At 39.6% G+C, this 143,473-nt stretch overlaps 4 protein-coding genes across 11 annotated transcripts; 2 read left to right on the forward strand and 2 right to left on the reverse strand.

The window, feature by feature from the left end:
• Positions 1-18,545: 18,545 nt before the first annotated feature.
• Positions 18,546-40,248, reverse strand: PROS1 (protein S). The gene is made up of 15 exons (XM_066571868.1): positions 40,142-40,248; positions 36,525-36,682; positions 36,078-36,102; positions 35,662-35,748; positions 34,273-34,395; positions 34,020-34,142; positions 32,188-32,313; positions 30,026-30,147; positions 28,264-28,382; positions 26,637-26,826; positions 25,814-25,981; positions 24,625-24,793; positions 24,024-24,172; positions 23,099-23,312; positions 18,546-20,898 (listed from the first exon to the last, which is right to left on the reverse strand). The coding sequence occupies exons 1-15, from the start codon at positions 40,200-40,202 to the stop codon at positions 20,753-20,755; spliced, it is 1,980 nt and encodes a 659-aa protein (XP_066427965.1). The 5' UTR covers positions 40,203-40,248; the 3' UTR covers positions 18,546-20,752.
• Positions 40,249-43,347: 3,099 nt separating this feature from the next.
• Positions 43,348-74,188, forward strand: ARL13B (ADP ribosylation factor like GTPase 13B). Of its 4 annotated transcripts, none has more exons than XM_066571869.1 (10): positions 43,348-43,511; positions 44,965-45,035; positions 46,835-47,084; positions 63,155-63,260; positions 65,530-65,732; positions 66,726-66,819; positions 67,961-68,177; positions 68,543-68,659; positions 69,103-69,171; positions 72,090-74,188. In XM_066571869.1, exons 1-10 carry the CDS (start codon positions 43,453-43,455, stop codon positions 72,164-72,166), a joined length of 1,263 nt encoding a protein of 420 aa, XP_066427966.1. In that variant the 5' UTR covers positions 43,348-43,452; the 3' UTR covers positions 72,167-74,188. The 4 variants fall into 4 exon arrangements, with proteins under 4 accessions (XP_066427966.1, XP_066427970.1, XP_066427967.1 ...); XM_066571873.1 differs by lacking the exon at positions 69,103-69,171 and adding an exon at positions 69,853-69,896 and having other exon boundaries at positions 72,090-72,135; XM_066571872.1 differs by having other exon boundaries at positions 43,409-43,511; positions 44,969-45,035.
• STX19 (syntaxin 19) lies at positions 50,676-60,584 on the reverse strand. 4 transcript variants are annotated; one of them, XM_066568070.1, is made up of 3 exons: positions 60,349-60,584; positions 56,234-56,341; positions 50,676-52,065 (listed from the first exon to the last, which is right to left on the reverse strand). In XM_066568070.1, exon 3 carries the CDS (start codon positions 51,959-51,961, stop codon positions 51,083-51,085), a length of 879 nt encoding a protein of 292 aa, XP_066424167.1. In that variant the 5' UTR covers positions 51,962-52,065; positions 56,234-56,341; positions 60,349-60,584; the 3' UTR covers positions 50,676-51,082. The 4 variants fall into 4 exon arrangements, with proteins under 4 accessions (XP_066424167.1, XP_066424190.1, XP_066424181.1 ...); XM_066568093.1 differs by having other exon boundaries at positions 56,234-56,347; XM_066568084.1 differs by having other exon boundaries at positions 56,234-56,369.
• A 2,547-nt stretch (positions 74,189-76,735) lies between the features above and the next one.
• Positions 76,736-89,970, forward strand: NSUN3 (NOP2/Sun RNA methyltransferase 3). 2 transcript variants are annotated; one of them, XM_066571874.1, is made up of 7 exons: positions 76,736-76,826; positions 77,512-77,621; positions 78,475-78,525; positions 78,605-78,897; positions 80,153-80,307; positions 80,820-80,941; positions 89,338-89,970. In XM_066571874.1, exons 1-7 carry the CDS (start codon positions 76,743-76,745, stop codon positions 89,606-89,608), a joined length of 1,086 nt encoding a protein of 361 aa, XP_066427971.1. In that variant the 5' UTR covers positions 76,736-76,742; the 3' UTR covers positions 89,609-89,970. The 2 variants fall into 2 exon arrangements, with proteins under 2 accessions (XP_066427971.1, XP_066427972.1); XM_066571875.1 differs by lacking the exon at positions 78,475-78,525.
• Positions 89,971-143,473: the final 53,503 nt, after the last annotated feature.

Consider the following 143,473-nt stretch of genomic DNA (forward strand, 5'->3'; position numbering starts at 1 on the left):
AAATTATTTCATTCTGTGTTATTTGACAGTCTCTTAGCTGGCCTTTCATTGCTGAGGGTAGAAGTGCTTTGGTTACTGCAGGCCTTTATAAGTAAATTCTATTCAACTATATTAAACTTCTACAAATATTTGTATTAAATGCTTATTACACTTTGTAAGGTTTTTCTACAAAGGAAGCACACAAAGAGCACTTGTGTCTATTCTCTTTCTCTATAAATGCCTCCTTAAAATGCTGTCAAGGTGAGATCATTTTTCCATTGGTCATCCAGAACTAGAGTACTAAAATTCCAGTTAACTTTCCTGCTATCCTCACTGTTGTTTGCTAACTGTGGTAAGGAGAAGCACCAGCTCCAAAATACTCCTGTCTCTATCTGACTATCAGAATGTGTTCCAGAGCCCACTTTAGACAAAGAAGACTTGATTTTGAAAGCAGATGTTGGGAAATACAGGTTCATGACTAGAGAGGAGGTGGGATACAGCTTAAGCCTGCAGCAAATCCCACAGCCCTGCCCATACATTGGCATGCAGAGAAAAACTATGAGAAGTGGTCAGGACTTGGTGCAGTGCACTACAAATATAAATGACTTTCATTAGTGGTTTTTGGAGGTACGTGGAGTATGGGAGTAGGAGCAATAAGAAAGTTGGAGGTGAAAAGCAAGCCATGGAATTTTGAGAGTCTAAAGAAAAGCAGAGGTAAAAGTTGCATCTCTGAAAAAGTTTCCCTTTGTAGTTTCCCCAACTCCATCTGTGCAGAAAGGGCCTTTTCCTGTGTGTGTGTGTGTGTCGCAGGAAATAAATATGCACAATTTGGTGATGTACTTGACACATGAAGTGCTGACAGAATTATTGGAAGTATCTATCACAATTTACCACGCCTCAGTGAACAGATCCCCTAGAATTTCTCCTGTGTCTCTACATCCAAAGAATAAAAATCACCACTAAAAAAAAAAAAGAAAATTAGCAAATCCTTATAAAATTGTTGTTCAGATTAGCCTGATGTTGTGGTTAGTGGTTCAAACAGCCCTGGCTATACCTACTTTTCATTTAACTTCCATTTAACACTGACCCCAGTGTAACCCGGGGTGTTTGATCAGATTTTTTTGTTACTAATGAAGCTGTAGAAAAGGCCTTTGACGCTGTCTTTCAAACCAAGGGGTGCAACTGAGTTGAACCTTAAAATTACTTCAATTTAAATAATTTGTAGCAGAAATCCTAAGATTAATCTGAAGAGTTTTTTAGTGTTTCTTATGTTTTTTCTTGCATCCCCCAGATTAATGTTTTCCTCATTTGGCATTTCTTGAACTTCTCTGTTACCTCTAGTCCTTTTCAAGCATCAGTAGAAACTTAACTCTGTGAATTCAGGCAGTGAGGTAAGTATTTTGTATATTTTAATACTAAAGAAGCCCCAGTCTTGACAAAGAAACACAAAATAACAAGCTTTAGTTTCAATTAAAATAGTAGCTACAAGACATCATCTTTTCAGTAGTCATCAATCAGATTTTATGGACAGACAGTTAACTGCTTCAATGCCTAATATCAAACAGAGAGTCTGATCTGCTCATTATACTGGTGATGTCTTTCCTTTCCCAATTGAGCACTCACATGGTAATGTGAATAGTTTCTTAGGATTTTTTAAAGGGCTTGATTGTACAAACTTGAGAAAGTGTCCCCACCAAACCTTCCCCCCTGGTTCCTAGAGAGCAGGAAGCAAGGAAGAAATGTGGTCCCTCAACAGAAGAGTCATATTTTGCTCACATTTCAGTGTGAGCCTGCCTATTGTGTTTGTGAAACACACTGAGGAGGCAAAAGCTGAAATTACAGTTTATCATCCAGCCAGACTGATTCATGGTTTATCTGCAGCTAATTGCTTACTACTTAACCTACTTTTAGCTGCATCCCCATATGCAGCCTTTTTCAGTCTTTAAATGCCTTCAAGTCAGTTGAGGAATATTAATTTGTTCCTCAGCCCAGAAGGGTGCCCAATTGTTGGGTCAGCTGTTAAGAAAGGGAAAATAGTCATTAGCACCAGGCAACTTGCTTTTCTTCCATTTGATCAGATTACAAATGATTTAATCAGCACTAAAGACTTCCCACAAGCAGGCAGTTCCATGTTTGTGGAGAGTCCACACTGTTCATGCCCTTTGTGAGGCATCATTTGCCATTATTTTGTATAATTTATCCAGTAGCAGCCCCTGGATGAATTAACTTATACTGTGCTTTAACTGGTGTCGGTCATTCAAACAGGAACACACAGCCCCTGTGTTATTTAGGTAAGTAAAGTTTATTATTTCACATTTATAGAGCCCTGGTTCTCCTGTGCCTTATAATCACAGAGCTCCTTTACTAGCGTGACCAGGAAATGAACTCGCATCCATTTCTTCTAAAGAAATTCAGACTTACAGATTGAACATGAAATCACAGCTTCTGCAGCTCTATGAGGGTATATTGTGACTTACTTTCATCCTGTTGCTCTACAATGCATTTTAAAGCTGTTCAGGACAGTTTGAGAGCTGTTAGAAACCAGTGTATCACTCTCAAAGCCAAATGAGCTTCACTTGTTCACAGAGTGTGCCGAGGACAAATGCAAGAGGACCTGGCCTCTTCCAGTTCCTGCAGAGTAATAAATTCAACATGCTCCATGATTTTGCAGCTGCCTAAGGCGGCAAATGTGTGTTCCTGAGGCTCTCAGTCCATTTGAAACTCTCAACTCCTGAATCAAAAATGGATAAAGGAAATTAATGAGCCAGGTTGTGCTTATTTTTATTATGGCCAAAGTAGAATAATCACGTTGCCAATATTGGTTGGACTGTAGTGACATTTAGAGGACAGGCCCTTACAGGTGGGTTGGTTGCTCTATAAGTAATTTCTGTGCTTGGAAACTCAGGTTTTCCTTCTCCAATGTTTCAGGAAATCTGCTCCCCATCACTGAGGCACCTCCATCTTGATGCTTCCCTTGATTGCAGCTCTCTGGGAAAATTTGCTTAGGTAAAAGTTCAAATACCTCTAAAGAATTTGACCTGGGCAGGCAATATGCAAATTTTCTCTCATGGTGGGAAAGGTTTAAGGAGAATTTGCTTGCCTGCATCCTCCTCCTCAGTGATTGTGCATGGGTACACTCAGCACTTGTCCCTAATGAGGCTGGAGCTGGGCTGGAGAGAGGGATCCTGCTGGGTGCAAAGCCCAGCATCAGCACTCCCACCAAGCCCTGGAGCTGCCTTTGCACATCTCCACCCTCCAAAGAGTGTGTTTGAAAAGCCCCCAGTCCTTCAGGGGTTCTGAAGCCAGGCACTGTGAAAAGGAAAGATGAATTTCTAAGCAGGATTGCCCTCAGAGGAGCAGAGGGGGAGCTCCAAGTGCTGTGAGCAGCTACTCCAGTAAATCAGAACGGTTTTCAAGGGTCTCCAGCTGTGTTACAGCCCTGCTGCTGCTTCTCCTGCAATACAACCACAGGGAAAAGCAGCAACTCACACAAGGGCTGTGATCCTGTAAGTGCTGCAACTCAGAATGCACCTACATGGAAGCACTTTTTGAGAGAAATAAATTTGGTTTCGGCATCAGCATTTTCGGCACCAAAATCTCCAGCTCTTTCTGGGCTGGCATTCCCTGGTGTAGAAGATGGGAAGAATGAAGGATTCACTGCAGGCTGGTGAAGAAATCTGGCTTCTAAGAAGAAATTCTGGCTGGCCACACAGCTCTTGCTCTCATCCACACCTTGTGCCACATTGCCACAGCTGAGTGGCTTCATGAATTGCACAATATGGAGTGAAATCTGCTTGCACCTGAGTTGTTGTTGGAAAAGAGTTTTTGCCCCTCCCCCCCCCCCCCAATGGATTTTGAAATAAGTGAATTTTATAACCTGTGAGTGTGGTTGGGCAAATTAAAAAACCTAAGTATTTATTGATTTTAGGTTTACTTTTTAGCATGTTCAGGAATTTTGAGGCTGGACATATAGCTGAGGGTTTTTAAAATGCTTTGAGGTGGTGGTGGCACATCTTTGGAACTCCTGATACATCACTGAGGAAAAAGCAAGACAAGATCCTGCCCTTTGCATGTGTCCTTTGTTATCTGGAGCCATACTGTGGAAGTGAAAGGGATTTCTTCTGATAAACAGGAAGTGTTCTGCTGGCTTCTGGGTTTGGGAGAGAGTTCCTAAACTCAAATTTCCTTTCTGTCAGCTCATGTAACCATAATTACCAGGCACTGGTCCCTCTTATCCCAATTCCCTGTCTGACATCTGTACAGAACTCTGAAATCCCCAAAATACTGGTATGAATCTGTGTGAGGACGCTAGCTGTGGGAATTTTCTCTTTTTTTTGTTTTTCATTTGAGGGATTTATTTCTCTTTTTCTGATCAGGTGCACAGCACACTCCTGGTTCCCACACCAGAGAGGAAGCAGCTTCTTGCTGTACACTCTCCTGGGCAGTAATTACAATTTCTCAGGAACGAAGTTTAGTTTGTAATTCAACATTTCCCCATAGCACAATTGTGCAGCACCTATACAAATATTTGTTCCTGTTAAATGCCTGGGGAAAAAAACCCCAACATTATAGCAGAATAATGTAGCAGAATAGGTATAAGGTAGTCACAGGAACAAAACCTTTTATTTCCCTGCCCTTGAATCTTGTACAACATTCATTAAAATTGTCATAATACTTCCCTTGACTTCTGTAAGAATAATGCCTAAATATTTGTAGCTCCTGGTGGATTCTAGATTGATGTCCCTTAATCTATTTATATATTCAATTGGCATTTTAGAGGCACAAAAAACCTGTCATCCTTGCCCAGGTATAAATCTTAAGGAGCAGCAGCTGAGCACCAGCATGGACCTCAATTCCTGTGTTCCTCCAGTCCTGGAGAATTACAAGTCTGATAAAGCAATGAAAGTAATTTTTTTTCTGATTAACTTTATGCTCAATCTTCTTCTGGTGTCAGCCTAGTACAGGTTATACGATCTTTTATTCTATGTCAGACAGTCACAGAGGAGAGGATAACATGACAGATAAAGCTGTGGTGGCTACCACTTTCTGGTCTTTTTTTAAGTCCTTAAGGATGAGCATTTAGAGCAGAACAAAAGCTGTGAGATCTGGAGGTTGGCCCCTAGGATTTCTTGTGATTATTGAATAGTTTTAGTATTATGCAAGTCCACAGCAAAAGAGATGGAAAATGGGAATGTAGAGCAAGCAAATATGATTTTTCCCACATTTTTATTTTAATTTCATGTGGAAGGAAAAAAGGCACGATAAAAAATATTTTAGAGAATTTATTTTTAATTGAATATTCATAGCCTGCTGGTGAGAAATTCTGGGATTATTAAAATATGTGTTTCTCTCATGTGGAAATAAGGCCATCAAATATCTGTCCCCATCACAAAGAAATGCAATTGAAATGACTGTCAAAGTATTTACATAGTGCTGGCTCTTATTTAAGCTGTCGCCCTTAACACCCTGCAGCAGTACCCCCCCCCCCACCTGCATCGTGGTGCCCCCAAACAGGCAGAGGTGTAGACTCAAAAAAGATTTTTTAAAAAGCAAACTTTCATGGGGGCTGTGGAATTTTTGCCTATGTTTGGGGTTGGACTGTATGAACTATTTGAAACATTGCATTTTGGGGAGTGATGTTTAAATATAATCTATTTGAGTGCGGGAAAAATCCCTCAGTGTTTTTTTGGGGGTATTTTTTGAGCACTCGTTTGTATTAAATTTTTATTTTTTAAGAGGGTCTCCTTTTTATTTTCCCCATGTGGAGTGAGAGGTCACGTTAGCTATCCAGATGAAGTGATAAAATTGTATTATCTTGTTGTGTAGAATGACAAGAGCAATGAATTCATAATCACAAAGTCATAGAATGGCTTTGGTTGGAAGGGATCTTAAAGCTCATCCAGTGCCACCCCCTGCCATGAGCAGGGACACTTCCACTGTCCCAGATTGCTCCAAGCCCTGTCCAGCCTGGCCTTGGACACTTCCAGGGATTCAGGGGCAGCCACAGCTGCTCTGGGCACCCTGTGCCAGGGCCTCAGCACCCTCACAGGGAACAATTCCTTCCTAAAATTCAAACTAAACCAAATTTCTTTTCATTTGAAGCCATTCCCCCTTGTCCTGTCACTATGTGATCTTTCCTCTGGTTGACTTCTGAACCAAAGATTGTCCACGGGGTTCCAAGTAAAACAAAAATTGAGACTCATTTTGGCTTTTTACAATGCAGCTGCAGCTTTATGCTTTTGTGTCCAAAGAGGCCTTAAAGGTAATGGCATGTGAAATTGTTCCTCTGCAGCACTTTGGGTCCATGAGAGATGAAGCCACAATCCTTTATCTGTGTCGGCACACACAGAGCTTGCAGCAAGAAGAAGAAATTAGATTTAGAAAGCTAAGTTTTGGTTAACCTTAACTGGAAAAAAAAAGTAGCTGAAAATACCCTTCTCAAGTGCTCAAAAAAATTTCATTATGAAAAGTTAGGAAATCAAAACCAAATCAGAAGTCTTAATGAAATAAAAAGAAGTGCTCTCAATTTGAATTCCAGTGCTAAGCTATTAAGCAGCACATTTCCAAGTATTGCAACAACCCTGAGGGTGATATGGCAAATATATATATTTTTTACTGTGCTCTGATGGTAACTGTATTTCTGCAAAAGAGATTTGTTCTAGGTTATCTGTTGAAATCCAGCCAGGTCTTTGGTGGAAAAACCCTGTCTTTTGTCTATGTTTCACTTCTGCATCAGCAGCCAGACTGTTTCCATATAAAAGATGTGACTGGAATTTGCAGGTATGTCAGTTATTGGAGATTTCACACCTGCTGAGAAGCCAGACCTTTGACAGCTATAAACAGATGCCTCTGTAACACATTTGGTTCTGCTCAGAAAGTGGAAATGTTGTTTTAGTCTCTATTAAAATAATAATAGTGGAACCATAGCTTTACCCTGAATAGTAAAACTTATGCATTCACAGTCAGGAAAAAAACCTCTTCATGATAAAACTATTCATATATTCATTCTAAAGAAATATTTTTTGCCTAAATTAATTTTAACTACACTTTATCAGGTGCAAGTACTGAGCAGAAACGAAGTTGGACTGAGGATGCTAATTCTTGTGAATATTCATCAAGCATGATCTTCACCTGGAGTTTCAGAGCCAAATACAGTGGCTCTGCAGGAAAATATTGCATTACCTGAGAAATATTGTTTTTCCATCCTTTAGGTGTGAAAAAAGAGGCCAGATATTCCATATAATAATCCCTGGTTAGAAAATTTTAGTTTCTGAGAATTGTTGTGCTGTAGCAATCCAGAATAGAGACGCAGATAAGCTTCCAAATTGAAAATGACCCAGACATAGCCCATGAGGCCTCAGTTAACTGCAGTCTTAATTAAAGCCTGACTGTGGGCAGAAAAATGAAACAATAAAGTTCTTAAAAAATGCTTAGAGGTTGTTACAGTGGTTAGTAATGCTTTGCAATAATGTGTGTGCCTTTTCAGTAATAAATGGATTGCATAAATGATAGATGTAGAAGCTCCCATAACCTGATGAGTTCATTATGGAATTAGATCTTTAACTCACGTGCAAGACTAATGATAGAGGAAGAATGTTCATGCTGAAGCTGGTTGAATAGAATGGTAACTTAAAAGGCTTTAGAAGACATCAAAAATCTTTAAAAATCAAGTTACACAGGTAACAAGACCAGAATGTGCAGAGAAATCTAAGTTTTGATTTATTTATTTTTAATTAGTGAGTGCTCTGTGTAATGCAGCGAAACAAACCATGTTTGCCAGTGTTTCCCCACTTAATGTACTTTGTGAGAAAAGTCCACGTCCTGAAACATTTAAATCTAATTGCCTCTGACATCCCTGTGTCTATTTTTATATTTTTTAATTCTATTTTATGTATTTCTCTTCTTGGTATCCTGTTCTTCCTCGATCTCTGTTCTCCCTCACTTTCATGTGACCTTTCTTACTGTTTTCAGCTTCTCTTTCCTTTCATCAGTGGGGATTTCAGTAGGGAGGCACTAAAACCTGCACAACCTCCTTTGGTGGGATGTTATGGTGTGCTGGGATTTTGAGGATGTTCCTGTTTTGATCAGGAGCCTGATGAACTGGAAGATACTGCTGGAGGAAAAAGGCAAATCCTCTGCTCTCCGCTGCACAGGTATTTGCACACCTTCCCACCCTGTGTAAATCCTGCAGCAGCTTCCCCTCTCCTCCACTCTCTGTACTGGGAGAGCTTTGGGTTGTGATCTGGATTCACACTTCACATGAGTGTGGAGATTAATTAAGTGAGGGATGGATACCCAAGACATTTATAATTAACGCCCTAAGTAAGTCATAAAGCAGGGCTCCAAAGATGAAAGCTCCCTGCTCGACTGATTTACTAAATCACACATTCCCTCTTGACCACTGTTTGAAGGGTCTGCACAGCCTTTGCCAGCTCTGTGCACGTGCTTTGAGAAGTATTCACTTCAGAGCTCCCTGCATCATCAACAGCTCAGGATTTTTTCCAAGGAATGTTAAATCCTTTGAACCTGCATGGCTTCATAAGATCTGATTAAACCTTTTAGACCTGCCAGTGGATATTTTGCATATTGAAGGACTTCATCTCACCCTTCAATCTTGCTGGCTCACGGGGTTCCCCACATGAAAGGTGTTCTCCCTCAGCTTTGCAGATGCTTCTGTTTTCATCCTGGAAAACTGTGATGACTCTAAGGGGAAGTCTAAGAGGGAGAAAGTTTGAACCTTATTTTCTGCTACAGGGTGAGGACAATTTTCAGTTTCACTGAAAAATCTATAAAAATGAATAACAATTCTGGCCTCTTTTAAGGAGTTGCATACTTTTTCATTTCAGAGAGTGTGTTTGGAGTGTATTCCAACACTCCTGAAATATAAGAGAACCAGGGACAAGAAGGGAAGGCAGCATGGCTAAAAGCAAACTAAGGAGGTTATTAGAAGTATATTAGAAGTATAAAAGACACCCTTCAATAAGTGGAGTCCAAATGGAGATTGCAGAAAAGATAATAAGCCTTCTGGCAAGCTAAATGTGAAGCAATAATAAAGCTGGCCAAAAATGATTTTGAGGAGGAAGGGTTCAAAATTTAACAATAAAACTTTTTTTTTTTTTGGACACATCAAAAGCAGGAAGTTTGCCAGCAAGTTGATGGGGACAATATATTACTGAAATGTAGAAAGACCATTCTAGAAGGACAAGTCCGTAACAGAGAAGCTGGACAGTATCACAAGGGGGAATGCTCATTAAGGAGGGCTTCTCTGTTGGAGCTGATTGCTGGGGAGTGTCCTGAGCAACTGCTGATCCTGGGGCAGTTGGATAGTAAAGTGGATTTGAACAAATCAACACAGAAAAAGGGGTAAGGGCCACGTTCTACTGGTGCAATCTGTGCAAAATCTCTAAAGAAACTGAAGGAGCAGCCACCTCTTATGGCACCTTACCCCTTCAGTCAGCCTTGGTTAAGAGATTAATGATATTCTGTGTCTGACTCTCCTTTCTCAAAAGACTTCAGGACAAGCAGGAATGACAAATGTGTGTCTGACTTTCATATTTCCAAAATGATCTAATATTCCTTTGTTACAGTCAAAACAGCAACAAAAAACCCAACCCAAGCCCCTGCTTATTGCAGAGCAAAACAGCTCAAATTTCCAGCCTCAGTTCTTTTGCATGAATAATTGTTCCAAATCCAGTTGAAAGGTAATATTGGGGTTTTATCTTTGCTTGATTTCGACACGAGATCACTTTCTGTTCCAGCTTGAAGTCCTACCAGCTCCTTTGGTCTGATTCAGATTCATGCAGTGCCCAACTGGAGTGGAGAGGAAGAAACAATTCCACCCAAAAATCAAACAGTGTCTGACAGACATTTGGTGGTTCATATTTATGGGACAAAAGCTGGTGTTCCCACTTCCATGTGCATCAGTGTGGCTGGTTTGGAGGGCTGGCCTCAGCTCTGTTCCCTGTCCCCAGTGCTCAGGGGGAAGATAAGGATTAAGTGATATTTTTGGTTAAGACGTACGAGAGCCACCTGGTCCCTGCCTGATCACCAGCATAAGCCAGAACAGCCAGCTCGCATCCAATTTCCTCTGGTCCCTGTGGAGCTCTGGAAAGCAAGGGAAAAGCCTAGAGCTCTGCACTTCATCTCTTTCCTTCAGCATTCCCATTCCTTGGTACAAAAGCTGCCATCTGCCTGGAGGACTGGAGTACATATGAGGAAAAAAATCCATTTTGCCCATCTTGTACCTGGCTGCACTTCTGCACAGAAAATGACTTCATCTGGCCCATTTTTGCCCTCTATTTTTACAGTCAGTGCCATAAACAGCCTGTACACAAACACTCCCAGGAGCTGTGAGCAGGTAAGGTCTGTGTGGCAGGGCTGTGCTCAGTAACAGCACAAAGCTCCCATTTCTGTGCAGTAAAATTCTTCCTGCCTGTGTGGGACAGGGCTGGGACATTTGTGTGTGGAGATGGACCCCCAATGCCTGTTGATATAAACCAGATGGGCTCATTCCATCCCAGTGCTTCCTAAGTACAGAGAATGTTGGTGGTGGTGATGTGTGGGCTTGCTACTTTCAGTTAGGGTCAAGGTTTAATTTCACTTTTAAAAACAGGTTGGTCATTCCTAGCTGGAAAACTTTGATCAACTTATCTGAACAAAAAGATGAGCTTTACCAGAAATGGAGAATTGGAACCCAGCTGTACTTAAGAGGATCTTAAACACTGACTTCTGATCCCTAAACACTTCTCACTTGTTTGTTTGTTTGTTTTATTTGAGGGTTTGTTTTGGCCTTACTCTTGCCATGAATGGCACATGGAGACAGTAACTGTAAATGAGCATCTCCAGGTGGTTGTTGCATTTGTTATACTTTAAGCTCCTGGTTTTGGTCCTCTTCACTGTCAGGCACAAAATTTTTTTGGGTGCTGTGGTGCTGGAATTGCCTGCAAAACCTTCAGGAATGAGCAGACACTGGAACACATAACTGGAAAGGATCACCTCCTTACCTGAGAATGCCTTCAGAGTATATTGTTGATACTTTTTTGTGAAATATTTTACATTTGCTAAAAGAGAAAAGTATTTTCTCTCTAGTATACTTCAAATATATGATTTTTTATTTATCATGATCATAGCTGTCTGCACTAATGATTTTTTGCTTTTATCTTTGTTTGAAATTCATGGGGTGAGGTTTTTTCCCAATTTTATTAAACTTTGCATAATTACAAATTTTGTAATTTTTCAAACTGAGACAGAACCATCTTAATTCCCTTTAATTCAAAGACTGTGGAAGGGAAGATGAATTTACTGAGATTTACTTCAGATGTGCTACAGTTACTTCATGAAGTCTTCACATGCCATTTCAGATGTTCATCTAAACTAAATCTTTACTTTTTACATTGGTGGGGGGAAATCCTCTTTGCCCATCAACTGAAATAAAATAAAAAAGTTATATCTGTGTTTAGAGAACTTCACAGGTCTGCAAATGGCAGGACCTGGTTCATTTGTATCACCGCTGTTCCTGAGGATCACTTTATGCTCAGTTTCTCCCAGAAGTATTTTTGTCAAAAAAAAAAAAAATCTTAAAAAACCAGAAATGACCATTTTTGCACTAGTCATTTTCTTGCTTAAAACACCACGGGGTGGTAGCTGCCCTCGGGACTGTAGGAGAGGAGGAGGAGGATGAGGATGAGGATGAGGGTGGGGAGGAAGAGGAGGATGAAGATGTGGGTGAGGAGGAGGATGAGAGTGAGGGTGAGGATGAAGGATGAGGATGAAGATGCAGTTGAATATGAGGATGAGGATAAAGATGCGGATGAGGATGCAGATGAAGATGAGGACACAGATGAGGATGAGGACGCAGATGAAGACGAAGATGAGGATGCAGATGAGGACGAAGATGCAGATGAGGATGCGGCGCTCTCCCGGTGCCGCAGCGCCACCGCGCGTCCCCTCCGGTCCCCGCACCGCTCGCGCATTCCCGGGAGCATCCCCGGGAGCTCGGCATTCCCAGCCCGCGGCAAGAGGGGACACAAACGCTTTCGAACGTCTGAAGAGGCTGGGAGGGGTGTTGGAGCTGGCTTTGACACCAGTTTGGAGCAGCTCTCGGATGCAAAGCTGCGCTCTCTCCCCCGCTGCCCGCCCCGCTGCCGGGCTGGTCCCTTCCTTCCTCCAGCTGGAGCTGGCTGGGGATATCCGGGGAAAAAAATAAGTAAATCATCACTGGGGAGCATGAGGAAAGATCACCAAACTCCAGGTTGATGTTACTGGACTGATAACATTATTAGCAAATATTTTACATAAGCCTGGTTGTGTATTTCCAGGTAACTGTGCTGGGTTTAACAGCTCATACAAACATAACAAGATCTGGAGTATCACATTCTATCAAAGCCCTGAGTGAGAAACTGGCAATTGCTCATCCAAAATAATGCAGTTTGACATGAAAGGATTTTTGCCAGCCAAGGTAGAAATTCCCCACTGGGGGGGATGCTGTGTTTTGTCCCTAAAATGTGGGATTCTCCACAAACACAGGCTCCATTTCAGTAGTCAGCCATGTGAGAAGCATCCCTTTCTTGGTTTTGGTATCTTAATTAAACTCATTTGCCCTAGGAGAAGAGGTGGAGTGTCTGAGGGGGCGTGGCTAATATCTGTAGACACATGGCACACACACTATCTCCTCTTGTCCTGTGAGCAGGAGCTCCCCTGCCCCACCATTCAGAGTGCTTTGTATGGGATTTCTTCTTTGTGCTGTCTCAAACATCGAGTGTTTGTGTTCCTTTTTGGATGAACTTTGGTTCTGACCCTGCTGAGGGTGCATTGCTTGTTTTGGAAACACTTGCAATATCTCTGGACTGTTTGTTTTCCACCCCAATATGCTGCTACATTCCTGCAAGCTTTCTCTGGTTGTAATGCAATGTTTGGCCAGGAAACAGAGAATACAAATGGAAAACAGTGCCCCAGTCTTAGGGAAATGTAGTGAAACTGTGACAGAAAGTGTTTTATTGGAAACAAGACAAAGATTTCCAGAGAATTAATAAACAAGGAGCTGCTCAGCATCTCTGCAAGACCATCAACTCCAGATGTGTATTTTCTGGAAGGATCAGAGTATTTTGTTAAACTCTCTTCCTCTGCCCTCAGCAGGTAGAAGAAACAGAGGTCAGGTCTGGTGCTTGTGTTCCAAAGGAGATAATTAGATATTTAATAAGTGTAGCAACAATACAATTTGCATGACCAGCTAAGCATCTACAGATTTTTTTCCAGTAATAGATCCAAACCACTGATTTTCTCCAGGTATTTGTTGAAGACCAGCACTTAACAGCACATAAAGAGTCAGGCTCCAGAGGGGCAGCAGCAGGAGAACACTTCTCCCCTGCAGAGCTGAGCAGGATCTGTCTCATGTCAATGTTGGGTATCTTTTGCCAGGGCAGTGGAGTTTTGGAAGGGTCAGGACCTGTCTCTTCTGAAACAAACGCCCAACTCCTCCACAAAGAAATAGCAGTTTCAAAGCCAGTGATGGAGAACATGAAAGCAGACCCTGGTCCTCAGGAAATCACAGCACCATCAACTTGCACTGGGAGGGATGGAAGTTCAGCTCCTGAGGTGAGGCTAGGTACTGAATTCAACAGCAGCTGGTTAGGTCACCTCAGAGGGCTAGAGAGGAGTTCTGCTGCCCTGTCTCCACCCTGACAGTGCTGAAAATCCAGGTTCTCCATGGTAGCTAATACCTTTCCCTTCAAACCTACACCCCAAAGGGATACAACATCTCAGTACAACCCTAGAAGTGGACATTCTCAGTGGAATGGAGACCACAGACTGGCCCAGGGGAGCAGCAAGGGACTCTGTTCCCTAGAAGTACAACCTGAAGAGCTATTGAACCAAAATATTAAGACCAAAATGTTGTTGGGTGTCACCAGATGTTTTGAATCCCAACAACAGAAGCAGAAGAATAAGTGTGAGGCAAATCAGAGAAGGAGGCTCAGGTAGGCACTGCCTCATCCAGAAGAATGAAGAGACTTGGAGATCTTGGAGCTGAGAAAAACTGAGTGAAAGAGATGAGATTTCACAAAAGTTGAGAAAGAGGTAAAGTCCTAAAGGACCAACCCAGTTTCTTTCCTGGTTTTTGGAACAGTAAGGGAATTGATAATTCAATACCAGTGGTGGGCTCTGCAGTACAGATGTGGCTGAGCCTGGCAGAGCCCAGCATGCCTTTTACTCTGCAAACAAAGCTGTTTCATTGCTAAGCTAAGCAGGTCAGGCACAGACACTCACAGGGATCTAAAAATGCTTCCTTTGCACCCAGGAGAATTTCTGTGGGAGCACTCAGAGAGCAGCAGGACATCCAGGAATCTGCTTTCTCTGGAGTAGATGATGAAGGGGTCACCTCATACATGAAAGGAGGGCACTAACAGAGAGAATTTCCCTCAGGACAGTGTTTGGACAAACTTTTTCTCACAAAGTCAGGAGGCAGGATTGGCTTTTGCCCTGTGAGGTGGGGTAACAAAACTGGCATTCACTCAGTGAAAAAGTGAACCTTGTGGCCAGCAGCACAAAGGCTTTGAGCAGACAAAGCCTTGCAAGTAATGTGGATTTCTGTAAGTACATTTGCAGATGACCACATGAGCATTGCAGTGTCTGTGGAGACAAGGGACAGGACAGGTCCAGGGCTACCTGAGCCTTCTCTCCCTGTAACAAAGCAGCACAAATGGGCTGGCAGTGGAAAATAAGCCCAGCTGCAGTTTGCAAAAGGCATTGGTGTCATTGCAACTTCCTTCATCCTTAGGAACTGAAAGCCTGGAGAGGAAGTTCCTAGTGGGAGATTAAACTTGGTATTGCTGCAGAAAGCCAGCATGGCTTATGTTCAACATTTTAAAAGGTTTAATGCTGTGCATTTATATATAGCAAAATGTACAGCAGACATGGGAAGTCATCAGATTTCTGGCTTGTCTGGAAAGTTGCTTTCTCGCTCTCTGTATACACCACACAGCAGGGACAGCCTAAAGCTGGTGGCCCTGTGTAGGACTGCCGCAAACATGCTTTATTTTTGTTTGAAGTCAGTGAATCTTTGGATTTACTGCCTTTCTCCTCTGACTGAAAACAAAACTGTGCAATTGCATCCAGGCAGATCTTTTTTCTGGTGAAGAACAGCACATAACCTAAATTTTGGCTTTGAGATCCTCAGTGTAACAAGACAGAATTCCAGAAGGATGAAGGGTGGTTGGGTGGTTGACTTTCAACGACAAAGGGATGCCTAAATTCCTTCTGTGCCCTTGGAGATCATTGCTTCGTGTATTGTTCTGCCACTTGCCTAGAAAAGCAGTTTCTGCAATTTAGGAGTTAAACCCAGCATTAGCAGCACAAAAATCAGTGCACATAAGGAAGAAAACCCATTTGGTTCTGAGCAGAGGCACAAAGAGCTTTGGGTTCTATTTAATATTCACTGTGCAAACTTCTGAGAAATTAATAACCACTTTTTAAGTTGCACTGGGTGCTTTTTGTTTGTTTGGGGTTTTTTTTGGGTTTTGGGTGGGGTGGAGGGATAGAGAATTCTTTTGATGTCAAGACCTACAACAGGGTGTAGAGTAAAACTGATTAAATCCATTTCATCCTTCATTAGCAATGACCTCTCCAGGCTTCTGGTAGTAGCTCAAAGTTTCAAATACTGGCAAAGTTTGTTCTTACATTCTTGTAGATGAGCTAAACTACATTCTCACCCCTTGAGATCACAGATCACAGCTCTGCTTCACCAGCTTCAGCTAAGGATGACACTGACACCCAAAATAGAGCAAGGAACAGCTAAATGCATCCACTGCTAATACTGCTAGTGGTAAGGAACCTGGGACTCCTGGGATCTCCACCTTTTGATGTAAGTCCAAAGTCAATTGAGAAGAAAGGTTGCTACAGAGTGCCAAAAGGTGAGAGAATGACCTTTGAAGTTACCTTCTTTACAGTAGCTCTAAAAACCATTTTATTTTCCGTGGGAACAAAATATGGAAAGGTGACTCACATCATTCACATCAGTGGTTGGGCTTTTCAGTGACATGTAAAGAACTCACAAATCCCTCTTAACCAAATTATTGTGATTAGATTCTGTTCACTTGTCTAAAGAAAAAATCAGCCTGTATTTCAAATTCTTGTCAAGTTCTTTGTTGAAAGTCTTTTTGTGTGTAAATAAAGTTCAGGAAATAAGAGTGCAAGGCTTAAAAGAGACTGGCAGTGTGCTTGCCTTCTGTGAAGTGTTTGTTTTTATAGGTTGTGTTTTTAAAGAGGAAGATTTTTAAAAACAGAGCATGCTTGGAAATGCTGTTCATTTACCTTTGTCTAAAATGCTGAGTGGCTGCAAGAGCAGCCTTCTCCTGTGGGGACTGGGCACCACTCCCTCCCTGGACTGACCCAGACTGATTCCATTCCCCCTGCAGGGAGGGGCACCCCAAGCCCTGGGACTGAACCCACCCCAGCAGATGCAATGGCAGTTTGGGGCAAAGCCTGATGTCAGCTCGGTTCCCATCTGTGGGAAACAGCAAATGCAGCAAAATTTCTTCACTGGGAGTGCTTTGTGAAGCTGCCAATGAATTACTTAGGAAATTTTGCAAGACTGTGAGAGTTTAAACCTCCAGCAAGACACAAACTCCAGCTCATCTGTACAGCCTGGGTACATGCCTCTATTGCCCATGGTGCTTGTATAGGGTCAGGAATTACAAGGTGATGGGGTTTGCCTGCTCCAGGAAAATGGATTTGTTAAATCCACATGACCTCCTGTCCCAGAAAGTAACCCTTTAAGAAAAAGGCTGGATTTTACCCGGGTTTAGAAGAGCAGATTGCGTTTCCATGGGCTGAGTTAGCAGGAGTCTTGTCACCAGCTGGTGGCAATGATCAGGCACTCTGTGATAGGCTAGGAAAGAGTAAAGCCTTGCTTTAATGACAGCTGTGGCTTGGTGAGGTGCTCTGTGAGCTGAGTTCTGGTTGATGGAAATCAAGAAGGGAAAAAAAAAACATTCCTGGAAAGGTAAGATAGCTGAGTGGTAGAGAGAAATATTGTTTTATAGATAAGCTGCTCTTTCTTAGGGCATGTTTTAAACAAATCTATCTTTATTTGGTATTGTAAGTTACCCAAAACTTAAAACAATTCACATGTAGCTTAGCATGTGTCTTATGTCCTACTAATGAAGATTTTAAATATTAAGCTATTTAAATATGATGAATTATAGATGATGAATCTGATGAATTCTAAAAATATTCCTCCCCAGTTTTGTACCCCTCATACCTGCTCAGTTTCCTCATGCAGGGTGGTAATATTGCTGGTGATTTTTCTGTGTGTGTTTTGGGCTGGGGGGGGAGGTTGTTTCAAGTTCAGTGTTATTTTTGAATGGTCATTTTGGTTCCTTGTGTCCCTCCCCCCCTAGTGCTCAGGTAGAGTGGACAGAAGCCAGTGCACTGAGATGGGTTGAGTTTCTGACTTTTTTCCTTATTTGCTGAGATACTAGAAATTCCTGAAAAAAAAAACCAAAAAAATTTTTTTTTTTTTGTTGTCACATAATTAAGTGCTGAGTTTGCTCAGTTTGCACCCACTCGGTTGATCCAAGTGTCTGTAAGCAACACGCCAGCTCCTTAACAGTTTAGCTGCTTATTCACATATTCCTACTGAAATTCAGCTGCCCCTTGAGCAGAATGATGTGCCCAGTGTAATAAGGAGGGTATAGCTGTTTTGTGGATTGAAAGCATTTTTCAGAAGAATTAACATCTAGTACCTTGGTTCTTACTCAGGAAGTGGTGCCTTACTTATCCATTGGGTATTAGCTGGTATGGTTTTCCTTGTATTTCTTTTTTTTTTTTTTGGGGGGGGGGGGGGTATGTAACTTCTATTTCTGGCAGATGAAATGCAAAATTGTGTCCAAATCAGGGTGGTAATTTTGATATAAAAAGGTTTCTGAGGCAATAAAACACGAAGCATGTACATATGATGAATGATATTAAAGGACCAGCATCACCAGTGAGTGACAGGCAGGACTAAAATGACAAAAGTGAGCGTGGCCTCTCTTTCTTTGAAGATGATCTAGAGCCAGTCTTGAGCACCAAGAGCCCTCAATCCACCAGAAAACATGCAGGCATTAAAGCATGTAAACTAAACTGCTGTAGTATAATTGAGGACCAATTTCAGGACTGGGTTTCACTCTCAAGGAAACTGGGACATGTGGAGTTGTAGCACAAGTGCACAGGAGCTGAAAATGCCCAGCAGCTCCAGCTGTTCTGAATAAACCCTGAATGGCCCTTGCTGAAATGATTATGCCTTAAGATATAATGAAATACATCTGATGAAGGAGAAAATATAGGAATTGGTTACTTGCCCTGATCTTCTTTGTTTCCACATGTAGTTTTAAGCAAAGTCTAATTTCCTGAGGTACTATTGAACAATAAATTAATTATCTAGAGAGTATGGATGCCTATTTGGATAGCATGTTAATTGGAGCCAGTTCTTTTCTTTGATGCTGAAGGCGATCACAATCTCCTGAGTAAGGCATTAGACCACTAGAACAAGCCTTGCACAGCAAAAATGAACAAAAATATGCAAATACAACTTCAAATGAAAAGAAACTTGCAAATGCTGCTTTATTTAATTCTTACAATAGGGAGGCACTTTTACATTAAAAAAGAAGTGCAGAGGTTTCATTATTAACTACAAAACCCTAAAGTATTATTCCATGAAAACAAAGAGAAATAGTGTCTGTGTGACAAAGTGATTGGTTTTTCCTTTCATTTCTATACAATTTATTACATTTAAACAAACAAAACCTAAAAAAAAATCTAGAAAACAACAGCAAAAAACCTTTTCTTCTGTTCCTGCAGGCCAGAAGCGCTTAGAACATTGATGACACTTTGCTTTGTGCTCCTCATCTCTTACTTTCTGTGCTTGTTGTATGAGGCAGAGTCTGACCCAGGGGCTTTCCAAGAATAATGGGTGCCACAGAGATATCATAAATAAAGTGACCATGTGTTTATTTGATGTCACAAGTCTCAATTCAGCTCTGCCTTGCATGCAAAACCTGCTTGTTTCAGTCAAGTTATTCTCCAACTAACACCTGCACGCAGAGTGTGTGTGCTGGTATGATGGAAGAGCAGGGAAGGGTGACTGCAGGAAAGGATTTCCCCTGCATGGAGTCAGAATTCCAAGCTTGTTTTCCATGCCATCCTAGAAAAATGACCTTGTATTAATGGCAATGAGCCATGTCAGCTTCTTGCTGGGCCGTACTGGGTGAAAGCTGGGAGCAAATCCTGCATTGCACTACCCAAGTGGGAAGAGAAGTTACCAATAAGTTCAGCCAAAGCAATAATAACACTGAGAGAGGGGCTCAGATTCTGCACGAACCCTTGCATTTAACACTGGAAGAAACCTCCCTAATGTCACTCAGAATATCCCTGGAGAAAGGCAGTCCTCCAAATGAATATTGTCACAATCCATCCTTCTGGACATTCACTTCAGTGTCTGAAGTGAGGACAGCAGAGCTGGGGTCAGCAATGCTGGCAGATAAATGTCTCTGCTTGATGGATGAGAGGATATATTTACACCTCACAGCAATTCTCTTGCAATTTATTTGGTTTGGGGTTAAGAAAACCACCAGGTGAGCTGCACAGGGAGGCTTCTGGTGCTGTGAAAATGAGCTTGGAAGTGGAAAGAACACTCAAAGGATCTTAAAGGAATATTGGAAATGCTTGAAATCAGCACACCTGAGGAAAGCAATACTTTTCTAATTACCTGTTGGTTTATTAAAGTTGGCTGAGCAGAATATGACTTTACATTCTGAGGTTACTGGCAAAACTCGGGCTTTCAATGGCAGCAGGGCTCACAAATAAACCTGTTCTGGAGCTCTCTGAAGGCAAGGTTACCCTAAATAAAGGGAATATGATGGATCATCAGACTGTGCTTATCTTGAACAGTGCTAGGTTTGATGGAAGAAGTATTTGCTGCAATTCCTTGGTTTTACTCAGCAAATTGCAGATTGATGTCCTGTGATGCAGAGCTCCTTCCTTCAAGTCATTTCCTCTGTTTTTCAAAATTGCCTGGGGTGTATTTTAGCCCACTTTGAAAGTAAATGACCTGACCTGATCCAGAACTCTTTTCAAACTCTAAAGCTAGGTTCTAAAGACAGACAAATTAAAGCTGGTCCAGTATTCTGGACTAAACTGTTTTCAAAAACTGAGCTACTTAAAGAAACACTTCCATTTTGAAGTTGCTTTACCACCGTAGATACAACCTGTAAACATATTCACAGAGAGTTTGGGATATAGATTCCAGGGTATTTTTTCCTTTACCAAAAGCACATATTACAAAACCTGTAGAGATTTTTCTTTGCATGTTATGCTTGAAAAAGTTTAGTAAGTCTGGTTTCATTTAGATTCTAATACATCAAAATTATTTGCAACTTGTAACTTTGTGCTGATATACGAAATAGAAGATGTAAAATTTTTTCTAAACAGAAATTCCTAAACTTTCTGTCCAAGCTAAATATGTCAAAGGACATAGCATGAACATGAAAGATAAATCTAGCCTTAAGATTTCCCACTGATATATAAAAGAATGTTTTACAAAATTTTGATCTTGATTGTCTCTTTCCAGCTGAAGAGAGAGGGTTTTTTCCCTCCATTCTATATTGAAAGGGAGAAAACCATACTGCTGCTTATTTCCCTGGCACATCTTGCATGAAACAATGCAAGCTCCATTATGGCATGAGACTAATTACACAAATTACATCTGAAAGAAAAAAAAGTTAAATTAAGATCTGAACAGTTACTGCATGATCAGTGGGCATGAGTGAGATCTGATGTCGTTGTGTTTGGAAATGGCTTCATCCAGATCCAGCTGTCTGTTGTTGACCTTCACCTCCATGCAGCCATTATAAAAAGCAGTCACTGGTGTAGCACCCAGAGGAACATCTGCACAGAAACACATTCAGTTCATTAGGCCAAGGCATGCAAGTTTCTATGGATTTTTCAGGTCAGTCAAAACATGGGGAATACTCCACTCCCCATCCATTATTTAGTCATGGGAGAAAAGGAGCAGTTTGGCAGGCAACACTTGAGTTCTTCTCCCTTTTCTTTAAGATCAAGATCAAGTCAGCAAAGCTGAGAAAGCCAGTAAAATGTTAAATATGCATTAGAAGGCTGTTCCCATCCAGAAACTGAACTCTAGGAATGTTTTCCATAGTAGCTTTTCCTGTATTAACAACAAGAGTTTGTTTCCTGGAGCCCCCTGTTCCTGCTCTGAGCTACAAACAGCTGTTTCTGGGCTTAGAGGTCACACAAAGAACTGTCCTGCTTCTGCCAGGAAGCTACTCTACATTCAAATCTGCAGCTTCTCACTTGGGGCACCCCTGGGAACTTCACACATTTTCCTGCTTCCTCACTGCTGCTTCCAAGTGAATTCTCTGTGAAAGACTCACTTTATCTGCTGCTCATTTAGGTATTGTTTTGTCTTAGGGCAGCATCAGATCATGGATATGTTTGCAGGAAACAATATGTTAAGCACAAGTCTTAGGGTACAACTGGCTTCTTACAAGGTAGACCTAAGGGATGCAAGCACTTTCAGCAATTAGAATGAGGGTGATTAGGAGCTGATCTCAAAAGCACCCTATGTTTTTTCAGTTGTTAATCACCCTATCCCTCCTTAGGAGATAGATTTGGTTATCTTAGGAACCAGAAATGCTGTTTTCTCCTGATTTTATTTTGCTGTAAGCTGAGGTATTGCACAGAGTCCTGTAGAAGAGTTCCCTTCTGCTTTTTTCACCCAGTGAGGAAAACACTGGTTGTCACAGAACCATGGAAGTTTGATTTAACCTGCACTGGTTGTGCTGAAATAACAGGGGAATACTCCCACCACTGTTACTAGTTTGTGGAAAGGGGTATCAAAAATGGAGACTTTTGGTCTTCATGAAATGCATGGGGTTCTTGAATGCAGAGGCTTGTTTTTTGGGGGGTTTTGTGTTTTTGTGGTTTTTTGGTTTTTTTTTTCCCTTGGGTTTTTTTTTTTGTTTTGTTTTTTGTTTTATTGTGGTAATTTGCATGTTTAAGATAGTTTTTAAAACTTAAAAACAGAGATGACAGAAAAGTGAGATTAAGGAGCAGCAAGTAACTCATACTTGCTTCTTATCTCTTTGGGATGCCTGAATAAGGCAAACCTCTTCATTCTCAAGATGCTGATTTCTCTGTGGCTGGCGGTGTACTAAAAAAGAATCATTTAAGCATCACAAAGATGAAGAGGCCCAAGAAATGACTGGAATCTTAGTTACTGTGGCTCTGTTAAACTGCTGACTCACTTCTACTAAGTAAATACTGACTCATTCCTTGTCAATTCAAGACATGTCAGTCAAATTTGTAGCATTTTCTTAGGAACTGTGATTCATTCACCATAAAATAATAACATGATACAGAAAAGCTCTACAAGTAGCAACATTGTAACCATGGCACCTTTCCTCTAGCAATTTTTGAGTTTTAATTCAGGTTTTGACTATTTCTCACTGGGGCAATGCTATTTTTCCTCTTGATTTAGCCTGAAGTCAAACTATTCATACAGAAGTATGTGCACACTTCTTGGACAAAATAATCCTTGTGATAAGGATGATGTTGACATTATGTCTCAATAATGTTAACTTGAAGCTTGCTTTGAATGAAATATTTGCTGTTTCAACACATTCTCTGTCTCATAAAGATTGTGAGTCACCTCTCACTCACAGTTTAATTGCTGAAACCATATTCCTGACTTCCCCTTCTGCACTTCTGACACTTGGATTATTTACAAATACCTGCTTTTCTTACGTTTTTGATGCAGTTCCTCAGCTGTGCCAGATGGTGGCATTTCAGAAACGTACAATGCTCACCCAACTCGAAAATCAAGATATTTTCCAAATTCAAACCTCTAGAGACCTGTCTTAATGTCCAAATAATGCTACTTATTTAAGTTAAAAAGCTGGCTGCCTCCAAAGCTGAAATGACTGGAGGAAACAATAGGCACTTGAGGGGAAAAAAACCTTTTTTTTTTTTTTCTTTTTATAATTGTAGGCTTTTCCTAGCATGGCTAAGGCTGAATACAATCAGGCTTGTAGAAATAATGAAATTGATGAAAAGAAACAGGTCTCACCTGGCAGGCCACCCAGGTAGGTGACAACATTTGCCATCATTGCCTGATGCAGAATTGAGAGTTGCTCAGAGTTGCTTCTGTCTGTGTGTGAATCAACAGCCAGTTCAAGCTCCTGTTTGGTCACTAGAAGTCCAACCTGCACTCTTCTGGGGGTGCATAACTTCTTTGATTCCAGCTGTGCAACAATGATGTTCCCAATGGTCACAGTGATTTTCTAGATGGAAGAATGGTAGATCACCAAAAATGTCAAATGCAACTTTAATAAATCATTATACTTGGCCCTAGTGCACTTTGTATTTGCAAGTAAAAGAAAATATTAAATACTGGCACCTTTAGCTGGAAAAGCTGATGTGTAACTATCACTTCTGATGATGAATGCCATTCTTAAATTTATAAGTGAGAATGTTTTACAAGGAACAACTCTGGCTACAGTTCTGAGGTGAAATCCTGTTTCACCTACAGTTTTAAAGGTACCCAAGTGTTCACTACAGGTTCTTATGTTGGGGAAAAAAAACTGGATTAACCATGGTGTATAATTATGTTCTAGCTTGGGATGGCTGATGTAGAGGGATGTAAATGGAAACTCAAGGACAACAAGATCAGTTTATAATTTGGAAATAACATGATGCCTTACTGCATACACTGCTCATAGTTCCCTTTCTGCTCTGTGCATTTGGAAGGAAAAGTTAAGGAAAACATGATGGGATGAATCTGAGCTCAGACTACATAATATAATCTCCCTGGCAAGAGTGATTAGTGCTTAGTCACTGCTGCAGCAATCATTAATAGACAGATATTTTCTGCACATTATTACACAATCTAATTTTCAAAATACTGAAGCTACCAGCTGCACTGCAAGTGTGTGAGTAGCTTTTTTTTAGTTTGATTTTTCACCTGGCAGCTGCTAGGAGAATTGTAAGATCACCTGTGAGTCAGAGGAGTTAGAGTCCACTATGGACAATGCAAGAGGCACTGTTTCATTAGAAACCAAGGCAAACATAACACCAGTGTCTGTGGATGGGCGAATAGTCAGAGTCACATTTATTAGCCAATCTTCAGCACTGTCAAGATTATCTGTTTTAAAGAGAATAATTGAAATTAGTAAATCCACCTGCTGATGAAAAATTAATACGGGGTTAAAAATTAGTATTTAAATCTCCTCCCTACTGTGGAAATATTAGTGCTAAATTTTTGAACTTAAAGGAAGAACTATAATTCTAAAGAAATGCAAGCAGATAAAATAAAAAACTAACCAACCCAACTAACTTTTAATCTGGGATCTTCAACAGTGGCCAATCTTTGCAAATAAACTTCTGAATGTAAAGCACTCCAGAAACTGAACAGATAACACTACTGTCATCAGAATCCTCATTCAAGCAGATTCCTAACAGAACTTAAGGGAATCACTGGTGGATGCAGAAGTGTTTAGCTTAGTTTGTGTGCCTTTTTTTATTTTCTTTCTTTTAAAATTTCATCAGTTCCATCACTCAGTCAAACAAAAACCACGGGAATAGAAAAATACTTACTATAGTTTATTTGGAATGCTGCCATTCCAGTGCCAGGGTAGAAGGATCCTCTCCCCACTGATACTAAACAGTGTTTGCTTTGTTTTTCTTGAATAACTTCATTTACTCCTGAATGTCCCTGGTTCATCAAGTTCCAGGCCCGGATACAACCATCCAGACGAGGGTTAATCTACAGCAGAATGACAGCATTGGGGGTTTGAGTCCAAAGTTAGGTTTAAAAAGTTAATAATGAGTCATTATTTTCCATATTAGCTTATTTCCATGTAGGCAATTTCCATGTGTAGCAATGTCTTAACAATGCTATAGGTTACAGCAGTGATGCTGGGAGAAAACCAAGTGGCAGGCATTTGGTACCTCAGCCTTCAAAAGGTATTTATGGTTTAGCATTTCCCACTTTGCTGCCAGGGATCTGGACAAGAGATTGCTTCTACTTTTAAAGCTTGTGTTGTGACCGAGACAAAAGGACAGCGGATTTTCTGTAGCTGAAAGAAAATTATCACTAGCAATGCTCCTTGTTCAAAGCTTTATACCAAACTACAAAGAAATTTCTGGAATTGTTTTCTATTGGATAAAGGATGTTATTGTATTGTTCCATGTTTTTTTCTCTGCTTTGCTTTTCAGCAAAATTGATTTTTAAATTTTTTTTTTTTTCATCTAAACACTCTGTTGAGATTGCCAATTAGTTTGAAGGCTCCTGGACTGTAAAGAAGACAGTTGCAACAATTTGACTGTAGCCATTCTTGAGGCTGGGAGACTGAAAGAATCATGGGCCTTGTCCAGCCTGGGCTGTTGTAAAACCTTGTAAAAATGAAAGCTCACTGTGCTGCCTGCACAGTGAATGCTGCGCTTATTTAGAGCTTAGCAAAAGCCAGGACCAGGACATGAATCACCCTGAAATGCACTCTCAGCAGCAGCAGTGCTGGTGATTTAGGGAATCTTAAAGCCATATTAGGAAACAGGCTACAGAATCCTCAAAGATTAGACCAGAAGTGCTGTATTTTTACAAGTGAAGCCTTACCGAAGGCAGACTGAAAAGCTTCACACATGTTTATTTGCATAACAGTGGTTTAATAACCACATTTTCATTTTCTAAACAAGTTCCATGCCAGGCTTGCTCCTTCTGTGACTTCCAGGAGTACACAATTGAACAGAGCATGATCAATCAAAATTAGTCTTATTATTTAATTACCTGCTTAACAAGGGCACCGCCCATTCTGCGAGGCAATCCTGCAATGTACACCTTGGTTTCCAAGAAACCCTGGGATTGTTTAAACAGAGTTCCTGGGCTGTTAATACTCATCACAGCCTCTTTAGCTATTTTTACACTGATGCTGTGTTCTAATTCTTCAACTGATACCTGGAATAAAATACAAATAATTACTTATACACACATACAAAAATGTAGAATATATTCATTTTTAATTTTTTTATAAAATAATTATGTAAGCCCTATGAAGCATGACTAGTGTTTCTTTAAACCTTGTAAAAGAGTTTTAGTGCAGTCACTATTTAAACTTGATGCAGGACAGCTGCCCATATCTAGGGACATTCACAGGAGGGTAACAAACAAAATCTGACATTAAAAATTTAGTGTGCTCTATAGATTGTGTGAGAAAGGCTTTTCATCTCAGGTGTAGAAGCTTGAAAAGCAAGATGAAGTTTTGGTCCAGCAGATGTAAAACTCGCTCTAAACACAAAGTATCCAATAGTTGTGCACTTGACCATGCAATCACAGTTTTGAATATCCTGCCACTTTCCTTTTCATGTTTAAAATTAATTGCCATGTTGATAGCTAGAGGTAATTATCTTCTCTTGGATTGTTAAAAGGTAGCAGAATTTCCTGATGCAAGGCATTCCTGTGCATTTCTTGGCTGATTTTTAAACCTGGGGTTTGAGTGCATCATTTTAAGCCTTTTAGTAGTTTAGTTTAGCTCAGTTTCTCCCTCCTTTTTTATCAGCATCTTCCCACAGTGAGTAAAAGGAAGTGCGTGGGAGAAGGAAATCCAACTTACTATATGCCACAGTCCATCATTAATGGCCTTGCCTCCACTGGTGACTTTTGTTCCAAACTCATTCTTGAATTGAATCTCAATCTTCCCATCCCTAAGAGCAAGCAAGATCCACGCTGAGTTGTCCAGGGATTCTGCATACAGGATCACCCCCTCTGCGTCGTACGTCCGGAAATCAAACTCTGCTGTAAATCTGAGTTGTGAAGAAGGAATCTTAATAAGAACACAGGAAAGGTGAAATATTGTACAGCCTAGGATAACTCATTAGTAGGGTCAGAGAAAAGTTCATAGATAGTAACTTTTGGTGTCTCTAAATCTGAGCAGTTGTGACTTTTTTGCACAGTTAGTCAAAAGCAGAATGGAACATAAGCCTTGTTCACTCAAATCCAGTGGGAAGTTTCCAGGATAACACCTTGACCTGGGATTTGAAAGAACCTTGGTGCAGCTCCCAAATTCACTCTGAGCTTCACGTGTGAAGGATATCCCAGTCCCCTGAGCAAGAAGAGAGATGTAATATTCCTATTGCATTTTTTAGGAATGCAATGCAGACAAAACAGAAGATCTATGATGTGCTTCAGTACAGCTGGGTTGCCAAGTGTTGTCCTGAAAGAATTATAACCTAGAAATATGCTCATTCTCTCATTTGAGGATTTGTTGGCTGGATCTAGGTTGAGTGTGTGTATGTAGAAAAGTTAGGATTTACTGTGCATTAGAGGAGAGTAGAAGTAGAGTAAAAACTAGTAGTTTCTGGGACTAGACAAAACAGTTTAAGGGTGAAAGGAGAAAGCAAAGCATTTGGAAGGTGGGGTTTGCCAAGGCAGCTCTAACTCAGAAGTGGGTCGCTGTCCCTCGCAGTGCTGCTCTGTGTCCCCTAGATGGGGCTGTCCCTCGCCAGACGCACCCAAAACCGCTCTGTATTTACTTCAAACATTTATCATCTCTGAAAGCTCTTCCAGGACAGCATTAGTGCCCGGTCAACTTGGAACAGCAGCAGAGGGCAGAGTTCTCAGTATTTATGTCCATCTGTAGGGTTCTGAGGCTCTGGGGATCACCAGCTCCACAGCTGCTGCTGCTGTTACCTTCCAGTTGTTGGGTCACTGAGTCAGGGAATGCTGCAATTTCTGCTGCTGCAGCAAAGAGGTCCAAGAGCAATAAAGGGGTCAGTGCCACGGACAATCGCTCTGACAGCTGTAAAGAAAATCATCCAGCTGGTGCCAGAAAAGGTACTGTGCTCTGTGGGTATCCTTGGGACACTCTGTGTGTGAGAGGAAGCCCAGGGAGGGGCAGGGGGGCAATGGCCTGATTTTGTGGCTCAGCAGGACGGACAGAACATGTCCCAGCTTCTACCCAGAGCAGGGGTGGAGCAGCAGCAACATCCAAACTAAAACCATTCCCACATATAACTGGAAGGCATACTGTAAGTATTTTCATGTAAGTTCTGAATTTTATGTTGATAATTCTAAATGACTTCTTATTTATTCATTCATTCATCATGTAAAGGTATCTTATCCAAGGGGGAGATGCTGATAAAATTTAGGCATGCAATGCATTCTTCCTAAACCCTCAGAAAATTAATGGAAACAAATGTCTGTCATTCCAATGCATACTTTTATCAATAGCAAATGCTTACCTTGTGACATTTGGCAGTTTGAACTTTAAGTAGAGAACAGGAATTCCTATAAATTGCTCTGCCAGGTAAAGCAGTTGATAATTCTTTTCAAGATTCAGTGGGATACACTCAGTAACAGACTGAAAATGGTAGAGAAAAAAAGCTGTAATGCATTGTCATAGCTTATGAAGCAACTCCTGTTGTTGCCTGCAAGCCTTTTTTATTTTTAAAGTAATGGCTAACCTCTGGGTTTTTTTTTAAACTTGAATACCTACGTACAAATGAAATGGTGTGGTTCTGGTTTTCTAAACATCCCTTATTTAAACTGCTGGAGGATAATCCAGGTTGACACACAGTTCTGGTGGATTGAAACTAATATTTAAATACTTAGTTTTTGAATTAAGAATTCCAGTCTTCCATCAAGCACTTTTCTTTCACCAGGGATATATGACACCCACCTTCTAGGGAACTACCCAGCTCCATTATTAAAGTTCTGCAGAATCTATATTTGCTCAGGTGTTAGAAGGGAATAGACAAGGGCTGTACCTTGGGAAGACTGTGTTAAAGAGAAATTGCAGAATCACAGTGCTTATGGACAAGTAGAAGCCTCAAAGCCTCTTTGATCAAATTTGAATCCTTCAAAACATTCTGTGACTGTCTTCTACTCTGATTTTGCTATGCCTGATGCATCAGTTCCATTAAATGTACAGGTGCTCTCCTTGGATTTTATGGCTACTTCATTTGATGGCTCCTGGTGTCACTAGTTTTAGATTGAATGTATTTTCAGCTGACTGATCTTTTTTCCCCAATTAAAAGGCATAAAACTAACTTCCAGATAGAGACTTAATCGCTGTTGAACAACAGTACTGAAAATAAGAGCATCTTCCAGCCTCATTACATCTCACCATTTCAAGGATGAGCAAAATGAAATGGAATGACTGCCAAGTGCTGTTCATTAAATTTCAGAAAGTACAAACAAGCCCTAATACACAGATTCTGTAACTTGTGTCAGATCTTGTTCCTGCAGTTTAAGCCAAATTTTGTTATACTCTGTTAGAAGTGTTTTATTGTTGTTAGAAATGTTTTATTGTTGGCAGTTATCTGAGCTCACTTCACATGACATCTCAGACTCCCTAACTTTTCTAAGTATACAGAGAACCACTTACAAAAAAATCCTTGGACTTCAGTCCTTAAATCCCAGTTCCCTGGAGTTTCAAACTTTCTGCTCCTAAGAAGTGTAAATTTTCAAACTGATCAAGAGCAACCCATTTTGGCTGCAAGATGTTCTCCAACTGGCAAGTATTACTGAGTGCTTTTCCTTAAGCTATGGCAGATGAGAACTGTGGAAAACAATCCAGGTTTTTTTTTCAATCCAAACAGAGTAATTCTGAAACAGTGAGTGAAAACTTTTGCACAGCCTAAGGAAAACTTGGGAACATATGGACAAATGGAACATTCTGTCTCTGAGTGGGCTGAGCAGGAATTATTTGTTTGATAGGAGAAAGCTGAGGCTTATTTTGGAAGCAGCAGGGAATAAAGATGCCTGGCTAAAGCAAGCTGCTTTTGACAGGACTCCTGTAAATGAGCATGCATGAACTGAATGGCATCCAAATCCCTGCTGCTTTGTGAGCCAAACCATAGATCAGAATCCCCAGCATTTTCTCAGGAATTTTTAATCAGTACTCAAATAGCTTCCTATTTTACTTAATCTATGTTATCTTCTCATCAAGAAATACCAAACTTTGTGGTTTTCCATATGGAACTTTACATAGCACACTTTTACCTCACAATTCTTCATGTCCTTAGAGAGCTTGAACCCTTTCTTGCCATCACAATAGCAGCTGTAACTTCCTGGTGAGTTCACACAGAGTTGAGCACAAATATTTTCAGCACATTCATCAATATCTAGTGGAAATCAAAGCAGACAGATTTTTTTTTCATGGCACAGACTGAAAACTAAAACAAATTAATGGAATAACAGACAAGAGAGGTTCTCTGGAATAACATGAATTCAAAAGGTGATTTAGTAATCTGATAGAGGCCTGGAGCACAGAGCTGGAGACAATTTGGTCTGATTTCTGAGGCACAAGGTGGCTGAGTAGTGAGACCTCATAAATTGCTACCACAGATGGCGCAAATCCCATTCTGTCTCAGATCTCTTGCTTTCCTTGTAAGACACGATGACAGTTGAGATTACTAAAAGTATATAGGGCAAATATGTGAAGAAAGAATGTGCTTTATTAATATAACCCCCAAATAATCTCAGGGCAAAATACCTTTTAAAATAACTTACAATAATCTCATAATGCCTAAGGTTCAGATAGTATCTACTTGTGAGAAGAATAGTCTGATTTGAGCTGTGATTTAAGCTAAATCAATAAAAGAATTTCATTTTTTATTTAGTAGGTTGTGTAAAATAAGTAATTTAGAAATGAAAGGCTGTTTAAACAGCCAATGTAAATTTCACATTTCTAATATAGAAACAGAATCTCTTCTTGACAAGAGACTCCAATAAGGGTGATTCGGGCTTCAGATTAAAGAAACTGCAATTTATTCTGAAACAAATAGCCCTTCTAGTGGGAAGAAAAAATTTTGTACCAATGCATTCATTTAAATCTGGGGGTTTTTAGGACTAAAATACTTTTTTTTTTTTTTTGCTGTTGCTTGGAGAAAGAGAGGTAATGAAAAATGTAACAAACCCTGTTCTGTTCTTCAGCCTAATAGTATCTGTCATCATAGAGATAGCAGTGCATAAATGTATGTAAATTCAATTTTCCTACTAAGCATAATTGAGTTTAGCCACCTACAAGCAATATGACAATGAAAAGCTCATGTCATTTAGTATTTCTGTAAGGCTACATTCCTGTCAGGCTGCACAATCCTGTCCTTAGACAGGATTTGGTGACTCATTTAATGTGGTTACAACAAGGTCTAAAAGCTTAGCAGCATAATCCTCCTGCTAGGGAGGTAAGACTTTCCCTGTTGGAATGTCATCATCTTGCAACCTCCTGAATCCATAGTCCCAGTAGAAACACAACACTTATGTGGGTTGCATCAAACTGGATTTATCTGAAGGAAACCCTAAGAGGAGTAAAAATTAATTACTGTGAATTTTTCTCACTTTGGTGCACACAGGAACAGGAAATTGTCAGTAGTGTTTTAATCCCATAGTAACTGGACAAAGAGCTGACACCTGGATATGTAAACACTGCCACTGTGCAGAGCTTTGGCACAAAAGACCTGCAGGAAAAGCCATGGAGCAAAAGATTCATGGCCACCAGGAAGCTGCTTTTGTGTCCTTCTGAGCAGTATTACAAGGCAGCTTTTAAAATAAAAATCAGTCACTGATAGATTTTCCTTAAACTGACAGTGTAGAAGATTCATCTTCATTGTAAAACTCTAAGAGCTTTGATATCTGTTTACAGCTGAAATTAAATTTCTGATGTGCAGTAAACAGAAACTTTAGCAAGCGCAGAGAAATAGAAACATATTCTAAGACAAATGTGCAAACACTTTCAACACTGTAGAAGTTATGGTCTTTGTATGACTGGCTTCTTGCTACTTCACTGCAAGCTACCAATACTTCTCAGCTTTGCTATAATTGTTACAGAACTTTGGAAATTATTTTTTCTCCAGATTGTCATTTCAGGATAGATTCTTTTGGAGCAGATCCTTTTTTTTTCACAGTTCTTTCTCTCGATATTTAGGAATAGTTTTATTTGACATTTGAGATCTTTATAAAAAAACATTAAAAAAAAAACTTAAGAGAACTGCCACCCTGTCATGTAATACAGCCTGACAACAATTAATTTAATAAAGAATATGAATATTCAGAAATGCACTGGTAGATGAGGAGCTGAGTTTGGTATAGAAGTGGATTAAAAAAGGAAGGGGGAAAGGGAAGATGAAAGATATGAAAAAGGGGGAGCTGGAGCAAAGACCCACCTTCACAGTTCTTGGAAGTTGAATTATATGTGTAGCCTTCTGGACATTCACACTCATATCTCCCCTGGGTGTTTTTACAGGTGGCTGTCCCACAGATGTTTGGATGTAGCACACATTCATTTATATCTAGAAACACAAACAAGTTATTAAAAAACAACTCCCATTCTTGCATACCATTTTTCTTCCCAACCTTATCCAACACTGTGCAAACTGAGTGAGGTTGGCAAAATTTCTTGGTAGCTCTACTATGCTGTCACAGCAGACTAGAGCTACAGCCAGAAAGATTTCCAGAGGGCTGTACAAGATACTTCTGTGTGTCCCCACTGAAAAAATTCTCTGCCTGCCTATCTCTCCCATCCCTTCATGTGGGTAACAGGGAAAGGGATGCATGTCTAGGAAGGCAGAGAGAGAAACAGGCTACAGATTTTCCATAACCTAAACCAGGCTGCATAGTAAAATTCCATCTTAGAAAAAGATATCCAGAAAGACAAGAGATAATCCAATCAGAGGTTCTTCCATGCTACAATCAATTCGTGTCAGTTTTCTTTTAATTGGCTATGCTGAGAGGTGTTCAAGTCCCTCACTGTCTCTCTCTACCCCTCAAACCATTTTAGTGTCTATCTTCTGTCTTGTTTTCAATTTGTCAATGTCATTTTCCCAATGCAGATGTGACAGTGGGATTCAGGGTATAGTATCAATCTTACTAAGTGTCTTTGAGACAGAAAAATATCAGATCCCTGGCAGTACTTCACTCCCACTCGTGGATGTAGGGATCATTCTGGTTTTCTCTGTGGTTTTGTAGCAGTTGTGGAAATGGTGCTGCACAGGAGATTCTGCCGCTGGCTTGCCAGGAGTCCTGAAACTGCAGTAAGTCAAAGCTGCCTTGAATTGAGACTACTCGTCTACAGTTAATAAGTGTATTCCAAATTCCTGGTTGTTTAACTCTGTAGTTGCATGTAATAAAATACTTGAGTGCAGTTTATCAAATGATTAAACTAACACTCAAGTCACTAAGGTATATTAGTCTATTTTTATCTTTGATAACTTTTTTACCAGATTTTCCAAGAATTACAGAAGTTCTAACCAATTTATCTGCTTGCCCTCTTTCATAAACCCACAGTCTTTTGTCATTCTGGCATGTCTTTGGACAAACAAAATTATCTGACATCATCCAAAACTGTTGTTCCATGAAAATGGAATGAAGTTGTCATTTTTTCTAAAAACGTAGTAAGAACTGCTAATTATGTCAATACACAGTATTTATTTGGAATGGAATGAAGCATGTAGATTGTGGCCAACAGTAGACACAAGCATGCACAGAAAAAATTATGCTGGGTGAATCAAAGAAAAATCTTTCTCTCCATTAAGAGATTTTTTGGATTCATTAATAGTTTCTTCCCCAATGAACTTCAAACTGCAGAAAGAGCAGCATGGCTAATTAGGAGTGATTTAGCCTAAATCAGTATTTACCAGAGAGAATTTCCATGGTAACAATATCAGCTATTTGTATCACTTAAGATTCCTGTTTCAGTGTGCTTAAACGATATGTGAAACTGGTGTGAGACCAAAATGAGCTTTATGAAACTCCAGTAATGAAGCAGAATCTCATCTATAGCCATTCCCTCTTTCTTTCCTTGCTTCTTGGTCTGGTTCATTATTGGCTGTCCAAATGCCTGCAGTGTGTAAGGAATGAGCAGCCAAACTAAACCAGAGCTGTATTTTTCAGAGTCAAGGCAAGAGCATTTATGGAACTACTGGATCAAACCCATCCCTCTCTCTGGTCAGCAGGCACTGTGGTGGCATGGAAAGATGTTCCCCTGAAGTCTCCCTACCTCCACAATCCCTTTTGTTGGAATGCATGAAGTAGCCGTCTTCACACAGGCAACGGAAGCTCCCAGGAAAATTGGAACAGCGTTGGCTGCAACCTCCATTGAAGTCTTCACATTCATTTATGTCTATAAAGAAAAGGGAATCAAACTCTCAGCTGAGTAGAAGGCATCAACTGACCAGCTGCAAGTACTATTCCATAGCAGAAATGTAATTGTGCTTCTGAGAACCAACATGCCATGAAATTGAAGACTGTACCTTCCTCACAGTTCTCTCCTCTCCATCCTGCTTTACAGACACAGGTATACTTGGCTTGTCCATCGATGCAATCCTTATATCCATCTTTATGGCACGGCAGGGGGCTGCACTGGTTTGAAATTTCTGTGGGATGGAAAACATGAGAGATCCTTGTTATTTGGGGTTATTTCTCCTCAAGAATCACTTTAGTCTTTCTTCTTCTCTTCCCACAGGTCATGAAATAGGAAAGGTCTTAATGTATAATATGAAGCACCCCCACAAAATCTTGCTACATTCTGTCAGCAAGAATTTTTAAGTGAGTGAGAACATACAAAGCCACCAGTACTTTTTCTATGTTAGGCAGAAAACAACTAGAAGACAAATTACTTGCTAAGCTAATCCCTGCAAGATGTGACTAGACTCGATATTATTATATTTAAAATATGTATTTCAGTTTTTAAAAAACAGTGCTCTGCCCCCATCATACTATCACAAATTTCACTAGAAAGATCAAAGTTTCAAGAACTCAAGGTTAGAGAGCTGATTTCCTCTGTCCAAGAGTGGTCAGACAGAGAAACTGGTAATTTACTGCACTATTACAAAGTGATCTGGAAAACATGTTCAGCCATGACCATGTGCAGTGTAATTATTAAGGATTTTTTTTGCCTTCCATTGCTTTCAATGATAAAAATAGTGTCAGGTGGTTAAGGATAAGTATTCTTATTCAAACTAACTGGAAGTTTCTTTGATATAACCAGGCTGTAGAAGGTTTAGAGAGATGTTTAAACTGTGACAGTAGGAAATATGGTAAAAATGGCTTGCTGTGAATTTACTGGAAAGAACATAATACACGCTGGGCCTGTGAATGCATAGGCATAAAAATCAAACATTTGAGAAATATCCCAAGTTTCATGCTTTGTGACCTTTTGTTTGCAATCAATGACTGTGTTCCAGATAATATTTTGATGATTTGTTTTGTTTTTGAAATTTTCAGCTGTTAATGTAACTACAGGCCAAAGAGGAGAAGTAGAAATGACAATTAACAAGAGACTCTCTTACTCTACCTGACAGAACATGACTTGCTAGAGGCAAAGGGTTTGGCATAACTGTTTAAGATGTGGTAGAGTACAGAGGAAACACTGGGGAATATTGCTGGGTTGGTGCAAGACACTTCTGTTTGCAGAAGAACTCTGCCTTCCACGTTGCAGTCAATCGTGTTCCTTTATCTTTTTAAAGTTAAAAGCAGTCACTTAAACTGCTTTCTCTGGAAATGCTCTGTCTCACCTCACATTTTTTGGTCAATTTCTGGTTTTGATTATTGAGTTTGCTTGAGTTAAACCATTTTTTGTCTCTTTTTGTGCCCTTGTGAAATGCTTTTTAGCCACTGTGTGTTCCAACACCAGCACTTACCCTTGACACAAGCCCTCAGGTCAGCTGGAGAGTCTGGAGTGACTGCAGCCACCCTGAACACCCCTGCTCGATGGGAGGCAAGGCAGCCTGCAAATGCAAAGCCACACAATCAGCTCAGGGTCCAAACAACTCATTTACACTGAAATTACACCACTTGCTGCATGGCATCTTCAAAGAGCCTGTTCTCACAGCCTGAATAGCAAAACTGGTCTGGGCATGTTAAAGACAGCTCATGACAGCCCAACCTTCAGAGTGCCTCTGTGAGGATCTCAGCACACAGGACATTCTCTGCACTATAATCAGCATGGAAATCATCCCAGTGCTAGGGGCAGAAAAACTAAACCAGTATTACCCAAATGAGAGCATCACTGAATCATACACTACAGTTGTTTAGGGTGGTTTTTTTTTGTACTTACTTAAATATTTGGGATAAAAATATTCCTGCAGAAAGAAAAAAAAATAAACACTAAGAAAAATTTCAGGTAGATAAAATGACAACAAAATACATCACTGAATATATTCTGAAGTATATGGGTATTATAACTACAAAAGAAGAAAAGAGTTAGATTGAGTAACAGAATATAGGCCTGGTTTTTTAATATGACTGTAGTTTGGTCTAAAGCAGAAGATTATTTCATACACACAAGCCTCAGTGGAGAGATTAAAATACTGCACTGAATTGGACACTTGCAAAATGAATGCAATGCAAATGAATTGGATGTCAGAATTACTTTGAAAATTGTCTCTTTAAATGGGAGGATCTTGCCCAGTGTCGTTATTGGGACCTGTAAATTCCATGTGCTTCTGACTTTCCCTCTACAAAGAACTATTATCTATGTCATAGATACTTATGAAATACTTACAGTTTCAGGATTATTTTCAAATATTTCCCTGGCTTCTTCCCTATTGCATAATTCTTCAATGCATTCTCTTTCTAGATTTCCCTTCTTACTTTCTTCCATGAAAGAGTTTGCTCGGCGTTTCCTCAGCAGGAACTGAGAGGCATACTGCTGGGATAAAACTTGGGAGAAGCAAAGTTTCTGTTATTATTTATCTCTTTTTGCAACAGCTGAAAATGCTGTGAACACTGAGCATATATCAGAATTTAACACAAATTAAATGAATTAAATTAATTAAATGCTTAGTCAGGAGTTGATGTTTGCCATTGTTTTGAAAAATGTGAGCAAGACATTTTAGGATTCTCTATGTGGGAGCTGTTTCTGATCAAAAAATCCTTAATTTGTGCTACTTATCCTTAATAACATCCATGCCTGAAGCATAATTTACGTCATACTCAGGACAAGATTTATTTTTTTAGATTATGGTTATTGCAAAGTGAGATATGCAAGCAACAAATAGATAAAACAAGCTGATTGTATTACTGGTTTCAGTGATCTGCAAGTAGATATTCTGACCCTATAAAATTTATGTGAGAGCAAAATTATGTCTTACAAAGTCAGGCTACCCCTTATATGCAATTAACATAAATGCCATTTTTTTTTTTCAGAACAGTGAAGAACAGGACAAAGGTGAGAATGCTATCCTGGGAATATCAAGGCAGACCATCTATAAATACATCCACATTTTACAAGGTAAAACAATTCTAGCCAGCTTTTATGTTTCAGACCCAGTATGAGTCATTACTTAATATTCATGTATCTGGTTATTGTCATTTTAGTGACTTTTAACAAGTGCTGAACATTGAGAAGTGACACTAAAAATGAAAGATGTCTGCTTCAATGTTCTCTGCAGAGCACACAACACTCCAGGAACAGCCTCTAAATTAGACTGCCTGGTTTAATTTTTGGAATATAGCTTGTGATCAAGAGAAAAATGGATGAGTACAGCTGGAAGAAGTCCAGCTGATTGTTAAAGAGAGCAGATGACAGATGTTAACTGGAGTGCAGCACACTTTCCTTTCCTCAGCCTCTGCTCAACTTAACCTGTCAGAGCTGCCCAGCTGTGTGAGAGCTGTGACACCTGCAGTGCTCATCAGGTCTGGTGGCCGTACATATTCATCCCAGCTCCACAGAAAAGAGCCACTCAAGCACACAAAGTCCATCCAGTACTGCCTGTGACAATTCCTCAAAGCCAGAGCACCTTCACCAGCCACACCAGCAGCCAAGTGCCAGAGAAGAGCTCCCAGTTCCTCTGCACTCTCAGGAAAGAAAAAAATTAAAGAAGCTGACTAGAAAGAGCAGCTAATGAGGCCCAGGGCTTGAAAGGAGACAGATTTAACATTTAACTAAAACCACACCACCCTAAACACATTAAAGGTCTCTACTAAGTGACAGGGAACATTCTGAAGTGCTGCAACGTTGGGCAATGACCTGAAGAAACCTTTGTGTTACAGCCTCCTGAGTGAATCTGACATGGGCTGAGCTTGTAACTACAAACTAATCTATTTGCTTTCATTCTGGTAAAACTAATCATCCTGGTAAGGCAGTAAATAAGATTTCCTGAGCATAAGGTGGATGTACAGCTCACCTCCAAGGTTTTACAGCACACCTCAGAAATGAAAGAAATGCTTAGAAATGAAAGAAGTTCAATTAATTAGATTAACTGCTTTATTTCTCATTAATAAGAAAGATGCAGAAAGACCATCTGTCCTGAGGCAAAAGGAGTGACAACAGAAATAGGAAAATTGTGTATTATAGCTGCTGGGTTTATTTCCATGGGGGATATCTACCCTCACAAAGATGTTGACCTTTAGCTACATCATTGTCATTTTCACATAGTTTTACAGTAAATAAAAGACAAGAAATTTTCAGACGTGTACAAACAGTTGTAACACTTTCTACTTCATGTTTTCAGTACACTGGGTCAATGGGAACAAGTCTTTTTCCCTATATCAGAGCAGTTTATCCTTCTCCCAAGTGATTTCCTATAACTTCTGACTTTAAATAAAACACGTAACTCAGAGCAAATTCCATGTTTTTATAGTGGAAATATTTCAATCCCCATGCCAGAATTAGCAGAGTATTTATTCATGTGTGTTCTAATTACAAAGATTATGATAGGACCTTTATTAAAAGCTAAAAATCTTGACTGCTGCTTCTGCCAGTCCGATTACAGGAAACTCCAGCCCATTTCTGACCCTGCCAAACCAAGTTAAACCTTAACACACTCAGGCTGCTTCACATGGTGATCACTGAAGCCTTGTGCAACTCTAGAGCCTAACAATTTCCAGAGGTGGTGCGCAGCCACTGGATGCTTGATAAGCAAGCATCTGAATGTGATGCTGCTAAAAAAGAAAAAAAAAATGTGAGAGGGGATGAGATTCAGTGGTTTCTTACACCTCTTCTGTTATGCAGATACAACTGTAAACCTGCTTGAAGTGGGCCACTTAAACATAACTTAGAGCTGCTTACCTAAAACTTCAGCCAAGGAAAGCAATTGAATAAAACTGAATAAAAATCTTGTTTGCACAGCTCTGTAACTCCAGTGACAAGAGTATCCTGAAAAGCTCCTCAGTGACATTATGCAGCCAACAAAATAAAATTGGCCACTAATATTTACCTGCACCTTGTGTTCCTCACCTGATGTTTGACCAAATCCACCTGCACTGAGGCTTGCAGAGGCAACTTTATGATTATTGAACGGTATGAGCTGCATTTTTAAGCTGTTTTCTCTTCTTCTCCCTCTCCTCCCCTGCCATTCCAGAAATCCCTGGCACTGTCCAGAGCCAGGCATAGGAAACTGGAAATATGGACCACAGAAATTTTGGATGAGCAGGACAGCTTATTTCCTGCTCTTAAGAAAAATGACAAGGTATGCAGTGGAGAAGATAAATGGAACCAAAAACGTGACAAAAACAGGAGAAAAGATCATTATGAAATATTTATTAGAAAGTTTATTTTTAGGACCTGTTAAAAACGTTACAAAATGAACTTTCATCTTTTGATACTGCTGCCTTCCCAAGCCAGATACCCCAGCACCTTGCAGAATAGTAAACATTCAGTTTCTGTTCTGCCAGTTTAATCATTAGTAAAACAGGCCAGAAACAGCCTTACTTTGAGCTGCAATTCTGCTGCTTTCAGCCACACTGTCTTCTTCCACTATTGAGCTCAAAGTCTTTTTTGTCAAAGACGGAATACTTTATTTAATTTTTTTTTTATCTGTATGTGAGAGCACGTAGCTCTTAGGCTGAGAAGTGTGAATTTAGAAACAGGGCGAGTGCCGCTTGCCGGACTGCACAATAAAGCCAATTTTCCGAGCGCACCGCGATCTCCCGAGGGCTGTCCTTGCAAGGGAGCCAAGCTCCCTGTGCCGACACCTTCCCGTGGGCGGCTGAGCCGCGCTGCGGCCGCCAACAGCTCCGGAGCCCCAGCTCGGCCGGCCCGCAGGAACCGCTGCGGGGAGCTCCTCACCCCACACACGGCCCGAGCCCCCGGGAGAACCGAGGGGCCGCGATGCCCCCGGGCCGCCCCTCGCCCCGCACCCGGCCCCCGCGTCCCCCGCCCCGCCCCGCATCACTCACAGGTCGCCGCCTGGGCCAGGGCGATGGCGAGCGCCAGCAGCGGGAGGCACCGCGCCCTCATCGCTCCCGGGGGCGGCCGGCACTGCGCGGCTGCTGCTCTGCGGGGCCGGGCGAGGCTGCGGGGGCGGGAGGGAGGGGCGGCGGCGCGGCGGGGGGAGGCTGGGCCGTGGCCGGGCAGCGCTGCCCTGCGGGAGCGTCACCAGGGCGCCGGGGACAGCGCCGCGGGGACGCGGGCGGGTCGCGCCTGGACCGCCCCGCGGAGGCGGCGGCCGCACACGGCGGGCTCGACGGGCATCCCCGGCGGGAGCGGAGGGCGCAGGGCGGGCAGGGCCCCGCGCCGGCGGGAGCGGAGCGGGGCAGGATGGGCGGGCATTGCTCGTTGCCCCCCATGGCTGCGGGGCCGCCCCGGCTCCGGCGTTTACTCCCGGACGGCGCCGGGGGGGCCGGGGCGCGGGTCTTCGTCGCTGATTGGCCGATCCTCCGCCGGCACCGGGCGAACCTCCCGTTCCTATTGGTCGGCGGCGGCACCGCCTCCTGGCGTCTGCGTGCGCGCTATTAGGTGTGTCCGGTGCCGGCCGCCGTCGGCTGTCTCCCGGGGTGACGGGATCGGTGCGGCGTCCCCGCGGCCGCCGAGCTCCCGGCGCGGCCCCGCCTGAGCAGCGCCTCGCCGGGAGCGGCCCAGCGCAGCCCGGAGCTGACCGGGAGCGGCCCAGCGCAGCCCGGAGCTCACGCCGGTCCCCACCGGCCGCCGCCGCCGTGGCGGGGCCGGGCCGAGCGTGGCGGAACGCTCCGGGCCGCGCGCAGCCATTGAGCTGCGGGGCCTCAGCGGAGGCAGCGGTGAGCGGGGCGGGGAAGGGCCCGGGGGGCTCGGCAGCCTGAGGGCTGGCTCTGTCCTTCTCAGAGAGCGGGTTTTGTAAAAAGCGTTGGGCTTATAAACTGAAAAAGTGCTGCCACAGTGGGAGAGAGGAGCAAGGGACATGTGCGGGGTTTTTGAGTTGCTGCTCTCTTGGAAATGGGAAAAGAAAGCTGGGAACGTGGCCGGAAAGTGCAGATGCTCTCTTGAACTGCTGGACGTGTAGTTACAACTCTTTACAGGAAATATGGTGGTCCTAAAGCTGTTCCGCACAAAGATTTGAGTGCCTCGGGCTTTCAGGATGTCACAGTTGTTGCACCTCATTTAGCTCTCAGCTACAATTCTGGCAGAGAGGATGGTGTTCACAAATTATTGCTGAATATGCCTCCTTTCCTGTTCAGTCACTCTGTTATATACATTATATCAAAATAAAACACAGTAAAGTGCACTTATAATTGACATTCAGACAAGAAACATTATAGCAGGAAGTGAAATAATTAAATTGTGTGAGGAGGGTCATTTCTAAGTGATTTGTTTAGCTGTGTTTCCAAGAACGTGAAAGCTTGATGTGGCTGAAATAAATTCTGTATTGTAAAAGCCTCTAGTGAAGGTGATGTACTAAATGTACTCTAGTGAATGGTGTGCAGGCTTCACTGATAAGTTTAACAGGTTTTTGGGCTTGTTGGTTTTGTTTGATCTCAGCAAGCTGACAGATGTAATATCTGGAACAGGTTTGGGATGTTGTTAGTGCACCCTATAAAACACCTGACATGCTCTGTACATATTTCAAAGATCCAGTCTCTTCAAACTGGCATAGTAGAATGGGATTTGCCTCCCTACCATAACATTTTCGGCAGTGTTGAATGTCCTTTCCCCCTAGAGTGGTTTGTTTCTGCAATTTTTTATCTAATTTGTCAATTCCTGCCCACCTCCTTTTATGGTTTTGTATTTAAACAAGATTCTTGTGCTAGGGCTTAGCTGCTCTCTGCTTTTCGCTCTTGAATAAGTTCTGTTCGTGTCATGAATCCCATCTGAATGCTCTGGGCCATATATAGGCTCAAGAGCAATTTTGTGACAGTTTGCAAAGATAGTCTTTATATAATGGGATGGGAATTGCTCTGTGGAGGTGCTCAGGCACCGAAAATGTTACATTTATGTCATTGGACACAACTACAATGGCACATTTTGTTCACTGAGCTGTTACATTTTGCTTTCTAAAAATTTGTGTGGCTCTGTTCTCAGAGTGAGCTTTGTTCAGACTTGCTCGTGGGTTGAGGGCACCACAGCCCACTGCATGTGGGCTTTTTTTTTTTTAAGATTTTGTATTCTTCAGAGCTTGATTTTAATACTTGAAACAGTTTTAATCATCTTGCTCATTTTAGGAACTTCTCTACTCTTCATATACTCAGCTCTCCCATGGAGAAGCTATTCTCAGGTTCTTGAGGATAATGGAATATAAATGTTTAAAGAGTAGCTGTTGTCTCTGCTTTGGATGAAACCTGACCTGTTCTTGACACTGAATGACAGCAGACCCATGCAAAGGCATCCTTGAAAATGAGCTTCATAAGATCAGGAGGAGTTCAGTTCCTACCTCTATAAATTATCTAAGCCCTCACAGTTGATCAGGATTGCTATGATCTTTAATTATTCACTTTTTGCCATCATTTAAAATTGCCTTAGTTTGAGGGTAGCTATAATTTAAAATATGAAGGGAATTTTGAGATACAAGCTTTAGGAGACCTGCTATGATAATTCTCAAAAAGAGGAATATTCTGTTTCTTTCTGCTTGAAGAGAGGAAAGTGGGACTGTGGAATGATGGAAGCACTTGGTACTTTTATTTAAATTAGTGACATTTACTAGATATCATTGCCAGTTCCTCAAAATACTCACTAGAGAGCCCCAGCTTCCTTGCTCTGGGATCTTTTTGTGCAAAAAAATTGACATTTAAATGAATGCACTTAGCAGGGATGTTCTTTGTTTGCTTTTAAAGCTTTATCCTGTTATATTCTTGTAAGTTTTACTCATGCTTGAAATTGGCCCTTATTCTCTGTCAATCAGCAGGGCTGTGGCACTTTTGGTGAGACAAGCACTGAAATTTTGTAGCTGGATGTGTCTGTTCCTCTAGCCTCCAAGTTTCCTTCTGTGCTGTGGCCTGGCATTATTATTTGGGATAAGCAGTGTGTGGTGGCTGTCCAGATCTGTAAGAGGGGGCTGGATGAAGTGTGTGAGGATGGAAAAGGGAACGATAACAAGACTGAACATAACACACTGAGCAGGAGGCTGCTGCCTTTTTTCTACAGAGTGCCTAACTAATGGTTTTTTCTCCCTTTTTTTTCTTTCTAGGAGTGACAAGAAAGACCTTGGCTCTGAAGTCTCTCTGCCAGTCTCCTGGGGTTGCTCTGGCCCGCCCACATCATTCCTGCAGCGTTGGTGGCTCTGGATGGCTGGTGAAGAGGGATGTTCAATCTAATGGCCAATTGCTGCAACTGGTTGAAACGGTGGAGGGAACCTGTCAGGTAAACATGGGAGAGTGTTTTACATTTCTCACCTTCCCAAACTGTGTTTTATTCATTGTTTCATATTTGATCATGTCCAGCCTCTCAGCCACCAGCACCCCCAAGTTCTTTCTCCCCAGGCCTCTTCTCCATGTGCTGATACCCTGACCCAGCACCTTGTACTTGATCTTAATAAAGCTCCTGATATTCCCATGGGGCACTTCTTGAGCTTGTGCAGTTCCCTCTGGGTGGCTTCCCATCCTTCAGGTGTGTCAGCCTCACCACTCACTTGCAAACTTGCTGAGGATGCCCTCAGCACCTTTTCTGTCTCATTAATAGAGATGTTCAATAGCACTGGTGCCAGTATGGACCTCTGAGGGGCACTGCTGCTCAGTGGTGTCCACTGGGACCCCGAGCTGTCACCACTACCCTTGGGCTGTGAGTGTCCCAGCAGTTCCTTATCTACCTGCTACTCCACCCACTAAACCCCTCTCTCCAATTTGGACAGAAGTCATGATAAATTGTATCTGTAATCCTTCCTTTGTCCTCTGCTCTGGTCACTCCATCACAGAAAGCTTCTAAGCTGCTCAAAGTAAAGTTTGTTTGGTTTTTGCCTCACTCTTCCAGCTTCTGCATTTTGAGATTCTAAAGTATAATTTAATTTTTGGGTTCTTTTCTCAGAGGTTTCTTGCTCTTCTGAAAGAACCTGTATTATACTTCATGTTTGATAGTATTACATTTTCAAGTCTGCAAATAACATTTTTTCAGAATTCCTTCACTTAAGGGAGCATAAAATTGAGCAAATTGATTTGATCACTGAGTCTTTGTGAACAGGAGGAAGAACTGAGGTATACACACATAAATATGATTTTCCTGTGCCTTTTAAAATCCTATCCTGAGAAAATATTAACCTGTATACAAGTTTGCTAATAAATTGTGCATTCCTAGCACCACTGGTTTGCACATTTACAGTCTAGAAACAAAGGCATGGTAAGTCCCACATATTTCCAGCAAAACACAGGTGTTGTTCAGACACACTGATGGAGACAAAAATAATTATCTAATACAGGAAGAACTCTGAGGCAGAGAGATGGTAAAAATACAGGGGAATGGAACTGCAATTACAGGAATTGCTAAAGGGACCATGACCACACCAAATAAACTTTACCGTACTGTGAAATTAAATTGCAGCAGGCAAGTATCAGTTGAAAGCAGAATCATTGTCACACATGAAACTTAGACCATGACAGGACACTTTTCATTTCCTCCCTTCTTCTGCTGGTCTGTCTGATCAGATGATTGGACATATTAAACACCAAACACACAATAGTAATGGTGCCTTGGTATTTTGAAACCTCTTCTTTCTGTTATTTGATGGTAAATTTGCTGTGCATGTGTTTAAAAAAATAGAGTGAATGGTGTGTAGCTAGAGGAAAAAAGAATTAAATATCTGTTTTCTTTTCTCCTTATGGAGGAAGGTGACACTAATAATGGTGGGTCTTGATAATGCTGGGAAAACTGCTACAGTCCGAGGAATTCAAGGAGGTAAGTGATTGATTTATCATTCAAATGAAGCACTGAGAATATAATTCCTAATTTTCTGTCATTTAAATCTGAAAATATTGCTGCATCTCTTAATGTATCTCTCCCTCCCATCTTGTTGAAAGAAAATGTTGGTGGTTGTACCATCCAAATACCATATATCACATTTTAATAAAAACTCTACAGTGGACAATACAGTCATTGGACTTGATTTTTTTCTCTTTTTTTCCTTGTGTGCATGTGCTGAAGTTGCTTTCAGGTGACCATTCCCGTAATGTGCATACAGCAGTAAACTTTATATAAAAATCAGTGTTGTGAGTATATATAAGGTCTAAAAGAAGGAAATTGTTATGTGTAACATTAAGGATGGTTCTAGTGTTCCATATTTTTTATCATGATTTATAATCAAAAAATGATGATAAATAAAATTGCCACTAAGACACCACTTGATTGCGTGCAAGCAGGATATAATTTGAGATAAAACTTATGAAAACAAAAATTCTGTATTTGTTTTTCCTCCACTTGTGGGATTGTCTTTCTAAATAACTTTCATCTTGTGCAAGAACAAGAGTTTACTTAGTAGTGCTTTGGCAGACTTGGAGACTCCACCTCGAGTTTGTTTACTTGTGTTATGTAAGTTCACAGACTTGCTAAGGCCCAAATAAAATCATGAGTATTCTCTCCTATTCCTCCATTTTTGCCCTAAAAACAGGAGTGTTTCATAATTTAGCCTTCCATTCTATTTGAAAACCACCTTTACTGTCTTTACCCTCTGAATATAACAGTTATTTCTAAAATTCCTATTTTTCAGGGGGAAAAAAAGTGAGATAAAGATGCATATTTCTAAAGGGAAACTCAAGGAAAAGATAGTTCTGATTTCCTTGAGTGATCCCCAGGGCTTAAATGTCCTGAATGCCGATCTTGGCTGTCTTAAGGGTAGGAGCAGAAGGCTGGTGAGGATTCAGTTTCTGCACTGCTCTTCAGAGCTCAATGCTTTTAGCCAGACCTTCATTTTTTTCTTGTCAACAAGCTGAATTTTCCATGTTTGTCCTGCCTTGTGCTCCCCAGGTGCATAAAAGAGAGATGCAATTATCTCAGCCCTGCAGGCACAGCTTAGTGGTGTGAGATGAGTCCAGGCTTTCTTTGCCCTCAGGAAAGGGAGACAGCAAGCAAAAGTATTAAACAGAAATCTGTAATTTTTTAGCATATTGCATGGCAAGTTAGAAAAAAGCAGCAATTAAAAATTAGCAAACAAAGGCTAAAACCTGACCTTGAATAAAGGGAATCAAATCATTTACATCTCAGAAGAAGATGGTTTCAGTCATTTCGTCTCAGCCCTTGGTTTGAACTTCTGAAGCTGTTTTGGCAGCCATGAAGGATAAAATATAAATTTGGCAGAGCACAAGAGTTCCCAGGTCATAGTGCATTAATTGTTTGGTTGCTTTCCTTCTCAAAGTTGAATTACTACAATGGAAATGAGTGGAAGTGAAAATGCAGTACAGTAAGTGCCACTGCAATGGAACTGTGGTGTGAAATATTAAAATCTGCCTTTTGGGCCCCTCTCTTTTCTCCCTCCTTCCCACTCCCCCAGTGCTCCTAACTAAACAAATGTAAAGTAACTAGCTGAGAGACTAGTTAATTTAAAATTCCCTGAGGAGAGGGGAAATCTTCATGTAAGCAAAAATGTGGTCAGTAATATTTAACAAGGAGTTTTTGCTCTGTGTTTTTAAAATGTGAATTTTGCTACTACACAAATCCCACTATAAAATCCTCTTTAAACTGAAGGCTTTCTTCTTTGACAGAGTCTCCTGAAGATGTGGCTCCAACAGTTGGGTTTTCCAAAATTAATCTTAAACAGGGACGCTTTGAAGTCACCATCTTTGATTTAGGAGGTGGCAAACGAATCCGGAATATCTGGAGGAATTATTATGCTGAGTCCTACGGTGTCATATTTGTGGTGGATTCCAGTGACATTGAAAGAATGGAAGAAACAAAACAAGCCATGACAGAAGTATTAAAAAGCCCTAAGATATCAGGAAAACCTGTGTTAGTGTAAGTAGTATAATAAACGTTCTCCTAATAATCTGAAATTGGGTGAAATTAGACCTAAAGAACTATTTCTGTTGTAACTAATACTGCTGTAATGTTAGCAGTAAGCAATATTACAATTAGTTTTACGCTTTTATGTTTTATTTAATCCTTCTCAGGGATATTTATTTCTCTCCTCTTTCATTAGCCATGGAAAAATAACAAGGTGGGATTTTTTAATGCTTTAAAATTCTAATATTACTTGAAATACTAGGTTAAAAGGCTTTACAAATTTCACATGGCAACATGATGCAAAAATATTGTTGCTACTTATGCCTACATTAATTAATTAATTGGTAAATGGTTGATTATACTCAGCAATAGGGTGACCTCTCCGCAATAAATGTCTTATTTACTTAATACATGGTTCTGCTGATATATGATCAACAAAATCTCATTAAAGGAGGCTTGCTTTAATTATTTTGGGCACCTGCTTTTTCTCTGTTTAATAAGGTTTGTAAAAATATTGGAAAGAACATATTTTTTTAAATTCCACACCAAAAATATCTGCTAACAAATAAGCTTTTGAAGTTAAAAAAATAAACTCTGAAAGTTTAAAATGGTTTGTCAAGTCAGTATCTTTATGTCTGGTGAGCATAAGAGCTCCATAATACATAAATTGCACAACATCCCTGTACTATCATAAAGAATGTGTACAGGTAAGAGGAAAGACCTCTTATTTTTAAGAAATAGTGATGCTCTGCTGTTTTGAAGCTGAGCCTGGCTAATTGTGTTGATGAAGTGGAGGGTAGTTCAGCAAAGTAATGGTGCATATGTTGAAAATAGATTAGATTTTACCTTTCATTGCTCTGCACGTTACTGGCACAGGCAAGGCAATAAAGCCAGCTTAGTTTAACTCAAATGAAAATGCAGCTGGGACTGTGGAAAGCTGTGCTGTGTTTTTTAATTAAATACAATTTTATGGGGGGGTTGGGGTTGTGTTTTGGTTTTGTTGGGGTTTTTTTTTGGGTAGAATTCTCTATAATCTGATAATGATATTTGTGTGGCTGACTGGACCTGCAGAGAACTCACTCACTTCCATGGATCTTGATACTGCTTTTTGATCCCTATCAGTAGCTAATCAGAAGGTAGAGGGTATTTACTAATTGCTCTAATGGTGACAAAACCAAGTTTGTTGATGTTATTACCATTTATTAGATTAAACCTAAAGCCTTTGATCAGATTTTGCTTTTCAGTGTCCCAATTCTGTGGAGGGATCCAGTAGTTCTTTGGTTTATGCTCCTGTGTGACCCTGCCTCTTGAGTGAAGAATTGTTTCCTGTATTGTCAGATTTCCCAATTTATGCTGAAAGTTAGTCTTTTTTAATATAATATTAATTTTAATGTTCAGATTTTGTTTGTGGGCTTTTTGGTTTTGTTGGTTTTGTTTTTTTTTTAAATGAGATACTTGCTACCCATGTAGCAAGAAGTTCCCTAATATTTTGCTACATTTTTTAATTGGTGCATTTTAATCCATGCAGAATAGGCTGAATTGCACAATGTGGACATAAAATTGCTGCTAAATTCTCTTATCTTACAGAAATATGGGAATATGAGAAATCTGATGTTCAGTGTGATGTTTTCTACAAATTTAATTGCTGCTCTCCCATGTTGTTATTTATTGCTGCCCATGGAGGTGTCACAGAATCATTTTAAGACAATTTTCCTCAAATGTGATAGTATTGTCTTTTACTGTCTCTTGGTATAGATTACTTAGAGATGTTAAACTTGTCATTTGGGGTTTTTTACTGTTCAGTGTTATCACTTTATTAGTGTTTATGGGTAAATTCTTCTGGCAGCATCCTCAAAACTTATATACAAGTTTAAATTTTCTTCACTTAGGATTATTTTTGTCCTTTCTTTTATCAGAAAGGAGCACACAGACATCATATTATGCAGGCAAATCCTGGGTTTTTTGGGATTAGTTGTGTTTGTTTGGTTGGAATCTTTGTTTTGGTTTTGGTTTTTTTATTTAAGTTGACATGGATCATGTAGAAGAGGAAATGCAAGCCCATGTGCTGTGACTGATATTTTATACCAAGGAGATTTTTGGGCAGGTATTTTGTTAGGAGAAAGCTACTTTCTACCTGTTATTTTGGTGATAAGGGATTATAGCTATTAATGTTTCACTTTTCTTCATAGAACCCTTGAAGCTGGGCTTTATTTTGTTTGGTTTTCTGCATATTTATGTAACTACTGAAAACACTGGAAAGTTACTTTAGTGATTACTGCAAATCTCTACTGCTAATCATTTTGAATGCTCAATATAAAATTCAATGTAAACTGTAGTTCATACTATTATTTCATGCTATTTATTTTCAGTTAATAGTACCCCCTTATCAAGGAAAAGTTTTCCACAAATCTTTCTCACTTCCCACTTCTCCTTGAGTGTGTTTTATCTGTCTGTTTCTAACCAATTTATGTCTGGAAATGACTTAATCAGGCAGCTCTTTTCCTAAGTATTAAAACTTGAATTTTGAAAACTTGAGTTTTATTCCACTATTGGAAGTACAGCTCTTGTTTATTGGCTAATTTCTACTCTGCCCTTGGAACATAAATGTATTTTTAATATATGCAGTTAAGGGGAGAGTATTTAATGAAATTGTTCCAGTGATGTCATCATGTGAGTTTATTTTTTGTTGCTACTGTGTAAATAGTATTTTTTACTTTAAGGTTTAGACCTTTGATTGTATTTTGATAGCAGTTAATTTCAGTTGCAGTTTTACTCTGGGATGGAAGGAATCCAACTATTTTTAAATACCACAATGTGAAAATTACTTTGATAGTAGATTTTTTTTTTCTCCTACGTGCAACTAAAGACATCCATTTCACTTAGTGTCTTGCTGAATTGCAGTGCAGTTTGTTCTGCCTTCTCTGACTGTCCAAGTAAGGTGTCTTTGCACAGCACAAAGCAGTTCAGGAATACATTTCTGGTTTGCTATTTGGTTTTAATGTGGAATTTTTTTTTTAATTTCTTCTTGGAAAGAACTTTTTCATCTCAGTTACTTTGCTATTGTCTGTTAAATTGCATGGAGAGCTATTTCTCACTCAGTTCCAAAAGGAGCTGGTTGCCGGAGGTTCCTTCCAACCTAAATCATTCTCTGGTTCTAGATTATGGGGGAGGAGTAGGGGGTGTAAGGATGGAGTTCTGTTTTTTATTCTATTTTTTTGTTAATTTTGTGCTAGCAAAAGTGAGACTGCAAATGTCACTGTGTATTTAGGTAGGACTGGCAGCATTAAGAATGTGCCTTGTGAATGTGTAATTAAGGATCGTATTCCCCTATCCTGGTAGGGCTCTGCCTGTAGAGCTAAATAATATAAGTATCTCTGTATCAATTTATGAAAAGTTTATGAACTTTTCCTATGGATGTAGTATTGTAACATTCCTGGTAAGTTTTCTGACCTCTTGTTTGGTTTAGGCATCCCATTCTAGATTGTTACTAATGGCGTCTGCTTTATGTGTGGAGGTTTGTTTTGTAGAATTTTAGACTCCTGGGGAAAAAAAACATTTAGAATTTAAGCAAATAAATATAAATGGTAAAAAACCACAAGGCAATTAAAAATACTTATTATTATTTTGTGAAAAGTAAGTAAAACATTTTTATGAATCCTGTCTTTGAGATTAACAATATTTTCAATGCCTCCCAACAGCACAGGGAGTTTGTTGCACACTGTTTTAGTTTGAAGAACCAAACTAAACTTTAGAACTTCTAAACTTTTGAGAAGTTTATAAGAACAAAAAAAAATGTCACTTTTATCCTTTGATCCTTTCCTGTAGTTGACATGTTTCTGTGAAAACCATAAATTCTTTACTCTGTCTTGAAAAAGGATGCAGTTTTTCCTGAGAGCTCTGCTGAAGGGAAAATGGAGAAAAGTAAAGCAGTTAAGGGATCCCAAGAGTGCTTTCCAAGATCAGTTTGGTGTGGAGGAACCATTGGTATTTCAAGCAGTTCATTTCTGGTGTCATCTGCAGCACGGACAACACCAGCAGCAAATTGCTTTGCAAGGGTTTCTTCTTTTATACCTGACTGCAAGCCCAAACTTTTCTTTAGATGCTTGAGTATATTCTTGAGCATTGTTCATGTAGATTTCTATATTGTTGATCATCTGCCCTTGCTCCTCCACCAGAAGTGAGATCTGGATAAAGAGTTCTTTCACATCTTTGATCTGGTTCTCCAGATTGACCAGTTCTTTGTGTCTCTGCTCTATCTCTGACAGTTGAGCTTTAGTAATCTTCACTTCAGTGAGTAGATTTTCATTGAAAATCTCCCATTTTCCTTGCTGGAGCATGTCATTGACCTCCTCCTCAGACACCTCTTTGCCAGCCACCTCGAGCTGGCGGAGGATGAAGGTCCTGCACTTGTCCTGCCTGGCCGTGATGGCCTCGTTGTAGGAGAGCATGGCCTGCAGGTAGCGGTGGGACAGGAAGGCGTGCTGGGCCGCCAGGATCCTCACCGTGGCTCGGGCTGGCCCCTGCTCATTCTCAGCTCTCCTCACTGTTTTGGACAGCTCATCCAAACCTCTGCGTACGTGTTCTGCTTGCAGTTTGATTTCCCTGGCTATGTTAGATTCCTTTTTGAGAACACTGAACCTTCTCATTGAAGACACGAGGCTTTTTTGTTGTTGGCTGAATTTGTTGACTTCTTCCACCAGGTTATTAATTTCGTTCTGAAGTTTCTGGATGTCGTGCAAGTGCCTTTCAGTTACGGGCTCTTTTTCATAAATAATGGCCTGCTGTTCAAACTCCTCCTGCTCCTCTTCTTGTACAGTTGCACCATTGTTTTCCCCACCCATCTGTAGTTCCTTAGCCCTCAGTCTGAGCTCTTGCAGACGGTCTCTCATGGTTTTTGTGGTCAGGATTCTTTCCTGCTTTTTTTTTTCCCCTCTCCTCTTGCGACACAGGAAGTTAATTCCAGTATCTTTTTGGTTTACTTTGTTTCATTGCACTGTAATCAAAATGTAACAACAATCAACGTTAGTGGCTATATGTATATATGAAAAGTAGTTTTGGAGATTAGAGCTACTTCTCTCTGCACCAAAGTAAAAGTAGGAATGAGTTGGAATGGGGGGTATTCTGAACAAGTTGTGATTAGTAGCCCAAGGCCATTTTTGAGGTATATTTGTGATGCAGCACACAGAACTGAGACTGGAGAAGTGTGGGGGGATAGAATGTAAGAAAATAAAGACAGCGCAGAAGCACCCCCATCATCTCACCCCTGAGGAGTTGCAGTTGTATTAATTACCCAAGATTAGGAACAGGCCTGCCCTTAACAGGCCACAGCTGTGTCTAGTAAGGATGAATAAAGGAGTTATAAAGGAGTGGGCTAGCTGGGAGAAGAGAGCTGGGTGTTTGTTGGCTGTGCTGTGAGGAGCTGCCTATGAGAAATCACCAAGAAGGTATGGAAGTTTTACAATAAGATGACAACAGAGAAGACTTATTTTGGGGAGGAAGAGAGAAGTAACTCTAATTATTTTATTGTTATTCTTTACTTGATGAAAACTAATCAGCCTATAAATATTTTTGGAAATAGAAGTGGGTGTGGCTGTGCCATTCTTGGATTCTCAGTAGGAAGTATTTCAGTTTTTGAGATTATGAGGCAGACTGTAATTAATCAATGTTCTGGTGTGAATTAAGGTTATTAATTTGGCCACACTCAAAAACCTTTCTCTGTTTTCCTTGCCTGGGGAGTTAGATAGTAACTGAAGCAGTTAGCTACAACAAAACAGAACAGACCTTTCATCATTTAAGAACTCTAATAATTTAGCATGAAAACAAGTTAATTTTTTATGTTTGAGTTTTTATGGAGTTGACTCTATATCACTAATGTTGCAGCATGAAGATATTCTAAGCCTCTTTGAATTACTGTTATCTACTCTTACACTGTCATTTACATTCTTCATAAAATTGATGCAAATGTGCAATGTGAAGCACAATGGGCTACAATTCAGTGCTGTTTCTTATTTAACAGAAAGCAGATACGGTTTTGTTTTGTTCCCTAGCTGTTGTGCAAGCTTTACTGGAGAGATAATTAAGAGCAAGATATTTTCTAAAACACGCCCAATGGAAACTAAGTTCAGCTATTTTTAATCATAGGGAAGAAGGTATTTTTCTCAAACTCTACATAAATGATTTCCTTGGACTGTGATCAAGAATGGAAGATTTCAGTAAGAAGTAACATGTTCAGGACTAGAAGATTATGGGATTTTTTACTTAGGGTCTTCTGGTTCAATCAGATATGTGTCTTTCAAAGGGCTGTTCAAGCATAAAGGTTAAACAGCACAGTGGTATCTTTTGGCTCTTTCAGAGCTTTTAGTGCTGTTTTCTGAAATAGTAGCATTAAATAGTTGCAACACTTATTAAACCCTGATTTGACAGATTATATTTTTTCTTAGCAAGCAAATGTAGGATTTCTTAATAGTATCCAAAAGATACGTTTTTAGAAACTGCAAAAGGTCTATCCGGTAACCTGTCAATATGCAAACGATTTTCTTGCATTTGAACAGTTCCAAATGATACTGCTGTGGTATCTCTGCTCCCCCATGCATATTTAAAGTCTCTAAATAGATTTTTGTAAAAGTCATGGAGTTGAGCAGTGTGGACATGTCTTCACAGACTTAAATCTAGCTTTTTGCAGGAGGACTGGCTGAAAAACAAAACTTGAAATGCTTCAGAGGTCAGTCATGAGAAAGAATGTTGATATTCTACCCTAGTGTGAATTTTCCTTACTGCTTTTTTTTCCCTCTAAGTGGCTTAATATTTGAATTCAGTGTTTGTCAATTCACATCAAGAGAAGACTTGTGATCAGACAAGTTTGCAAGTTATTTATTGGGGAGTGTTATTCTTGGGTGAGGAAAATGCAAAATGTGTTCATTTTGTGACAGTAATGCTTCTCCACTGCTGAACTTTTCAGTGGATGTCCTCATGGCAGAAGTCAGGCAGTTTCCGCCATATAACATTCTTCAGGAATGTTCCGGAGCTGCTTGGCACCACCAACAGGGAAAGTTCAGCTTGGGGCATGTGAAAGGACCCAGGGCTGCTAAACAGGGCCTCAAAGAAGTGACCTGAAAATCTGTTGTAGTCCAGCCTCACACATCTGCTGACCCATGTTAACTTAGCAGGGCTGGGCAAACCTGCGATTACAAGCAAGTTCTAAGGGCACCCTTAATGCTCATGCTGTGAGGTGACAAGAATTTTTTTTAAGAGAATAGGTCCATTGCTCTTGAAATAGCTGTGTTCTTTGGAGGTGGAGGGAGGAACCTCACAGAACTGAAAAACAAATCTGCAAATATTGTTAAATATCAGAGAAGTGAGCGGAAAATACTAGAGATTGTTTTTTCTTGTTTAAAGATTAGTCTCACAAAAGACTGGAATGCAAGCAATTGAATCTTAGTTTCATCTCTTCCCTACTGTTGGGCTTGCCTTCAAAGCCTGCCACTGAAAAGGCTTGCCAATAATTGTGCTTGATTATACTGGCAATTGGAACACATGCTGGTCTCAAAGAAATGAGGATGTCTTCATGACAGAGATAACCTTGGAAATTGTTGGCTTGGCTTCTCAAGTGTTCCACAACAAGCTCTGTTCATTTATTGAGGCCTTGTTTTGTCCTACGTGTTTGTGTATAGGGGCACATCCTGTTTTTCTTTTGATTGAGATGAAAGCACTTCACTTTCCTTAAAGTTTTTGTCAGTACAGAGAGAAAATACCCATTCTGTAGAGTGGAGTAAGTGGCCTATGTGGACTGAAAGCACTCTAGTGACTTAGTGTGGCCCCTATGTTCGCTGCCTATTGCAGTTATTGTCATGCAAACCCATTGGTGATTAAGTTTGTTCTTCTTTAAGCATCTTTGTCTATAGCAATCTATAGTTGGCAAGTTCAGAAATGCAATTTTCACATCCTTGTCAAATATATTTTAAGGGTATATCAAGAGTCTTTGCTTTCTGATAACTTGGCTGTGTTGCTTCTCAGGAACACGGTTATGTGAATCTCACAATTTAAACATATGTGTGACTGGGGAAGTCTTGATAAAGACAATTACCTCAGGACACTGACTAGGGGAATAATAGATCCCAGTAGCTGGACCACCATTAGAATCTGTCATGATAAAATATGTCTAGAAGTCAAAGATAAAGAGGACAGAAATGAGTTTTTTATATTATCTTCTGCATTTGATAAAAAAGTTAAGTTGAAAGGACCGCTTGCTTAATTGCAAAGAAACCGCATAGAATGTTCTTCCACCTGTCTGATAAATTTATCAGTAGACCCAAGAAACATGGAGCCTACATCCAAAAATAAGGTTTGGGCTACCTTAAGTTGAAAGACATAATTAGATATGTAAAATAGGAAAGATAATCATATGGAATTCTCTTGTTTCTGGTTGTACTTGGGTTTAATGTCTTCTAATTTGGCTTTGTTGGATTATTTCTTCCCCAGTCCCCAAATTACCAAAGCCTCCTGTTCATTTTAATTTCTGCTTTTGTTCACTATTTCTTAGTTAATTCAGCACTTTGATTAAAATGCCTGCCAGCAAAGGCTCTGTTTCTATTTGATCTTTGATACAATTTGCCACCTCTCCTTGGTTAGTATCTTCCAGAGAGGAGAACTTGCAGGCAATCAAGGAACAGAATCCTTTCTTTAAGAGCTCTTTGATATCTACGATCTGTGTTCTGGCTCATGCTGCCTTCTTTACCTCTGCTGAAACTGCTGGATTTTTGTTTGTTAGTGTGGGTTTTTTTTTGTTTTGGGAGGGTTTTTTTAAATGATTGCACCAAAAATAAGGGTAACCTTGTTTTCCTGACCCTTAGCTATGAGTCAGTTAAGGGCACTGAGTAGACTTTCAGGCAATGTGTCCCAAGGGAATTTCATGTTACATGTAATCTTAAACAATTTTTTAAAATTATTATTTCTCATTCATTTCCAAGCTGCAGTGGAATTACATTACAGCTCTGTCATGTGGTGCCAAGAAACCCATCTAACTTTCTTCTGAGCACAATGGCAATGAGTAAATCTTGGAGTCATACTCTGGAGCTTGATTACTGCATAAATGTCTTAAGTTAGCAACAAAAAATTAGTGAGACACATATATTATTAAAATGGTTATAGTTTAAAATACTTACAGTAGTCTTTGGGGAAAATTGGTGTTTTGCGCTGAAATTCAGTTTGTGCTCTCTCATGTTCTCACAAGGAAAGAAGGCACTTGTTTGGTGGTGTTTTGAAATCTCGCCCTGTTACTCAAAGATGTATCTGAGGTTACTAAAGTAGGACATGTTGCTGTAAGTTACATTTAGTTTCTTCTTTGTAAAGTTTCCTTTAACTTAAATACCTTGTAAACAAACATACTTAAACACCAAGGATTATAAGACACAAGGTGGTTGGATGAAAATATCCTCTTAAGCATCTCTGTTGTAAGATAAGTCCTCGAAAAAACATACTTAAAAATAGTTGTAAGTTCAAGTTTCTGTTTATGGAAAGTGTGGGAGTGGTTCAACAAGAGAATACCAAAGGCAGAGAGCTTCCCCTGCCTAAAAATATGCCACAGATGAGATGATAGTGCAAAATCAGTAACAGTTTGAGCAAAGGGGATGATCACAATTCCTCTCTGCGGGCAACCTGTGCCAGAGCCTCCCCACCCTCACAGCCAAGAATTTTGTCCTAACATGTGATGCAAATCTTTCTTCTTGCGTTTAAAACGCTTCAGCCTTGTCCTATCACTGTGTAAAAACTGCCACAAGACTTCCCTAGGGAAACTAAAATTACCAGAATGTGCAAGAATAGAAATGCTGCATCTGAAGCAAGGTAGCTTGGGAATTCTTTAATTAGTGTGAAACGGATTGTGGGAGGTGAAGAAATGAATAAATTGAATAAAACCAACAAATTCAAATACAGTAAAGCAGACCTGAGTATTCAAAGAATTCATAAGGTGGGGAAGAATTAGGCCAAAGTTGCTGGCAATGTGTAGGCAAATCATGCTGTTCTGGAGTGAGTTTTCCAAGAGACCTGGAGAGCGGGAGAAGAGACTCAAGATGTTCTTGAGCCTTTAATCTGTAACACAGTCATGTTGTAGGAGATATATCTGTCTTGCATTGGTGTTTAGCTATTTTTGAAGTATTTGGTTCAAAGATACAAAGAGTGAAATCAGCTGCAAATCTGAGCTTGTTCCTTGGAGTTTTGACATCTTTGTTATGATAGTGTGGCTGCAGATGTAGACTTGGGGAAAAGCATCTGCCAGCATTTCCATGTCTGCAGACATTCCTGCTGATACTTTGGGTACTAGAGGGTGAGGAGTTCATGCTTTGGCACTGATATAATTCCCAGTGAGGGTGATGGACACTGCACTTCACTGACAAAACAATGATCTCACTCTCCAAGTCACTTAGTCTGCAGCTAATTCTCTGTAATTGGTAAGAACTTCATGTTTTGATGGTGGTTTTTTTCACCTGTTTAACCAGAGATTTGTTGTCAGTAGTGTTCTTTAGGAATCCTCACAAACCTAGAGGTTACAGAAACCTAGAAAGTCATGATCTCCTCTGCCCAAAGATCACTTCATTAAGGTCCAAATATTGATATATTTTAAAGCAGTACTTGAAAATAAAATAGGAACAAGAGAAAGGGCTGCAGCAGGATAGAATATAGGTGGGATTGTTTCCATTTAATAGGATATGTAGTTTGAATTCATACTTAACAGCTTTTTATTGCTCTAAGTGGTGTGAGAGATTTGTCTTCCTGACAGAAGTGCAGACTCAGAATTTGTGCTGTGCACCATCCCACCTGCTTTACATTCCCATTTAATTTCTGTCAGACCACAGAGCTGCCTATCACAGCCTTGGAACTCAGCTGTAATAAATGTAAGGCAGCTTTTTAAAAAAAAAGTACAGCCTATTTGACTATACTGAATTTGCCCATGGCTTGATATATCAAGGTGAAATAGAATATAAGAAACCAATTCACTTTTTTTTTAAATCTTGTCCGAAAATATATTGTTATATCACTTAGCATCACTTGTTTTGAAATTACACATCTGGAAGCTGAACATAACTTGCTTTAGTTGAGCTCAGCCATTGTTGGCTGCAGCCTGTTTGACTAGGAGGTGGGATTGAACTGATAGCAGACCAGTGTGTGACGAAACATTTTCAGTAAATAGGAATATGATTCAGACCTGTGGTGAGAATGAGGCCACTTAAGAAAATGAAACTAATTATAATTGCTGTTCTTATGACCAGTTCAAAAGCTAACATGAGACTACAGTTGCCTGGAGATATTGTAAACAGGAGGAGTTTAGAATCTTACTTTTAACTGTTCTCTTATTTAAAAGTGACCTGGAGGAACTGTCTAGGGAAACTGTTGACTTATTGAAATGTCTCCTACAGCTCCCTGGAGTTGTATGAAAGCAGGCCAATAATCTTGTAGCACTTTAATCACCTTTTTCTCATTATAGTTAACCATAATATTCAAAGTGTTGTTTTGCATGAGAATTGGAAGGCATGAATTGAAATTAAGTCCCTTTGAGAAAGAGCCACGTGTTAATCATCAAAATTTACTGATAGGTTTGTCGTTGTTGTGAGCAACCCAGAAGGGGCAGGGGCTGGAAACAGTAAAGAAGAATGTGCTTGGAGATCTGTCAGCACTTCCATTTGGAAGGCAGTCTGCAAAAAGTCATAGAGCATGCTTAGAACTTCATCAAAAGTGCCTTCTGTGGGCCACTTGAAACTCTTGGTCTGCTCTTCTATTTGTTTGTTAAAAGTATGAAGAATTATATTTTCCATGACTTCCTCTAAAACCTCGTGAACTCCCAATAACTGAAGAAGAAGGAACAAGAAAAACAAGCAGACAAGTCACTTATTTATGCCTCTGTGTGGGTCAGGAGCTTGACTTTCACGGATGTTAACATAAGCAAAACATAAAGAGACAAAGTTTTTCAGGCTGCAGCTGCTGAGACCTTACTTTTTTGGAATAAAACATCCTTGTGATGGCTGTCCACAGGATTGCTCAAGATAAAGGTTAATGGATGAGAGATAAAAATTCCAAAGGGAAAAAGGGTAGAACAGCACTTTAAATAGAAGATTCACTGTAGAGTGAAGAATATGGCTTTGTTCTTTCCCCTTGTTTAGACTGCTGTTAATTTCAAAGGTTCTGGCTTTGTTTTCCCAGCTAATTCCATCCCTTAAAGCTAAGACTTCTTGAAGTAGACTTAAAGACTGATCTTGATCATAGGCAAACCATTCTCATAAAGATTCATTTTCCTATAGTTGCTTTCAATCATGGAGATTGTTCTGAGGCTAATACTTTGACCTCAGGGATGCTTTGCTTTTCATTAATTTTGATGGACACTATGCGGATCTTTCACAAAATTCTGGGGTTGTGATCACTGATTCTAAACAAATGTAAACCCAAAAGTAGCATATCTGAGGCATTCTTACAGATTCTGTATTGCAAATTAAACTTTTAATACTGCTTTGGTTTCTCTTGGGTTTTTTCCCCCTCTTTTGCTCAGTATTTGAGATTTTATAGACAGGTCAAGCAACTTCCATAGCATTCAGACTTTGTTTTTCTCTATCAGAAGTGGCTTCTAAGAGAAATATTGTCACTGAGCTGTAGATGTCAGTTGTGCCAATGCACACATAACACTCCCTTTCCACATTGTTTCTCGTGACTCTTAAAGTTGAAAAGCTCTCCAGTTGCTTAGAAAAATCCTACTTGATCTAAAAGCAGTAGGTGCCAACTTTCTCTTTATTTCTTGCATGAGGTATGTTTGTTACACTAAGACAATTCATATATACTTTATGTGAAACTGAAATAAGCCAAGCATGATTTTATAGATGAAAGCTTCTTACTCCGCGAACTTAGTATGATAAACTAACAGCCACTCGTCTGTGCTTTCAAGTATGTTTTGATATATACCTCCTACAGGGTTTTAAACATGATAAATTGCTATATATGAAGTTCAGCTGACTTGGAAAATTAAAATCAAGGTCTGTCTTTTAAGATAACTGATGTATTCCCTAAAGAAGGGGTTTTTTTGCATAAAGCTTGCCTCAAACCCTGGTGTTCCTGTGAAAGAGCAGCAGAGCTGTGAGTCCATATTCACCCACAGAAATACCTAACTCTTTGCAAGGCAGACGTATATTATTTTTATGTCTTGACACTTAGGCACATTTCCATTCTAAATCCCACTACAAAGCCTTTTTCTGATATTTTCAAATTTAGAAACATTAAGTAAGAGAAGAGTATTTACCTCTGAATCTTGTGCTGGTGGCTTTTACCCTTTACACAGGAACTCCTGAGGTTAAGCTTCAGTATAATCCCAAAAAACATTTTTCCAGAATATTCCCTAGGCAACTTGGCTTGAGTAACATTCCATGAAGTATTTCCTTCATTCCTCCTGCTTCTAATTCTTCTATCGTTGTCCAGGTGTGATCATCCTCAGGAGTGGTAGGTAGAGTGAGAGAGAAACTGCCTTTTGCAACTGCAGGAGACAGGCAAATCGATTACTTTGTGCCTGGGGAATCTGGTTGTGCCTGTTTGAAAGCCAGCCCTGCTGGGAGGCGGATCCCTCGGAGTGCCAGGAGCAGGAAGTGCCTTGGAGCAGCTCCCTGTAGGAGCTGCGAGTGGAGCACTGCTTACCTTGGAAGCACGAGTGTAACTGCAGGCTTTGCTTTCTTCTGCACCAAAGCATGGAGGGAAAAGGAATTATTGAAGTGCATCTGTTCATGGGGATAAAAAATGCCCCTGCAGATAATGCATTTTACTACAGTATCTTGAAAATACCTGAAGTCCATTTAAAAGTTTGACCTAAAGTCTGAAGAGGGCATGAGTGTCCAGCAGTAGATGGACCTCAGCAAAGCCACTTCAGTTCCTGGTGAGAATAGCCAGAAAATTGCTTTTCCAGGTACAGCATGTCAGCCAGTTTTTTGTTAGTATTGCTGCAGAGAAAGTGGAAGCTAATTGACCAGAAAGACAAATATGACACCTTTGAAGGTGTTAGAGGTTAAAAATCAGCAGCTACTGCGAGCTGTAGGATGTTAGTGTCAAACTGCCACTGAGCTATGCAGCTTACCAGCATTTCATTCTGCTTCAGCTGTGCTTTGTAGGCTGTGCAGAGCAAAAATAGTGCAGTTATTTAATCTTCAGGTGAGAGAGGAATAGGCTGTGGCAACAAACACTGCTCAGAAATATTTCCTTCAATTAGCTCTAGATGAATTGACAGCACTGCTGAGGAATGCTTTTTGAGACTAAGAGGCAGCACAGTAGGATTTTCAGACTGTAACAAAATAGGTTATGTGGGGGAGAAAAAAAGTGGAGGTAATTTTTTTCCAGTCTTTTAATTACTTTTTTGCATTACATCTCAGTTTTTCCCTGGTTTAGCTTTGGTTTCATAGCTAAATACTGAGAGGACAGGTCTTGTTCTAGCTGGTTGGTGAAAAGAAGCAGTGCCAGAGTATTATAAACATATTGAAAGTATCACAGGTTCTGTCTATGCTTTGAGCAGCAGTTTGGGAATCCCTGCACTAAATCATACAAAGCACTGCAGAAGTAATCTCTTTAACTAGTGAGAATTCATTATCAAGGAAGGGCAGGGAAGAGCTTTATGCTCTTACCAGCTCTGCTGGCCAAGCCAGCAAAGTTCTGATTGTCACTAGGACAGAGGGATTTTTATCCCCAGGATGATGATACATAAGTGAATAGTTTGAATGATTTGGACAACAAATAGTTAACAATGGTGAAGATTGAGAGAGACTGGATATTTGAGATGCTGCTTTTCTATGGTCTCCTTCATAAACAAATTCTTCTTGAGAAGGAAGATGAAAGATTAGATAATGAATGGTAGCTCATGAGGGTAATGGTGACAAGGAATGTGGGGTTTTGGGCTGTATATGCAAAACAGCTTTTTTCTAATGTTTTTGATGCTGAAAAATCTTGGGAGTGAATTAATTAAGAATTGAAGCTCTCATACTGGGATTCTGGAGAATAGGGACAAGTAAGGTCTTTGATCAAATTGAAGTGCTGACAAGTTCTGGTAACTATGGAGTGAATTCTTACCACTGTTCCTTCCTAGCAAAGAATTAACATAAATTCAAAGTACAAGCTTTGGCCTAAGTTCCCTAAAAGCCATTTGAGCTAATGATAATAACTTGAGATTTCAGGAGGAAGGCTATGATATCTGGTTCCAAAACCTTCTGCCCCTGAGCTCATGGATGCCAAATATTTGTCTTCTTATCCAGAAAATGTTGCTAAATTTCAGAGGAACGTTATTTTAGTGGAATTCCTTTATTAGAGAGAAGCAAGTACAAGTTTCATATTTTCTAATGCTGTGCAGCACGCTAGCTTGGATTATTAACGTTATAAAAAGTGCAAAATGAGGTTGGATTGTAATTTTATACTCCTAATGAATGTCTGTCTTCTAGAGTCCTGTTTCCTACCATATATAAGTGACAAAGCAATGATCTTCATCTTACAGAATACTTATTTTGTGAGTTATGTGGGAGTCTTTTGCTTTCCTCTGTTTAATAAAATAGAGTTTTTTAGAGCCATTCATGCGAGTTCTTCCCTCTACCCTTTAAGTTTTACTCGGGAAGAGCAAGTTCAAAATATTGTTAAGCATCAGAGAGAAATGCTGGGTCGCAGGCAGAGCTGAGATGATCCTGAAGCACTTTTAAACAGGGAAATGCTCATAGTTCAGGAAGTTGCAAAACTGTGAACTTTCATCCACAGGCTCCAACAGATTGTCCTGTGTTGCTTTAGATGTAAAGCAGGATGGTCTTTTATGTCCATTTTCTTAACTGTAAATATGATTGCTTTCACTAGAAATAATATTAACTTAGTAATAAGCACTTTGGTGATTATCTAACATTAGTATCTGATGAAAATAGTGCATAGATGAACATGCTTATTGAGTAGAAGAAATAATTGAAGCTGAAACAAGGAATTTCATCTTTTCTTTCTCAGTCTTCTTCCTAGTTTTGTCACCAACTCATCTTTTGGAGATGTGAGAGCCTCTCTTGTGGCAGGATGCTGAGTGTTTCTTTTGATCTTCCCTCCAGGCTGGCAAATAAGCAGGACAGAGAAGGAGCTCTGTCAGAAGCAGATGTGATCGAGTCCTTATCTCTGGAAAGGCTGGTTAATGAACACAAGTGTCTCTGTCAAATTGTAAGTAGATTTTCAGATGCTGTATTTTCTCATATCTGTGTAAAGCTTCCATTAAGGTAGGCTACATGGCATAAAACTGAAATTTAGATGTAGTATTCATTGTCCTGTGAAGAAAAAACCTAGCAGGAAGTCATTGTGGGGAAAGCCAAAACCAGAAGGCTTTATGAAAGCTGCTTAATATTGGTCAGTATGTCAGATAATATATCCAAATTAGTAGTCCCTGAAGTTTTTCTTTAGGCCTTTGTTTTAATCTCCCAGTGTCTTAGATAGGGCTTTGCTTCCACAATCTTTTCCTGATGGCAATAAAAAACATTTTGAAAGACAATGAGGGTTGTGGTGTTATTAACCAAGATAAGAAGGCAGTTTTGCAAAACCATTTAAGCTTTGGATTTTAAAAATAAAAACTAATTTTAATTCATTAGGGAGATTTGCAAAATTTATAGAGCACTACATACTGCTATTTTCTCTAATAGCTGAGTTAGAGCAGGGCATAGCTCTGTTTATTATGTCATGATTATCTGAGTGTTTTTCTTAGTGCGCTTTTGCACTATGCACATATAGCAATCATAAAAATTAAATTTGCAAGTTCATCCTTGTTTTTTTTTTTTCCCAAGGAGCTTCTGTGCCAAAAATATTTTCTTGAAAAATATTCAGTAAAAAATGACCTGAAAGATACTAGTGTATTCCAATACATCTCAATTGTTTAATTTCTGACATGCTGTTCTTGTTCTTTATTTATATTTTGTGTGTAATTAGGAAAGACACCAGATCACGCACTCTTAAGACTGTTTCATACTCTAATGGACACCTTCTGTACCAGGCTCTTCAAAGATAAACATGGTCCCAAATTCCTTCAGTAGGAGGACTCCTGGGGTCAGTTTAAGCAGAGGCATTGTGAAACAAGATGGAAAGTTAGGCAATGACCAAAAAAACTTTTGTTTCTTCTTGTAGTTAGTTTTCCACTAGATCTTTAAATTTCACCACAAAGTATTAAAGCAAAATGAAGGAGTAATTTGACAGTGTCAGTGAGAATGACCTTCCTCTTTTTATTATTTAATGTCTGTATATTCAATTTTTCTAAATTTTTATATTTTGTAACCAAACTGGAGCAACTATAATCTTGGTACAAATTGAGAAGAACATTGCCCCAGTGCTGGCCAGTGTTTGATCTCAGTTTTCTCAGAGAAACAAGTTGTAGACATCTTCTATACATCTCCTTCTTGAGTAGGTTCTGCTGGAGGGTATTGTAAGGTTCCGTAGTGAAAAGGACTCATATTTGAACCTTAATTTAAACATAGCTGGTCAGAATATTTTTTTCTGTTGTAAATTGTACATTCCATATCTGACTGTGGTGCCATTTAAATCCTTGTCAGATGGAGAGAGCACTGAGAGCTTTTCACATGTTGGCATTGGAGAGTCTCTTTTAATCTTCATAAAAACAAATCATGAACACTATCAGTGTAAAATATCATCTCTACATGTCACACAGAGCTGGATCTATTCAGTTGTTATTCAGAGAATGTTTTAAAAGACACATAGAGTGTTCCAAAACAATCTGGAAAACAGTTCCCAGGAGATTTTAAGAGAACATCTTTTCCATGTTCCAAGCTTGAATCCAAAAAGCTTTTTTTGTCCCAATTAAAGCCTATTTTACTTGTCCTCCTGAAAATTTTTCATTTCCTCCTGAAATGAAAAATTAAGAGGAAATTATTCTTTTCCTACTTGCAGTTTCACCTTATGTTTTTGAAGGCTATTTTCCTATCTCCCTGAAGTGCTTTAATCTCAAGAGAGGCACTCTTGGTCCTTCAGTGTTTTCTTACCAGATGTGTTTTCAGAACTATTTCAGAACTATTTCCTCAATGAGGTTTGTATTTCTCTTTCAACAGATTTGCCTAGATCATGTTTCTCTCACTTGCTACTGAGAGTATAATGACAAAAAGTATTACTCCCATTGACTTGCCATGCCTGTTCTGATGTAAAAAATTGGTTTGACAGCTTTCTGTCAAATTCACAGGAGATTTTATTTACCCCCGAGGTGCTTATGAACACGTTGAACTTTTTTTCATGAAATGAAGCAAAGCTGATTCTCTTTCATCTCAGATTTTTTCCATTTTGATTGATAAATCTAGCATGGACTATTTATAACCCATAATTCTCAGTGTTTTAGAAGCTTCACAGTCAACAGTAATTGTTCAGCTAATTTCTTGTTTCCAGTCAAGGAATGTGTTCTGAACTGCAAATTTTTCTCTCCTTTTCCATATATTTACAGGAGCCTTGCTCAGCAATCATGGGCTGTGGGAAAAAAATTGACAAATCAATCAAAAAGGGATTATTTTGGCTTCTCCATATCATAGCAAAAGATTTTGATGCCTTAAGTGAGCGCATCCAGAGAGACACTACAGAGCAGAAGGCGCTTGAGGAGCAGAAGAAACTGGAACGAGCTGAGCGAGTCAGGAGGATACGGGAGCAGAGGTATTTTCCTGTGATCCCCACTCCATCCCTTCCTCCCTTCCCTGAGATATTTGGGTCATTCCTGTGCATAGATCTTCTGGGAACCAGGCTATCCAGGATTTAAAGCTTACAAGCCAAAAGTCTTGAAGTTTTTGCCTATTCATCCCCTTTATTTGATTTGCTGGAAATGTACTGTGAATGAGAATTGCAAAGTAGTTGTGGCATAAATTTGGCCTTACTAATATAACTTCACAGAAGGCTGACCTAAAAAATAATTCCTGTGATTTAATCTGAAGTTACCTTCTAAAATAAAGTATTAAGTTAGAGTCTTTAACTTATATGTGAATATCAAAGACTAGATATGAAAATTTATTCAATACTATGCTTAATAAACTTCAGGATATCCAACAGGTGAGGCATGAAGGAACTAAAGATGATGCAGCGAGGGAATGCAGGATAACTGATTTATTACTCCCTTTCAAATCCCTTTCTGGTCTTCAGCAGCCTGCTGGGGTGCCTGTGAAGAGCTGATGTGAATCATTTTACTGGGGCATTCTTAAAATATTTGCTGAGCACCCCTGTCCTCTCCTCTGCCTCATATAGGCAGAGAATTTTGAGTCTCAGTTACTATGAGAAGTAGCTGGGAAGTATCTTAGACTGTATTCTGGCTGTTTTGGTTTAAATAAGCAAGTAAATTACTAAAGTACATTTTAAACAGCTGCAACTTGACATGGTCTTCATATATTTTTCAAAAATTTCTAAAAAATTGGTTTGCTCCTAATCTACCACATGTCTCTGCACACACAAAACCTCCTGACCATATTGGATTTGTTGGGTTTATGCCACACTGAGAGGTGTAGTGGAGAGGCTGACATTGTTCTCTATAAAATTTATGGCTTCTTCATAATTCTTTTTTCATTCTTCCTCTTTCCCCTTCCCTTGCCCCCAAAAAATGTCCCCAAAACCAAACACCAAAACTACTGAAACAACATAAACCCAACAACAATGCCAAAGGGAAAAAGAAGAAGGAAATGCACCTGAGGAGGAAGACCCTGAGCCTGGGAAATGTGGAAACCCCTTCCAGCCTATATCTGCTGTAATCTCTGAGGTAGGAGAATATGTGGAAATCTGGATCTGTTTAGAACTATCACTAACAAATGTCCGAGAGGGAAGGAGAAAAAGGAAAGAGTTTTTCTAAGCCTGTCTGCACAGCACTTCTTTAATTCTTTCTTTAATCTTGGCAGCCTTGTTTTCTGTGCATTGAATTAACGTTTTCATGATAAGAAAACCCTTATTGATTAGGGAACAAAAGTTTTGTAGACACAGTAAAATAAATGTAAACACATGACCGAAAACATTTCCTAATTAAACTCCTGGGATTCAGAAGTGGAAAATATTCAAGGTCTATTAGTTTCTTCTAAGGTGTTTTAGTGATGTGGTGAGTCATATCAAATCTTCCTGACATCTTGAGTTATTCAGATTTGTGAGCATAACCTCTTTTCAGTTGAAAATAGACTCTTGAGAATTTTTTATTAATTTTGAAATATGAAAATCACGTTCATATTAAAGTTTCCTTAACCTACATTTCTGAGTTAATATTTTTTTATTCAGTTGCCTGGAGATAACACAATCTAAAGAAACATGTAAACTTTTCCAGCAAGTAATTCAAACATTTGCTTTTTTCCAAGACAAAAGCCCCCATATCCACAGAACATGTCAAGGCAGCCTTATGCACAATAATCCATTAAGCAATAACATCAAAAACAAGAAAAGGAAGGTGCAGCTGTGAATATTGCAGAGATGGTGATTTAATGATACAGAATTGTAAAGCAGCCAGTCATTGAGGCTGTATGCCACAATAGGTATTTATCCAAACTGGGATAGCATTTTCTGGAGCCTTAGGCTCTGTGCATCTGTACTTTTTTAACTAACACATAAAAAAATAGTTGAGGAGAAAGAAAGTAGAAGGTTGTTTTTGGTTTTTTTTGGGTTTGTTTTTTTTTTTTAATAGGACCAAAAATAAAACAAGAAAATGGGCAATAAAGCTAAAGATCCTTTTGTTTTATAATTCCCCCTCCCTTCCTCTGGATAGGATATCGGAAATTTAATTTCTTCATATATTTGAAAATAAATTCTATGCTAAATGTAGGATGTTTGGGGAATAGTTTTATTTTTTAATAACCTTCCTGTCTTACTAGTCATTTTACAGCATTAGAAGTCATTTAAAAAATTCTTGTCCTTTTTGTTAGAATGAAAAACAGCTGGAAAAGGAAAAGAAGAGACAAAAGTTGGAGACTGAAAAGGCTACAATTGTCTTGAAATCCCAAGCAGAGCAGGACCACTTATCAAGTAGCAGTAGCCAAAACACAAATGATAGTAGGCTGGAAAGGTCCAACTCTACAACTGCCCAGCTTTTGCAGCATGCAGAAGAGAGTGACCAACAAGCCTCAGAATGCCTTGACTCAGGTGAACTGCTGCCTTTTAAATCATTTCATGTGATTTTTCTCATGGTTGTTCCTTCTGTCCATGTTATTTGTCATGATACCACATCCCAATGTCATCTATTGGAAACACAAAAATGCAGGAGTAAGTTATATAAGTTGAATTTCTTCATGGAAATTTCTTCATAGAGTTATCATATATTTTATGCCCACAGCTTACTTTTTATAGCAAAATGTTGTGTGACTTATATTTCCCATAATTTTATGTCTAAGTTTGGACTGAAAGCTCTGATGTATTCTCCCCAACAATTGTATTATAATCTTATGTAGGATATTACCTGAATATAACTGTAGGATATGTAATGGGTTTTTCTTTTCTGTTGGATGTAGATAACAATAAGAAAAAAAGTAAAAAACCAAAATTAAAAAGGGGCCACAGAGTAGAACCTGTCAATGCAGAGGACTCTCTTCCCAAGAATCCTACACCACCAGCAGCCCTTCCACCAGGTAAGTGTAAAAACAGTAATTGATGTCTCAATTTGTAGTTGGTAATCCTTTAAAAGTCTCATTGTGCATGATGAAATGGGACTGGTTTTCATACAAAAAGGAGCTACTAAACCTTTCTCTCTAGAAAATCTTTAATGCAGTTTCCCACTTCATGATATGAACTTCCAGCAGTATTGATTTGGCCTGTTCCATGGAGAAAATGTCATTTTCCCAAAAATAGAGCCAGAAACTTGATTACTCACTGAAGTGATTAAAAATAACAATATTTTTAAGATTAATCAGTTTATTTTTTTAAGTATTTCATTATTCCTTACCATGGATGCAATGTAGTGCTTGGGCATTTCTAAATGCTTTGATTTCTCCCAAGGAGATGTGGGGTCTGTACAGCTCAGAATAATCCAGCGCAGTCATGGAATGCTCTGACAGTTTTTGTTTTCCTGTAGTTGGATGGGGAACTCCCAAACTTAATAGACTTGGAAAACTTGAGCCTCTTGGTGAAACACATCATCCTGGTAATTGAAAGTATTTGGAGCTTTGTACCTTTTTAAACCATTCTCCATTGTCCATTCACTTCTACATTCACTTCATTCTTTGTCTGTTTTTCATTTCTAAATTCCAGTTTTCACTGACCAAAAGCTTTCCCTTTTGCTTAGTAGAAAGCATCTTTTTGATTTTTTTCAAGTCTTATTTTTTTATTAGGAAAAAGAATGAGTTCTCTCCAATTTCCTCATAAAGTTTAAAGTGGCATGGCATATCAGAAGTTGTTAATGATGTGAAGTTATTTGCACCTAAAAATTATAAAGTGACACATTGCATTTAAAATGAAAATTTTTAACTGGAAATATCAAGGTGCAATAGGCAGTCTTGATTTCTTGCTTCAATAATGACTACTTTCTATTTTTGGAAGATTGTGGAAGACTTTTTCCTATGTTGATGTTACATTTTTTCCTGAGTTTGAGATGATAGCCTTTTCATTTTTCTTACATTTTTATTTTTCAAGTTTTGAAAAGTGAATTTGGAGACATGTGGAACACAAGAACAAGGAACTTTTCTGCCAGAGAACCAAAAAATGCCTGAAGGGGAAATAAGATATCTAAACCCAAAATATTTATTTCTCACAAGAAGGAAAGTCATGTGCTTAAAATGTGATTTGTAATGTTGATCCTAAATCCATCTTGCTCTTTTTTTTAAAGGCAAATAGAGAGAAGGTGACAAGAAATGAAAGCCAGATGAAGAGGTAGGGAGGGGAAGAAAAGGAACTGAATTTTTATCTGTGCCTAATGGAGGTGTTGTATTCTGTAGGAACAGCATGGGTGGGACCAAGAGGAAAAAAACCTGCCTAAGCTAGGTGTTAATTTTTAAAATAAGTACAATTTATTTAATATTTTGGAAATGGCAAATATGTTGGTAGGGAAATTCTCTTGACCCAGAGATGTAAGAGCAAACTTGAAGTACTCAGAATTTATAGCTGAATTCCAGGCATTGCCTACTCTTTGGGAGATTTATTCTTTTTTCCGGGAATTTTGAACCACTCACAAGATTTCATACTTGCAAATCCTGTAAAGAAAACTGCTTTCAGGAAAGCACTATTTATAAATGAGCAAAGTTCTTCACATTCATAGCCCAGCACTGTCAAACCTTTAGTTAGGTCCTGATTTCCAAAAACATCATTTATTTATTTCATTTGCTTAAAGCAGCTGTGGGGTTTTAACTCTGTCAATTTGAGATCCATAAAATCAGAGAATTATTGAGATTGGAAAGGACCCTTAAGATCTTTGAGTTCCACTGTGAACCCAGCACTGCCAAGTCCATCCTGCACTGATTTAATTTCCTACCTGGCCTTGCCCATTTTCTCTCACACAACAGTGTTTTTCAATGAATTCTTACATATTTTGCACACTGAGAACCTGCTCCTCACTGGAAACTCAGAGTTTCCCTAAAACCATTGGACCCTACCTTGCATTCTTTGTTTATAATAATCCCTAAATTGCATCTTTCTGAAAATCAACTTATGCGTTGTTGTCCCTTCAGCAGAGAAATAAATGAGTGTTGATTTTTTTTTTTCATTCCCCCACCTTTGCCCAAAATTCAAAGGTGGGTTTAAAAGCTTTTTCAGACATTCAAACTTTGTAATTACTCACTTATATTCACTGAAGACTGCAATTTTTTCAGTCATGCTCATAATTTTGGCACAACATGAGGTGATGAGTGCCTGTTTATTGTCATTGAGGAGGATACATTTTGCAAGAATGTTAAACCTCTTTCATTATAGGAGGCAAGATTCTTTGCAAGTCCTAAAGTGCTCTGCCAGACCTCAAAAAATGGATGAATAAAACCATCCAGTGGAGACATTTTCATTGACCTTTGAATCATTTGTTGCAGTTTTCTTGCTGCTGTAATTAGTGCTATTGAAATCAAAATATTTATGACAATAACATAAATGTGTTCTCATTTTGCTGACTAAATGTAAAGATAATTAAAACCTCAGTCTTAGAGACAGCTCCACATATTCTTGAAGTAGTGTAGTCCAGTTTTCCTTTTGTTACTCTTAGCTCAGGAATGCAATTCTAACAGAAGTTATTGCATCTGTAGGACAAGTGGAATATATTCTTCTTGGAAAATGATGATTTATTAAAGCTGAATTTTGTGTTGGCAGGCCATCAAGGCTTTCTTGGGGAAGAGGTGGTCTGTATAAACAGAACTGAGATTTGAATGCTTCAAAAAGCTGCTTTTTTTTTTTTCTTGATTTCTACCTCTTTCCTCTTACCATCTTCCATATTTTTTCTGTTTGTGAAGTGCTTTGCATGTTCCAGTCTGCATGGTTTTTTTACTTTATATCCATTACAAATGCTTGAGAACACTTGTTACTCTCTTCTGATGTACTTACTAGCTTTGTCTTGTACAATTTTACCACTTTAAATTCCTTTATTGATTAAAGGAAATGCTGCAATTTTATCTAAAAATTCTGAAATAGTTCTTTTAGAAAGTTATTTTAGCTTGGAAGATAAATGCCATGCATAAATGGTTCCAAAATCTTGGATTCTGCTCATTATTATTGTCATTTAAAACTATGTTGTAGTGCAGTCTTGAATACAGCAACATACAAAGTTCAGTGTTTCATTTTTTCAGTGTTATTGTACACTTTGAATTTCTCCTTTCCCATTTTTAGGGATGCTTACAGATCCCCTTTGGGCTTGATCTTGCAAATGCTGATGCATGTATAACAAAATGTAATTAAACCCTCGTTTGGCCAATCCATCTCTAGACATTAATTAGCACTAGGTTTGAAAGTTTGCTTGGAGGAATTAGCTCTAAACTCATAGAATAACCTGGCTTTCATTAAGGAAGTAATTTAGTAAACATTCTCTGAGCCAGAAAGGGGATAGGTGACAGATTGATGTGTTTTTCTGCTCTGGAATTTCTTCCACAGATTTCTATGGAAAGCCTCTGCCCCCGCTGACTCTACGCCAAAGACCCAACAGTGATACCCATGATGTCATTGCTTAACTGGAGCACAAAGAGAATTTTAAAAAAGCATAAATTAAAAATCCTATTTTTTTTTATCCCTTGAAGGAAATTTTTTTATGTGACATTTTATCAGCATGTGACAACTAAACACTGAGTTCATCCTGTTGTGCTTAATGGTCAGACTTTATCATTTACTTTTCACATCACCAGCTCTTCAGGATTTATGTGGTTTACTTGTGAAAAGACATGGCTGTAAGCCTGAAGAAAAACACCTTCAAGATCCCATAGTACTGGATTGTACATTCCCACCGAGACCTTTCTCCAGGTGCTGTGCAGGTGTTGGTATTTTTTCAGGGAATAAATTATTCTAAAGCGTTTTGTAAGATTCCTGTATGATAGGGTGAATATAGAAAGGTTAAACAAATATTGAATATATTTTTCTACCTTTTTATAAAATGAGTTGAAAGTTTGAATGGAGCTGTGTACCTACTACCAATGAAATGATACCTAGGGAGCATTATAAAGCTGATAGTCAAGTGCATAAAAATAAAATGTGTTTGACTCTTATATTTCTTTTATAGTACCTGTAATTTTTCTTAGGTATTACACTACATATTTAATATTTCTGACAATCTGAAGCAGAGGGTACAATAAAAAAATGAAAATAAATATATTTTATACAAAATAGTGCTATTTGAACTATCTGGAAGTTTTCTTACCTGATGTTTTGTTTTGTTAACTGAGTTTGACATAGGTAATAAATTCTGTGGAAAAAAATAGAGTGAATACTGTATTGTCTACTACAACAAACAGGAAAATTCACATAGTGGGAAATTTGCACTAATTAAATCATCAATTTTGATAGGAAACTGAATCAACCAGTATGCAGATGACCTCCCTCAGGTTTTAATCTCAATAATACTAAAATATCATCTTGCAAACTGAAGAAACCCTGGGTTTTTAAGGATTTCTTTAACACTTCCATGTAATGTGTTGAAAATCACATACCAGTTATACCTAAACAAGAAGGGTTGCAATTTGTTATATTCCTGTTTAAATGTTTTTACTGTTACATTGGAGACAACCAGTGGTGTATTTGTAAAGGTTCGTTGTTCTGCCACTTAATGACAGACAGGATGAAGGCCCCATCCAGGGGGTTTTCTGGAGAAGCAGTATTTGATAATTTTATGTTATGGTCTGTCATCAATAATGTGGTTTTACCAAAGGAGTTTAGATGTTGAAACAATGTGGTGTATTATGTGTTCAGCACTTTGAAATCCTTGCCACGCCCCCCTTGCAGCAAGGAGTTGAACAAACATCTGCCATATTAAAATGAAATAATTAAGATTTTTAAATAGTAAGATGGAATCAGTTTTAAGGATACTAAGTTTGGAATAGGTGGAGAGGTTTATTCCTCTATGTTTGCTAGTTTAGAGAAAGGAGGAAACAATTTCGATCTGACTACCAGCATGAGAATACTTTTGTTGTATTCTAATACTGGAACATGATTCAGTTGAATTATTCTCAGGATTTGGTCATTTTCCCTTCAGACAACACAATACTATGTGGAGGGGAGGTTGCACAAAAACATACATGTGCAATCTCCACTTGACTAACACTACTCTGTTACCACTTAAGTTTTTGGCTTAAAGGTCCTACTTTTGCAGACTTACTTTTTTACAGCCTCAATTTCTAGGAATGTATTACACTTTTGTTTTCCCTCTTTCCTACAATAAATCATGGAAGTTTTTATTAAAAATAAAGCTAAATACTGCTGTGGTAACAAATTTGAGAAACTAAAATGTTGATGCTTATATATGAACTGTGTGTTCTGTGTGTCGTGTGTGTGGACACATGTATCATTTTTGATTTTTGCTTTTAAAATAAATTTTACCAGTATGTGACCAATGTACTCAAAAATATTTTATAAGTTTTTGTTTATTAATATGCTTTGTAATTATTTACTATGCTGGGGTTTTTTTCAGTAATTTATACTGCTATGACTTTTTATTTGCTCGAGATGACATTTATGTATAGAATAAAACTAATGTAAAGCCTCAACATGATTCCTGTTTTTACAGTTTTGTGGAAGTAAGTCTAGCCTATAAATATTTAAGGGCTACAAGTCTCACATTCCTAGAATTCATGAAATAGTCCTAATAGATAGAATCTTTGCATATTTTTGCAGGAGAAGTGTGATCAAATTTAGAATATACTGATAGATTGGCAATAAGTTGAGTGTTTATGTATACCTGTAAAGAGCTTTGATAGTGCACTTTAAATAAAAGTTGTGCAGCTAAATTGAGAGCACAAATTAGATTTTGCCAGACTTTCTGTCATCCATATAATCACTTTAGAAATATATCAGTGCATGCACTAAGAGTATTTGTATTTAAATACAGGACTGTTAAGAACACAGAAATTCACTATTTAAGCAGAACATTTTGTGTTATCTGTATCTAGCATCTTGAATACATTTTAGACAAAATATTTTAGAGGTAAGTTAAAAGTATATTCTAAGAAGGAATAGTAATGTTCATTAACTGAATTAATGTGAGAGACTCAGTGCTTCAAAATAAGTTGTTCAGTTGTCTTCCCTTTTAGTTACATCCTAGAATCTGGAGGAAGACCTTAATTATGGATTTCGAGGTTTTTAAATCAAAATTATTAAAAATATACATATTTGGTATCCATTAGGTCTCTGGTGTGAGATTGGAAAGGATTGATGGACCGTTACAAGGTAAACAACATTGATTCTTTTTTTTCCTTTAAATAAGATTCAAGCAGTATTTTTTTCAGTAATATATTCCAGTATTTTAGTGGGAAGTTTACTACTGTAACATCAGGATGCTTGCTCAATAACTTTGCCATCATGTTAGCTTCTTGGCTTCTAGGATTCATTCAATTTGAAGTACTTCACTATTTTGAATAGAACATACCCACCAGCATTTCATTTGTAAATGGAATAAGTAATAGAGCCTGTTGTAAGTGTAATTTGAGGTAAGTTTATCTGCAGTAGCACATGAGAGTGACACAAGATGCATTATTGTTGTTTGCAGTTTGGCTGTGATGGTGGTGGTGCTGATGAACTGGAGTCCTTTCTTTGGTGGAAGTCTGGTTTCAGACACATGGCACTATCTGTCATATAGTGGAATATAGCCATAGATTTAGGGGAAGGTGACTCATTCAGCAGACCTTTTTGTTATACTGTTACAGTAAAATTCAATTCTTGTGTACATTTTCTGGTATGCTACTGGCCTTGGTAGAATTACAACCACAGAGAACTACTTTTTATACCAGTTTTGTTCTGTGTCTGTCTGTAAAACTCACTTATCAAAAAGCCTTTCAGGTTTCCTGCATGTTTGATATTAAGAGGTCTCTGTTTTGCCTCCAGGACCTTTGTCACAACCCTGATAGAAGCATTTTAAATCAGCTTTCAAGCTAATCTGCATGAGGTGAGCAAAACCGCTTAGTCTTCATTAGCTTCATTAGGTGCCTGAAACTCAAATATTTATCCATACAGCAACACTCCTGCCTTTACCTTTGCACCCCTTTCCAGTCTGGATTTCAGAGGTTGGGTTCAGCCTGCAGAAGCTTTAATTAAAACCACTCTCAAACAAGTTTGCTGCTTCCACATGGCTTGATATTAGCAAGAGAGTTGGCAAATGGGCACAAAAGGGTTTGTGGGGATTTGTTTTGTTTTGCTAGGACACTGATTGCAGGATGCCCTTCCTTGGAGGAGCAGTTTGCAGGTCTCAGTTCTGTCGAGATGAAGGGATCGGATGAGAGCAGCCTCTGATTTTAGTGCTGCTAAACCAGGGACAGCTGAACTGGGGTACAGTGGTCCTTCTGATTCCTGTCCCCCAAAAATGTTTGATCCTGAAAGTGTGTGACAGAAATCTCTGTGAATAATTGATTCTCAAGCCTCCAGCAGTTTTTCATGGCAGCAGCAGTGGGTTAAGCTAGAGCTGATCTCCAGTGTGGTTCAGATGAGCTGAGTACCACTTCTAAAGCCTTGGGCCAGACAGGAAAAAAGATCTGGTGAAGCACAAGCAGAGACCTGATATTTGGGGGGGGGTGTGGATGCCATCAGACCCTCCAGCAGGTGCTTGGGATGAGGATCATTTTTATACATTGATTAAGTAAGAGCCGAGGTGTTGTCTAATCCTGGTTTGGCTACTGCTGAGGCAGAGGAGTTGGGATGGCGAGTCAGGCTCCCACGGTAAAAAAAAAAAAAAAAAAAGGCAGCTAAAAATTAGGAAGTTTAAGGGGGTTTTGTTTGTTTGTTTGTTTTTTGGTTGGGTTTGTTTGTTTGTTTGTTTTTTTACTGTGAGAGTAGTGAGACACGGCAGTGAGGTGCCCAGGGAAGTTGTAGGATGCCTCAAACCATGGCAGAGTTCAAATCCAAGCTCGGTGGGGACTTGGGCATCCTCCAGGGGGTTGTGTCCCCACCCTTGGCCGAGGGGTTGGGACCAGCCGATCTTTCAGGTCGGTTCCTGCCCCTCTACGTTCCGTGGCGCTGTGAAGAGCTCTCATTCCCAGCCGCGCACCCGGCAGCGGCGGCACCGAGCGTGGGGGCCGGGCCGCGGCCGCCCCGCCCCGGGCAGCTGGGGCCATGCGGGGCCCGGCGCTGCCGCTCGCCCGCCGTGCCGGGGCCGCGCTGGGGCTGGGCCGGGCGGCCGGGCAGGACCCGGGGCAGGTGAGAAGGGACTGGGGCTGTGGATGGGGCTGGAGCCAGGCCGGGGGAGCCGGGGCCGGAAGCGCGGCGGGAGGGGCCCAGCCGCTTCCTGCTCTGGCCGTGCGAGGAAAAGACGGGAAAGAGCCGGCCCGTCCCGTTGGCGCTGCCCGTGTCCCTCCTCCGCAGCACCGAGTGTGCCCTGGGTTTCCGTACCCACGGCCGGCAGCTGCTCCGGCACTGACAGAGCTTTCCGTGGTGCCCGAGCTCCCTCCCGGTGCTGTTTTTGGAAGGAGCGCGGTGGGACGGGACGGGACGGCTGCTGGGTGCCCCGAGGGAGGGAAATTGAGCGTTTGCCCTCGGGGTTTGCTTAGGAACCAAAAGCTCTTTCCCTTCCTTTCGTAGGGTAAACTCCATCAGAGTGTTAGGGTTATCAGCACAGTGGATATGGAGGGGTATTTATTAACCAACCGAGTAGGGAGGAAGAGTGTGCTGTAGCTTAAATCTTCTGCTTTCTGAAATGTCTATTACATCTTCATTACATGAAGATGTGATATTTAAGCATTCTAGCATCACTGATATTAATATTAAGCATTCCAGTAACACTAAGTTGATGTAATTAGTAAGATGCTTTTTATTCATTCTAGTGAGAATTAGAGAGGGTTTAATTTGGCTTTATTACTTTTCCTTTTTCTTGCTTTCTCTGAAGCTGGAAAAGAAGGCAAAAGGGAAGCTCCAGAAGCAGATCTGCCAGGTGGTTCTGGATCACTTCGAGAAGCAGTACACGGCAGAGCTGGGAGATGCATGGAGCAGTGTCAGGTCTGTGGCTTTGAGGACATGGAAGGAAAGGGAGAGATAAGGAATTGAATTAGTAATGACACGTGTGGCGAAGGCTGTCACTAAATTTGGGTCTTGATCACAAGCTGCTAAAGAACTTCATTATTAAAAAATAAAAAGGGCCGATGCATAGCATTAGTTTAATTAAGTCAACTTAAAAGCTCTTTGATTGGATCAATGTGGTTTTCTGCTTTAGGCAGTGAATACTTCTGAGGATTTTTTTTTTTTTAGATTAAATGAAAAATTTTTAATAGGATTTCAAACAGAAAGGGGGAAATCCATGCAAGAAAGAGCAAACTGAAATACAAGCAAGCATGTTTCTATCACACACCACTGCTGTCTTCCAAAAATATCTGTTGATTTAAGTTTTACTGGCCCAGTGTTTGCAGAACGTAAAATGTAAAAAAGAACACTTGTAAAAATGGCATTTTAGTGTTGGCTGGAATGAGCATTGTAAAACCAATGTGTGTGTGATTATCTTTGTTGTTTACAGCTAATATTACAGTTATTTTTTGTCCCCAGGGAAGTACTTTATAGTTAGGAAAACCTTTCTGCTTCATCATTTATATCTCCAACATAAAACAAAAAAAATGGACAATGTCTTGTTTCAGAAGAAATTGGTGCTTTAAATGCAATAATTAGAAAAAACAGTGGCTTGATTTTCTATTAAAATTATTTTCCTGTGTACTTTTCTAACCAAAATGATTAATTTCACCCTCAAAGTGATGAATTCCTGATTACACCAGAATTATCCAATAGTGAGATTGTAAGTAAAGGCTTCCTACACTGTTTCATTTGATGGGTTATTGAATGGCTTTTCCTTTTTCCACCCTAGAGACGTGCTGACCTCACCGTGGTGCTGGCAGCATGCCGTGCTGCTGAACAGGTTTGTGAAAAACTACTAACAACATGTATAAGCTAATACATAAATGTGAAAGCCAATATTATCTGGTCATTTTTCACAGGTTCAGCCAGAGCCCTGGCCTGGAGAGTAGCCTGGCTGAGCAGGGATACCATCCTGCCTTCCCAGCAGCCCTGCCCTACCTCCCTGCAGCCTTCAGGTGTTACACCAGGACAGCTCCTGGCAGATTCCCTGCACAGAAGCATCAGCTTGGCAGGCTGAAGGAGTATTACCTGCTCAATGCTGCCTCGCTGCTGCCCGTGCTGGCCTTGGAGGTGAAGGATGGGGAAGATGTTCTGGATCTCTGTGCTGCACCAGGGGGCAAATCTGTAGCTATCCTGCAGTGTGCCTGTCCAGGTAATGGAGCCAGGTGCTGGTGAAGGGGGAAAAAACCAAACAACAGTTTGTGTTCAACCTAGTTCTGTGCTGTTTCATAAGGATTTTATGAAATCTGTTTGCCTAAAAGAAGATTAAAAACGTAGTCCTTGCTTTAAGGTAGGTTACTGCAGAGTGACAGGCAGAAGTAGAGTAGCTCTGTGGATTTTTTCTCAACTATTACCTCTTCAGAAGTTGCTTAAAGCCATATCAGTTTGTTGGCACAGGGATGTAAGTAATCTGCAGACTTGTTCTTGTCCTTTTTTACTTTTTTTTTCGTTCTTCTCTGTTGCCTCTTTTGCCAATACTGCGCAAACACTACAGGTAAATTTAAGTGTGCTGATGTAAAGCAGAGCTTAAGAAATTATGCCAGATGCAATCTTGAAATGTGCAAGATCTGGGCAAAGAGAGAACGTTTATGGTAAGGAATTGGTTGGAGGAGGATTCTGAGATGATCAGAGTGTTTAGAAGGCAGCAGCAGCAAGCAGCAGCTTGGGCCAAGGAGTTCAAGCAAGCAGGGATTGCTGTTTCCCAGTTTATTTGATGGCTTGGGTAATAATTGTTTCAAAATGCTCACAGCACCTTGTGCTCCTGCTGGTGAGACCATTACTATAACCACCTGTACCAGCTGATTACAGCTGGTTTCCCTCCCTCCCTTTTCTAGAGGAATGGGGAGATGCTAGTGAAGTAAATTAAATAGGAATTGTCCTTTCAGAAGGTTTAGAGAAAAAAACCCCAACACTTTACCTTCTGTTTGCTTCTGAAGAGACCAAAATGTTGCTGAATGGGAGATGTGAAGAATTTTATTCTGAACATACCTCAGTGAATGCTAGGATGTACCTTAAGACAGACAAAATTGATGCTTTATTTATTTAAAAGGCAGTTTCATAATATGGGGCATGCACTTCATTTAGATGGTGGCTCAAGGAGCCCAGGAAGGCACTCACTCTTTGGATATAGGTCATGATTAAAGTTTGTTTTACTGTGGAAGTCTGTTGCTACAGAAGGATTTGCTAATAAATATTTAGGGTTTGCTCTGTAGGAGCATGTTGAAGTTTATTTAGGTTTATAAAAATTCAGTAGTATTCTTTAAAAGTGCAATAACACAGGCACATAAGGTATAAACTTCATGGTAGTCATTGAAATGCAGTAGAACTTCCAAAATGGGTCTACCTATCCTTGGGTGTTTACTTCTCTTTGGGTTTTTTTTTGTTTGTTTTTTCCTTAATTTTCTAAGGTCATTTTCACTGTAATGAATATGATGATTTGAGGTCAAGATGGTTGGAGCAGACAATAGAATCCTTCATCCCAGATCCTTTTATTAACTTGATAACAGTCTCTAAACTGGATGGTAGACAGATTGGAGATCTTCAGCCTGAATTTTATGACAAGGTAACATTATTATTGGCAAATTATATTTCTGCATTCTGATTCTTCTTACTCTGTTGCTGTCTTTCTAATTTTCTTTTTTTTTTTAATTTTTTCTGGGCCCCCCACAAAAATACCTGACTGTCACGGGGAATAAAATAATGTACAGGATTTGTTGAGCTTCAAGAAACACATTATGAAGCTTGTACATTTATTCCTGTGTTGGATGATGCTGGGAATGAATTCTGAAGACCTTGTAGCTGTAATTTTTGCATGATGTGTAATTAGGAAGGGAAGGACAACAAGAGAGAGCTGCTCAGGTAGATCTTACTTTCAGGGCACTATTATTTTATTTCCCCAACTGCTAACCCTATAAAAACATCTAAAATAGTAATGGGATCATTTCACCCCCAAAATGGAAAATAAAATTTTCTTAATATTTGCAAAAGAAAGTTGAATATATTTTGGCACACAGTGTTCAAAAAGTGACCATCCTTGTTGAGATTTTGTATAATTTGATTTTATTAATTGTTTAGGTCCTGGTTGATGCTCCTTGTTCAAATGACAGAAGTTGGCTCTTCTCTGCTGACCCTCAGCAAGCTGTGCTCAGGCTCATGCAAAGGAAGGAGTTGTCCTCCCTGCAGTTCCAGCTTCTAAGGTGAGAAGTGCAAAAAGGTAAAGGAACTTCCTGTAATTAATAAAAATTACATGGGAGCAAGATTTAATAAACCAACCCAGGATTCCTCCTCTGGAAGTAATGTCAGGAATATATGGTTGGGATGCTGTTTAGAGTAGCCAGTGGGTCTGAGATAATGAGGATGTGGAAGTATCTGTGGGTGATATCAGCAGTGAGACCTTGGTCCTCTTAAGTCACTCACAGGAATGTCTGCTTGCAGATGACTCACAACAGCCTGGTGTAAAATCAAAATATTTTAGGTGGACACAGCTAAAAAGGGTTTAGATATATTCTATATTGATTGTGTAGCACAGAAAGGCTCCCAGTCCTAACTGGCAGGGTAAAAAAGTTAAACAGTGTGAGGTTTGGTGGCGGAAAGAGAGGATTGTTTGTTTTTGAGAACGCGCCCCCAGTAATCCAAGGCCAGGCTGTCGTGTATTACACATTTTAATGCTACCAGCTATGGGCTGATATTTGTGAAGCATTTCAAACTGCACAGTTTTTCTCATGGGGGGAAAAAAAAAGAGTGACTTTTCAATAAAACCTTCTAAAATAAAACCTTGAATGTTATTTGTGGAGTAACAGTCATGCCTGAAGTCCATCTGTCAAGCAAATTGAGGGAAAAATAACATATTATAAGAAAAAAAAGGAAAATTTTTATGGAAAGTTCCCATTGCAGTTCAAGATCGTTTAGCAAGACTTCCAGTTGTAAAAGGCCTGGCAGAAGCCTGTGATTTATAACAGAAATATGAGGATCTTATTGCAGTAATGCATCATGTCATCCATTTCCTTTGAAGACATCAATCACATTTAAAACACTGACCTGTTCCAGTTTTCCCTTTTCAATATCTGACATGGAAAATCCAATTTGTGAACCTGTAGCAAAAGGAAGCATACATCATGCAGAGAAATTTTGAGAATTTGCATAAATCATTCCACATTGTAATCCTGGAGAACTCATGACAGCAGAAACCTTGTTTTTTTTGTTTTTTTTTTTTTTAAATACATTCCTGTCAGCCCAAATCAGATTTAATTGAATTATTCCTAAATAGAGAGAGAACTTTCTGTTGAACATGTTCTTTACTTTAGCAAAGGAAATAAGAATTTGTAAAGACAAAATTCCTTTGCTATATAAATTAGTAAAATACCTTTGCTATATAAACTGTAGTAAAAGGATGGTTACTTTCAAGAGTTAGAGTTTATAAGGGTTATTGGTAAAGTATATATGGCTTATTGATTGGGTTATTTGTGTTACTGGGTAAAATATTTAAAGGATAGCTGTCCACTTGGTGGTTATTGTTCAATTTACCCGATCACTTTAGAATGAATTCCCAGTTCTAAAGACATCTCAGATCCCATGTGAAAGGGGAAAAAGGAAATGATAAAGCAAGATCACAAAAGGCTGAATGGATTGTGACAAGTGTATTAGAACTAAAATTCTGGAATGCTTCCCTATTCAAGCCTCTGTTTAATGACTAGAGTGCATAATTATAAATAAAAAGCTGAGTTTGAATCTCTTTTCCAGTACTTCCAGTAATATTCAGGCGGGCTGAACCTCCATGAATATTACTATTAAAAAAAAAAGAAAAAGAAAAGCTTTACTGCTTTTTACACAGCCAGCTCATGCAGGGCTTTCTCTGGTTCATTGATTCAGGTTACCTGGTGCTTGATGCTCCCAGGTGTTCCTGACCTTGGTTCCTGTATCTGTAACCAAAAACAAGTGTAAGGCTGAATCCCAGCAGTTTTATTGAGAGTAATGTAAGAAATACATTATAAGAACGTGGAGTGACAGGACAAGGGGAATGGCTTCAAATTGAGAGGAAGTAGGTTTAGATGGGACAGCAGGAAAAAAATTCTTTACTGTCAGAGTGCTGAGACCCTGGCACAGGGTGCCCAGAGAAGCTGTGGCTGCCCCTGGATCCCTGGGAGTGTCCAAGGCCAGGTTGGACATAGCTTGGAACAATTTGGGATAGTTTTGAGGATTGGACTGGAAATGGATGATCATTAGGTCCCTTCCAACCCCAGCCATCCTGTGATTTGAAAGTGAAGCTTGAGGGACCAAGCATTATTTCAGTTTAGCAGGAGGATGAAGTGTAACATAAAAATGAGAAGAATGAAATGCAAAGTGGAGTTCTATTTTTATTTCTGTCAAGCAACAGCCTAAAATTTGAGATTCCCTCCTTCTTAATGAAGGAAATGCTTCACCTCTAACTTGTTTTTATGGATCTGTTTCTGAGGAAGCTGGGGTCATCAAAGAGGGAAGTTAAGGAAGGAAAAGTATTACATTAATTACATGCAATACAATGTAATTAATTAAGTACATAGAGGCTTCAGAGAATGAAGATCTGGAAGAAGCTGATGCAACAATTTTCTTCCTGCAGCCTGCATAAAATCTGAAATGTAAATAAGTGATATAAATGCTGAACAGCAAATGTTCTAAGCAATGAGGGCACCACTGATTTTAAGGAAATTGAGATTGTAATGATTGTTCATACCCAAACCAAAGCATCCCTGCTGAGTGCTCTAATCCAAGAACACACTGCAAATCTTGTTAGTATTTGGAGTGTTCATGCAGAAAACAAATTGCAAAGTTAAAAAAAAGAAATATTCACTTCCTGATGCTAAATGCTAACACAAAATACAGTGGTTCCCAAAAGCAAATTTACCAATGTTATCAGTTCTCAGAGAGAAATTAAATTTTGGGCTAAGCTTGAATATCCAATTATATAGTGGTTAAACTGTTACGGATGTTGTAATTATTCTTAGACTGGTTTCTGCAGCTGAAAGGAACTTGTGTTAGGGCTCAGCAGAACAGAAATCCCACAGAATACAATTTAGAAAACTCAGAAAAGGCATTCAGACTGCTGGAACTCTTCTATACACAGCATCTCTGAGTAATTAAACAGCTCTGTATTCTTACTTAATTGTGGGGTTTTCCACAGGAGAGAAATTGTGTGCTCTTAGCTGGGCTTTTTTGTGGTTATAGAGTGAATGCAAAAATTGTGTTTATAAATATAATATCATATACTTAGCATATGTCACAATTTCTGCTGTGTGGACTAAATTGTGCTGGGAATTGCTTCATCACATCTTCAGCTCTTTCCCCTGGAATTTTTCCTTCTGTTCCTCTGTAGCTGCCCAGTTAATCCTTTTATTGTCCAAAACCATCTTCTCTATTAGCTCCACTGGGAATTTTTGAGAATTCCTGCTGTTGGACCAGCAAATCTGCTGTGGGTTGTGTGGATGGTAGGATTCTTTAGCCACTTTCTATCCTACAAAAGCTGAATATTTTGTGTGTGTTTGTGCTGTGCCATTCCCCAAACACTTTTGATTGGGTTGTTGGAGGTTTTACGTGGTTGCTTGGAATTTCTTCACAAAGAGTGAGTGCTGTGGCCACTGCTGTGGCTCCAGGTATTCCATCAGGTGTTCCATCATGTTTTATATTAAAAGAATTGGTTTCTGATTTTAAGCGTGGCAGCACTCTGTGAGTCCACTTATGGATCAAGTCCCTTAGGATATATTGCAAAGCCAGGTTTATTGAATATATAAATAACTGTATGACTGAACAAATAAGCTACTCAGCAGCTTTTTGGGATCACATATTTGAATTCAGGCACAAATTTTGCTTTAATTCCACCTTCAGTCCTTTCTCTCTGTGTTTTATGGGCTGTGAGGATAACCACTAACCCTGAAGTTCTCTTTACTGGGCTTCAAAAGTCTTTCATTCTCCCTCCTGGGCTGTCTCATATCCCTGTTTTAACAGGATGAATATTCCAGAAGTCACCATGCAATGAAGGAGAAAGATCAATAATTCTAGCTGGTTTTTTTGTCTTTGCTTTAGAATAATTTAGAATTATTTCCAGTAGAAATGTTGCTTATTTTGGGGACAAATTTTTTCTAGGGTAAAACACACTTGGGTTTTTTTGGATTTGTGGGTTTTCGTTGTTTTGTTGAGAGGGGCTTGATGCTTGTATCTCCTTTTACTTATAATTCAATTTAATGTTGAAAAACACAGTGGATTTTCATGGTTCTTCTGTTATTCTGAGCTGCAGTGTTTCTCCACAGGAGCAAATTTTATTTAGAGAGGAGCAAAGGGAGTGCTTGAACTACTGTCACTGCCCATCACAAAGTATTAAAAAAAATGGTATTTTGACACCGAAGTATTTCCTTTATCATTTTGTCCAGGTTCAAAGAAATAAAAGCAAAACCTTTAACATGCGGGTCATATTGCCACAAAGTATCTGGACCCTTGTGAGAGGCAAAAGGTAATGTGGGTATTTTAAGTCAATAAAAAGAATAGAATTTGGCATTTTTTATTCTGATGAGACATTATCGTGCCTGCTGAGCAGAAATACAGAGTAGTTGCCAAAAGATGGCACTGTTGAAGTGTTTTGCTAGTTTAAAATTGCCCTAAAATTGTGTCATCTATAAACTTTAATACAGAAAATGGTCGAATTATTAACATAATTAATGCTGCCCCTTCCCATGGCATGCAGCATAAACCCACGTGCCAGAGGATAGGCTGGACATGCAGGTGCTACCTATAGTGTGAAATACATATTTTTGTGTCTGCCCAATTTTAAAAGGATATTTGAGACACCCAGACTTTTCTCTGTCAGTGGGAAGAATCCTTTTTAAGTTCTGGCTAACTACATATTAGCTGCATGGAAGAGTTTTTTGGGTTTGTCACGTGGCTTTAGCAAGATAATTTTTTTCCCCTGAGATATTAAACAGTAATGCTGTTTTGTTTTCCCTAATTTAGTAAATCTTGAGAAATAAACTAAAAAAAAAAGAAGAACTTTGAAATAATATATTTCTTTCCAAAGTCTTTTCAGGTATTCCTGTAATACAGGGAGTTAGGATAGATTAATGCATCTGTTGTACCTCTGACTTCCACAGTACAACATGAACCTGTACCTAAAGACACACCCTGCAAAAATAAAAATATAAAATATTTATTTATATATAAAATATATATTTAATATAAACATATAATATTTTTACTTGTTTTTTGTTAGTGCTGTAAAGTCTCATTTTGAGGGGAGCAATCTACATGTATTAATTTGTTTTACAAAACTTGTGGAATGAGATGGACAGAAAAAGGCTCTAGAAAAAGTTTCCAGGGCTCTTAATATGTGTTCTGATGTTTATCATGTGAAGCATGAAACCTTGCAGTAGTAGTGCTTGTAAACTTGTAAAATTCATTACAGGAAATATATGTACCTGAAATAGAATTAGGATATTAACTAGATGTTTATAGCAGCTGAAAGTTTTAGCTCTTTAATAAATAAATGTAATGTGTGCCACCAAGAGAAAAAGAACTGCAGATTAACTACTTTTAAATAATGTGAGGGGTTTTTTTAACTTTGTAATAAGAGGAAGGTGAAAAAATATTTTGGCATCTTCATCGTTCTGGATTTGCCTTCCCATTTTTGGGAGTCACAAAGTAACAGGTGCTGAATTCCTTCAGCTAAGAGTTGATAATTAAGATTCCCAAAGAAAGAGAAATCTTAATTCCTAGATGGTGGAGTTACAGTAGGACTAAGCTATGCTTCATCTCCAGGCTAGCCCTTGGATGAGCTTGTTTCCCTCCAGTGGTTAGAGAGGAAGTTGGTTAAATATATTTGAACGAATTCCCTGATGATCAGATCCTGCCCTGAATGAATTCTCTGTGCTGCTGATGAGGAGAGGACCAAACTCCCTGGCTCTGCTGGCCCAGCTCAGTGTCACCTGTGTGACTTTGGGCCCAGCACTTCCTCACTTGGAATTTTGCAGCTCCCTGCAGGTTTATCAGAAGCCAGGCACATCTTAATCAGAGCTGGGGGCATTGACTTTGAGCACAGGCACTGAAACAACTGTTGCTGCTCTTGACAAGATGGATAGATACATTGATTAACCTTGCTGCCTGAAGTAATTCTCCTCAGATGTTTTAATTCCTGCTGCAGGTTCAAAATAAAGAGAGCTGCACTGAGCAGGCTGACCTTTTTGGGTCATGGGCCAGTGAAGATTCACAAGTTGAGGTTTAGACACAAGGGGGTTTTGAGGTGAGATTTTCAAGTTTTCCTTCAGAGACCTGTGCTGCTCTTTCCTCTGATGGACTCAGCTGGAGGAGCATGGTGCCCTTGAAAATGTTGTCTTGATGGGTTCTTGTTTTCCATATGGGAACAAAAGGACATTTAGCAAGTGTCCAGGATTTTAACCTTGTAACCTGTAGCTGCATCTACTTTTTCATCTTTTACCTTTCCTGTTTTTACACGGTAAAAGAATTTTCTCTCTTGTCTAAATGCTGTCTTAGAGGAAGGAAAGTTGTGGCCATTATCTGCTTCTCTGAGTAACATTCTCAGGTTTGCTAAAAGTGTATCTCAATTGTCACATTGAAACGTTCCCAAGCTTACTGGCTGCCCTCAGGGCTTGGCACTCCTGCATGCATGGAAAAGGTGTAGCTGGCAGGGGAAAGTCTGTCAAAAATGAGTTATGTGAGTGGATTCTGATAAAAATCTGAAGATCAGCTTGACTTCATGAGAGCCCATTTAGACTTCAGCTCTGTTCTCTTTGATTTCTAATGTGAAAGATAAAAAGCAAAATCCAATATATGGGGGGGGAAGTGATTTTTAATTTCCTCAAATGGGAGTGAGGCCAAGATATAGTGCATCAGGCTCTCTTGCTGGTTTGGTGTCCATGAGAAGACAAGGTTGCACATCCCTGCTTTGCTTGAATTTAGAAGTTAAGTCCATGTATGTGGGTGCACTGTGGTTATCAATATATACTTGGCTCGCTGCTTATCATAATCAAGACTCATAAAAGAATTGAGCAAGGTCATGTGTATGCTCCCAACAGAAATAGGTTTGGTATAATTCTCAGGAGTTTTCACCTGGTCTTATCATTGTCTGAAGCAGTGTCCTGGTGTTCCCACATTACTTTGGACAGGACTTTTAGAGCAGCTTTGAAAGCTGTGATCAGCTTTGATCCTCCTTGTGCTGAAGCTTTTCTTTATTGATTATTTTCCCAAAAAGTCTCAATTCTGTTAAAATGGCTTATCTTTTCCCCCCTTGTATTTTCTTCTTTCCTTTCTCAACCGTTTTTGGTCAGCTACCACCCTTGGGAAGTCCTCAGCTTGTTTCTAGAGGAATTGTTATTTCCATGGTATTGTCTTTGTTTAACTAGACTTGGAATCAGACTTTCTGCATTTGGGGGCTGCTCACCTCATCTGGTTTGAGGCATTGGTTGTTTCTTTTCTTCTTCTTATTTGTCCCAGGATATTTTTTCTCCTGGGGTGTGGGCACAGTTTTGTCAGCATTATCTGACAAGTCTCTGATTATTGAGTGTCATTTACACCATTCACCTGTTCTGTTTTTTTTGGTATTAAATAAAAGAAATCTTATTGAGGGAAAAATTGTATTTAATGTGGTATTTTCCTGTAGTATTTGTTTGTATACCAGCTTACAGTTCAGTCTTTGACCCAAAAATGCCTCAAAAACATATGATTCAATGGGATTTATCTTCCAGAAAGTGTTTTAATCGCAAATGAACCTCTTGTGTAGCTTCCTCTTTTAGAAATGTGGTGGTACCAGGTTTGAAGAATACTTCTGTGCTGCAAGATTTTTGAGTTTTCTCCTTACTCTTTTAATTTGGAGTAGGTGAATACAACTTGCATATCTCATTTCTATACTCATAGGTTGTATTTCATGTGTCTGAGTAAGGACTTGGCAGATCTTGTAGTGGGAAATAAGCAGTTTATTTAAATTCAGTTTTGGTGGTAAAGTGATGAAAAGCCTCTGTTCCCTCCATCCAACAGCAGTTGTGAAGCTTTCAGGCTTTAAGCCACTATTTTACCTTTGTTTGGTCAAAATTTGTCAACAGGTTTATAAGGAAGGGCACATAAACAAGCAAGAAATGATCCTTAAAAAGAGATTGAAAAGCAGTGGCTCAGTGACACCCCCAAATCCTCTTACCTGCTAAATGAGTTGCAGAATTAGCAGGAATGTTTCTAAAATTACAGCCCAGTCATTAATTCAGGCTGTTACTGCTGGTTCACACAAGCATCATGCCAAGTGTCTAACAGGCCCTTTTGATGTGGGGTAACCCATTCTGTGTGCAATTGCAGCATTTTCACAGCAGTGCTGAGCACAGGAATTCTGAATGGATGCTGCTTTGTACTTGTCACTGTGGTGTAAAAAATACCTTCAGCTAACTGAGAATACAACAATAAGTGAAAAGCAAAAATTGTGTTGTGGGTGGCTTCCTGAACCTAAAGTTAAGACATTTTTGTAATGTTATTTTTATTTAGACTCTGGATTTATAAGTCTACACATTGTCCCACTAGCAGTATGTCACTTTTGATGTTGATTTTTTCCCCTTTTTCCTGTTGTTCTCTGCAGGTCTGCTGTTCAAGCCCTGCGTCCTGGTGGCTCCTTGGTCTATTCCACGTGCACCCTCTCCAGGGCAGAAAACAGTGATGTGATCAATCTCATGCTGAGCTCCTGCAGGAATGTGATGCCTGTGGATATAAGTGGACTGGCCAGAGGTGTTTCCCAGGAATTCACTTTTCTCAGTGGAATGCAGCAGCATGAACTGCTGGTTCTCCCAGAGATAGGGAGAGCGTGGGGTCCCATGTATGTGGCTAAATTAAAGAAAGTGTCCTCCAGCTGATGCCTGTTGGTAATGAACAGTATATGATGAATTAATATTGATTTAATACAGTATGTGAACACATCCAAGGCAACTGAATTTAGAGTGTTGCAGTTTCCTGATCAAAAGGGAAATCAAAAATTTCAAAAGAAATTTAACTTACTTGAACTTAAAATGCTGAATGTGCCTTCCAGCATGAGCATGTGAGCTTCTGAGAAGTCCTTAGGAAGTTTGTATAGTTTTCAAGGTGGTGCTTTTAAAGGGATTTGGATTCTAGAGTTGGGGCTTAATGTGGTAGAGTTTTGCACTGGTTTTGGTTTATTTATTTACTAACTTGGTTCTTATACAGCTTGTTTATAATAAATGGTTTTTGGTGGTCTGAAGTCACGGAAATCCTGCATTCTCTCTAAACACATCTAGAAATCTGTGTTTCTGCAAGAACTGATTTGTATGGACAGTGTCATCTTCAAGCACTGGCAGAACAGGTTTCATATTTGCTAAGTTGTTTGCTTAAAAAACAAAGGTGTCTTTTGTTTATAGATGAAAAGGTCGGCAGTTAGATCAACATCAGTTTGTTTTTTTTAATTTATTAGTATTCTTCTATTTTGAGCTTGCAAAAATATGAATTGAAAGAGTAATGGTGCATATATTCCAGCCTATGCTTGTCTTGAAGCAGAGTGGAACCCTTTCATCCCCAAGGGTTCTTTCCCAGATGGAAGGTGATAATCACTGGTTTTAAAAGCTGTTTTAAAGAACAGAGGTACATGAGTTGCTCTTGTGGAAATGGGTGTGCGTGGCATTGTACATTCACTAATTTCACAGAATCACAGCATGGTTGGCGTTGGAAGGGACCTTAAAGATTATCAAGTTCCAACTTCCTGGCTGTGGAAGTGACATCTTCCACTAGACCAGATTGCAAAGTCCCATCCAACCTTAAATTAAACACCTCCAGGGATGGAGGACCCACACCTTCTGTGGGCAGCCTGTTCCAATGTCTCATTACTCTCACTGTAAAGAATTTATTTTTAATATCAAATCCAAATCTGCCTTCCTTCAGTTTGCAAACATTTAGTATATTTCATGTGTATATCACAGAGTTTGCCCTCAGAACAAACCTGCTGAGGCAAACAAATGCATCAGAGGTTCTGAAACCTCACCCTTTGTTGTGTGAGCTTTCACAGTTATCCTTTCCCCTGCGTTGAGATGAAAAATGTTTGAGGTGGCCCTGCAGTGTTAAATTGTCAGCAATGTCTCTGAAAACTGTAGAGGCTGTAAAGTTGATGCAGTTTGAGGATGCAGAGGATACTGTGAAAAGGCCTCACAGCATCTGTCCCAGGAACATTAAATGTAATACCCAGATTTGGAGTCATGTTAGGCTGCTGGGAAAAAAAACCATACCTTTGGCAGAATGCTTCCCTTCAGTTTCATTTGCCCTGTGGAAATTGAAATGGAAAGGCAAGAATGTAACTTGTTCAGGGATGGAATTGAAATATGTGCTTGAATTGGATGGTTGAGGAGGACGTGGACTGGGTAATCACAGGAAGAACAAGGAGGCCCTTGAAAGCTGAACTCAGTCTCAGCAGATGGGCAAATTCCTGTGAGCTGTTTTAGACCTGTGTCTAAAAGCTGCACTGAGTTCTGTATAACCTTTTGCTGATCTCCTGGAGTCCCTTTCCAGTCCCAACCAGTCTAAAAATGCACCAACAAGAGAGGTAAAAACAAGGGTAATTAATAACTGATAATTATTTTTGTTTGTACTTGATTAATTCTGGTTTATGCTCTATTCCAAAGTGCTGTGGAGTTGTTTTTTTTCTTTCTGTTCTAATCAGTTCTGGCTGGTGACAGGAAAATGGTGAGCACATGTGGAGAGTGAGAAGGGAAAAGCAGAAAGGATGGAGGCAGGCCTGTCGAGGTGAGGGGCAAAATTTGCACATGTTGGCAAGTACTGTCCCCTCAAAGGTGCTTTTTTGAAAGGCTTCTTGTCCATTCAAGTATCTCTTGGATACTTCTGACTTCTGCTCCCCTTCATTACAAGGCTGCAACATTTTTCCTTTTTACACCTTTTTTTTCAGCTAGTTAATTGTAATTTAATTCCTTGCCACATCCTTCCTTCTCTTTCCTGAGCAGTGCTGACGGAGATGGGGTGGAAAACAAATCAACCTTTCTATCATAGAAGAAATTGCAGCCCCAAGCAAGTTGAGGGCAGGAAAATGACCAATTTTTGTTGCACTGGGGAGTCTTTTGTTGCACAGAGAAATCTTCATGATCTCTAATGAAGATTAGAGATCCACAGTTGTATGTATAGCACACACCAGTGCCAGCACCTCAGAGGCAACAGAGAGCTCTGGAGTTCAGCTGCCCTCATGCTTTTCTGCCATTCCCTTTTCCAGCATCCAAAAAGTCACTTCCCTGTGTCAGGGGGGTTGGCAAAATAAGAAATTGGAAAGCCTTATCTAAAGGCAATTTCAGTATTTACCAAATTTTATCCTTTATTCAGTGGCATCTGACACAGTTCAATTATGGCTTGTCAAAAGCATTCTCCACTGTGGAATGGAGTGGAAAAACAGATTACACAATGTGTTTGGGTTGATGCAGCTGACCAGGGGACTAATGAACTCTTGGCTGTCTCAGTAAAGTGTGGGAAGGGAAGGTTGAAGGAGGGGCAGAATGAAAAGATCAGGACTTGCCAGCAGTGGCAGAAAAATGTGACATACTGTGGCTTTTAGCATGGAACAGCAGCAGTGGCTGCAGCCTGTTCAGGAAAAGCTCTGTGAGTGGAGAGGGGAGAGAGCCACAGGTACTGGGCTGTGAGTATCCTCTCATTTCATTTGACTGTCTTAGAAGGAGAATTGAAGACATCAGCTGTGAAAACTGCAGTGGGATTGCTTTAAATTTGCAGGGTCTATAACCTAGCTATAAGAATTCAAATAAAACATGTCTACCTGCTTCTTGCCAAACAAATGGCTGTATTGGTAGATGTTCCTATCAGAGAAGTTTATTTGGTGAGTGGGAGAAAAATCTGAGACTTAGGCCTGGCTGTAGTAGAACTTCTAAGCTGATGTAACTTTATGCAGTATTGGCTATAAATGAAATTCTTTGTTCTGGGAGAAATTCGAACAGCACCTGCTGGTAGTCCCTTAACTTCCAGGGAAAAGTGAAATCTGGAGTTCTCTGATTGCCAAACCTGGCTCAGAGCACACAGGGCACCCAGTCACTGGTCACAGCTTTTACATGTCACCCCACCACGTGATTCCTGACTAAAGACTGCTGTTCATCACTTGTCAGAAAATGTTTTCCTTGTCTGATCCTTGTGTCTGCATCCTGTGACTTGAGGTCAAGGTCTAATGACCTTGGAAGTTTTTATTTTTTTACTAGTTGTACATAGTTTTCAGCAGGGTCAGACATCATGCACCTTCCACAGCTCCATCTCAAAAATGTTTTATGTGCCACCAAAACAAAATGCGTGGATCAAAAAGTTGCAGCTGCTCTTGAGGGGAAGAGATGAACATAAACCTGAGTCAGTTTTTTGTACTCCACTGAGGAATTTCTGCTGCCTACAGCTGTATCCAAGGTGGTTCTTCCCATCAGTGTTTTCTGCTGTTTCTCTCTGAAATGGCCCTATGGTCACCATGGTGTCATGGTGATGTGACCCTTCAGAGGAAAAAGAAATGGATCTGCTGCCCTAAACCCTAAACAGGTAATAATCCTATAGGGAGAGGTGCTGCAAATGTTGCTGCAGAACTATTTTTTACAGATGATAAAGTCACTAGGAGGCAGCACAGCAATCCAAATTTGAATGGAGCTGGCACTTCATCTGGTCAGTGACATTCTCACCTGTTCTTTCCAAAATGATGCTTCCCTGACATGAAGCTTTCATCTTTGAGGACCACAAGCATTTGGCCTGACCTCACCTCTGACAAGGCAAATCAAATAAAGCAGTCAGAACAGACAAGGGGCTTGTTTGCATGCAGTGTCAGAGCAGATCTTGCAGCCATCCACAAGAGATTTGTGTTGATGTTGCTGTGTCTTAGTCTCCTGTGCTGCTCTGGGGTAATTCTTGTACAGCAGCATCTGTGTTGGGGATGGGCCCTGACACGATTCCTGCTGATTCTTCCCCCGTCTCCAGTAAATTCCTTTGCTGCTGGGCAGATCTTTAGAGTCACATATCTTCAGTGAGAACCTGGGAATGGCTTTCAAACCACCTTTTGATGTCATTTGGCCAAACTTCTGTCTCAGAATAAGTTCTGTGGTAACCTTTATTGTAACCTGCTCGAGGTCCCTTGATCTGAGGGTGCCTCAAAACGTAATGCATCTTTTAGATCTACTTTTTCCTCCTTAATGCACTGGGTCCTTATTGAACATCCTACCCTAAAAAATAGAGGAGCCTGGGTGCTCTCTACCCTAACCAAAACAGGGTAAAGCCCAGAAGTGTGATGAGGCAGTGGGGAGAAGGTGGGAGAGGAGCCCAGGGATTTCAGCCTTGTGGAGAACCATCCCACCACTAACAAATCAGCAGCTCCTCTTGCCTGCATTTGGATGTGGTGGGCTGTGAAAAGCAGGGAAAAATGTCATTGATGGAGTTCTCAAAAAGTATTTTATAATTGTCCCAAAGTGGAATAAAATGCTAAGAGCAAATTCAGAGCTATATATATTTTTTTTTTCTTTTTATTTTGCTTTGTTGATTTACTCTAGGAAAAAATCTATCTTGTCTGAATGTGTGATTAAGTAGCAGATGGAGTAATTCTTTACAGGGAGGAGAACATGCCAGAACATTTGAGTGGTGTAAAACAGGGCTGCAGAGAGGATTAGAAAAGGTTCAAGGAGGAGTAATTTTGTATTGGTGGGAAGTAGATTTAATAGTACTTTTTTTATCTGTAATTTTTATGATTCTCTGGCTAACCAGGGAAATGTTTAATGTTCCTTGTACAGCAGTGAAGGTAGAAGAAGGCAAATTGACATCCCCAGCACTGTTATAATTCATTCCATTACTTCAACAGAGCTTTTATATTGTCACGCCCATAAAGCGCCAGTGTGCACGCTCAGAGCCAATCCATCTTTATATACTGCTGCTGATCCCATTGAAGGCAATGGCAAAACTCCCATCAATTTTAATGGCACTGGGATATGGCCCATTTTGTAGATATACAATGGATATTTCCTGCACGCACCATTTTTTGTGTGTAACGTGCTCCTCAGCCGAGGTTCAGAGAGTGTTTTATAAAGTGGTGAAGTCACGACCATTGATGTAGTCTCCAGCTGATGAGATAATGTCATCTGCCTTCAAAGCAGGATTTAAAGGTTGGCATTTATTTATCTACCTGTTTTTTAATTTGTTAGGGGCATAGGATGCACGCAGAACGTCTCCATGTGTAGAGTACTGCCTTTGAAAAATTTGCCCAGATAAATTGCAGGAGGTAACTGTTTTAGAAATAGATGCTGCACTTGCAAGGTTAACATTATGCTACAGCACTTAAAAACTAGAAAGCATCAAAGAAAATTGAAGGCAGTATGGATCAGTGGGTTAGTACATAAAACAGCAGTCTGCAGAAGCAGAGGCTAAGAAAGGTCCCTTTTGAAAAGCAGTTGTTTGGATAGCAACTCACTCAATCAGCAAGGTATAAACAAACAACAAAAAAATTAATTGGATTAGTACATTAACTCATGTTCTAATTGGGAAATGTTTTGAATGGAGGCAAGGTGCCTGTTACCTGCCTAACCCATCATCCTTGACCCTCTTTAAAGAACATGCACAATGTATGAGCCATATTTTAGTGGCTGTGAATCTTGTTGGTTATGCATTGAAAGCTCTGGATTCAGAGCAGCTTTCAACGTGTGCACAGTGGAAATGGGATGAGCTGCCAGGCTGATGTTCTCTCTCAGCTTCCTTTCCTCACCATAAAGTATGCTGGAGAGCAACACATTCCCAGTTCAGTGCAGGAGCAGGGTTTGCAGAAGACTCAAACAAGAAGTTTGCAGTGTAACTAAAACTTTTAGGATGTAGCTGTGAGTACATAATTCAGCAGGCCTTGCTGTACAACACTCTTACACTTAGTGCTGGCTGCACTCACAGCTCCGGCAATTGGATTATGCAAAGGCTTGTCAACTCTTTCCTTAGCTGGGTGCACACAGGAGCTTTTCCAGCTTTTGCTGAAGCACGGGCAGTGCCAGGATATTGAGGAGTCCTTCTTTCTGATGGTGTTAAGTGCCTGTGCTGCATGGGAGTGACAAAGCCATTGAACAGCCTCATCTCTATGCACAGCAGCCCTTTTGTATCCAGTCCCTTCCAGCACTCCTGGAAAACAGCACTGACCTAGCACATGTGAATTCACTGGTTTTGGTGGGCTGGTTTTCACCATCTTCATGTTTTCAGGTTTGGTTGTGTTATTTAAAATATGTAAGTAGCAGGATATTTTGCTTTGTTGGTTTTTATTTTGCTTGGGAGGCATTGTTTGTTTGTTTGTTTTAAATTATAGATACAAAATTGACAACTGCCAGGCTGGGATTTATATTCCTCTCCTGCTTCTCAGGAGATTGCAGACCTTGAATTCCAGTGCTGAGAGCAGTTTCAGGTGGAGCTGTGTCCCAAGTGCTCAGCTGTGCACCACAGCACCATTCCTTGTCCAGCACCTGTAAACCACCACAGAGGCTTTGTGGAGAGGCTCAGGGTGGGTCACAGTTCAGTTCCTGGCTCCTTTTTCTATTTCTATTGATTTCCTTTGGCAATTTGCTTCTGCTGTGACTTTTAAAAGCAATTAGTGTAGGCCTAAGTGCCATCAAAAATCAAATCTTCCCATTGCCTTACCCCAAAACAGATTTAAGATTTATTGGAGCATATTTGCTAGTTTGCCCTCAAAGTCTCCAGGATTTCATTTTTTCATCTGTCTCCTGATAATGATGCACACCTGTGAGCCATACAGATCTTGAATCAACAAAACCAGGCTTGCCCCAGTAGCATTTGCTAACTTCCACAGAATCCCAGAAGCTGGAAAAGACCTCCAAGATCATGAATTCCAAACTTTGACTAAACCATAGCACTGAGTGTCACGTCCAGTCACTTCTTGGACACTTTTAGGGATGGTGACTCCACCAACTCCCTGAAAAATCTGTTCCAGTGCTTGACAACCCTCTCAGTGAAGAAATTCTTCCTGATTTCCACCCTGAGCCTCCCCTGCTGCAGGGGGACTCCTGACTTGACTCCACCAATTTTCAGAAGACAGCTGATCTGGGAATTTATTTTCTAAGTTACAAGGCTATTTAGTGCTTAGCGGATTCACTGGCTTTGCTGAGAATGTACAATAGTTTAATAGCAGAGGGTGTGGATGAAGCAAGCTTTTTACCACACATTTTTATTCCAATGTACACTCTCAAATGACAGTCTGGCAATCCACAGCAGCTGTCAGTAACCTGCAAATTATTTCTGCCCTCCCTAGCAGGTGTCACAGTGGCTCTTGGCAATACACTGTGACATCCAGAGATGACAAAGATTAGAATATGTGGAAGTTGTTAAACAAAAAATGTATAAAATGTTCTTTCTTAGACAAAAAAAAACCAAACAAAAACAACACAAACCAAAAAATCCACCAACCCCAAAGCACAGATGCCTGGCTTTCTGACAAAATCCTACCTTCTTTTTTTTATTATTATTTTTTGCAGAATAGAAAGTGCTTTAGCTTCTGAACTCAGCTTTGCTTTAGCCTAAGATATAAGCTGCTTTTTAAAGTTATTGATGCTTGACCCATGAAATAGAAAATTACATATAAAGTGGATTTTGAGCCCAGATTTCCCATGCTGGAACCAAAATACTGTAGAGTGCAACAGCTATCTAGCAGATCTAGTAAAAAGAAAATTAAGGTAATTAGTAATGGCTGGAACACCATTTTTTCAGTTATTTCCAGGTGTTTTCAAGTGGCAGAAAACTTTGAAAAAAGGGTCTTAAGAATGTTGGGAACAGAACTCTGAACTTCCGAGTTTGTCCCTTTTCAATGGTCTGATTTGCATAAATTTGTAGCTGTGGAGCTTCTAACGATGTGCAAGCAGGACCTTCTTTACCATTAAAACTTGGGTATGTTTTGTTTTGTCTGTTTTATTGAATCTGTTTGATTATTGATTTTTCTTCATAGACTTTGAATAAGAGGAATATCTGGAAAGAAACAAACCTATGCTAGGGAGAAGTATCTTAAAATTCTTAAATCTAAAGTTTCTTCTTTTTCTTTCTGTTGAGGAAAAGAAAGCAGGAAATGTGCTGTTTCTGAAATAGGCTGTAAAAAAGGATAATGTAAAAACTTCCCAGGAAAGCACATCCTCTGTTGAATTAAAAGGAAAATGGGAATTCCCTTTCCATGTTCCCTTTAGTCTGTCTGCAAGGTTAACAGTGCCTAAGTGACCCTGTAAAAGGTATTTTTTTTCCCTTTCTACTTCCTTGGGCCTTCAAAATCATCTCAGAAATTTGAAAATGTTAAACTTAATGCTCCAAATGGACAAAGTTTCAGTTCTAGAAGACAAATCCTCAGGTACACAGCTGCTGGTGGAGGAAAGTCTCATTGATCTGCTGTGGGGGATTTTAATAAAAATGTTGTGTAGACTAGTGTGGGAAAAGCAAAAGTAAAGTTTTGCTGGAATACCTGCAACTGGTTTACACTATTTAATGGATTATTCCTATAATGAATGAAGCAGGATCAGGCCTGAAAAGGCATGAATTTCATGAAAAGATGAAATTTTTCAGTCCTTCCTACCTATCCCTATCCCAGCTAATATTTTCTGGCTAATAATTCTCTTTCTCAGAATGGAAGAGACTTTTATGATCTCTGCCTGGTGACAACTGCTGTTCAAAATTTATGCAGGGCTTGCAAACAAGTAAAAGTTTTCTGTCTAATCCTATTTGAATTCCTGCAGCTGTAAACCTCAGCTTTTAGTGTCTGGAATGGTAATAAGTTCAATATATATATATATATATATAAAAATATATATATAGAGAGAGATGTATATTGGTATGTATATTCATGGGAGATTGTATTAAAATGTAACGACACAAATGTAATTTTCATTTCAATTTTGGAGAATAAAGCAAAGCCATCTTCCGTGGGTCATAGTTCTCCTACATTGCCTGCCTCAGAGAATGGGACTTGAATTTTTCCAATGAAATTAGAATGTCATGGCCTTGACCTGAATAAAAACAAAAGTTAAAAAAATATTTACACAGAAGATGGAAGTGTAATCCATGGGATTTCTCTGGCTGTTAATTTGTGAGCATTGTTAATTCAGTAGCAATATTAGTGCAGCTGAGTGTCAATATTCTCACATGCCATTATATGCATTAAAAATGCTCCATTTGCCTCTTTTTCCCCCCTCCTAACACGCACAATCAGTTTCAAGTATAACACTCTCAAATTTTTATTATATTCAGCCAATCCAGATCTCATTATATTGGACAAACATTGTACAGGAGGAAAGTGGATCACATAAATGCTCCTAATATTATTCATGAATTTTCCTAATGCAGTGCTTCGGAAATATGCTACAAATATTCTCCTATAAATTACTTTGTTTAAGTTCTGGTATTGTGTTTCTATGGGGTTTTTTTTGTTTGTTTTTTTTTTTTTTTTTTGTTCATTACTATTTAGAAGGTTTTGATTTATTGCTTCAGATAAAATTGAGTGCTTTACTATTGCTGTTTGTTGTCTACCATTGATGGTGATGCTTATCCCACCTCTTTTTTTTTTTTCATTTTTTAGTTTTTTTTAAAGCATGCTTTGAACCAGCCAAAATTTATAATTGTTAAATAGTCTTTCAGCCACTATAAGTAATAGTTTTGACTCCCTCTTTTCTTCTGATGTAAAACTGTTTGCACCTGGTGGTTGCTGTTGGGTGTAAAACAGCCCAAAATATGGGACCAGAAATATAGAGATTTTTTTAGTACACATATTAATAAATAATAAAAAATAACATTATATATGTGAAATATATAGGTTAAAAACCTATGCACTATTGTATATGGCCCACATAGGGTCAAGGACAACTGCAGGTAACTCCTTCTTATTAATGGAGAAGCTCCAACCTTAAACTGAGCCATGCTGTAGTGTTTAATAGAAATATTATCTGTGATATTCATTCCTGTAGGATGTTTTAACACAATTGTAAAGCAAGATTCTAGCTAAAAAATGCCACAGATTTTTTCACAATAATTTCAGCATAAATCCATGGCATTTCTATGGCATTTTATTGTCCCAATTACCAATTACCCTTTTTTTAGGTTACACAAAACCTTCCACAAAGAAGTAGAGTATCTCCTTCTTGTGGTTTGTTGAAATCCTGGTATGACCAGTGGCATAAAATGCAAAAAAAATATACTTTTGACAAGGATGGGTCTGTGATTTCTGAGCATTGCTGCTTACTTGAAAAGATCATTTGTGCCTATTAATTGAAAAAAATTCTTCTGTTGGTTAAGGTATGCTTACTAGATCAATTTATTTTCATTATTTGTTTGGGGTTTTTTTATATTCCAAACAGGTGAAATTTTGTGTCATTCTGATTCGTGTGGACAAACCAAATCTGTGACTGACAGGGGACTTGAAAAAGATTCCTCCAGAAATGACAAGGCCAACATAAAATAAGCAGTGGTTGAATTGATATTTACACTCACATATTCAGTGATGTATTAATTTTAGTGGTGTTTGGTATTTTTAAATTGTAATTATAGCAGATCTGCTTTTCTGATAATACAAATATATTGATTGGTACAAAATGGCATTAATTAGAGAAATCCAAAACATTTTAGATTTAGATGAGGGTCAGAGATGTGCTGCTCATTGTTGTATCAAAATTGCTATAGGTGCTGAATTTCCATAGTCTCTTTTCCATCTGGTCCTGGTTTTGACTTCTGTTCACTAAAGTTATTAAAATTCTTGTGCATTCTGGGTATGAATAATACATAAAAAATCATTATTAGTTCACTTACTCTTTACTACTAGGAATCCACTATTTTTTTTTCCACAGCAGATTGCTGGGCAGCATATTTTGAGTCATTCCTTTATTTCCCTTCATCCAAGAATTTTGCACTGAAGGGGCTGCAAATAAATCTGGAGCTGGAAGAAAAAACACCAGAAAAGTCAAAGTTTTGAGGTCAAACCATTCGCTGTATGGGGCTTTCTAGGGCAATTTTCACCTTTTATTCTCCTTTTCTGGTCTTTTTGCAAGGTCTGACATTATTGGGTTCTGACCCACAGCTCCACATCTGAATATTTATTGGGAAATACACACCTGTTGAAACACATTCCTGTTGATTTGGAAGTGGGTGAGCATTGCTGGAATAAACTGCTTTTTTTTTTTTTTTTAAATTTTCCTTGGATATGTCCCCAGTTAAGAATGCAACATATCAAATCCTGATATGCAATGAGATGACAATTCCTATTTGAGAGAGCAGAGACCAAGCAGAATTTTCATCTTGAGAGAATGACCTAATTCAGACGATGATTCCAAAATGAAAAATGCAGGCAAGTGATGTCCAATTTGTCATGCTAAAGAAATATTTATCTTTAAAGTCTGAACATTGTCCTGTACCCAGTTCTGCACATTCCTGGCTTTGATTAAACACCCTTGTCCTTTTCTTGCTGTATAAGATTTGACAGTTTTCACTGAGTTTGCTGTTCCCTCACTATTTTCTGTGGGTCTCTGATCTTTCAAGCTCAGGATGAGTAAGTAATTAGCTAAATGGTTGTTCTCTAAATATACAGAAGCCTTCTAAGGAAGGGCATAGAAAGAATTAACCTTTTTTGCCTTCACACACATCTCCTAAAGATCTGAACAATTGATTTCACATAGGTAACAAATTAAAGTTTAGCAGCAATGTGACAAATACACTTCATTTTTGCAGCTTATTTCACCTGCTCTAGAAAAGCAATGCTTAGGCAGGTTATCAGTAAAGGACAGCTGGCATTTTTGGGAATGGACACAAACACTGAGCCTGAGAGGCTCTTCTACTCCTTCATCTATTAATTTTTTGGGTTTGTTTTGTTGTTTTGGAATTTGGTTTTTTGTTGGTTGGTTAAGGTTTCTTTTAGGAGAGCATGGATGTGCACAGTTATTCCCCCTATCAGGATCTGTTTTCATGTAATTCTTTTCTGGATTCTGAACTAACCATGTAAAATCAAATTAGGAACTGCTTTGAGGTAGAATTTCTCACAGGCTTTTAGGTATTTTTGATCTCAGTCTGCTCTACTCAAGTGTGATAACAGATAATTTATTTGCTAAACTGGAATAGGATTTGATTACTAAAACATATAGTCAGAAAATTTGTAAATTGAAGCCAAGAAGTCAAAAGACAATGAAAGCAGTCATGTATGTCTAAGAAAAGGATAAGTGTGCATGTACTGCTTTTAAAACACAGGAGCATAAACATTGAATGAAATTTTCTATATGGAACCAAAGTCCCTGTGAGAAGGAGTCACCTTATAAACAGGAAACTGCAATACAAATTTAAGAAGCTTACTGACCAAATCTTTATTTAGAACTATTTATTCTGTGTATTTTGAATGTATAGAATCAAATATACAGATTTCAGCTTGAGATGTGGTTTCCATCTGAGCTGGAGCTCTTCACTTCCTCTTTTTAATATACATATGTATGTGCTTCATATCCATCAATGATTAAGCATATGTGCTTTGCCTTTCAGAAAATCAAACACATCATGTGTGATCTAGAACTGGCTGAATCAAGGAAACAACTACATTGATTTTAGGCATCAATTTTGATGTGTAAATGTGAGGGGTTTGGGCACTTTTGGAAAGAAGAGCTGTTCCTTTCTGTTTTGGTAATCAATGACTTTGTTGCCCTTCATCAGAACAAGAAGTCTTTGCTAATTTGCAGTGGTGAGTGAAAAAAACTTGTCCCCTAATGAACTTTGTATATGGCTACTGCTTCAGTAAATGGTGTTCTGCTGCTCTTTTCTATCAGTGTTAGCTCATATTTATTTAGGCTGCTTCATCTTTTACTATTCAATGTTCTGTCCTCTGTCTGCAGAAATAATGAAGCAACAATAAGAAGAATCTTGACTGCAGCAGGTGCCCTGCCTTTGAAAGGTGAGAACAGTTCACAAATGCTGTTTTCTCCAAACAGTAAGCAGTGCTATTTAGGAAAGTGCTTATAAACAAATGTCTTGCAGGGCTCTTACACAGCATTGTTTTTAAATGTTCTGCTTTTGTCAGAGAATTAAGCTAAAAACCACCTGCCTTCTGTCTTAGAAGCATTGGACTAAATCCAGATTGAGAGGTGGGAGCCTTACCTGCACTGAGCTGGGTTCACTTTAGTGCTAATTGTAATTCCAAGTAGCTGTAATTGCCTCACAGAGCCTGGGAGGAGGGAGCAGCATCGGCTCTTCTCTCTTCCCCTGCTTTCTACAGCCCTCCTCTAACAGAGATGCTTGAGGGCAGGAGTCAAAATGGAGCAATTCCAGTGGGCTTTTTGCCCCACACATTCAGTGCTCTTCCTTCCCCTGGCTGGATCCTGCCGTAGGAGGGATGTAACCACGAGCTCAGAGGAGAAGGAAAACTCACCTTCTCCTCTGAGCTCGTGGTTACATCCCTCACATCCCTTTGGTCCTTCCCAAATTACTCACTGCCCCTTTACCAAACACCCTGCTCCCTACCACTTCTATTTAACTCCTCCCACTGACATCCTCTGGTTTTCCATCCTCATTTTTCCTTCTGCTTAGAGCAGAGCAGCAGGAAAGCTGCCTGTCTTAGACCCATGGGCCAATGTCACCCCAGTGCTGACAGGAGCTCTCTGTGCTATTTTCAAAGGTAGAAGGGGGAAATTGCTTCTGCAAGGAATGCAAGACAGATGGCTGCAAGTACAGCGAGCACTTACTTGGTGGAGGGAAATAAAACCTGTGCCTATTGCACTCTGACAGATTGGTTTGAAAGGGTTCCATGCAGTTTATTACCTCCAACCTGATAAAAAGAAACTTATTTAGCATCAGTGACACCCCACGTTTAATCCTAACTCTTTCAGTGGGGAGGTAGAAGATTATAAGTGGTGGTTTGAGAGCCACCAGCAGCTCTTTTAGGCATCTTAAATCAATTTATCTGTAGGCTCTCTGTAATTTGCAGGATGAGGGAATACTGAATGTGAGAGACAGTTGTACTTTTCCATGAACAAAAAGGTCAGAAAAAAATTGCTTGTCAGGCAGGTATATAGTAAACATCAATTTAGCCTTGTGTGGATCAATACAAGGTTGTGTGTTCATATCCGATTACCTTAGATGGATTAAGATGTTGGATATTATTAAGATAATAAAAGACAGGATTGGCATCAGAATGGTGGCACTTTGTCCTTGAAATTCTGTGGCTGGAGAGGTTGCCATTTGTAGATGCCAGATGGTTCTTGAAATCCAGTTGCTGAAATGAGGGAAGATTTGTACCTGAACAAGCTTTTCCTGTGAAGTTTCCTTTGGATATTCTCTTCTTCCTGTTTTTTATAGATCTTTTTTTTGTGCTGTTTTCATTTGCAGCCTCTTTCCATCTTTATGTTTTGTTAATGAACAATTACTAGCATGGTATCTTGCTTCTATAATCTTTGTTTTTACTGGCCAGCACTCCTGGCCATGCTCAGGGTTATCCATGTTATTTTTGTGGTAATTTCCTTGAAACTGGGCTCAGAAAATTGAGAAGACATATTTTACTGAAGATCAGGTAAAGCATCCATCTCTCCCCATTATCAAATCTGGTTTGTGAATGTGAAAAAATATCTGTTTCCTCATTAAAATTAGTCTGGGGTTGAATACTTTTCCTACTCCTTCCACTCTAAAGACCAGGCATTCTTTGGGCTCCCCTCCCTGCCTTTGCACTGTTCTGTTAAAGTGTTCCTTTCCAAAGTGTCATTGTAAGGACAGTACTCTTCTGAATCATATTTCTCAGACAATTATTTCAGGCTACACTGTTATAATTGATCTTGCTTTATGGCTTCATTGTCTTCAGGAAAAATTGTTTTCATCCATTTTAGATTACACCTAAATCTTTGCTTTTTCAGTCTGCATGCAGTGTGTATTTTGAATACTTTTTTTTTGTTTTTTTTTGCTTTATATGGCATCTGCTAATGTCTTATGATAGGAACAAAGTTTAGTTTGAGCTTTGTCCCCTTCTGATTGAACTCCTGCTGTAGTATTGAGTGGGTTTAATATCTTTCTGTTCAGGTATACCATAAAAATATTAATATTAAATATTGATTAAAACATTGCATGTGTGTCCTGGCACAGCCGTTTTCTAGTGCCTCTGTGGGAATAATTCTATTTTTTCCTTTGAGTCTTCTGGGGATCACTTATGATGAATCATTTTAATTGCTTTGTGATTTGTAACACAGTGAGTGGAGGTCTCTTGCTCTGCTGTGTCTGATATAAATGTAGGCTTTCCTCCCTCTGACTAATGGCTTAAGATCAAAACATCCAGCACAAATCGATATTAGATACAGCCCAGCATCACCTGTAGATGGGCACTGCACTAGAAAAGTAAACATAAAATGAGTCACACTTTGTGTAGCTTCCTTTGCCCTGGGTGTTGGATAAGCTCTGACCTCTGAAGAGGCGATGGTGTTTGTTTGCTTGTTTGTTTGACTTCCCAATTGTTTTATCTCTGATTAGAAGACCCAAGCCCCAGCCACAAGCCCTAAGTGTCAAAGGGTGGCTGAGTCCTGAGGGTGGAGTGTTACAGATGAAAGTGGCTGGAGGCAAGGAGGTTTGCCTTTCCAAGGGAAGGATGGATGGAACCAGAGGAACTCGAATGGCTCTTTGAGTTTGGCTCTGGCTAGGAAATGAGAGTAACAGAGCCCTATCAGAGTAACAGCCAAATGGTCTGGATCGATCCTAATGCAGCTTTGACCTGGTTTTGCTGCAGGCTGACCCTCTGAGGTTGTTTCAGTTCTCAGCATCAGCAGAAAACACAGACCTGTCCCACTTCTCCTGGAAAACAAGGGCTCAGCTGGGGTGCTGACATAAAAACTTCTGCTCTCCAGGCAGCAATCTGCTTTTCTTCCTTGCTTTTCATATTCCACAAGGATGTACAGCAGAGAAAGGATTTTTCTTTTCCTTCTTGTGTTTGTTTGGGTTTTTTTAAATAGCCTTGCCTGGTGGTTTAGCTGAATCCAGCTGACGCATTGATAAGGTGCAGCTATTATAATCAATAGACAAGAGGCAACCAACTGCTGCTGTTGCTCCAGACCATAAAGTTTGTAAACTTCAGACCATAAAATGAGTGTAAGGGTTAACGTTCCTGGTTAGATCAGCATTTCAGCTACTGAGATTTTCAGGCTCTTCCCACTCCTTAGACCCTGCACACGTCACAGCCACTCCCAAGTGTCTCTGTTGGTGGTAAATGGATGTAGAAAATGGGTGGGATTTTGTTTGTAGGGTGGGTTTTTTGGTATTTTTCTTTTTCCTAACTTCAGTGGTGGAAGTTGACTATTCATCTGAAAAGTGATGGTTTATGGCTCATCAGACTCCTGCAGATTTTGCTTTTACTTCCTACTTTCAGCATGGTTTTGCATGTTTGTGAGCCACACAAGGGAGACCTGCTTTTAACACCCTCATTAGGGAGGAGGAAATATTTTGCTTCCAAAAGCTCTTATTCTGTTGTTTGTTACTGCAAGCTTAAAAATTACAACCTTAGAAATATTTCAAAGTTCTCTAGAGAATGAAGCCTGGTTCAGGAGACTGATGGCCAGATTATGCTACCAGGTATGACATAAATCAAGAACAACTCCACTGAATGCAGGGCAATTTCTCCAGCCTTACCAGGAGCAGAATGTGACCCTCAGTTTAATTTCTGAAATGGTGCCTGAATTTATTGGAGCTCTGCATCTCTGCAGGACCTTTCTTGGCTTTGCTGCAGTGTTAGCCTGATGTAAATCAGATTTCCTTGCAGCTGAGAGCAGTGCTGATTATATATGAAGCTCTATTAGTGCTTGCTGGAGTTTTGTGTTCCTGAGACCATGCTAGGCATTCAGAGAGCTCACCCTTCTGCCTGTGACCTGCAGGAGGAGTAAAGTGTTTTACAGTAGTAATAAAGAGATTACATTGGATGAAGTTATTTCCAGTAACTATATCAGGAAGATTGAGAGTCAATTATCCTGGCCAGGTTCATCTTCAGGACACCAGCAAAGCAGAGGGTGCAGACATTTACACTGTACCAGCAAAAAAAGATTTAAAGGCACTATGTTCTCACTGAACACTCTGGCCTTATCTGCAGGAGCAACCCGGGAGGTCACTGAGCATATTTTGGGAGCTGCAGGGGTGTTCTTTGACCCCTTGGACTCCTTTACTCAGCAGCAAAAGCAGGTTGTGTGGCTTTTGTCACCTGTGGAAGTGACTGCTTGGTAGGGACAATAATGCTGAGGCTCCTACTATTTCTGGTCTCTGTTTTAAGAATTTATACTCTGTTGCAAAACCTGCTCTGATTTCAGAAAACTTCCTAATATCTTTCTCTGCTGTCTCTGTGTGCACTCTCACATCTAAGCTGCACACGTATAATTTCCCTACGATAAGGTGCTAAGTGCATTCCTTCTTTCTTTTTTTCCTTTTTTAAAATAATACCTACAAGATGTGGAATACTTGCTTTCCAAAAGTATCTTTGCTATTTGAGAGCCCTGGATTTTTTTTTTTTTTGGCAGGGTCCTGTAAGTCAAAAGATTCTGTTGCTTCTCTCATGTTTCATCCACAGAGGGAAATGTTGCTTGAAGAAAGGCCATATGCACTGGTGGATGATTCTGCTAACTATTTTTAAGGAAAGATGTCTGTTCTGAGAATGTGACAGCTGAATCTGTCACCTCTGCCCTTCACAATTAAAATAAATTGATGATCAGCTGGTGGGTGGGACTAACACTGGTAAAGATTTGCTGACATAAATACATAAATCCAATGTATGTCCCAGTTACTCTGTCCACAAGATTTTGTCTGTTTTGTCACCCTTTACTTACCTTGTGAAGGAGATGCTTATTTCTCTTCATCCATCTATAGTTTTACTGTATTTTCTATATATTGAGTTTTTGCCTGTTGGAGCACTAAAATGTATTTCAGATCAAACTGAGTTGAGTGATTCCAATTTGACTGAATGACAGAAACCCCAAATCCTTCCAGCAGGCAGTGGTGTCAGAGAAGGATTATTATGGTTTCAACAGCTTGTGATGTACCCAGAAACACATATTGTTTTTCCTTTCCAGCCCTTTTCCTTCCTTTCTGGGGACTGTAATGCACTTAGGAGTTCAGCTGTTTATAATGAGGGGTTTTCAATCTGGTTTGAGCTAATTCTAGCAGGTAAGTACCTTTATAGACTCACCTCTGGCACAAGTTAAAATGGTCTGCTTATCCAAAGAATGGACCTAAAAAGTGTAATCATCCCTTGATCTGCCATTCTGAATCAAGGCTGTCTATTAACAAGTTCCTATTTTGTTTTGGTAGTATTGATTCCCCAGAACTGATTGCATTTCAGGAAGCAGCACACCTATTTCTTCCTCAGGCTCTCCTCAACAACCACTTTGTCTTAGCAGTGGTGGCTGAACTGCTAAAGCTGCTGCTTTAGAGAAAGAGGGAAGCCTAAGGAACTGATTTGAAAGCCAAAAAAAAAAAAAAAAAGCCAGACCCCTCAAAGAATTGGCATTATCTTCAGGTGGACCAGTGCATTGGAGTGGTTATCATGGAATTAATCTACATCTGCACCTGGTGGGGAAAAGTCATGGAGTGAAAAAGGATCTGTTTTTACTGAGATCCACAACATGAGCATGATTTATCCCTGTTTTGCTCCTGTATGGCTCTGTTAGCTGCACTTAGTGGTCTGAGGGGTTTACTGTAAAGTTTTCTCCTGCTTCTGTTCCCAGTTGCTGTAAATCAGAAGCCGTTTCACTGAGCTTGTGATTTGAGTTGTATAAAACCAGCGCAGATTCTGGTGGGTTTTTTTCAAGAATTTCAAAGAATCCTGTTTATTGCATAGTATTTTTGGCTGTCAGCAACAAATGACTATTTCTAAATGAATTGCAGCTCCCATTATGTTGTAAAAACATAATAATTTTGTGTGATTTCCCATGTTAATTTTCAAGTTGATCATTCATGTTTGGGTCTTTGTCTTTCCTGATGCTTTTACTTCAGAATGATTGATCTATAGTAAATGAGGCAAATATATGAAAATATGTCAAATGTGTGTACAATGACAGATTTAGATAATTCACCAAGATAATTTTAAAGTGCCACTGGCTTCTGCATTTATTGTAGTCAATTCTGTAGCTTATGTTTCATGAATTTTTAGTCCTGACATAATAATTTTTAACTGTAGGAATGACTTTAGTACTAAAACTACCTTAAACCAACAGCAGCATACACATGAAATAATAAAACAAAGCAAATTTTCATCTGGAATAGAGGGAAGTACTGTGTTGATCCAGCCTGGAGTAGCTACAGTTTATGGTGGGAGATTTTTTTGCTGCTCATGTCACAAGCAGAAATATGGAATCATAAGGCAAAAATGAGTAGCACCTTCAACATGAAGGTTTCTTACATAATTGGAATTCAAGGGACTACCCAGCTGGTGAGAAGGAATTGGTAGGTGTGGGATATTTTATGATAGCAGCCTTGTGGTGTGTCTGCAGTAAGAAATGCAAACACATTAAACTCTAAGGTAATGTTGCTTAAATAATTTGTGTGCTTCTGTATATATATGTTTGCATAGCAGCAGTAGCAGTTATTGAAGCTGATGCTAGATATTTCTGGAATTTCCATTCGGTGCAGGGGTTAGCTACATGTAATTTTGAGATGTGATGGCATTAGACATTTCTCAAACACGTGCCAAAACCAACAACCCAGTAATTGCTTTTTTGCCTTTCCATTGTTCTCTGCTATTGTAACTGCTTTCATGTGTTTACACTGACTTATTCTTATCTGTAGTGGTTTTAAATTATAAATCTACAAACAACTGATGCAAACTTAGAAAAATATAAAAGCTGCAAACACTTGGGTCATCCAGCACAGTGATGCACTAGGATTCCTTGCACAGCTTTCCTGAATTGACCATATTTACTGTGATCATCTAAAGCAGGTTTTCTTTCTGTGCATTTTTGCTCAAAAGCACTCTAAAACAGTGAAGAAAAACAAACAACCTGGCTTTCCTGGGAATAAAATATTTACAGAGTAGAGGCAGGTGTGAAGCCCACTGGCAATTCTTTGGGCAGGGAATGGAACACAAAGCAGAAGGGTTTCACTTCCAGCCTGGGAGGCTGTTCAAGGATGTTGCAGGTGGCATCAGTGTTTGAAATGTCCACAGATGCATTCCCCAGGAAGGTGAGGGCATGGTGTGGATTCCCAGCTGTGCAAGGTGCTCCGACCTCTGTCCTTCTGCACAGCTGGGCTCTTCCTTGGGGCCTGGGGCTTCTCCCTGCAGGGTCCCACGGCAGGCAGGGGTCTGGAGGTGCCCCATGGCACACAAGAAGCGCAGGGAGCTGTGAGGGGCTGGCCTGAGCTCTGCTTTCCATGCTCAAAATTTGCCCTTTTGCCTCCTTAGCCAGGGATCAGGTAAAGGCCAAAATTTGGCTGCTTAAATTCACTGGTGTCATCAGAGGTGGGCAAATCTGTCCTAGAAAGGATTCCTATATGTGAAGCATGATAACTTTAGATATCATGATATGCTGCCTATCACAATGTAGTCCAAAGTTAATTCCCATCTGATCATCCAGGAAATGTCAGATTTTGCAATGTCTGTGATGGATATAATAAGAGTTTATCATCAAATATCTCTTAAATGCTAATGAAGGCAGAAGAAACGGTAAAGCAAACACCTTGTCAAGTTAATCCCTATAAAAAAATCTGTTCAATTAATAAAACTGGCAAAGAATCTAGGAATGTGGGATGAATCCAGAGAGTGATGAGTTTTTCAACCTCAGTTTCACCAGTTCCTAATGTTAGGAAGAAAGTGGTTATTAAGTGAGATGGAATCTATGAGATCTTTCCCTGCCCTTTGTTCTGTGGAGAGCCCAGCATTAAAAGAGATTAGGATTTTCCTGGTTTATGAGGGGAGAGAATGAAAATGGTAAAAACATCTCAGACAGTCTGGGAATGTAGCAAACAGCAGATCTCCATAATTTCTCTCCCCTGATAACCAAAGCCAGTCCAGCCAATGCAGGAGAGAGAGGGGGAGCAGTGCCTGGGGTTCAGCTCCTGTTTTTTCCCAGGAGAATGGAGAGCACCCACCAAGGCTCCAGCATCCACGAGGGAAAACTGGAAGGAGCCTTCCCACCTGCAGAGAACTGCAAAGGTGAGGGGGGTACATCAGCCCTTCTTGCACTGAGATTTTGCTACAGGCTTTGCATTCCTACAGGTGGTTTGTGGTTTTCCCCCAGAGAGGAGGTGGATTTGAAAGCTCCTTTTGAGAGCAGAAAACACAGAGCACTGAGCCCCCATCTGCTGCCTTACACAGAAATGTTCTGCTCTGCAGTTAATGCTCGGTACTAACCCAGCTGAAGGCTGTAAAGGATGTGCCCATCTCTGCAGGATGATGGTTGTATTTAATAGGCACTTAAGTGCTTACATGATGTAATTTTTAACACAGGATTTCTACACAGTAATAAATCCACTTATTAATAAAGCTTCCTGAGAACGGACCAAAAAAGAAATTAGGATTTTCAAGAGAGAAGTGAGAAATTTCCTGTTTATCACACTTAAAATAGTAAATGCCCTCCCTGAACAGACAAAAAGAGTCCACTGGAAGTTATTGACTGACCTAGTACCTGAGGGACATAAATCTGATGCACATTTCTTTCCTTGGCATTTAAGAGAGTCTTTTTCCATGTGAAATGGGATAGCTGGTACAGAAAATTGCACTGATTCTGTTCTGGTTCTGTCACTTCAGCCAGGACAAGGAGCTCAGGCTGGCAGTGCTGGAAGGAAAGGAAATGCAAGATTTGGAGATCATAACCCTGTCACACTGCAGTTCATGGTGAGGTGGCCATTTATACAAATTCATTCAGATGCTTCTTTCAAGCTTTAGTTATTGTATTCCACAAAACTGGGCTATGTGTTTTTGCCTTGGAGCAAGATTATGTTTATTTTTCCCTGGTAAACAGAAGGCTGTTTTTCAGACTTAAAAAAAACCCCTCTACATATAAAAAGAAAAGAAGCCTGTACTTGATGTAAAATTTGAAATAGTGTTAGGTAATTCAAATGAAAATTTCACTACTGCTCGTTTCAGACTTGGGTTGGGTTGTAGGGGTGATGGAAAAAACTCTGCATGAAAATGGATTCTCAGCAAAGCCTAACAGAGTATTCAGTGCTATGCTTTGTGGTTTGTCCATAAATAACAAATTAAAAAAGTAACAGCAAAGAATTTAGCAGAATACATGATGAAAAGTGATGATTATTTATAAATTAGAATGTCTATTTTCCAGCTAGAGAAGAATTATCAATTAAATCTCTTCCCTTGAGACTAAGAGCAGATCTTTAATCCTAATTAATACTTTTACCTGTAAAATTTGTATGAAATGAGGAATTACATGGTACTGGAAGTGGTCACAACCAGCCATGAGAGGTGCCTGTTGAATGATTTAGTATCACATGGATGAAAGGCATGATTCTGTGGCTGCATCCTGGTATAAGTGGCCTCCTGGAAAATTCAGAATTATGTTTTAAATGTGGGCAAAATGTTGACTCAGTCAAGTCAGACATGGATTTCAAGAGTGTCATGTCAATAATAAATGTACTAGAAAATCCCATCCCAAAAATGTCATGGCAAGAAAGGGTTAGACATGGGCTTAGCAATTCCTGCTCAAATGCAATGGTTCCTCTCTTAGTGGGTGGAAACTCCATTTCTTCTCCCTCTCTTCTGGCCTAACTGATTTGTTCTGAGAGTCAGCCTGTGCAGGATTTTATGTTATTTATGCAAACATTTGCACCATATTGATTAAGAGCAGAGTGCAGCAGAGCCTTTTATAAGCCTTAATAAAATTCTGGCTATTGTCATCACTTGGCAATTCATGAAAGGGTGTGCTAAGAACCCATAACCTTGTCTGTTCTGTCGAGAGTGTTCCCCTGTCAGATTCATGTGGTTTCAGTCCAGCTTTTTCTTTTGTCTGTTTATATGCAGACATAACACTTAACAAGGGATAATGTGTAAACAAGAGCATGCATTATGCAGATAAATAGACTCCCACTGCTGAACAAATCCTTAGCAGTTTGCATTAAAAATAAATACAGATGCAAACCAGAATTCAATATTTATTTTAACAGCAGGACTTTATCATTGGTAGCATTTCCCTGATGTTTCCAGAATTAAATAAGTGGCTTTTAAAAGAGATTCACCAGTCCAGAAGTTTGAAGCAATTTAAACCTTTTCTTAATAGCACCAAAGGGAGAGATAACAACAATTAGCAGTTCTTCACAATATCAGGAAATTGCATCTGCATTAACTGACTGAGAACTGCTGGATCCATGCAGCCACAAGTCTCTTTACCCACTGATAAATGTGGCCATCAGAAGTGAAAGGAAGAAGGCACCAAGATTTCCACAGATCTCAGCATTTTGAATAATACTGAGGTTTTATTCAAGGCACAAAATGGATTTGGCTTCCATGCTCCATTGAACATCCAAAGGAAAGAAGCATAACTCTCCTTGGGCTTTAAATATTCCCAGTATGTTCCTCTCATTAATTTTAAAGGTGATGCTTAGAAGTAAAATTTTCAGACATTCAAAAATAAAAAATAAAACATTATTTAAAAAAATATTTTTTTAAAGTTTTTTTTATTATTTTTCTAACAGCATCACATTTCTAAGCTTGCCTGGAGCATTTATTCTTAAATGCTAGACTCAGTCTAGCTTCAGCCTAGTTTCCCTCATCACCCCAATCCAGTGTTTTTGATGTGATTGAGGTCAGAGGGGTAAATATGAGGTCCAAGGGATCAGTGCTGGAGAAGGAAACAGTGTTTAACTTCAAGTTCTAGATCCAAGATGAGATCACGAAAGGTGGCCTGGTGAGGAGCTATCAAATAATAATGAGCAGGGCAAAGGGAGCACAGCAATAAATGTTCACTAATATTTCTTGGAATAAAATTATAGATACACTTTTGCATTTAAAGTATTATAGCAAGAAGGTAAGAAAAATAAAAGCATTGAAACACCTGGATAAGAGGTAGTTACACTGTGTCTTCTGTTCACTGTGGATGCAGTTGTGCTTTTTATCAGGCTGCCTGTTTAAAGATGCTTTCTCTTGCATAGACATCCACTTGAGTCATTCCATGATTTTAAATCTCTTGTTGTTTCATGGTTCCCCTCCATCAAAAGGAAGGAAATGCCTTCACTGTATGAAAGCTGCATGGCTTGGTGTAATCAGTTAATCCTGTTCTTTATAGACAATTCTTTCTTCCACCAAAGGATCTTGGAGAGAAGTTTTATTCTTTTTGCTGGCACAGAGGTAAAGAAGGAATTTGAGAACTATTCTACAACACCAAACTGAGTCCAGAACTCCTTGGAGTTGAAATTTTTCAGGCAGCATTTGCCAGAGTGGGAAGGACTTGAGGTAAGTCAGAAGTGCTGGCTGAGATCTCTCCTGCTGCAAGTTTGCATATTGCAAAGTGAGCCTTGGAAATTATGATACTGGGACTGGTGGGGCTTCCCACATCCGGTTTGTATTTAATTCTCCACATTAAGAACTTGCAATGCGCATGTGTTACTAACAAACTTCAGCCTTGCAGGTTAACAGGATTTAAAAGGAACAAGGATCCATGGTGTCTGCACCATCACAATTGGGTGAGCTTCGACAGGAGACTGGAACTTGGGTCGTGTCAAGTCCATGACCACATCTAAAAATCAGTAGATGTGTTTCCACTCACACAAGCAAGGGGAGGATTCTCACCCTGCAGAACTCAGCAGATGCTTAGGAGACTGTGTCAGGCTTTTTTTGTTTTGTTCTTTCCTCTCCCTCAGCAAAGTGCAACATATGGTTAACTTTCCTGTTGCATCGTGGGCTGCTAATGAAGCAGACACTTAAGATAATTATGCTTCCCTCTTCAAGCTTCCTGATTTGGCAAGCTCATCTATTTGGAGTTCTGGGCTATTGCAAGGGTTTGTGGGTTTTTGGTGTTTTTTTTTGTTTCCTTAGTTTTCATTATACATGAAAAGCTGCATATTTTGATTTGTTGAAAGTCCAGTTAAACATTTAAGAATCCAGAAGAACCTTTCAAGACATTCACAACCTTTTTTTTTTTTTTTTTGGTTGCTGTTTTTATTGTTCCTGGAGTGGTTTTTTTTGGTGTTTGGGTTTTGTTGTTTTTTTTTCAATTTATTTGCCAGCAAAAACAAATGTAATGTTTCATTTGGGTGATGCCAGCTGTCCATTGTGAATGCAAATGATGAGCCAGTGGAGCTGCATGGCTGCCTTGAAAGAATGTGTGAAATACAAGTTACACATCCTGCACGTGCCTCTGCTAGGAGAATCTATTCACTCAGAGGACATTTAGCTGATGTATTGTACAGCTGGTCAAACAATGCCTTCAGGCTCTCTGAAAGTTTTCACAGGAAATTAAATGCTTTGGAGTTTGCTGCAAAACATTATTTTATAAAAGCAGGGTAATTTTGAGAGTGCTCTTTTTAGACTGCTAATTTCAGTTCTCTGCCTCTTCTATTCAATTTGCCTCTTTTATTCTTTGTTTTAATCAACTATATGCAGTAAATTTCTAAGTTGATTTGTTGTGGGGTTTTTTTCCCTTTTTTTTCTTTTTTTTTTTACCACTTTGTGATGCTCAACTATAGTCAGCATTTAGGTAATAAGGAATGTGATTTTTTTTTGTCTTTGGCCTGTGGGGTCTTTACTGTGTGCTTCTTGGTGCCTTAATATTCTGTAATCTCCAAAACATTTATTCCCATTCTAAAAAATTTAGATTTCTATTCCAAGGATACTTTATAAATCATGAGAGTTTAAAAGGCACCAGGATAGCAAATGGGCAAAAGGGGCCTGCAGTTTTTTGTCTCTCATGGAAAATGCACACACTTAGAGATAAGACAGAGTAGCATAATCTGTTCTTTCCAGCTCCAATTTCATCAGACTAATTAAAGATGCCTCCAAATCTTTTTGTATTCAGCAAAGAGCACAGGTTCTTAAAAGCCATTGAGCTTCATGTGACTTAAATGCCTGCCTGAAGTTGAAAAGCACCTTCTTAAAAGCTTGGAATAAAAGGAAACTTAAAATAAGTGCCCATGTTCCTCACAGCCAAAGCTCTCATGCAGCTTAATTAAGAGCAAGTTTGTTAATTAGAGTAGCACAAATTACAAACTCTTGGAGACCATGATGAAGAAAAGAATGACAAAAACAACTAACCCATCTAAACTTTAAATACCAGAAAACTTCCTCTCCTTCCTTACTCTAATCCTAGGGGCAAAACTCCAGACATTCTTAAGGATTGGAAGAGGAGAAAGAGGCACTGACTGCATCAGATTTCTTCACTTCTGATGTAAGGAGAGTGGACTGCACAGAGAGAGAGATTTTTAGCATCATCATCCAATGTGCGATGCAATGGCTTAAGTTTTATGTTGGTATTTTTTGTCTGAAGCCTAAAGATTTGGATCAAAAGAGAACAGTCCTCAAAAGCTCTGATGAAAAAAATTCACATTAAATTTGAAAACATTGATGAACCAGTTGGATGATGGAGGTGACTTCCCACATGACATCAAGTTTGGGATGCAATGTTTTTCTGGGGGTGATTTCAATAACTACAGCAAAAAGAAAATCCCTACATTTGCAAGGATTCTAAGGAACTCTGTGATGAGCTGGGGAGAGGGTTTTGGGGAGCTGCATTTAATTCCCAGGGGTGGAAGGGAAGGGAGGAAACATCAGCATCCTCTGAAATGGTCCCAGTTCAGTGGGACAGCCCAGCTTGACCTTGCCTAAACATGAGGACAGAAGATGACATTAGGAAGATCCTCAGTGTCTTATTAGGCACTGAGATCCTTGTAGAAATGAAAGGTTATGCAAATGAGTGTATTTTCTATTTTTTTTTCCCTCCTAGACTGCTGACACAGAACACTGATGAGATTTGGGGGAGATGTTTTAAATTAGAAACTTGGGAAGAGTTGACAGTTGCAGAAGGGTACTGAGGTCACCCAAAGACATCTGGTAGGACTGTCAGTCAGGAACACAGTGCTACTTTGCCAAGTGTAGGGTAGGATCGAAAACTGAGCTGCATTGGAGAAGGAATACATGAAGGTCAGGGTTGAATTCTCAAAAAGTAGCAAGGTTACAGATGTGAACTACATCAAATTAGGCGCAGGGCCAAAAGTGCACATTAGAAATGCTGGTATGCACAATGTTTATGGAAGTTGGAGTCATTTCTGCATTTAAACATAAACCAAGTCAGCAAAAATTACAGGAGGAAAAAGGCACCTCTTGAGGACTGTTGATTACAGACAGAGAGTATAATCACCTCTGTTTATTTGGTGATTATTTATTTGGTGATATTTGCCTCTGTTTTTGGGCCCAATTTTTCTGATTTCATTCTTCCTGCCCTGTGTGTGTCCCCATTTCCTTCCCCCTCTCTCCCCACCTTGTCATTTGCAGTGTTCAGGAGTATTTAGGTAGGATTTCTTTTACTTCCCACTGTTTGTTGTCAGCTCTTCCCCTGACTCCTAGCACAGGCTTTGCTGAGATCTTGCCAGTGACTGATGCTGGGAAAATACCTGGAGGTTGCTTTTGTATTAAAAAAATACAGGGGTATCCTTACTTTGCCCATGGCTGTATTGGCTTCAGTGCCTGGCAGGTTTTCTTACACCACCTGAAGCATGGCCTGTCCAGGCACAGCTGGTTTGCAAAATGGGGCAGAAAGTGTTTAAAGAACAGACATTTATGGAACACTGGATGGACAAACCAACCTGCCCCCGATGCAATAGAGGCAGAAAATTAAATCTAAAGAGGTAAGAGAAAAAAAAAAAAGCTCTGATCTAAATGCTGGGATATAATTTCTTAGCAAAATTATAGGTGTTGTTATTTCTGTTTCCTTCTTAAGAAAGCAAGGAGTATGGCACAGCCTCCAAAACAGCACTGCCTTTCTTGTGAACTCAGGTAAAGCTCAGATCCAAATCCAAGGAGAATTTTGAACACTATCTGTCATGGTTTAATCCTGACAAAAAAGAGCTGTGCAGCTCCCTGCTCACTGTCCCCAGCAGGGTGGGGAGCCAGCACAGCTCAGCAGCAATGAAAGCAGTGTGTTATCAACATCATTCCCATCCTAAATCCAAAACACAGCACTGCACCTGCTGCCAGGAAGAAAGTTAACTCTGTCCCATCCAAAACCAGAACAGTGTCCCCTCAAAGGGTTATATGGGAAATGCTGAGCTGTGGCCAGCGGAGGATGGATTGGATAAGGAAACCAAGCTGACAACAAAGCACTTTGCTTTACTACAGAAACAGCTTGGGAATCAATCTGGCTGAAACTTTAACCTGGCTGCAATGACATTTCTACAAAAGGCTCCTTTTCTGGGAGATCATGCATTGCCACTTCTTAGGGAAGCAGAGTTCTTGGTTGCATTGTAAACCTTAATATTCACAAGGATAAAGCAAAACATACAGAGTAAACTGTGAGTGTGTGGTAGCTGTAAGGACATCAATGAGCTTGTAGGAGAGATTTCAGTGGAATCTTCACATTCTGTCAGGACTAATTACCCACTGTCTGCAGGAATGGCTCTCGTCTTTGTCATGGCAGCAATGTTTTGGGCAGCCCTGGCATGTCACCCTGATAGCTGTGCTGGATTGGATGTTAGTCTGGAATCCCAACATGCCAAATCCAGAAATGGTCCAAACCTCCATGAGCTGCAGGGGTGCCTCACATCTGTGAGACCACACTTCATGAATGCTTTTTTCAGATTTGTTCTTTTGGTCCAGTGATTCGTGATCCCCCAAGAAGTGTGCTGACCCAGTGGCACTATTTACCCTAAAAGGTCTATAAAAGGAGAAGCCTGCACCTGAACTGCAAGGTTCTATAGTTTAGGGAGCAAAAGGTAGGGTAGGCTGGTCCTGTTGCTGTTTTGCCCAACACAAAGATTCAGTTTCCCAGACAAATGATGGACAGTGCCTCCAAAATTGGAACTTTGATCCCAAAGGGGCCCTGTGTTATTATAACATAAAGAATGGTTATTAAACTGTCAGAGGGTTAATAGTTTCATCTTAATAATCTTGATAGATGGTGCACATTTCACCAGTGCTCCAAAAGCCCTCAAAGAGCTTTAAAATATTTTACTATTGGCTTGCCCTTCATTTCCCAAGGAAGTCTAAGGAGAACTCTTCTTGCTAATAAATTCTTTATCATAACATAGCTGGTTGTCCTCTTATCGAAGGGAAATATATCCTTTGCTGTGCTGTCTGATTAATTGGTCTAATTTTATCGGGAAAATTAAATTCTCTTCGTTATCTAGGAAGTTATTTAAAGAGGTCTGAGAAAAACCCCAGCCCACGAGCCTGATGACTTTATTAACTTATTACTTTTTAAGTGAGTTCTGTCTGAAGCATTCCCTTCAACTTTGAGGACTATTTGTCTTCTGGTCTCAGGATTTCAGTATGACAAATGGGATGTCAGATATGACTTACTGCAAGACCTTATGGGATTCATGGAGGGTGGCTTTTACCCTTACCTCTAAATGCTCTCTAAGAGGCAGCCTGTAAAGCTGGCCAATTTTGACCAAACCAGAGATCTCAGTGGCTTTACAACAGGCAAAGTAGCTGCACTCTTAACTGATGCAGTTCTTAAAACATTACTGATCTTTGAGTGAGAAAAAGTAATAAAATATATGTGTAGAAATATGCATGGGAGTTGATCCAAGTTGTGTGTGTGTAGTACACAAAACAAAATAGGTTCCTGGCAGTTTTAAAACATTGTAAACTGATGCTTTACTTCTCTTTGCTTAGGCCTGTTTCAGAAAAGAATCATTTCCCCAGATGTGCAAAGCTGGTGAAGATCTTCATCTTTGTATTTTCCAAAACTACTTCAAGATGAATGTAACAACCAGACTGAGGGACTCGGCTAATTCTCTTTATTCTGGCCTCATCCCTGATGGAAAGGGCAACAGTTGGCAATGAGGTGAGACCATGAAGCATATAAACTCTCATGCCAATTTCTAATAACCTGTGTTTAGGAAGAGATTTTCCCACAGGTTTGTAGGATTGTGAAATGGTCCTGATGCCCAGGACCATGTCCAGATGCCTCCTGTAGGTCTCCAAGGCCCATGAATGCCTCTGCAACCTCTCTGCTCAGCCTGTGCCAGTGCTTGGTCACCCTCACAGTGAAAAAGTGTTTCCTGATGTTCAGGCAGCACCTCCTGTGTTTCAGCTGGTGCCCATCTCTTGTTCTGTCACTGGGCACTGCTGAGAAGAGCCTGGCTCAGTCTTCTTTGCACCCTCTCTTCAGGATGGTGGAAACAACAAGTATGAGAGGACATGGCCTCAAGATGCCCAAGAGGATGTTTAGATTAGATATTAAGAAAAATTTCTTCACCACAAGGGTCATCAAGCCCTGGAGCAGGCTGCCCAGGGAAGCGGTTGACTTGACATGTCTGGAGATGCTTAAAGGATATGGTTGAGCACCGGACTCAGCAGTGTTAGGCTAAGGGTTGGACTCTAAGATCTTAAAGACATTTTCTAACCCAAATGATTCTATGATTCAGGTATTTATCTCCAGTATCAGCTCTCCCCTGAGCCTTCTGCAGCCCAGGATCTTGTCAGCCTTCCTTGCTGAAGGCTTGGCTCATGTTCCCTGTGTTGTCCAGCAGGACCCCCAGGTTATTTTCTGCCAAAAGCTGCTTTTGCAGTAGCTTGGCTCCCAGCACAAGCTGCTTGTTCCTTCCCACTTGTAGGAAATTCCTCCCCGTGCACAGGAGGGCTGCTCCTTGGTGGTTGATGAGTTCTTTCAACGCTTCACAGAAGGCACTGAAGGATAATTTGCATTTACTAAAACAGAGCAAGTTATGACAGTAATGCAGACAACAGCCCACTGTAATATATTGCACTCCATGAAGTTTGGAGGGAGACAACATAAAACATTAGAACATAAGTGAAAGCCTTTTATTGATTGCCCAGAAAGGAGATCTAGAGATTAAAAAATAGCAACAGGAAAGGAAAACAGAAAGCACAAATGCTGCAGAGTTCTGTTCTTGGACACTCTTCATTTACAGTTCACTGCTTTGAGTTTTAATGCTTCCTGATAAATCATATGAAACATTCAATATTTGTATGTAACCATCTGAAATGTATATCTTTAAAAGATTAAAAGTACATTAGAACATGGAGAAGGTTGTCCGTTATTTTTATTAATTAGTTTAATATAGATGCAGTGGTCAGGCATATATAATTTATATATATACTTATGTAAGATTTATATATGGTATGAACCTGAGAGGAATATGGTGTGGAAATGGCTGTGGTGCCATCTTCCCTATCCATAAGAAAGGTGGACTGAAACACCCAAAACTTCACAAAGCACAAAGTCTGGACAAGTATTTTATGGTAAAAGATAAACCCAAATGCATTGTGCCCTTCGCTGTCAACATGATAACTTGTAAGTGTTCTTTTTCCTGCATCTTCCTTCTATTATTATCATCCTGTCTGAGCTAAATGACCTGTGACAGATGAGAAATATAGGATAGTTCATGGACAAATAGCACACTCAGAATTGGGTGTATTGTGAGAGTTTTGTAACCTGCTATGCTGAAGCTTAACAGAAATGCAAAAGATTTTTTTTTAATTCAGTCTGGAACAAGTTTCCGGATAGTTGATTAAATGAAGTGCAGGATGAGGCTTCATTCTGTTAGACTTTTCTGATTGGAAGGTTGCCTTACTTTGTGCGAAAAGTAAGAGCAGTGGGAACTTCCAGGTTAAATATGTGATGGCAAATCAGACTCAGTGCTGCAATAGACATAATATTCCTGGATTCATGATTCATTCCATGAGGGTTTTGGAGATACTTCTGGTTTTGGAGATATTTCCAGTTTTGATCTTCTGTGTGGAAGTTGGATGCTTGCCTCTAAGCCCAGGTTGCAACAGCATTTTTACTTTGAACTGAACTTAAGCAAGTATAATGGTCCTGGTGTTGGGACTGAGGCAGAATGAAGTCACCACTTTTTAAGGTCCCTTGTACCTCTGTAACAGGGGACACAAATTAGCTGCCAGGTTTTTTATCTCCAGGTAAGGTACTCATTTTGCTCCTTCACAGAATAGAGAACAAGCCCTCCCATGTGAAGCCACCTTTTATTCCTTCACAGGAATAAAAGATATTCATCTGGTGGTAACGTGCCATTTTCCAGGACCATTTCAATAAATGAATTATGATCCCTGAGTTTTGTAGCCCTTTCTGACTAGTTGAAGTGTTATTTATAGTGAAACCTAGGCAAGGCACGTTCCTTGGTTAGTGAGTTCTTATTTTTATGTGCTACTTCCAAACTTGGCGTGGGTTAGGCAGATTTTCTTCCTTAAACTGATGCTGTTCTCTCCATGTAAATCCAGCATTAATTTCATGGCTGATGGCTCAACTGGCTCTGGGAGGGGTCTCTGTGATTCTGTGACAGAGCTTCTTTCAGTAAAGGTGGCTGGAACAGCAATGCCATCAGTTCAGTTCTGCCATCTTCTTATCAATCCATTTCAATAATGTTTAAATTTGGGGACAGGGGAGTGATTTGTTTGAAGTTAATGACAGCCAAATGAAAGGGTAAGATATTTCAAAGATAAAGGTGAGGCAATTTCACTCATCTTGACTAAGGAGCTTATGACTCAAAGGTGTTTTGTTCTTCAGCTGCTCCTTGAAACATGATCTGGTTAATGAAATTCATATTTATTGGTTTGGCTGTTCATTTTTAATTCTGTGTCTGATAACTCAGTGCCTGTTGCTTATTTTAATTTTTTTTTCTATCTGATCTGCAGAATTAATTGTTATTATCCTGAAGTAGTTGAAGTACATTTCTTGAAAATAATGTAAGCTGTGCACTTTCTGCCAAATTTTAGCAGCTTGTTAATGCTAATCCCAAGGACCATCTTGTCTCTGACAACAGCATCAAATTACAAATTGCTTTTACAAGAAATTCAAGAGTCAATATTTCGCAAAACAGCTTGGGTTGTCACTGAGTAGAAGTGATTTTCCTATCTCAGCAGCTAAGCTGAGCTGTGGTGTGCATGGATTTTCATCAGGAAGATACAGATCTTCAGTTCTGGAATTAATGTTCTCCGACTCACAGGTTCTTTTGACCAAGCCTGTGTCAGGTGTCCGGTGTTGTATGGCTCAGCAAACTACTGTTGGTCAGTAGTTTGTGTAAATTTTAATTTTTGTATGTGAGAAAAGGGGCTTGTCTGCTAGGAGAGAGGAATTCTCTGCTATGTTGGTGTGGTCTTTATCTTCCAGTGGTCATACAACTCAAGATCCCCTCAGGTGGAAAAATCTTGAGAGTCTAAATCTTTAGAATCCATATAGTGACTAAAGATACAGACAAATACTGTGACATGCAGCCAGCCAGAAATTGTGTTAGAATTTCTGAAATTCCAGAACTAATTTTTTTTTCTATCTCACATGTGTTGCACTCAGGACCCAGAAGATGCATTCTTCTCCTCCAGGAAAGCAGGTTAATACTAATAAATAATATCTTGATAATCTTTAGCCTGTTAGATGGCAAATATGTAGGAATTACTATTATTATGTTGAATAGTGTCTCTGAGAGGTGAACACCCAGGCTGGCTGATGCAAGGTTCCTCTTATCAAGGATGAAAACAGTGACATGAAACTCTATTGTAAGGGGCTTGTCTGCCTTTAAGGTCTATGAATAAATATTTAATTAAAGCCCAGGTCCTTAATTTTGTGTAATTCAACAGGCTGTTTGTATTTCATTTTGTTCTCTGGCTCAAACCTTACTTTCACCCTCCAATATTTATATGCAGGGATGGAGGAGAGGTGGCTCTGCTGTTGGGCATCCCTGAACCAGGGATTGATTTGTGTTTGTGGTTGGTGTTTGTGGTTGGTGTTTGTGTTCATGGTTTTTGTTTGTGGCTGGTGTTTGTGGTTTGTGTTTGTGGTTGGTGTTTGTGTTAGTGGCTTGTGTTTGTGGGTTTTGTTTGTGTTTGTGGTTTGTGTTCATGGTTTCTGTTTGTGTTTGTTTTTGTGGTTTGTGTTTGTGGTTGGTCTTTGTGTTCATGGTTTATGTTCATGGTTTACGTTTGTGGTTTGTGTTCGTGGTTTTTGGTTGTGTTTGTGGCCTGACCTGTGGGCACTCAGGGACTGATTGCCCTGTGCCCATCAGTTTTTTATAACACACACACAAGTCCCAGGTGTTTGGATCATCAGCTCTTCCATCCTGGTTCCCTCTCCCTAGTAGAAAACGCCTCTCAGCCACGCCGCGAGGCCGTGAAATTGTGTGAGCACCGCTCATTAAAATGACTGGATCTGCTGTTTTAGTCTGAGTGTCTGAAGGTTTTTTGAAATTGTAATTTTCCTGTGCTGCTGCTGCTGCTGTGTGTAAAGGTGACCCCAGTGTGCTGGGCCCCGGGCAGTTTGCTGCAGACAGCTCATCAGCATGATTCATTTGGCGGGGTGCTCAGTCAGCACCTCCTCGCCAGCAGGATGGAGCTCCTCTCTGATCTGCCAGGATATAAACGCACCTACTAGAGATGCAGAACTCTCTGGAGATGCATTAGGGTTTGATTTTTGTGGCAGCAACGCATTTAACAGGGGTACACAGGTTATAACCCCTGGTTCTGCACAGGGAGAGGCAGGGCAGTGTCATCTGCAGAGCTCCTGCTGGAGAGGGACGGCTGAATGCTGCATTCCTGCAGTCACTGCTCTTTCTGTCTTTCTGTCCCACTTTCACCTCGTTTGGAATTGTTTAAAATTGTTTCATTGCTGCCTGTGGCCACATGATGGCACAAATCAGTCAAGGGAGCATCACCACGATGGGAGCATGGAGAGGAGCTGAGGCTCCCCCTCAGGGCTTATCCCTCCTTGCCACTGTTTGGATCCACAAGTGACACGATCACAGTGAGGGACAGGGTGGGGTTTCAGACACAAGCTTAAAAAGTAAGCACTGGAAAAGAAAAAAGTTAGAAGAACAAAGCTGTTCTGAAGCAGGCGCAAAATGCATCTCTGGCAAAAAGAAAAAGTTGGCTTTTAAAAAGGGCTAATCGGAAGAAAACTTTTGTTTCTCTGATTTGTTTTGGGTTTCCCTTCAAATGATCAGTAAACTTGCAGGAATCGGGAAACCCTTTTTATTTCTCTTTTAAATCCTGAAAACATCATGTGCTGTATTTTCTTTGTGAGATCTGTAGAGAGGAGACTGATTTTTACAAATAGTGATTAACAAAATCAGTCTCAGCAGTTTTATACTTAGTTTCTTACATCTTCAGTGTTAATAATCTAAATATATTGTACATAAACTTTAGTGGTTCCTGTATCCTGCATTGTCCACCTCCCTTCCTCATCCAGTGCCCTAAATGTGTGCCTCAGCAGAACGATTGAACTACTTCACTTCCAGTTCACTCCTTGCAAGGGGGAGGAAGGATGAAATTCCCAGCACCACTGCCTGTCTTTCTGCCGTTGCTACCAGAAATGTGCAAAAGTTGTGTGTAGCTCTCAGGAGAAGTCTCTCAAGCTATTTTGAAAGATTATTTTGCATTTCTTAACAATAATTTTGTGAGTTCTAGACTTCTGGTTCTAGACACAAGTCAGCGAAATTAAAGGGGAAAAAAAAAAACAGGAAAAAGAAAAAAGGAAAACCCACACCCCTAAGTCCTCAGGAAGCTTCTCAACCATAAGACAGAGTGCAGCCAAATCCCTGAACAGAATATGAAAATTCCCAAGCATCAAGCAAGCATTTGACATCTCTGTTAGTAAACAAACACAGCACAGTTGCATTTCTCGTGACACAGCAGCAGCACAGCCTGTTCTGCCTCCCTCTCCTTGCCCTTTTCTCTGTTCTCCTCCTGCTGCCCCCATCGATGGCAAACATTCCAGAGGCCAGTGACAGCATCCGTGTCTCTTTCAAGCTGAGAGCATTAGTCAGGCGTTTGAGAGGGTTATTTTCCTGCCCTTGGGTACCCCAGCAGCCATGGGGAAGATGCAGGAGTTCAGGGACTGCTGAGTGCTCAGCTGCTGCTCTCTCCTAAGTGAAGGTAAGTGCTGAGCAAGTACAGCATTTAGAAATAAAAGAAAATATTTTTCTGTGGGGAATGTTTTTTTTGACCTCACAGCTGTTAGGTAAAATGAAAAAAAAAAAAAAAGCTGAAACTGTTGAGCAGAGAGAGAAAAATTCTTTTTTTTTTAAAGAGGCAAACTGCTTTACTACATCAAATTCATTGCACTATATAGAGAAAACACTTCATTTTAGAATCATGCTTTTAGATTTACCTATCCTAATTTTATTTTTTATAGCCCACTGTCACTATTAATGCTTAGTAATATCTTAAGCTGTATTTGTCATGCTTTTCCTCATGAAAAATTTCATAAGCAATCCATCAGCCTTTCACAGCTTTTTTTTTTTTTTACCTGGAATACAGAATTTTCCAAATGAGAAGTACAGTGCAAATTCAATACAATCACAGAATTTTTAGGTTGGAATAGGCTTTTAAGACCAAGTCCAGACTTCCAAGTCCACCAGTAAATCACACCCCTGAACTCCTCATCTACACATCTTTTTAAAACCTCCAGGGATGGTGACTCACACAGGCAGCTTCTTCCAGTGCCTAACAGCCCTTTCCATGAAGAAATTTTCCCTAATACCCAATCTAAGCCTCCCCTGGTGAAACATGATATTCAGAATTTAATCTCCTTTGGCATTTAAATAAAACATAGGCTGAATGCTCAAACTTGCAAAAATCCCTTGAGTTTTTCACTGAACATGGAGAGTCAGGACCTTGGTTTTGTATTTCATCCAATTAAATTGCCTTTGGTCCCTGACTGCCATGCTAAGACACTCCACTAATTTGTATCCAAAAAAAAAAAATATAATTCTCAAATTGCTTACTTCTGGTACCCATTTTGAAGTCTGCTTCAAATGAAGAAAAGGAGTTAAGCTTGTTGGGTAATATATTCTGAGCTTTGCATGGTGTGGCTTGCATGCCATGATAAGTAAGAATAAGTAAGGCCTTGAGTGAAATTGGAGCCAAATAAAGCTCAGTGTTCATGCTTTCAGATTATCTGTAAACTTTAATTCAGTTCTAGGCCTGGTGATTGTGTTGGAGCCCAATGCAGTTTGATTTTGATGGCAGGGATGCTGCTTCAGATGGAATGTGGTGACTGGGTAAAGCAGAAGGACTTCCTGAAAGGTTATTTGGAAATGATACCAAGCAGAAGAAAAGTTTAGGTCTACATGTTCTTGCAGGGGAGAAAGTGAAGTGCTGAGAGCAGAAAGGCACTGAAACTTTAATGTGAGTGCAGAAAGAAGCATTCATTACACCAAAAAAATCCTGTGGTCTCTAGGAAATGCTAGATGAAACCTTTCAGTCTGAATTTGCTAGATGGCTAAAGGGACAAGGGAGCCCACTGGAGAACTCATTATTTTTGTTTCCCAGACAAATATGCTTGAATTAGATGTTGTTTCCTGATGTCCTCTCTGGCAACGCAGTGCTTCTCTTGCTAGATTGCCCTACTGGCTGTCACTGAGTTCAAGTCAAGGAAAGTCTCAGCACCACACTGGGAAGAACCCAAAAATCCAACACCCAACATCTTCCAGTGCCAGCTGCCTATAAAATGTCACTGACTGCTGTGGCATATTGTATTGGAATAAATCATGTGAGATTCCATTTTCTTCATGCAGGAAAAAGCCTCTTCTTTATTCACATAACTCATTTCTATACAGTTTTACAGACCTCATGTGTGACTACAATTGGTTAGTAGCTTTCTTGCCAATTACTCTATTGGTTAGTAAAAGGTATTTTACTTGCCCATCAAATCTCTCTATTCTTAAATTGTTTACATATTTTCTTCACTGATTCTCACGGGGTAGATTTAATGTTTCTGTAGGTGCTAGTTGTTTTTCACCCAGGAATAGATTGTTATGTTAACAAACTGTTCATACCAGGATTGTTTTGATATGGGAACTTGCTAAGTGCTAACTTCTCTTAGAAGAAATGATCAGCCACTGATCTAACAGAGCAGACCTGATTTTATGAGGCCTTTATTTTATAGGTTTTCTACCTTACTGCAACAGCACTGTGTCCCTTTGGGGAAGAATTTTCACCTTGTTCACCTGAAACCAGTCCATGGCACCACGACTTGGGCAGTGGCAGAAGGTCCAGGCCAGCACAGGGCAGCCTTTCCCCAGTGTTTCACTCCTACACCAGCCTGAGGAGTGCCCTGCAGACAAGTCTTTGGGACAGTAATTTAGATTAAGCTGTAGAGCTCCAGTTTGACTGCAGCTTTTAAGTGAGCTTCTTCCATTCTGAATTGTTCCCTAGACCCCTTTTCCTTTCACATCCTTAAAAAGTGATCACATTATTCTTGGGCTGTTGCATATGGGCTTGAACGGAATTTAAACTGCCTGCCTGACAATGATGAATGAATCAACTCCAAATCCCTTGATGTGGATCAGCTATATAGCATAACAATAATATTGTTGTTTAACATTTATATTGAAGTAATACCATGAGGAATCTCATCCATTCAGGGACTGATTTTGCTGGAAACTGAATAAAACACACAGTGAAATAACGAACCTTGTTCCATAGACAAGGCTGTCTAAAAGACAAGCTGTACCTGTGGAAGGAGACAAACAAAAAAGACAAGAAGCAGAATGATATAAATGACAGTTGCATCTTTACACAAAACCTGGGCGCTGCTGAATTTTCTTGCATGGTTGACCTGCCATGTTGTTTCTAGACTAGACTTTGCTCATCCCTTTCCACTTTCATCTTCTTTACCCATGCTGCCAAATAAACTCTTAAACCTCTGGCTTTTCCTAGCAAAGTTTGGAAAATATTGGAAAAAGGAAGCTGTCCAGGAAATTCCTTGTGACACTTTGTTATTACCTTTGGACCAAATGATTTTAGTTGGCTTTCTGTACCTTGGCATCCCTATTCAAGCTTACTTGGGTGAATTCTTCTCTGCAAGATGTTTGTGAAGCTCTCTGTCAGATTTTCAGATTCTTTACTTAGATCCAACTGTATTGAATCTGTTACATTCCCTCCCATTTCTCACTTTGTAATGTTTTCAAATTTGCTATTTGGCTTCTCATATATATATATAAATATATATATGGAAATATATATATTTATATATTTATTTATTTATTGACAGGTCCATTCTTGCAGCTGTTCATTGTTCCCTGTGTACAGCAGGGAGAGATTTTAAAAACACTCACCTACTTGGTCTAACTATTTTCTCTGGAGCCTAGTGCCACAAATTTTTAGTAAAAGCAAACTTGGACCTCTTGCTTCAAAAGGAATAGACCATTCCCTTGACTGTTTTTGAAAGTCACACCCTGGTTGTACAGTGTTAAAGATATGTTGCAAAAAAAAAAAAAAAAAAAAAAGAGAGAGACAAAGGAACGCATCTTAATAAAATATTTTTATTTAAAATATTTTATTATCTCATAGGTAAGCTCTATGCATATGTGTCCATGTATATGAAGGTGCTAACATACATTTTAAAAGAAAATTTGGGCTCCTAAGCCACAGAATCCTACACACCAAGGTTCTGTTAAAATCTTAACAGTATTAGCTAGACTTCATTTAGTCAAAGGATATAAATATATAATTACTTTTTGGAAAGCATTCTTCTAGCCTGGATGACTTGTGCCACATTACCTAACACAATTCCTGTTACTTTGTGAGCTTTTACTAAGCTGGAAGCACTGGGTGATTACTGTCTAATAAAAAAAAATGTCCATATGCTAAATTTAAATTTCCAAGGAAAAGTGAGGAATATAATAAACTGTAAAGTACAAGTTGTGATAAGGCCGCGGATAATTCCAAATTATAAATGATTTAATTTTATTTTCACAGGAAGAGGCTGAAACAAGGCTGTACCTTGCTCTGAAATGACACAATAATTAGAGTGAGTACAGGATTACTGCATTTGTCCTGACTTAATATTTCATCAGGATCAGATGGAATTAATTTAAGTCTGTGTGGTTTTTGTCAGAGGCCTCACACTTGGACTGCTCAGCTGCAGAATGGGTACAGCCTTGGCCATTTTAGCATCTACCTGCAGTGAGGATGTTGCAATCCACATTTCACTCTGCTTTGGACCCTGATGGTTTTACAGAGTGAGAAATATTTCTGGATTAGTTAGGGAAGAGTGCAGTGTCTCTGCCAAGTGCCTGTAGGATTGCTGCACTGGATTCCTGGGCAGCTCAAACACAATTTGTATATGAATAGAAGGCTGTTATAGGGCTGGACTGAATTGAGGGGAAAAGCAAAACACCATGGAAAAAACTGAGCAGAAGAAGATTGAGAAAAATAAATATATATTTCACTAAATTGCTAAAACTGGTGGCTGTGATTACTTGGTCAATATGTCAAAATATATTTTGAAAAAATGATTATATGCCATTCTTGTGAAGACTGCAGTGTTGAAGAAAAATGAAATAATAGCAGAGGGGGATAAACTCCAAGAATGACTTTGCCTTTTAAAGCACACACCATATCCCCCATGCCCAAGTTTGACAGCATAGTCTTCTCAGGGATGCCTTTTGGCCACCATAAGCCTTAGTCAGGAAAACATGCAGTGCTGTTTGACAGAATGTGCAAAAAGGGGAAATTCTGTTGGAATTTATTGAATGATTGATGATAATTTAAATCCACTTCAGAAAAGCCGTTGTGTTCTGGAATCATTTCTTGGCTAATGTGCTAATAAAAATGCATTGCATAAGGCTACTGCTGGATTTCAAACAATTTAACAGCAAAAACTTGCTTACTGAGGAATATTGGAGCTTCCTCCAGAAGAAGGATCATATCTATAGATCAGAGATAATAATCTAATAATAATATCTATATATTATCTATGATATCTATAGATAATAGATAATTATCTATAATCTATAGATAATAGATATTACTGTTACTATTAGATGATAGTAATTATGATGGCAATGAACTGGGCCTTGTTTACATTTGCAAACCAGAGGGAAACCTTGCAAAAATCTTCCCTGATTTTAGGATGAGTTGAGCATTTAGGAGGCAATTACCTCAGCTCAGCTTTGCTTCTGGCCCTGGGTAGGTCATGGGGCAAACCCTCCATCCCCACACACGTGAGCAAGATCAGTGGAAAGAGCCAGTGCAGATTTCTCCAGTGCAAAAAAGGCATTCCCTGGCTGCCTTTTAGGATCAGATGAGTTCTTTTTGTTTGCCTGATTGGCTTTTGGTACAATCTCTGCTTCTGTGGTGACTGCAGCTCAGCTGGTGAGATTTGGAGTGGGTGGAAACTGCCAGGATGGCTGAGCTCTTTTCAGAGGGACACAGTGACAGGATGAGAGACAACAAACACAGGTTGGAATGTGAAAAATTCAAACTTCATATTAAGGGTTGAATGTGTTTTTTCCCCATGGAGAGGGACAAACACTGGGAAAAAATTGCCCAGAAAGTTGTCTCCATATCACAATTCAAGGTTTGTCCTATGTACCTCCTGTGCTTATAGGATACTTCAGCTTTATCCCTCTGAAGTTTCTACAGGAAACAGAGATTTTTGTTGTCATTAGCAGCACTCTGAGAATGATAGGGCTCTGAACAGGAGATCCAATACAATGAACAGGCAGGGAATGAAGCTGAACAGTTTAATAAAACTATTTTCAAATAAATTGCCTGAAATGTTCTGTGACTCCCGAGCCCCCAAAGACACAAACTCCTCAGGAGCAGAATTCATCTGGAAAATAATTTTCAGATGTCTCTGTTGCACAGAAATCTCCCTGCTCTCACAGCCCACAGTGGTTATTCTTCCATTTGGAATTAGCTATTTTATTGTAAAATCCTGGCTTTGCCAGGGCTGCTTTTAGTATCAGTGTGGTGAGAACTTCACTCTGGCCTTTGGAACCCTCTGAAATACTTGTAGAGACAAATACATGTTCTAAAGGACAACCCTAAAAGACCAGAGTCATGCTTTGGTGAACTCTCTAGTTAGAATGTATTCCTAAATAGGAAGAAGTAGAAGGGAACAAGCTGTAAACTCAAATAATATTATTTACTTGGTTTTGATGGATGTGTTTTTCAGGACACTGCTGTGCATACGAGAATTTGTTTTGGTTTTTTTTTCCCTCTAACAATGAATTTGGGGAACATGAATCTCTCACCTCTGTCTTTCATCTGCCTAATTTTACGTACACAAAATAAATAAAAGCAATCAGAGAACCACAGGAACTGCAAGATGAAATGGAGGTTTATGTGTTTGGTTCACCATCTGTTTTATTTTGGACCAAATACCTGTGTATTCAGTCCAAAACCACAGTGTGCATTTCTTTTATTATCCATGCATGCTGCTTGCCTCACATTTAATCATATTTTTGTTATTTTATTACAACTCTACAGATATGAATTAGGTGATTAAAACTCCTCCAGAAAAATTTTAACACCTGTTCTGTGCCTTAAATATTGTTTACACAATTCAGAAAGCTGTGAAACTTTATTTTGTTGAACAGATCCTTATTACTTTAAAGTGCTGCACTATCCTTGTACTCCTATTTTGTGAGGAAGCTGCTGATATCAAAGAGAAAGCTGGCTGCTACTGGATCTAATTATTACAAATTATGTGGCAGTTGTTGCACTGAGAGACAGGAGGAAAAAAATTTTTTCTTTTAAATTTTGTATTTAAGGAAAATCAAGTTTCCACGTTGCAAAGAAGAGTTGCTAGTGGCTAAAAACTGATAATTTCAATTGGCTTTGCTCCATCAGCCACAAGGAAAACACCTGGCAAGCTGCTGCATCCCAGCCAAGCCTTGTTAACCTTTTGGCCCTCACAGTAACTATCAGCAGGCACCGAGTCAGTGCTGCTAATAAACTGGCATTAAAACTTCCACCTGCTAATAACATCTTATTGCTTTTCAGGATTAAATAAAAGGAAATGAGCTGTTTAATTACAGTCAGAGAAATTTTTGCAATGCCTTGGATGGTGACAGCAATGCTGAAATGTGTTTAAGGATGTGGCTACATGAACTGATGGCTTCAGAGCTAAGCCAGAGTGGCAGCAGCTATTCTGTGTTACTTTTTGGCTTGTAGGAAGTATAAAACATCTTATTTTTACATGAAAGTAAGATAAACTGGGGACAGTCTTTTCAAAAACATATGTAGGCGGTTGCAAGCAAGGTTGTATTCATGGAAATGTTTTTTTTTTCTCTTCATTAATGTTCTCCTTAATTATTCCACTTTATGGAGAATTCTTTGCTGGATTTTAATTTTTTTTTGCTTGCCTCACTGCTAGCAAAACCCCCATATCTGGTTTTCTTTATCCAGCAATAAAGCAGGAGAGAGATATTACACTGTAGCCAATGTTTTATTCTATTAAGAGGGAGTTCTATTCTGATTTTTCTGGAACATGTGAAGCAAAAAAACCCCTGGGAGGAGCAAAAATCTTGCATGGAAGTCCAATGTGAGGGATGTAGCCTGATTTAATGTGTCTGCCTGTCTTTCTTTGCCTTATTTTCCACTTCTTACCCTGATACATTGATTATTTTAGGGCAAAGTCAGCTGGATTTTGAAGCACCAGAAATGCACCACAGGCCCTGTGGAGGTCTGGTTTGGATTTTGGCATGTTTTGGAAAAAGGAATGCAAATACCACTTCCTAAATGAAAAAAAAAAAAAAAAAAAAGCCCTACTGGCTGCTGGTCCAGTTCCAGTGGGACCAACTTCCCAATGTGTTTTCAGCAGAAAGTGATTTTCATAGCAGTGTTGCAAGCTGTCTGAATTCCAGCAATTTTAATAGCTTGAAACATGAATATCTATCAAAATTAACATAATCCTTTTAAAAAGAGGTGTGCTGCAGCAGTACTTTGCTCTGAAATAACATTTCCCACAATGTGTTCTAGTCTCCCGCTCCTTGCTGGTGGAGAAAAAGGGCTTGGAGGGAGGGACTGCAAAGTCAAGGGAAACTCAATTCATGTTTCAGGAACTCTCATTTATTCTCCTGTGAGCCTTGGCTGGGCTGTCAGCATGATGCAGCCTTGCTGCGAGAGCTGTAGAGAGGCAGCATCTTCAAAGACAATAAATCTTCAAGAGGACAAAGGGAAGCAGTAATGTCATACATGTAGCTTGGTGTTTAAAGTTTGCACTTTTTCATTCCTTTTTTTCGTTTTTCAGAGGAACTGTTGTTGTGAATGCCTATCCCACTTAAAAAAAAAAAAAAAGAGCACTTCTTAGCATCTTTTTTGATTAAAGCATAGGCAGAGTGTGTTTCTGATCACTTTAAAAGTGACTTGTGAACTGTGTGGACAGAGGAATAAAAGGCCACAATAAATTGCATTGTATTTTACATTTAATTGTTGTGTGGCAACAGTTTCTGGTGAGACAGATTCACAGCAAAATGATTGCAGGGTGCACATTTGCCTTTCTAAAGGTCGTCAAGTAATGACAGATGAGATAAAGAGAGTTTTGAGAATCTCAGATTTGCAGGGGTAGCTGTGTGCCTGTAGCTTCATGAAGATTTTAATTGTTTTAGTCAATGAAATAAGACATGCTGCTCAGAAAAGTGCTCTGTGTGGTCCCTTAGAATGGTGATTGTAGTACAAACAGTTACAGAGCCTCAAGTCTTGCATGTTGTGACTGAATATTTCAGGACTTTGCACATTTGAGGAAATCAATTATGCCACTCTTCACTTGAGCAGCCACACCCTCTCTCACATTAATGGTTTTTTTTGGGGGGATATTCCTAGTTTTTTTCCTCACAGTCAGGATTTCTGATTCTGGGAGCAGCCTATAGCACACAGATACAATCTCACAAAGACTGACTTCGGGTTTTGTATCTGTTGAGCTCAACTCCTTCCTTGTCTTCCTTTAAAAGTATTTCATTAACTTTATTTCATCTATCTATTTATAGTATTTTATTTAATTCTAACTCCTTCCTCTCTGAGTCTTATGTACCTCCATCCCAGCTGGGACACAACTCCTTTTCTAGAGATTCAACAAGAGACAGCTTGTTTATTCTCCTTGTGTGTTTTTGCCCCGCTGCTGCTAAAAGTAGGGCAGGACTTTGGAGGAAATGCTGAGGTGCAGATCCAAGTGGAGATTAAAGGAAACAAACTGACTGCCTGTCACAAAAATCCTGGAGGTGTGGCTTTGGAGCATGGAGAAAACAAAGGAATGAAATTTCATGTGTTGTTGGCATCTCCCATGTATTGTAGACTTCATTGCAGTGTTCTTTAGGGCACAACTCCTGCATTGAGGAGTTTCTGCTTTTCTTTTTCTCTAAGAAAGACAGTAATAGCTGGGAGTGTGTGGAATCTCGGGTCTGAGCATGTTTTTTGTGGAAATTAAAATTTGGGTACCCCAGAACCTCCAACCAGACAGCTTCTTTTTGAAAAGCTGAGTGGGAACCTTTCCTTAAAAACTGGTTTTTCCTAACATTTATTTTCTTTCCCCTCAGTGATTAGAAACAAAAGCTGTTGATGAAAGAAATAAACTCTCTCCAAGATCCACATTTTAACAGCAGTTCTGTCACTGAAGAAATAGATATGTTGATGATATCTTCAGTGTTTTTTTGTTCCTCTCTTTGTGTGATGGGAGATGCCAGTGGCCTCTTGAGACATGGATTTGGTCTCCTTAGAAGGTCTCCTTTTGAAGCTCTTGCTTCAAAACCTGGTGGGGAGACCAACCTTATTTTCAGAGGTCAGGAGGATTCACTGAAAAGGAAACATGAATGAAGGAATATTTCTGGGTTTTGTCAGGTAACCCAGCAATAATTGCTGTGCCACAGCCTGCTCTAGCTACCATTCACCCTGCATATTAAATTATAAATGTTTTGAATGAGTAACAGCTCCCTGAAAAGCTCATTTTCAGGGCAGTCCTCTGTTCTGGTTGGTGTTACTAGTGGTCATTTTGCTTGCTGGTAGATTTTTCAGTATTAGCAGCATTTTGCCAATCTGTTCTCATGTTCTGGTGGTTTATACCTTGCATTCAAGTCTGCAGTTTTTCAGTGAATATCTAAACCAGGCCTCTCAATGCACAGTTAGCCCTGCAGAGCAGGGGTTTGGGTACCAGGGATCAAATTTAAAAGTTTGCAGTGCCTGGGACAGTCTTCACTGGGGGTGTCTGAAAGGCAAAGGCAGCTCCACTTTCTTATTTTATTTCCAGCTGTTTATTATTTTATTTCCAGCTGTGGCAAAGGGATAGACATTAAGGCAGGAAGGCTCCCAAGAACCTGAAGTGAGCATGCACAGGCATGCTGGTGCATTAATATGTATTATAGGCACATGATTTCCCTTGCAAACAGGAACATCTCTGCAAAGAGTGATAAGCCCTGGGTTCCTTTTCTGTGACACTGCCTGTAATTGCTAGGGAAAAAATGGGCTTAAATTTAAAGTTCCTGGAGCTCTGCTCAGTATCCACAGAGTGGATTTTCAGCACTATTTTTAGCCTGTTGCTTGCTGGGTTAGAATGCAAATAAGCTGTGTGCACTCTGGAACTGCAGAAGTCCACACAGACAGAAAACAGGAGGGAAGTTGTGCCTGTCCTCACTGAAGAGTTTTACCATTTTTTCCTCTTTGTTACTGCCCAATATTCAATTTTGTATTTGCTGCTACAGATCTTTCAAGCACATGGGCTGTTGGCTACTGCTGATTGTCTGACTCTATTTATATAAAAATATCTTGCAAACTCTGGTCCATCCAAAGCCCAATGAATGGGACCAGTGATACTGTTTGCCAGCAGAGAGATTATCCCCCAAGCAAAGATCAGTTCTGGGCAGTGGGGTAAAAAAAAAAATAACTTTTCAATAATGGAATTATCAATTAATGCCTGGGAAGCAGCTCCGAAGTGAAATGCTCTCCTACATTATTTTTACAAACCTGCTAAGTTTTTTTTTTTTTAAATAATCTTGACAAGAGACATAATGAATTGGCAAAATGAAAAGGGCCCTGTCGTTTGCCACTATCTAAACAGTAAGGTTGGAGCAACTATCTGTATTATACTTGTCTGAAGAGATAAATAGGAAATATATATATATAAAAGATATTAGTGGTACCCTTTTATTCCCATTGATCTTGCTCAGAACCCAGGTAGCAACCTAAAAACCTCATTTCTCACATATTTCTTCTCAAAATAGGTTTTATTTTGGCTTGATTTTTTTTGCAAGAGAGCTCTTCAAAACCCTTCTAGACTGAAATAATGCTGGGGCAAACAACTGTGAGTCAGTGAAATTTAGAGGTGGCAGTGGGGGACCATATAAAGGCTCTGAGACCCTTAAAGCAAGGGGAAGCCATCAGGCAGCAAAAAAGTGGCAATCATGCATGCTGTGTGCTGGATTGCACCTAAACATGCAGCTCCTTGATTTGAATTTCCTGCCATTGACCAGCTGCTTCAATTCAGTATTTGGGGTGTATTTCCTACTGCAGACAAAATGGGAAAGGATCTCTCTGGTGAGCCCTGGTTTACCTCAGGGCAGACAGAGGGCAATATGTGGAGAAAAGTTGCAAATCTTTCAGGGTTTTTCAGTTTATTGGGGATTGTGACTAAAGCCTATCAGCACTCTTGCAGTTTGGAGCTGATACACAAAGCACTTGTCCTTGTTTTTGCAATAAATTGCATTTTCTTTGCAAACTGAATTTTTAGCATCATCTAACAGGAAGCAATACTTGTTTCAATGTTTCAGCTGTAAGACAAAAGTCAGTTTCGAACCTTCCAGTACCTGTGAATTTATCTACAGAGTGGGTGATAGCTCAGCCTGGGGAAGGAAAATCATTGGTGCTCTAAAATGAACAGCACTGGCTCATTATAGGACACAGCATCACAGAATTCATTAGTACAATTCACAGTGTTTTCAACGTGCAGGTCATTTTCATATTTGCCAGGAGTCTAACACACACACACAAAAATTCTTTATGCTTTATGATTCTGTGGGCTCTTTAGATAACTCTGCTCCACCACTTTGACTCTGCTTTGGCCCCTGCACACATCTATGTTTTTGTGCATAAGTTTCAAAGTCTCCTGAGTGCTCTGAGAAGCAAGAACCTCTGGGCTCTATGAGACAGGAAAGAAGAAATCTGTGGCAAGTTATAATAGTCAAGATTAATTTTGAGGCAGTGTGTGTTTACTGCCTCTTAGGGGAGTATCTCACTTCTTTGCATGCTGCTTACTTGCTTCTGGAGCTGGAGAAACACTGCTTAAAAGGATTAATTTGGCAGACACTCCTGAGACTTTAGAAGGTAAACAACTGTTTCTTTTTTGTCAATATGGCAATTAAGGTCTGGGAGATTAAAGAAAAGAAAGTAAATGCAGTTTTGGCTCCTTCTGTAGACTGATGGCTTAGTGATCCTTTGAATATTTAATGAGGTGCTTTGATGGTTCTGGAGTACCAAAATCCAGATCAGATGTGAAAAAATGGAAGAACAGTGAACTGCAAAGGGGGACTTATGTGATGCCCAGAATCAGGTGTGTGGGGTTTCTTATGCTCCAGATTGATGTCCAGGCTGATTTGGTAAATGACAACTCCCATGTGCTGAAGGTGTTGAGATGCCTGGAGATTTCTGAAGTTGGCCTCTTTTAATACCATCTTTACCAAAACCTCTGTCTAGTTCTGAGTCTTGGGCTAAAGCAAGGAATTTCCCCCATAAAGCCAGCAAAATTGTTAAAAATATTACCATGGGTAGAACTGTGAATTTCAGAGTCACTTGCAGGAGTCAGAAGTGATGTTCAAGGTGATTTTTAGCTGCCTTTAAAGCTGCTGGCACAGTTTCATTCTTAGATTTTTTTTTTTTTTAACCTCATTTGACACAAACCAGGCTTTAACATCCTCTGTGGGTATTTTCTCCTATTTTCTCCTTGTCTCCCATTTTGGGCAGAACACTCATTACCTATCCTTAAGGGGGTGGCTCTCATGTCTCTTCAAATATGTCTTCAGGGAATTAATTAAATTGTCTTTCTCAAAGTGGGTGGGCATTTAGAGGAAGTTTAATTTGAAATCAGAAATTAAAAAGGTCTGAAGTTAATTCAGAATGCTTTTTATATGACATTATAGCTGGAGAAGCTGTCAGAGTGTTACCTGTGTGTAGTGGGAGGACAGCTCTTATTTTAATCATTTTCTTCTCCATTTTCCCCCCTGGCCCAGTGCTGTTCCTTCTGTTTGCAATCCCAAATCTGCTTTTTTTTTTGGAGTGGGAAAGAGATGAACCTTTGAAGAAGCAGAGCAGCAGAAATCCAGGTTTTGAACAAGACCCTAATATATCCCTCAGGGAGCTCTTTGTGCCTTTATTTTGGCACACCGTTGCTTTTAGAGTGGCAGTGCTGGCTTCAGGCCCTCTGGATCTTCTTCATGACAAATTCAGGGAGAAATAAATGTGATTGCTTTTCTGGCTAAGTGAAGAACTTTATCCATTCTGAGCTGCCTCCCTTGACCTCTCCTGCTTTATCAAATTGAAGAGCAAAGTAAAGACAGCCACACTTCACTCCCCGAGCAGCTGGGCTGTTTTCCAGAAGGGAGAGGGGTGGGAGATGAGCCCTCTTCCCCCTGGAGGAGCTGTCTGCTGTCCCAAAGTGATCCCTGGGGGGGGAATTTGGGATGGAGACATGTCCCTGGGATGAATCCAGGGTTGCTGAGGGAGCTGCCCAATGCCACTGCAAAGGTGCTGTAGATTATCTTAGGAAGGCTGTGGTGGGAATTTCTTCCAGGAAAACTTCACACCTGATGTCAGGAAAGGAAAGAAATAAGATCTGGGGAGCTACAGACTCTTCATACCCTTTCCAGGCACTGGGAATTCTTTGGGGCAGCCTTGGAAGCCATCTCCAGGCACATGGAGAATGAGAAGGTAACTGGGAACAGCCTGTGCAGGGTTTTCCTGGTTAAACATTTCCCCCAAGCACCTCTTGCAATGAAATGAGAAGGTCTCCAATTGTAGCTAATTTGGTGAGATATGGGCTGGAAAAGTGGATGAAATGTGGCTGTATGATCCAAAGGGTGGAGATCAGTCACCTGAGGTTGAAATAGTTGCTGGGTATGAGTTGTCTCCCTAAGAGATCAATTCTGATACTATAAATATCTATATTTATATAGATACTATAATATATAGTATTTATAATACCATAAATTTCTTTATTTGCAAGTTGGATGATGAGATACAGCAAATAACTGTACAATACTAAGCTGTTCTGTATCATTTCACTCAAAAACACAATGAGGCACTATTTAAGTAAGTCTTTATTCTATGGGATTGGTTGTTGGTTTTTTGGGTTTTTTTTGCTCTATTTTTTTAAACCCCTAATAATACTTAAATACTTTTTTTGAGCTTTTGAGTAAATCTCAAAGTAAGAATGAAATGGCCACCCACCATCTTCCTTATGCTGATCCATAGGTTTGTGTGGGTTTTTTTTTTTTTACAGATTTATTTTATTTTCAAGTAAAAGATTTGAAGCCAAGCATACAGCCATAATCTCACTGCGCTGGCTACATAAAAATGTCAACGTCCTGGATGAATGCTCTTGAGATTTTAGTGGCTGGAAGGTGACTTCATAAATCCCTGCTTTATTAAGATGTCTCTTGAATGTCCACACAGTTATGTGAAAAGTAAAAGATGAGCACTTACAGAGGTTACACCAGGTGTGAAGTTTCTTTCTCTGACCAAAAGGCACTTGGGAAAATTGTTTGTAGGGCTTTGGAAGGAAATATGAAAGAATTCATTGTTATTGTACAGCTTGTGTGCGTGAAATTGTTTATTTTTTTCCCCTCAGCTGAAGTTTCCTGGTTGACTTATTCCCAGTTCTTTCAATTTTCTTGCTCTTCCAAGGGCATCGTCATGGTTTGCAATTAGCACTGATGACCTATGCAAAAAATACAAAGTTCCCCAGTTCCCCAAGTGATCCCTGCACTTCAGCAGGGTAAGAGCAACTGTGGCAGTGCTCTGAAATAAAAATAAAGAAAAAGGCAATGACAGAGCAGCAAGGGGAAAAATAAAGACAGATCCACCTCTGCCAAAGCATTCTGAGTGCTTCCTCCTGCCCTCCCAGTGTTGATGTGCTTTGCCTTTATTTTGCTCTGATGTTTTCTGCATTACCTGTTGGGGAACAGCAGCAGACAGAGCCTTTCCCAGGGTGTATGAAGCTCCAGAAACTCATTAGGGCAGCAGCCCTGCAAGGAAGAGCTGGGAATCAAACTGTGAAATTGCAGCTCCTGAAGGGCCCTGGGCACAGCCATGAGCTACTGCAGCTTTCCAGGGACACAGCACAACAAATGGTGCCAAATCCCAGCAGCTGCCCTGTATTTATTCTGTCATTTATGCTCCAGGGGATGGAATCACAGGAGAAAATTCCTTAAGGAAGTTTTTTTGGCAAAGCTCAGAGAGCAACAGCCTTTATTCCTGTGAGCAGAGGTGTAGAAAGGATTGTTTTCCTGATTTTTAATTTCTTATGGTTTCCTTGCCCCTGCTTTCCTTCCCTTAAGTCTTGAGTTTTTCAGACCAACAAAGAAAGTAGTTTTAAGAAGGGAAGGAAATTGTTACTTGACTACAATATGTACATTAATAGATTCTGCAAATAAATATAGGGGATTGAGGGTATTCCACTCCTACAGATTGTGGGGGAACCCAGGCAGGGCCATATAAAATATTGCAGGTATGTGAAGCTGACTCATGAGCAGAACATGCAGTGCACATGTTTCAAATGAATTTATATCCTAATTTTCAAAAATGTGGGGAAAACGTACATAGAGTTCAGAAAACGCTGACTTTCAGTTTGTCCCAGAGTGACTTCATCTTAATTATGGGTGGATCTGCTGGTTTCAGAGGTGCTGTTAAGGAAAGCACGAAGTTACTGGAGAGTTTTCATAGTTTTGTCCATCTCCCAGCAATAAAATTGCCCAAATTGCAAAAATATTCCATCTCAGGAGGCTTAAAGCAGCGTCCCAGGAAAAATGCTGAAGAATGGACATGGTATGTAACAATGTTCATGGAATATCCATGTTTGAGAGACTGGCTTTGAATAGCCATGCATTTTTTTCATTAATTTGGATATGTGACCCCAGTTGTGTCTTTCATACAGGCTTGTGTCAAAAAATTTTTCCTTTTGTAAATAATTTCACAAAATTTTATATAGTTATTTTCTAGGACATCTGATGCTGTGTTTGGAATTGTGGGCCTGAAACAAGAAAAAACAGGGAGATTTTGATTGAATGATTCCTTCCAGGTTGCAACAGGAATTGCAAACCCTTTGTCCAAACACATTTTCAGATATAGGCAGGAAGGAGTCATGGCTAGAGAATCAATCTAATTTCTCTGTGTGTGTGTAATTCTGAATGTATTTGCCAAAGAATTGATTGAATAATTGTTCTTCACATGAATCAAAATAGTGGAAAGCTCAAAAGCTTCCTGAGAAATTGCACCTTCAAATGTGATGATACTTCAAAGAATTCTCATTCTAAACATTGTCATAAAGCTATTTTCAGGGGAGGAAGAGGAAGCAAAGTTGCTGAGGCTGTAAAAAGAAGCTGCTGGTCTCTGGATGACAAAAGCACTATAGGATTCAAGCAATGCAATTAAGACAGTTATAAAAATCAAAATAAAGAACAAACTTTTAATTGTAAGTGTAATTAACTACTGGAGCTAACCAGTTCTAGGCATGAGGCAGAGCTGCTGTCGTTTGTTGTCTTTACCCATTTTGTGCAGAGAGCAAGATTAAAGACTGTGATGACCTCTTCTGCTCTTGCAATCCATAAGTCCTGGCTTAATAACATTGGGACACACTGTGAAGGTGACAGGAGACGCCTGGCAGGCTGTGGGCAAAGCAGGATTTGAAATGGTGAAACTTTAATAGAGAAAAAGCCTTTAAATAGAAGGCCCATTAAAGCATTTGTGGCAAAAAGGAAAACTGCAAAGTGTTTTAATTTAGTTTAAATGTTGCTGCCTCAGTGTATTTGAATTTATCTTGCAAATAGTTTTCATATGGAAATTGCAGTTATAAGTTTCAGTACCACAGGATGTAATTGAATGTACTCTGTTTCACTGGTAATTGGTAAGTGGTATTTAGAATATGTTGCTAGTGAATTATTTATGGGCTTTTGTGCCAAAACTGAGTTTTTAGGAATGGCACGATGCTGGCTGGTTGGGGAAGATTCTGTTTTGTGAATAAACCTGTGAGATGCAGGTATTTTGCTGCTGTTGGTTTTTTTTCCAGCTGGAAAAGAAGCAGCTGGAAGGATTAATTAGGATTGAAGCAGATAAGGGGTTCTCTGCAGGAAGCACCTAACAGCCTTTCTTTTGGACACTGGGTGCTTTTGAAGTTCTTGATCAGAGGTAGATTTAAGCCCATAATTGCTCAGCTTTTGAGGAGTTCCTAGGCTTGAGATTTGCTGCATCTGGAGTGTTGTGGTACAGAGATACTTTACCTCAGTTATTAGCACAGTCAGACTCTGTGTTTAGCACTGATTGCCAGAGGTTTTCATCTTTATGAGTGTTGACCACTGAAAAGTTGGGTTGCCCATGGTGCATCATATAATTTTGCTCATTATACCACTGATGACAGTTAAGAGAGCAGAAACAGTGGGGTATAATTAAAGCTTTGCTTTGTTACTGCAGTTTGATTTGTGTGAAGCTTCTCTTTCACCCCAAGAAAGGCGTCTCTCACCGTGCTGGAGAAATCCTCCAGAGCTCTGATGTGTGTGAGCACTTGGGTGAAAGGCTTTGCTCAGCAGAAGGAACCACACACTTCAAAAGGGGTTCTTTTTTTAGTCTTTGACATCAATTTCCCCTGCTTTAACCCCAAATTTAAATGGTAGAGTCCCAGCTACCTCTATTTCTGTTCCCT

Source organism: Molothrus aeneus, chromosome 2 (genome assembly GCF_037042795.1).
Source record: "Molothrus aeneus isolate 106 chromosome 2, BPBGC_Maene_1.0, whole genome shotgun sequence".
Taxonomy (NCBI): Eukaryota; Metazoa; Chordata; class Aves; order Passeriformes; family Icteridae; genus Molothrus; species Molothrus aeneus.

Coding starts and splice junctions, on each gene's coding strand:
- ARL13B (XM_066571869.1), top strand. CDS start 43,453: ATGTTCAATCTAATGGCCAATTGCTGCAACTGGTTGAAACGGTGGAGG. Junction 43,512..44,964: donor CGGTGGAGGGAACCTGTCAG/GTAAACATGGGA, acceptor CTCCTTATGGAG/GAAGGTGACACTAATAATGG. Junction 69,172..72,089: donor TGGTGAAACACATCATCCTG/GTAATTGAAAGT, acceptor TTTCTTCCACAG/ATTTCTATGGAAAGCCTCTG.
- PROS1 (XM_066571868.1), bottom strand. CDS start 40,202: ATGAGGGCGCGGTGCCTCCCGCTGCTGGCGCTCGCCATCGCCCTGGCC. Junction 32,314..34,019: donor CAACAAAAGGGATTGTGGAG/GTAGGGAGACTT, acceptor TTGTGTTTCTAG/ATATAAATGAATGTGTGCTA. Junction 26,827..28,263: donor AAACTGCCAAATGTCACAAG/GTAAGCATTTGC, acceptor TTCACAACTCAG/ATTTACAGCAGAGTTTGATT.
- STX19 (XM_066568078.1), bottom strand. CDS start 51,961: ATGAGAGACCGTCTGCAAGAGCTCAGACTGAGGGCTAAGGAACTACAG.
- NSUN3 (XM_066571874.1), top strand. CDS start 76,743: ATGCGGGGCCCGGCGCTGCCGCTCGCCCGCCGTGCCGGGGCCGCGCTG. Junction 78,898..80,152: donor CCTGCAGTGTGCCTGTCCAG/GTAATGGAGCCA, acceptor TAATTTTCTAAG/GTCATTTTCACTGTAATGAA. Junction 80,942..89,337: donor CTGCAGTTCCAGCTTCTAAG/GTGAGAAGTGCA, acceptor TGTTCTCTGCAG/GTCTGCTGTTCAAGCCCTGC.